This window comes from Phalacrocorax aristotelis, chromosome 1 (genome assembly GCF_949628215.1).
Source record: "Phalacrocorax aristotelis chromosome 1, bGulAri2.1, whole genome shotgun sequence".
NCBI classification, from domain to species: Eukaryota; Metazoa; Chordata; class Aves; order Suliformes; family Phalacrocoracidae; genus Phalacrocorax; species Phalacrocorax aristotelis.
In genome coordinates this window covers 176,261,948-176,366,843 of record NC_134276.1, presented here as the reverse complement: position 1 = coordinate 176,366,843, position 104,896 = coordinate 176,261,948, and the positions used below count along the sequence as shown (strand labels likewise).

The window sequence follows — 104,896 nt, the reverse complement described above, 5'->3', positions numbered from 1 at the left end:
CTTGCAGCCGAGAGCAAACACCTTATAAAAACTCTCTTGATTTCTCCCCATGTTCCCTTTGCTGCCGAGTGGGCACGAAGGTAACTTCCAAAGAAAGCTGGACAGGCATTACCTATAACGTCTGGAACCAAATCAACGTTGCATGTACAGGAAAGCTCTCCTTTTGCTCTCGTTCCAAATTTTAAAGAACTTACTTTAGCTGAAGTCTCTCCTCAAACCTAAATGATACTGAATATTCGTTTCAGGAGCACTGACACTGATCCAGACAACAAAGTCGCCGGCAGAAAGACCTGCGCTCTCTCCGGCTGGCGGCTGCCTGCCCCGGTGCGGGAAGGCGGGCGGGCGGGCGGGCGAGCGGGCAGGGCATGGACGAGGTCTAACCCGGAGACACGGCCACACAGCCCCGAGCCTGCCCTCCGCTGTGGAACCCGCCCGCCGGCTCAGCCCCAAGCAGCGACCCCAGGCCCGTTAGCGCCCGTTGCGCCGCCGCTCCCGGCGGAGGCGGCTCCCCGGCACCGCCCTTGCCCAGGCCGCCGGGGAGCGGCCGGGGGGGGCCCGGCTCGCCCCGCCTCCCCTCAGCGGGGCCGGGGCCGCCTGACGGCCGCGCGCCCTCTCTCCACCGGGGGCGCCGGGGGTGGGCGCGCGCGACCGACGGGCCGACCGAGAGAGCGCGGGTCGGGCGGCGGCGCGGCGGGCGCGCGCGCATTACCCGGCATGCAGCGGGCGGCGGGCTCGCACCAAGATGGCGGCGCCTCTGGAGGAGTACGAGAAAGAAGCGGGCTGCGTCCCCATCCTGCACCCGGAGGTGAGGGCGCCCCGCTGGGCGGCGGCGGCGGGCGGGCTCGGGGCGCGCCCGGGACGGCGCCCCGCCGCCGCCGGAGGGGAGCGGAGCGGAGCGGAGCGGGTGCGCGGAGGGCGGGAGGTGCGCCGCCGTTCCCTGCTGCCGGCCTGGGTGTGCGCGGCGGGGCCGGGTGGGCCGGGCCGCGGGAGGGAGGAGGTGGCCGGGAGGGGCGGAGGGTGCGGTGCCGGTGAGGAGGGCAGGATCCGCCGCGGGCCCTCCCGTGGCGCCGTCTCCGGAGGCGGCGGTCCCGCCCGGTACCGGGCCGGGAGGTGAGGCAGGCGGTGGGGCCGCCTGTTGTGTCCGGCCCGCCGCGACCCCGCCGCTACTCGGCGGGCAGGGCCGCCCCGGAGCGCTGCCGCCGCACCGGCGGCCCCGAGCAGCAGCAGCGCCCGGTGTACGGGCGGACTCGGCCCTGGCCCCCGCCGCCCCGGGGGGCGGCGGCCCGGGAGAGGAGGAGAGGGAGGAATAAACGCTTCCTCGTGCGCTTTGGTGGCCCGGGCCTGCGGGTCGGGCCCGGTCCGACCCGTCCCGGCGCCGTGGGGTTTATTCGGGAAGCAACGGTCCGCCTTTGCCGATGTGTTGGCCGGGCGGTGGGGGGAGTGCGTACGGGTAACGAGTAGAGGTCGTTCCGAGTCACATCTTTACCCTTGTTTTGTGCCACCCACCTTTGACAACGGCACGCCTGCATTCCTGAGGACTGCTATGGTTGCTTTGAAATGTATTTTAAACAATTTAGAAAACCTTTTGCGTGTGGACTTGACACCTGATACGTTAAGGATTTTAAGAATTGATATTTTCAGCCCACAAAAAAGATCTGTGCTTATGCCAGGCTCCAGGTTTGCTAAACAGATGGTACGCTTCTTCCGTAAATGACATCTTAAAGATACTTCTAGTTTTCTTGATGACTGAAGAGGGTCTATGTGCCTCTATATGTGATTGTGTATCCTACCCGCTCCTGTCTACCGCTCCAAACTGTGCTCAGTTATGACTTTAAAGTAGACTTGTCTGTTCTGAAGATAAAGTAGCAAAGCAAAGCACCCCAAGTAAGTGTCTTGATTTTTTTATTTTTTTAATTTTCTTTTATTTTTTTGAGTGATGCTTGAAGACTGATGTTAGATGTTACTTCAGACTAACTGGAGAAGTTCCCTCATTTGCAGTGTCTGATGTTTTTCAGAAGTGACAGAAGTTTTCAGTAACGATCCAGGCTGTTGGATGTTGACGTTCTTTGAAAGAAAATGTTCTTAACTTGTGGAAACTTTAGATGGGCAGTCTAAAACTGTAAAATGGAATAAAAAGTCTCTACAGGCTGTTAGAAAACCATTGTGTTTTAAAAATTGAAGAATAGTATTTGTTAAATTAACTTAGAGTAATTACTATATAGTGAACAAAAATGTCTCAATTTAAATTGGTGACTTTTGCTAGTTGAGCAATCTGGTAGAATACTCTTCCCTTGGTGCATGAAGTTGAGTGTATGTAAAGACAATGGGGAAAGAAGTTAATATGTCTTGTGTCATGTAACACCAACCTGAACCTTTTTATATGCAATAAATATCACTTCTCTAACGAGTTTTGAAGGTTTTTTATTTGATTTTTCTGGAAATACTGGGTATCTGGCTGTATCTTACTCACAGGGTAGTATTTATATGGATTTCAGTGGGTGTTCTCTTAGTCCTTAAAATCCCTTTGCAGATAAGCTTTAAAAGAGAAGGATGTTTTTAATGTTGGTGGTGAAGAAGGCTGTTAAAAGAGCATTTCTGGAGTGTCTGTTTAAAAGCTTGAGGGTTCTGTACCATAGCAAAGCTGTGTTGTCACACACCTGCCCACTGAACAACGTAGCACGTCTGCGTTCAGGCATTTTTGAAGGTCAGGGGCCTTAACACTGAGTGATTTCCACCTTTTAAGAAAAGAGCACCGTGTCCTTATGTAAGTAGTGACGTTGGAGCATATAATCAGTTCTTTCATTTGTATACATATAAAACTGATGCTTTTTGTAGGATTTTCAAAAACTTGCCTAGTTCCTTATGTTTCATGATACTGTTCTCTGTCATGCATTTTTTCAGATTTTTTTTCTGTGCCTTTTTTTTTTAAATGAGACTTTTGCTTCCCATTGTCTTCTTGTTTTGAATAATTTGGATTACTTTAAAAGTTTTTTGAGGGGCTTTTTTGGAAGTGTTTGTTTTTCTATGGGCTCTATGGCTTTGCATTTTGCCATGAGATATTATGAACACAGCGTTAATCTTGTAGGAAAGATAGTCTCGGGAATAATGAAAAATTACTTAAATACTGGAGTGCTGGAAGATCTATTTATTTACTTATTTGTGAAAGGCTTAGGTTAAAAGTGAGTCAAGTAATTTTGGTAAGAAGAGGTAGAAACACTGCTGAAAATGTGGATGCCCTCGGAAACTGATGGTGGGACAGCTTTTGGTGGGTTTTCTCTGGTATCTTGCCAACTGAATTCATGGTCCTCCATCCCTCCCATGTGAAAGGAAGCTGAACTTGTATAATAGTCACTTGTTTCAAAGGATATTTATTTCTTCTTATCACAAGTTCAGTTAGTATGACAATGTAGATCCCACTGTTTTCTACTAGCACTGTTGTAAGATTACTAGTGGAACAGTGAAGCATGTAAATATTGCTTTAGTGGTGAAGTACAACAAATAATGTCAATTGCTCATGTAATACTCATAAAATGATCTTATACAATACAATAAATGGATGGAGAACTGCTGGCTAACTGATACATCTTGGAAATAGTTGCTAGGGAGAATTATTCCTGAATGTCGTTGTTCCTGAAATTCTTGGAGGAGTTAATCTACTAGACTCAAGACTTTTTTCATGAATTATTTGGAAGGAGTAACAAAATTGTCATTAATAAAACTTGCAGATGAATAAGATGGATAAGTACTAAGCAGAGAGGATAAAAGAACTGTACAAAACCATCCAGAACTCATATGAAGTTACGTCAGTAAAACAAAGTGCACCTTAGTGCAGCTGTATTTGAAGTAATGTGTTGAAGATAAGGAGCGTAGGCATGGGACTGTGTCCTCAAAATTATTGACTGAAAGGGTATAAAATATGCACAAGCAGTTTGGCAGAAGCTCCCAGTCTAATGCTTTGATTAAAAATTATGTAATATATTCCTTGGCTTATCTTTTTTTAAAGGTGGTTTACTGATGAGGAGCAAGGAGATGATTTTTGGCTGTGCATGGGCTAATATTAATGACGCAGTTTTGTCTTTAAAAGTCATTGCTAAGCAATGAAGAGTGTGGAAGAGTTAAGAATTATTTTAATAATGTCTTACGGTGAAAGGCTTGGGGAAAAAAAACCCCCGAAACCGTTCCCATTATCAGAAGTATTGAGAAGCACCTTTTTTGCCCCATATAAATAATCTCTTACTGAGATGCAGTGCTTTATTCAGTTTGTACTTAACAAGATCCAGTGGATGGAATGTGAAGCTGGATGGGATCAAATTGAAAGGCACAAGTGGTGAATGGTGAGGGTCAGTAATCACCGTAACGAAGAAAGGAGGGCAGTGGTGGATTATGCAGCTCTTGATGTTTTCAGCTTGAGTTTAGATGTCTTTCTAGAGACCAAGTGCAAGCTTTTCAATTCTGCACGTGGATGACTGGGTGGTGTTTCAAATCTGTGAATATAGGGGAGTGTAGACTGTGTTGGGGTGACTCCAATTCTGTGAGTGATGTACCACCTCTTCCAAACACGAGTTCTTCAGCAGGGTAGTGAAGTGCGTCGATGACCAAAGAGAGGGAGTCCTGTGGGTGTGGATCTTGGGGTGGACATGGCACTGGCTGCCCTGCAGTGTGGTGTGGCAGCTCTGTTACAAGAGACAGAGAACACCCTAGGGTGGCACGGTAACACTGGACTGACTAGTCCCTGCTAGTTTGTTTCCGTCTCTCAATCTTCAGGTTTGTGGTGAGAGTTACAATGGCAAGCTCTGCTTCCATTTATACAGTGTAGGCCTTGTATGGGAATGCTACTCATACTATTTATACTTGTTATCCTTTGGCTAAATGATTTTAATAGGCTTTCTGGCTTTAAATTCTTTGGATCTTCTAAAGAACAACAACTTCCTGGCTGTTCTGTGGTAGGTGATGATAAGCTTGGATATTTTATTTTGAAATCTGAGAACGTGGTGGGGGGAAGTTTTTAGGAAGTGGATCTTGTTTGTATTACTCCTTTTTGTTTGGAACATGCTCTTGGTGTGTGGCCTAATATGGCCTGAACTGCCAGGCGTATTTCAGCTGCATCTCTTCCTAAGTCGTAAGAACTGTTTCTGGGAAGGAAGACTTGTTTTGTTACTGCTGTGTACTGCATTCACCAATGTTGTTAGGTTGTGTGGGATATGTTTGAGGGAGATGGAAGTTATTGGTTATTACAGATACCTTTTGGCATTAGAAAAGTCTTGGCTGTGAAAGATGATGGTGGTGGGGGGTTTGGCTTAGTCTAAGTCAGAGAAAAATCTTCCTGCAAAGTTGGAAGAAAATTTTAAGAGTTATGCCCTCTGGCAGGAGTTAGCCCAGCTGGAAGCCTTCATTCTTATCCTTGTTTCTCTCTCTGTCGTTCAATTTGTAACTACCTGGGAAGTTAGAAGCACAATACTGCCTTGTATTTCTTGGTGGTGTGAAGAAAATAGGTAAACTTATTGTAGATAGCTTTGGCTCGAATTTCTTCTGTTCAAAATATCAGTGAAAGGTCTGATTTTGCAGTCTGACTTTCTTCCCTGTAGGATTCTGTTGATATTGTTGGGGCTGTATTAGGGTGCAGATTGTTCTCAGTTGTCCTGTAAAGGTAGGAGACTTACTCTGTAGTTTAGTCAGGATCACTCCAGGGCTGAGCTTACATTTGTGAGCTCATTCAAAGATTGGTTATTATTTATTGTATTACTTAAAAAGGAGTATGGAACCATGAAGTCTCAGACAAATTAACATGCCTAATATGAAAGTTGAGTCTTGATTTGTGTATTGTGGTTAGCTTCATAGTGTGAGGTCAGAGGGGACTGCAGATCTAATCCAACCTTCTAATGCAGGCACCGAGGGTTTTCTAATGAACTAATTCATTTTATAGCCAGCATACTACTTATGAAGTAAAAAAGAAAATAAGCAAAATCCTACAGTAACAGATAATATTGTATAGCTGGGCAAGTTGCCCCCAAATTTAATTAGTGTCTTTAAGGTTTAAACCTGTTTCTGGTCTGAATTTAATTTGTTTCTATTCATTACATCTTGAGAGATGCCTATCCAAATATAGGTCTGTCTGCATTTATTCAATACACTGATGATTATCAGATCCCTATGCTGGTGTTATGGTCTGCAGTCCTACTGACCCTTCTGAGTCTCTCGTTCAGACATGTTCTTTCATTCTCAGGGTTTTCATGGCATTGCTCTGAGTGCAATAGCATTGTAGTAGTGAGCGTGAGGAGAGTGCACTGTTCTAATAGTCATGCGAGGGCCAGTTGCGGTAGTAGAGTAACTTCCACATTCTTACTAAGCATTCCCCATTTGTATAGACCATTGCACTGGTCTTGTTGGGAACGGCATCACACTGGAAGCTTGTGCCCAGATGGTTATCCACCTCCAAGCCTTTTCAGTGCTTTCTGGATAGTTTCCTGGATGGGTCTTCATTTTTGTTGGTATATAAAAAACTTTATTCTGGCCTGTCCCAACCTTCTCCAGGTAATATAAACTACATTGTATCAGAAATAGAGTATTATTTATTCCCCTTTTCCTCCTCACTACAAAACTTACTGCTAACTGTTGTTTAGTCCTAGTTTGCAGACAGCCATTAAATAGGGTGGGGTCAAAATACAAGCTTTGTAGGATGCTTAGGGTCCTCTCCATAGTATTTTCACGTTAACACTCCCCTGAGGCTTTAAAAATGTGAGCTAGTGAAAAGAGCAAGAGCCTTTTTTTTGGCCAGCATAGTCCTTAACTAGGACAGTATGTGTAATAGTCACAGAATGAATCATAACAAAAAAGCTCACACATCTCTGATTTTTAATACATGCAAAATAGACCATGTTCACTTTCTTTATATTCTGATTTCTTAATCAAAACATCAGACAATACTAAATCAAACACTTTGGATGTTAACTGTGTTTGGCCATTATTACTAGTTTATCAACTGAAAGCGCTGGGTTTATTCTTCTGTGAAACCATGGTGCTTAGCATTACTAGTCTTTGCTTTTTATGTTAATTCTATATCAAACCTAGAAAAGCCAGCAATAACTTAAAATGGTAACCATTTATAACCCATGCTGTCTTTTATCCAGATCACCAGAGTTTCTTCAGGCTTAATGAAAAACAGTATTTATAACTTCTGGACTATATGGTTAATGTAAACAACCTGTACTTAAGTTTAATAATATTTGTTGATAAATTAGCAAGCATTTTATCATGGCAAGAAGATGTGATTTAAATTTTCTGGATTCTCCTCAGCTGTTTTTGTTCTGTGCTTACAGAACATTTTCAGGTTTTGTGGTTTTATGGACAGTTCTGTCATTCTTATATTGTAATCTTGACAACTTTTGTCCGTTCCTTGTGTTGTTAGGATTCTGCTTGCCCTTCTAAGGATAGGGGTGTCTTGTACCCTTTTGTTTGCCTTTCAGTTTTCTGTGTTTTTCTAATTTGTAACACTTATTGTAAATGCTTCTCTTGCCATTTTTACAAGATTTCTTTTTTAAACAGTTGTTCTCACTTCCCTTATAAACTGTGCATTTTTTCACCACTCTGGGTTTTTTCTCAGTGGTAACATTTTTGGCTTCTCAGGCATCTTGTAAAACATGTAAAAATGGATTTCAACTATTTGCGGTTTTTCTACTTTTTTTTTTCTAATTTGGACAGTAATTAATTTTTAGCTTTCTGGAGCAGACCCTCTTAAAGCATCAGTGAGAAATGTCTGGTTTGACTTAAATTTGTGTTGACTGTTGCCTTTAATTGTTAAGCACAGACTTTATTTCTCTCAGATTTCACAGAATTTTAGTCTTTGAACAGCATTTGTTTCACTGTGTTTACCTGTTGGTTCAGAAAAGTAAGAAGACATGATAAATGTGGAAGAGGGTTACATTTTAACTTTGCAGAATCCATTTTAGGGGATTAAAGAGGAAAATGTTTGTTTGCTGTTTGATTGAAAACTAGATAATATTGTCATTGGTACTGACATGTTTAGATGGGAGCAGCCTCAGTAACTGATATTTCAGGGGACACACTGTCCTCTGCTGCTTTTCAAAAACAGTATGAGGCAAAGATTTGACTTTCATTCCATCCTTGTAGTTGAGAGAAATGCTGGGGTGTGTTACAGATGAGAGTGTAGAACAAAGTCGAAGGATTTTTCTGACGTCAGAGGGAGTCTGGCTGAATTGAACCTTCAGGCCTGTCATGCCTAGTATGTGGTGTAACATTAGATTACAATTTGTTTTGTGCAATTTTGAAATGTAGTAATTTCTTCTTACACTTGTAGGATGCCCTGAGGTCTTTAGAAGTGTTTTCTTGGTTGCATTTGTAAAGGGTGAGATACCAAAAATGGAGGGTAGTGAGAATGCTGTGGGCAGAACTTGGAAGGCTGCTCAAGACCAGGGGAAGATTCAGATGACTCAAGGAGGGAGTGCAGTACCAAAAGAGAGAGGACATCAGAGCCTTCTTTGAAAACACTTGTCTTGCTGGTTTTGAAGGGTGTGGTTTTGCAATTGAGTTTAAGCTGGTCTGAAGCCACAGTGGAATGCAAACACAGTCCTTTACCCTTCCTGGGATTAGCTCTTGCAGTTGTGCAGCCAGTAGGTTAATTAGGGTACTTCTTGCTTTGTGAGTCTGACCTGATCGAACTGAAATCATTGCTCTGCTGTTGTAAGAACTGGGAAGAGGTGATGGAGAAAGTGCAGCCAAGATGGTGAGTGTGACTGCCCCTTCTAATAGCAGGTCAGTTTTAGCTTGACTTAAGCTGATTGTGAAACCTAGCTTTAAACACATCCAGCTGCAGACATCTGCCAATGATGCTTGTCTGGTCCCTGGATGAGCCAGTTCAGGGAAGTAAATCAGTAGAAAACGCATATAATAAAAACAAATTGTGAATAACTTTCTGCCGGATCACTAAACCTACTCATTGTCGGATCAGGTGCACAGAGTAGTGACAGAAGGTAGAGGGTGAGCTGGTGTGACCTGTTTGGAAGGTTATGAGTTGGATAGAATGACACTGTTCTTAACTGTCAGACCGCAGATTTGCTAAGCTGTGTCCCATACTGCAGAAAATTGACTATCAGCATGACTAGAAGCACCTTTCATGCACTTACTAGTTGTGGTAGATGAACCAGTGTGTGTTTATCACAAGTGAGAATGAGAGTTTGCTTAGTTGGCTATTGATTTGACGCTCCATTTGCTGGTTCAAGGTTGTGGTGGGAATGGTGAATTTAAGTTTTCCAGGAGGACTTGAGTGCAACTTGTACTAATTTTCTTTTTTTTTTTTCCTGTGTCTGCCAAGGAGAAAAGAGGGTCCAGAGCGAGACTGACTGCTCATTCTGTCATGTGCACTTGCCAGTGCTCTAATTCTTGATTTAATTTTTTCACTGTTCCTCAGAGACAAGCTAGCTATAAACTCACTAAGCAGCATAATTTAAATTTGACTGTGGCTTTGGCAAATACTTGCTGAATAAAGCAGAACCTTCAGTATACTTTTTTGAATATGTGATGTTACCAGGTTTGAAAATTGAACGAGGAATCTTGATCTTTGAAAAAGAATTTTCAGAATATCCTTTTCTGGGTATTTTGAAAAGAGGAGAGCTTTTTTCCCTCCAAGTAGCTGAGGATCAGGATTGAGCTAGATACGTACTCAGGTGCATTTTTGAAGTTTAGCACTTTAAAAGAGTGAAATGCATAATTGGTTTTAAGTTACTGTCTTGATGACTGACTGCTAATGCTAGGTGTCTCATTAATTTATTTTTTTATGTTGAGAGGTCTGCAAGCTCATATAGTCTGAGATCTAGGCCTATTGAAATCACGTGGCAAAAATAGCTTTTTATTTCTGTTGAAATCCTGGGATTTTCATTGAGAACATAGTGCAACACCCCATGAAAAGAAAGCCAAAATAGAGGTATGTACATGTTAATGTAAGTTGCTGACCGAAACAAAACTTTAGAGCAAGGTTTAAACTACAGTATTTTAAGCTTTTAATTTTTTTAACCTTTACAAATGCTAGAAAATGTAAATAACAGTTGCTGGTGACACTGCGTGTGTAAATAAAGGCGCCTGAAAAGCCTACTTGTAAAGCTACTTCCTGAAGTACAGCACTTCCATTTGGGAGCATCTGTAAGTAAATGACTAGGAAGCAGTCCACTGGCTGTGGATGCTTGCTTTGAAGAAACAAAACTGTTAAATCATATGATCTCTGACCTCTGCATAGAGTGGTTGGATTAAGGGCTCTAGTTGAGCATCTCTATAACTCGTTGTTATGTAAAATATTAGATCTACATTGAAGAGTATGCGGGATTATTCTCTCTGTGTGATGGCTGACTGTTGCTTGTGGCTGGGACTCTGTATCAGCAAAGAACTACTTCATTGTGTTTGAGGCTTTTCCCAGTCTATTTCACTGCTTTTTAAAGAAAGCATTGTCAATTTATAACTGCAGTTTGCTTAAAAAAAAAAAAATCAGAGTATTAGGTACAGTTTTTTTTCCATTGTGTATTTATTCTGTAATTAGCTTATCCAGGGATTTTCATAAATGCATCTTTTCTACTGGTGTGTCAAGAAACCATGCAAACAGGCTAAAAATTTAGGAGGTAAATGAAACAGACTTCACAGGACACTGTTAAATGTGAAAAGTAATGGAAAATGGTGACAGAATTGGCATTGAATGTGGAAGGGTTTTGTTGTCATATAATATTCATTTTGTGTAATTTTAATGCTATGATGGGGGCAGGGAGAATCCCAGCATAAACTATAGGGGTCCGGGTAAGGCGAGTCTGATAGTATATATTTGCAAGCCAAGCACTGAACTATTTTTTTTATATATATATAATACGACCTGCTAAAATGGAAAAAAAGAAGTGGCATTGCACATGTTTTTCATGGAGAATGTAATCTGGTTTAGATGGAAGCTTTCTAGCAGGTGTTAACTAAACTGAAGGTGTACATGCATCGTCCTAGTTTTGACAGTCTAACAGCTTGTAGTTGCTGAAGCCTCTGGTTCCTCCATCTGATGAGTCTATACAGCCCTGCATAATTCTACCTTTTTTTCTGGCTAGGACTTAATGTGAATATGAGAAGGATCAGGCTGCTCCCACTTGATGACAGTCAACAGTTAGTCAGATTAGCTATTACTGGTTTCATGCTACATTTTACTGCTGTTTCTAGAGAAGAAAAAGCTACTCTTCTTACGCCTGTAAAGAACTAAATGTGATTCTCTCTAAAGTTAAGACATTATCATTTTAGCCTCTGTTTCTGTGACTTCCTGTGTTGCAGAATTAGGTGAAGGGGTAGGGGCAGGAAACTTACCATAGACTTTAGAAGAGGAACTTCCATTAAAAATGTAAAATGGATACCAGCTATATCTTTTTAAAAAAATCGAACTAATTGATTTATTTGTACTTATTTTGCAAGCACTTTTCTGTTAATGCTAGTGCATGAGTGGCTAGTATTTATGTGTATATAAACTAATGTGGGTGTTTATAATATGCAAATTACTATACATAAATTTGTACAGATTCTTGCACTCTAAAAAAAAGAGGAAATCTGGGAAAGCTTACTAAAAAGCACCATATTCCAACAAATGAAGAACAGAGGAATTGAACACACAAAAATGGGGTAAGGATTTCTTTAATATTGACCTCCAATATTCCCTGTTAAGTATAACACATATACATGAAGATTATTTTATTGTTTAGCTTCCCTGAAATAGTTGCAGTCACTTCCAAATTTATCATGATTCTTTCAATTGCAGCCAGATAAGGAAATAGTATCAATTACTATAGTATAGTATAGTAAGTATAGTCATCAATTAAAAAAAAACAAAAAATATTGCTTCTGTTTTCACTTAGAAACAAAGGCAATGGTATGCAATATTTTATGGAAGGTAATGCTTTTATTTCTACATTTTTATTTTAGAACTCAGTCTTTTCTTTTTAAAAGTGTCAATTATTTTGATCACCATTCAGAATTTGAGTGTCTGACTTTGATCATGGTGTCGCTTCCTTGCAGCAGTATTGCATAACGTTAAAGGAAAAGCAGTCCTAGCCATCTGTTAATGCCTTCCAGAGCCATGTGTAGCAGCTGTAAGCAGCAGTATTTTCCTCCCTTCCTTATGTCCAAGCAGGCATATTGACCTATTCATATCCTCCTGCTATATATAATTGCGAATTATGAAATTGCTATCTCAAAAAAAAAAAATTAAGTTACGCATGAAAGAATAAGATGACCAAGACTGAATTATTCTATGAATACTGTTCTCAGAATTCTCTTTAAGCTTATTTCATTTTGGCTTTTTTATTGGAAAAGATTAAAACATTTGAGTACTAAGGTGAAATGAGCACAACTTTGCGCATTTGGTTATGGCGGGAACTGATTGGGAATGCTGGTATTGTTAGTGCTCATTCTTGGGAGCTGTGTCTACTGTTTTTCCCCTCTCCCCTGCACTTCTTCCTTTTTCCTTTGGAGTTATTTTTCATATTTTGCTTTTATCTTCTGTTTCCCCATCTTATTGGTCCTATTTTCCAGAGGAGGTTCACTTTTTTCCTCTGCTGTGTTGTTTCTTTTTTCCAAAACAGCTCTTTTTTTAGCCTTATTCTCACTCTTTGCAGTTTTTTCCTACCCTGCATTACTTACGCATCTGTGCAAGCAGTCTGCACATTTTGTGACTAATGAGTAATGACGAACTAGTCACAGATGCATATGAGTGATTAGGGCACTGTCAAAGGATAGCCACTGAAGTGGGAATCTCGTCTAGAAAGAGTGACCCTTGCTAGTGATTGAGGAACCAGATTTGATTTTTATAAATAAAATCTGTCTCTTACAACCTTCTAAGCCAACCAACCCTACCAGTTTCTAGAAGTAGCATAATTTTCTTCATCTTGTCAGCCTGACTTCCTGCAATATTTAAAAGCTGGAGTGTGTTGTTCCATGATTACTTAGTCAAATTAACAACTGGCATCTGTCAAAATGTTCCTGCTACCTTCCCTTTACTTGCTTTCCCTTTATCTTTGCCTCTAGAACCTGTGTTTTCCCAGCAGAAACAGATTCAACTTGCTGCGCTAAAAAAAGAATTAGTTTTTTTCTGTTTCTTGTTTAATTTTTTTCTGCTCCAGTGACTTGAGTGGGCTCACTGTGGCCACAGCTCCAAGTACCAATGCTAGCTTGAGTTAGGCAGCAGGAGCACGGAGCCAAGAGCAGTGGGAGGGAGTGGGCAGAGAAATGACCTTTCTCTTTTAGCAACGGTAAACTGCTAATTTGGCTCAAGTCACGCTTGGAAATTGCTCCCTGAAACAGGATGAAGTAAGTAGAGATTTAGTGTTTGCGACCTGCTTATTGTAAATCAGTGAAATCAGGCCTCTGCTCTACCACCTTCTGCTTAGTTTTCCTGACTTTTAGCTGGGGAGAAGCCATTGTCAGTAGAGATCAAAGTATCAAAAAGTAAATCCATTTGGATTTCAGTTAGTTTTTCACTAACAGCTAATTCAGAGATGGTTTTTAACAGTGGATCATCATTGTAAAGTTAAATTTTCCTGGAATAAATATTTTTATCGTAAAAGGAAAAATTTTAACACTTAGGAATATTGTTGAAGCCATTTGTGAATGTGGTATATGTTCTAGGCTCAAAATGTTATGTTGTTACTTTATTATCAATCTGTCATATGTTCAAAAAAATCATAGTAGTTTCAAGGATTCTTGCTGTTTTCCTAAAATTTGTGCGAGGGCGTATGAATTTAGAGGACATTCATTCTCTCCTATTTTAGGTGAGAACTTAAAAGCCAAGTGGTGACAGTGAAGCTGACAATACACAAAGTTCTGTGAAAGGCATGATGTAAACATGATATAAATAATTTTTCACTTTTTTAAATGCTTATTCCTGTCTCTTTAATAATGGTGGTCAAGTAATCTAGATCAGTATAGGATTTTTAAGCTTTCTCTTCTGTCCAACAGGTTGGAGGAAGTAATTTGTATTTTGTGTGTTTTAATCTTCTGTTAAGTTCCAAAAAGAGATGCTGTTTGAATGCCGTACTTAGGATTTCTTTCTCGCTTAGCTGCTAATGCAGATCTACTAACATTGGGCAAACTCATCCGTGATGTAACGCCACTGTAGTTGGCCCTGCTGGGGCTGAAGGGGATGTGTGATGCCTGGGCTCAGGCAGCTTTGTTCAGGTAGCCTTCTGCTGACTGAGAGCTGTGCCTGCATGTATTACGGCAGCATTTGATGGTTATGGCTGCATTAAAGCCATTGTATTCAGTAGCAATGTGCATGGAGAGATTGTGTTTAATATCCACAGTTTTTTAAAGAGCAGTCTTTTAAATTACAGTGCTAAACATTTAAAAATACAAATCTTGCTGAAGAAGGTGATGGAAAGGTTAAGTGTTTGCTAGTTCTTAAGCTTTGGCATGGCTTTGTTCTAAGCCATGTCTAAGCTTATAATGGGTGAATATGCGCAAGCATGTATAGGCTTACAAGGAGTTTTGGTGTCTATACAAGTTTTACTAAGTGACAGAATTGAAATCCTTGCATATTTAGGCTTAGCTTTCTCACTTGGATGTTAGGTTGTCTTACTTCTGAGTCCTTGTTACAAACTCTGTAATAGTTTAAATATATTGTTGCAGTCCTTGAGATGGAAGAATTACTCACCATAATGTCATTTGAAGATCTTCTCTACTTTCAGTTTATGTTTGCGGCAGTGTAGTGTAGTCAAATGAAACAATCACCATACCTGTTTTTTCCTGATTCTTACTTTCCAGATAACTACAGAGGCATGTGGCAGAACTTGCCCATTGGCTAGATAGATACAGAGAAGAATTTGTTTACTCTTTTATTGTTCGAGCAACAGATGGTTCAGAAAACATTTTTTTGTTTATATTGTAGTATTAGAAATTATGGTTTTCAATTACAGAACTTTTTCTTTAAAAAGGACATCATTTGAACTTCCGTATGAGTTTTAAGAATGTGCTTTTGGGTTTCAGTGCTGTGCATTGAATAACTACCTAAGGAGAGCTTTGCACTTCAGTTTGAAGTGACTGTATTGATAGGACCAAATACATGTCAGGCATAAAGTTGTACTAGTTTGGCTGAAGTCACTTGAAATCTGATTACTTCTGTTTTTTTTCCATTGCTATATATATAGCCTTTGTAAAAGCAGGGGTGGCCAGCAGTTGAGTTCTGTTGGCTAGATATTGGTATACACAAGCCATGACATCTGGGAAGGCTATGTTGAATACACAGTTTTAGTTTCCTGGTAAGTCAATGTTTAATCAGACTAGTAGGCTTCATAAACAGAGACATAAATAACCAAATTGTTCTCTGAAATGCCTAAGGCTGATAGGGACTGCAAACTCAAAAGCTGAAGGTCCAAGGAAAGTGTTTGTCAGCTGTGTTCGGTAGACTCTGAGATAACATCTTGAGCAGATGCCTGTTTTGGATTCACTTGTTGTAGGCCTTATAATGGTCTCCTACTTCAGGCTATCAGATGTTTACCTGTTTACTGGTAACTTGCCCAGCTAAAACAGTGGAGACCATATTAGATTCTCTTAACGTTAGTCTTTCATTATTTCTTTCAAAATCATTCTAGAATAACTAGGAAAAATTACTTTTCTGCATTTGTAGTATGGTGCCCTAGCCCTGCACAGGATTTTCAGAACCCTGAAAAAGACTTCTTTAGGAATGAAGAGACTCTCTTCTGTTTGTAGCAGCTGACTTGCCCCTCTCTCATGTTTTGCCTTGTCAGCCAAGCATAGTATGTCAGAGCATTGTTTGCAGTAACTTGGTCCAAATCGCCTGTCACTGGGTGAATCAAGTATTGCTGTGATTCACAAAATCCAGGTTCTCCTTTAATCTTGATTCCTAGCCATTTGTTGACTTAGGAACCGAAAAGCTGCTCTGCAGATCACAGTCATAAACAAGGCATGTATGATGCCAGATGAAGAGTTGTATCCTGTAGAATGCTGGCTACTATCAGTGCCATGCTACATGAGCCAACATGCAACTGTCAAGCTACGTGGATAATACTAAGTGATGAATTTTGACTCTAAGTTTAGGAAGTCTGCATCCAGGCTGCAGAGGATTGACTGTATTGGGTAAGGATTCAGATTCGATACACTTTCTTAGAATTTGTCTTAAATTATTTACTCCCAAAGTGAGCAGTATTTGTGTTTTCTTTTCAGGCAAATCTAAAGTCATCCTTTTTTCCACAGTTAACACTATGGATAGAAGACTCTGTTGTATGATGTTGGAGGCTGTGATGTTCATATACCTTTGAGAATTTTAGGGATTGTTTCTACTGTTTGAAATGTAAAATACAAACTCAACTTTCTTGGTAAATCGGGCAACATAGGGTTCACTTTAAGTTTATATTTGTCATAAGTCTTTAGCAGTTACAATCCATTTGTTTAATATAATGTATGTACTGGGGGCAAAAAGCGTAAGGATTGTTTCTCGCTTAGTCATTTTGTGTTAGGCAGTCATATTTGCCATCACCTCAAATCTAACTTTTTAATCACTTTGGCTATTTTGCATTAATGTAACAAAATTCGAAAGTTTCATCAGAAAAAGGTAGTTCAGAGATGCTATCAGTACCAAAGGAGATTACATTTTTTTTTCTTAAGAGTTAAGGATAGTGTCATTACCTTCAAGTCCTTAGTAAAAGTAGTAGATAAGCTGTAGGAGGGGCTAAGGAATGTAATCTCTCATATTTTTGAATTTACATTATGAATAATTAATACTTAAGATTTTGCTGTATTCCCATAAAGCTTTTTGTGAAAACATTAGTATCAGAAGGCTGTGGTTTCATGGTCGTTTTAGGCTGACATAAATTTACACTGCTTGTAAATGGCCAGCTCTTTTGACCAGCTAGTGTGGGCTCAAGGGAATGGAAGCCTCGTTTGTGTGCCTGAAGTGGTCAGGAAGATGCAGCTTAAGAGAAGTAGCGTTCCCTGGTGAATTAACATCTGCCTGAAAAATAACATGAGTTTCTCAGTTTGCTTTTAATAATTGTCAGGTAACAAGAAGAGATAATTTTTCTACTTCCAGCGGCTGTGGAAGGTTAAGAAATACATTGAACTACTATCTCCTCATCCTGGAGGACAGTGAATTTCTTTTGTTCTGGCCTCTGCCTACTTGATGTATCCTTTAGCTTTTCAGTGTCTGAGCGTACCAATTTTATATGTGAAATCCTACTGCAATTGTGTGGTGTAATAATTGGTGAACAGAGATGGTATAAATCCTGCTTTTTTTCTAATATGATGGAAAAGAGAAAATCATATGGCACAAAATAATGAATTTATGTTCTTATATTTTTATACTTTTACTTTTGCAGTTGTAATGACAGCTGGTATCTGTTTCAGCATATTTATTCCAGATAACACTCTGGCTTATCTAGCAGCTAGGGGAAAAAGGGTTTGGTTATGCTGTTGCCTTCTTCAAATACAAAGTGAAGCTATGTTTCTGGAGAGTGAGTGAATTGGCTGTAACATGTGATTTGGGTGACAGCAGATATCCTGTTACACTTTTAGGTTGGTCTCTTCTGTAGAGATGGCTGCAGACCAGCCTTCCTGCTGGGCTGGCAATGCTTAACTAGTTAATCTAGTTAGGTTTTCAGGCTTAGAAAAAAACCCAAATGCCACAAAATAATATTGTGCTCAAGAAAAGATGTTCTCTGCTGATCTTTTAGGTACTGTGTAAAACTGAAAAATGTTTTTTTCCTGAAGAAAAGTCTACGTGTAAGAGTAAATCTATTTTGAAATAAGACTTTCACTGCACTAGTTCTCAGTGTTACTATGTTCTGGTTTTTAAAGCTTTAAACACTTGAAATTCTTGAAAGGTTTTTTAATGTATAAAATGTCACAAATGTTCTAACTATGTAAATGACAAGTATATTTTGTAGTACTAAATTGTACTATGTGCATTAGAATTTCTTAATTTTATTTTTTTCTCCTGTCTAAAATATGTAAATTGCTTGTAACAAATACAAATATGCTTTATTGCAGTTACTTGGTTTTGAAATTAATACTGAGGGTTTGGGGATTTGCAACTAGGCTACCTTCTTGATAGTGTACTCCAAGGTTATAATTGGTATAAGTTTTTAGACTTCTGCTTAAGTGGCACTTCAGTATATTGAAATCTAGAAATAGGTATTTAAAACATGGATTTCAGATTTAAGTCCTTTTATCTCTCTAAAAGATACACGTAACACATGAATTAATTTTAGGCTAAAAATACCATTAAAATAACTTTAATGAGGAAAATCTGTTATGACTGATTTGATTACCAGCATCCATAGTTAATATTTGTAACAAATGGAAAATTGTCTGGAAGCTGTATAAAATTGATCATTCAATTTCAGCTTGCTGAGCTGAACTTTCACATGCATGCAGTTTGTAAAGAAAAATGGTATGTTGCTGCCCTAGGGATATGTCAATACAGTGTTTTAATAAAAACTCCACCAAGGGAAGCATTAAGCATTGAAGTGTTGCCCTTCATCAAAAGAATTAAGTTTGTAGGGAGCTGTATCTGGTGAAGAATGTGTCATGGTCATGCCATTTATTTCTGAGCCTCATAGGTTAAACATACATAGATCACTTCTGAAGCTGGGACTGGAGTTGAAGAATCAATAAAGTATAAGTAGGTTCTAGTCATTGTTGTTAATCATTCCCAATTATTTATTTTCTAGAAGGTATTTGACACTGCTAGTTGAAGTTTAACATTTATTTGTAGTAGCAGAGTGAGACTATGTCAGTTTGTGGCCAGTAGCTTTCTTTAGCTGTGCTATGTTTCACTTATAAAAATAAAATTTAAAAAACCCAAAACCAACCAAACAAGAAATAGCTGTTATTTTTTGTTTAGCATTCTAAAAAAAAACACCCCAGCATAGGATTTGGCAGAACTCTGCTATTACAAGTGGTGTTGTCTGGAAGGTCTTTGAAATCTATAGCAGGGAATACAGTGGCCTGCTTTGCAAAAAAAACATGGCCAGTCACCTTACCACCCTCAGATTTCGGTAGCTTTACAGTATATTGAACTGGGTGTTGGTTTTAGTTTTGTGCATGGGTTGTTTTTTTTTTCTGAGGAACTTTAGTAATGCTGATTTTGGTGTTCTAAGAGCAAGTTTGTCTTTTTTTAGGAAATAAAGCCTCAAAGCCATTACAACCATGGATATAGTGAATCTCTTGGACGGAAAAGCCACATTGATGATTACAGCACTTGGGACATTGTCAAAGCCACACAGTAAGTTTATTTTTATAGATTATCAGTTTTGTCTGTGTTGGTTAAAAACCAGTAAAATGAACTTTTTTATTTGCATAAAGTCAAAGATGAACTGTATTTGTAGTTACAGTAGTGGAAGGTTTCAGGAATGAACTCTACAAATTACTGTTAAGACAAATTTATGAACATTGTATGGAAATATGTGGAAAGAATTATGGTAAGTTATAAATATAGGTGGCTGCTGGACAGATTTTTGGAAGAGGAGGCATGGTTGTCTTCCTGTTTACTGTTTATTTTCTGTAGGTGATAATTAAGAGGTAAGTGGGCAATATTGATACGCAAACATGAGGGATTCCTTGATTTGTTGGCATCATCTATAGGTGAGAAGGTATGTGTCTCTAAATTCCTTCATCTCTCATTCTGCAGTTTTAGCGCTGCTGTGAAACTGAGTTTATTGCTGAGGAACAAATTGTGTGCAAATTTAATAATTGCATTCTTAATGCAGATGAATTATACAAATTTGTTTTCTACACAGTCCTGTAGTTCATACTAACTCACAAGATTTCCTGAAGAGTTGTCGTGACACTACTTTTTAGCTTGCTGCTGTTTACTGTTCAGAAACCACCACCACTGTCACCTTTCTTCAGTGAGCTGAGAGTTTTGTAAGATTTTTATTTTTCTTGTATTGTTAATTTGGGTGCCTAAAGTCTATCTTGCTGAGCTATTTGCTTTTTTATTCTTAAGAGAACATTTTTCTTTCTTTTTTTTTTTTTGTGTGGTGGGTTTTTTTTTTCCCCCTAAAAGGCATCTTCTCCAACTGAAAGCAGCTTTGCAGCTCTGCATGTGACATGTGCCGCATTTAGGTTGAGGAAATATGTACTTCCCATCACTTCTTGTTTTGAGTTGAGGTGTTTAACTTCCTGACATAAATGTTGACTGACTTTGCAATGATTGCTCTAAATACTTTAATAGTAATACTACAACCTATAATCCTCATTTTAGGGGATTTTAGAAATGAAAATATTGGCATAGCATTAAACTAGCTGTTTCTTGAAAGCATGGAAATATGACAGCACAAGTGGTTTTGCAAGTTACCTGCTTCCATTCTTGTATGCTCATTGCATATTTGAAACCCTAAAACATATTTGTCCCTGTTAGCCCTCAAATTTGGGCTGATCGATGCTTTCAACTGAGTTACAATTTTTTTCTAGTCTCCTCAAACAAGAATCAACAGGGCCGTGAGTTATCTATTACGTGCCTTAGCAGTCATGGTGAGATGTGATTTACAGAGAGGATGACATCTCACCGAAGAGGACTATAGTTTCATATCATACCCCTAATTGTTAATATCACAGGGAAGGAGGACTGTCAACATGTGTATATGATCAAGTAGTTGTATCCAGACAGCCCTTCCCTGACTAGAGGGAGAACTCACCTTTATTTTAAGCATTTACTAGGATTTGAAGGCCATGGTATGCAAAACAGTTATCTTTAAAGGAAAAATCTGAAGGCAGAAAATAACCCACCAAATATCATAAGGCTTGCAATAAAATCAGTAATGCTACTAATATATTAAACTCAGTGTTACTAAAAAGATACACAGTTCCTATTAAAATGATGTAATTATTCACTTTAGTAGAAATATGACCTCTTTTTTATATGTATGAAGAATAGGTATCTTATCCTCTACCACTTGTCCTCAAAAATTAATATTCACTTAGATTAAAATATCTGCTCACTTGTTTCAACATACATGAAAATGGGGATCATAGGTCCTTAAACTTTAAAGGTGGTGATGAAAAATGCGATGAAAAGATTTAAAACTCATCTATACTTCATATATGCTGCTTGACTGCAGAATTCTGTTTTGACATACCGAGTTTAGTGGCATTTGATTACAGAGAAATAAAACAATGTTAGTAAAATAATGCATTTGCTTTTATGTTTTTCAGCAAGGAAGAATACGAGCTTGCAAGCTCCACACATTTTTCCAGAAGTATTTGTTTGTTTCATATCTTGTTGAACTGCTTGTGTGCTGTACCTTCTTAGTTTGTGTCTGATTGGACACATTAAATTAACATGCTGATACACTATGAGGTACAAATTAATAACCTCTTACAATCAAATGAAAACTTTGTATAGAAAAAGTGTTTCGGCTGATGTTCTCATTGCAAAGAGCTTATCAGTATTTGTATTTTTTTCCCATTATGTTCCTGATAAATTCTCCCACAGACGTGAGGGCCATGGCATACTTTATACCAAAAATGGGCTGGCTCTCTGTTTATTTTGCAGGAACCTGTGCTAGAATAAAAATCATAGGGTTTGGTTTTAATATCTATTGAGATAAAGAACACTTTTCACTGGCTTTGTTATAAACATGTTGAAGGGGATCCAGGTAGTGTTAAAAGTAGTAGTGTCTTAGCCCGTCATCCTGCAGGTGTTACAATGTGTGTGATCTCTTGGCATCTTGTATGTGGTTGTAGTGAAATTCAGTTTGCTTCATATAAATTCTCCACTGTGTTTCTGAAAGCAGAAGCAGGCTACTCATGTGTTGGAAAATCTATTTCAAAGCAGTACTAAAAAAAAAAATCCATTCTTGCATTTGCTGTTGCAGTGGAGGAACTTTGCATGGTAATACTTAATAAGTACTTCACTTGTAACTGCATAGAAAGTCTTTCAATTTCTTCTGCCTCTACAAAATCAGAGGGTGGGCTGCGGATTGTTTTCATTCCTCTGTGATATCATTCCATGCTCTCACTGGAGCTGCAGGGGAGTGGAGTCATAAGTGATTTAAAAGTGAAATTTAATGGAGACATGTTGGGTATGTTTATTTCTATCTCTTCTGGCACCAGTAGCCCTGCATCGTCCAAGGCTGGGGTCTTGGGAAGGGTACTGTGTTAACGTAATAACTTAAAGTTGCTATCTTTGGTCTGTTTTAAATCTTTTAAGCCATGGAACTAAGGGAAAGTAGCTAGTGCTGATGTGTAGAGAAGTATGTGAAGGGTTATGATAAGGAGAACAAAATCTGAGACACATTCATTAATCCTTGTGTTGTGATTTTTCAGTTGCTTGTAGTGAACTTGAGCAAATTCCAGCTACGCAGAAAGTATGTTAAATAACCCATATGAACATTAATGATATTAACAAGTGTTTTTGTGACTTCTGGAAGATTGATTTCTGGTGCTCAAGTGTTATGATTTCATTACTGCAAAATTAACTTTTTTGTTAGTTGCATTCACTGAGACCATTCAAAATGAAGTTGTGTGCATTGTGAAATAGTGCAGCATGAAATATGCTGAATCTTGCTTAGGAAAAAAATTGTTGGATACCTTTGAACATGCTTTCTTCTCGCTATTTCTCATCATTCATAGGGTAACTGATAAGAAAAAAAACCAACAGGATACATGTGGAATAATTCAAATTGGTAAGGGTTGGCCAAAGTGGCAATTTCTCCTGGCTGTTTTTCAGCTGCTCCCAGGAGAGGATGGGCAGACTGTGACACAGGTACACATTCTTTATGCCTAGTCATTTGTGCCCATGGAGTTTGATGATATTGTTGGAACTGAAATGTATCTGAAGTTCCTGAGGAAGGGTGGGATTTTTTTTAATCACAGTAGTAATATAGCCACAACTGTCTGGACAATTTGAGGCTTTGGAACATATGCAAGAGCCAAATTTCTCTTGCTCTCAACAGTGATGTTAACAGTTCAGTAAGCAGCTCTTGAGTTATCACTTTGCTGTTGAAAACAAAACTGTGTTAGTGTTTAACACAAAACCCATGAACATATGAAAGGCTTTGATAGTATTTAACCACCATCATTCGTAGGAATGGGACTTCAAAAGATAAAAAAGATCATTTTTCTAATAATGGCATTTCCAGTTATAACAGCTTTGATTGGAGTTACAATGGCAGCAAGATGAGGGAGTCAGCTCCTGGCTTACCTACTGTTTGTTGGCATGGTGATGTGCTCACTGAAGAGAGATTCCTTCCTAGTATTGTGGCCAAATTTTATGTTAATCATGCAGCAAAGCCGGCAGTGTCTTTCCAAGAGTTGATGTGCTTGCAGACAAAAGATTAAAAAATGGATTATGTATTTAAAATGCAAAAGGCTTCCAGGGTACTCTTCTTGGATGTATTAAGTTCAGAATATCTTCAACCTGTGGTGACAAATAAAATGTTACAGGTTAGCTACTGAAATAGCTTAGAGACACTGATAGTGAAATGAGCTTGCACAGTGGTATTTTTGCCCTGAAAGAACTAGTCCCGTTTCTTTCCGAACAAGGCAAGCTCAATAATACACTTTAGCTGTACTCCATATTGACGTTTACAGCATCACCCTCTAGAATTCGCCGAGATGCTGAACATTTATTAGGTTGATACATCAGTGTCACGTGAGGATTTGAATACTTTCCTCCGTTCCTCTTCCTTGAAGAGCATAGAGCCCTTCATAACAACATTATGAGCACAATTACGCTGAGTGTCTGAAATGGGTGACTTTCTCATTCTGTAATTTAACAGTGTGTCGTGAACCTTTGGAGGAGGCGAGGTGAAGTCAGCTGCAGGAAGTTGATGGAAGACGACTGTAGGTAGCATGTGAGAGAAGAATAGTGCAGTTCTAGGACAGAGCTCAAGAAACCATGACTGCATCAGATTCAGTGTTTTATTTAATTGTAGAGAGCCTGCTGTTTCCAGGAAGAAGAGCAAATTGTTGTAAATTCCTAACCTTTTTTGCCAGGCACATTTTGTCTGTCTAGATCCTTAAGTCCTCTTGTGACAATTTAATAAATTGAAAAATTATTAGATTCTAACTTGTGTGTTACATCTTTTGTAATCAGTTATGATTGAGTTCAACATACCAAAATAAATTGCTGGGAACAGCCAAACTCATGGTGACTTAAAAAATTGCTATATACCTCATTCTCAGTATAACTTTTGGAAAGCATTTCATTTTCCTGCGAAGACTCTTCTTTCTGTTTCTATTGCAGAACTTCATGATCTATTTTGTGGCCAAGTGGTAGGAAGTACCTGTGACTTGCAGTTTGCCTTCCAGTGGGGAGGAGGAGAAGTCTATGATGCTAAGCCTGGAGAAGGAATCCATTCCTACAAGTCCTTGTTGTGTCTGATCCCATGCGGTAGTCTTTGCCCAGAGCTTCACAGAAGCATATGGGCGAATCCTAGAGGGTCGTATTTGTAAACATCAGTGGAGCATAATTAGAGCATCCTATTGGGGCTTCTGCAGGGGCATTGGCAAGTGTTCTGACTCAACAGGCTGCAGAGTCAATTCACGTGCTTGCAATATCTCTCCTTCATTTTCATATCTCTTGGGCAAAGTTCTTCAGAAAGCAGCATCACATGTTCTGTAAGACTAGAGATTTGCTTTAAATAAAATAAAAAGCCCCACAAAAAAACCCCACCAAAACCCCAAAGAACACACCCCTGCCCTACCCCACCCCCAAAGACTGTGCCAGTGTTGCTTGGTTAGAGCTATCTTGGTAGCATGGTCTAACAGAAACTTGACTAGATATCAGAAGTGACTTACACAGAATGGTTTGGGCTGGCAGGGACATTTAGAAGTCATCTAGTCCAACCCCCTGCAGTGATCAGGGAGGTTAATTTTCAAGTAGAACCTTTCAAGTAGGTTCATTTTATGTTGTGTTGCTAACTTGATAGGGCACCCATCTAAATCAATTGAACAGTTTATCATAGCTGACCAATAGCAATGTTGTGGTTTAACCCCAGTAGGCAGCTGAGCCCCATGCAGCTGCTTGCTTACTCCCCCTCCAGTGGGATGGGGGAGAGAATCGAAAGGCTAAAAACAAGAAAACTCGTGGGTTGAAATAAAGACAGTTTAACAGGTAAAGCAAAAGCTGTGCATGCAAACAAAGCAAAACATGGAATTAATTCACTACTTCCCATCAGCAGGCAGGTGTTCAGCCATCTCCAGGAAGGCAGGGCTTCATCACACATAACGGTTACTTGGGAAGACAAAACACCATCACTCCAAATGTGCCCTTTCCTCCTCCTTCCCTTAGATTTATATGCAGAGCACAGTGTCATGTGAAATGGAATATTGCTTTGGTCAGTTGGGGTCAGCTGTCTCAATCATGTACCCTCCCAACTTCTTGTGCACCCCCAGCCTACTTGCTGGCAAAGCAGCATGAAAAGCAGAAGAGGCCTTGACTGTGCATAAGCACTGCTCAGCAGTAGCTCTCCTTCATTTTCATATCTCTTGAGCAAAGTTCTTCAGAAAGCAGTATCACATGGGTGTGTTAGCAACACCATTTTGGTCACAAATCCAAAACACAGTCTCATAGGAGCTACTGTGGAGAAAATTAACTTGATCCTAGCCAAAACCAGTACATGTAAGGAAAATACTAATCCACTGCATGAAAGGTTTACATGATTGCCTCTTATGCTTTATAGAAGTTATCATTATTGTGTTCTTGTTCTTCGTGTCTTTCCAATAACTTAGAATGTTTTATTAATACAATTCCTGCTCATTGTGTACTACTACTTATTTAAGCAGGGTGAGAGTCAGCTAAACTCAGCCTCAGGCAGTACACGTTTTTAGCTGGTGACTGTTCAACCTAATAGCAGGGCTGTAGGTCAATAATTTCTTACATTACAGCTTCAGCTAGCTGTTTAAATAAAGGCAGCAGGCTTGTATACAGCAGGAAGGGTTGTCATAACAGCTGACTTGAGTAGAACAGCTTGTCAACAAAAGGATGTTTTGCTGTTGTGTATGAATCACTTTCCAGGTTACCTCCAGATATTGTAATATGCTAGTGTGATGTTGTACTGCAGTAAGATCAGAATTTGTTGTCTTGCTTTGAGAAGTCCTGCTTTCCCCCATCTCTTCTACTGTGTCTTCTCACTCCTTGTTCTTGGCTAACCTGCCTCTAGTAGTCCTAGCCTGTTTCTTCAATGGCCCTTTCAACTGGGGTGGGAAAAGTCAGGAACGGTATGTGTTAAGCCATTGGAAAAGGCACCTGTCAGGCCACACTGTTGATCCAGATGGGGCCTCGGGAGACAGCACACCTCGGGATTGGCCCGACTTAGAACCTTATCACTTTTTCTGGCAGTTATGCGTGTCTGAGTATGTGTATCGTGTCTAGCGGGCTGCATATTTTTAAGTCTTCGTAAACCAAAACTCTTCTCCTCTTCCACACCTCCTGCCAACTGATAAAAACAAAGCTTTGTCATCAAAATTATTCGTGACTACTGCTTTTTCATTCTGTCTGAGGGACCAAATTTTACAGGCTTGCTGCCAATTGGTATGTATTGCATGCAATAGGCTTTGTTCTGCTCTTTCACAGTGTTTGGAAAGATTACAGATATGACAGTAATTTCTAGCATTTTTTGTAATTTGTAGTGCAACTTTCCTAAGAAATGGAAAACAACGTGATATAAGTAGGCTGTTATGTCTAGTGCTTCTGTTTTTTGATACTGTCCAACTAATTTACGTGCTTCAAGCCTGTGGTAGGCTTGGAAACCATTCCTGAGGTTTGTTGATTGGAGTCAGTTGAGGCTTCACTATGGGAGTGCTGTCCAGATTAAGGATCCATTCAGACATATGAAAGGAAAAGTAAGAATGGTAACTACCCTGGAAAAGAGGTCTTGGCATCAGTTACACAAGCGGATCAAGTGGAGCCAAAGGAACCTTAAGTTGTCTAAAGCTGTCTCTTCTGCAGAAAGTAGAGCATAGAAGGAGCGTATGGAAAATTTACTTAAATTACAACTTTGAGAGGCTGTTAACATTCTGCTCTAGCAGAAGTCAGATGTCACGAGGCATTGATCTTGATTTCAAGGTTTGCCCACACAGCAGTCTCCTCCTTGAGAGTTGAGAAATCCCTGTGGGTTGTACAGACATTGAAATGTAATCTTTACTTGCCTTTCTGCATTTCTTTTATTGCCACTAAAAATAGGTGGTAAAACAATGTAAGCATCAAGAAAAATATGATTTAATGTTGGAGTTAGTCCTACATTAGATGCCTAAGTGATGTTTATGCTTCCTGAATTGTTTCAACTTCCAAAATGTATGCAGAGTTTCTTTTTTCAAATGAAGGTAACTCACATTTAAAAGTCATCCTTAATTAAAGAATTTCATGTTAAAGTATAGAATTTTGGAGTAGTATAAAAAAGCAGATGATACTAACTTACATCAGACAAATTGCTATTTGTTTGTTATCTGAGATGAAAATTTGAGCTCTGTTAGTGTTTGTAAATGATCTGATGATCTCGCCATCAGAATTTTCGGAAGATATTGTCAAATCAGTTGGCTAAGCTCTTTTGGTCTTCAGGAAACAGGAAGAAGTGGTGGGAGAAACAAACATAGTAGAGTCCCTGGGAAGAGAAGTTTTATTTATATTTGGTTTAATACTTGTCTGTGTTTTGCCTTGCTCTAATGTATAGTTTGCTGTGGAGACAAATTATCTGTAAAACCTTGAATTGGTTGAAATAACTTCTGCCAGTGGAAACTTTTGTTGCAAGAGATCTGTAATCATATAGAAACAGAAAATAAATTTTCTGCTTCATTTCTCTTCTGTTGAAGCTTTTGTATTGTCACTGTAAGCATGGAGTTTGCCAAATGCATTTTTATGCAAGGTAACGACTTTGAAAAAATCTTATTTTCTTCTTCAAGGTATGGAATATACGAACGATGTAGAGAGTTGGTGGAAGCAGGTTACGATGTACGACAACCGGACAAAGAAAATGTAACGCTTCTCCACTGGGCTGCAATCAACAACAGGATAGATCTCGTGAAGTATGTACTGCACTTTAACTTAAGTGAAAACCAATCATGTCCTTAAAAAGGCTGATTTCTGTTTTTTTAAGGTGTTAAATAATCTTAATTCTTTTAAAAACTGAATTTTTGGTCCTGAAATTTGGGGGCGGGGGGAGTAGTCAAAAGATGTAATTTGCATTTTGGCAGCAATGGTTTGATGACACAGTTAACAGAAACAAAACCTATTAGATGTCCAGAAGTCAAGCTTCAACACTTCTCAGATGAGATAAAACTGTGGAACAGCTGTTCAGCTGCAAGTGCAATTTCTTTATACTATGGTATACTTGCCGAAATACCAAATTTCTTTTTTGGCAAGGGGAAATTTGATGATAGATGGTAGAGAATGCTTTTCAATAAGCAAGATTAACATGGTGCAAGGGGAAATTTCTACTTCATTCAGCATTTCAAGAAGTTCTAACTTAAATAACTTCTTCAGTTTTAAAACACATCTGCTGCAACAGATAAATCACTTAACCTCTCCTTTCAAGTAATAAGACTGTAATAGTGGGAGCTATGGGATTTGGGGTATTTTTTTGTTTTTCAGTTTATAAAATCTGGAGTATAATATTTGAGACTATGTTTTAAAACATTTTCTTTCAGAATGTGGAGAGCTTAAATTCTGAAGAGATAATTCTTAGTACTTGTTGTTTTACAAATCATGAGTGTGCACAGAATATTTGGGTTTTGTCTCTACCAGTAACAAAATGATGAATTAAGTACGTGCAATTAAATCTAAATCCACAAAATACTATTGAATCAGCACGTTTCTAGAATATTTGACATAAACTGCACATCCTTAATCAGCCCACTTTTCAAAACAGTTCTTATTAATGAATGTGTGTACTTAACACATGCAAACAAACGCAAAACATTTTCATTTAGGCATGTTCTCTCCATGCATGTTGATCACCAGCAACTTCATCGGACCCGGTCTTGAGTTTCTAGAAGATCTCAGATTCATGTTTCTCCTCTTGTTTTTAAAGGACTTTCTGTGCCCTGATGCAGTTCTCTTGAAGGTTAAATAGATACAGATTTAGATCTGATGAGAAGGACCTTGGGGTCCTAGTGGACAGGAAGCTGACTGTGAACCAGCAGTGCAGCCTTGCAGCAGAATAAGTCAATGGTGTACTGGGCCTCGTTAAGAAAAACATTGCCAGCATGTTGAGGGAGGTGACCCTTCCTCTCTACTCAACTGTTGAAGCTGAACATGGGTGTGAAGTTGTGGGTTCCCCGTTGCAAGAAAGATGCCGACATACTGGTGTGAGTCCAGTGCCGGGACGCAAGGGTGATTAAGGGACTGAAACGTGACATAAGGAGAAGCCGCAGGAGCTTGGACTTCTTAGCCTAGAGGAGAGAAGGCTTATCTTGTAAATGTGTATAAGACCCTCAAGGAGGATCTAATCAATGTATATAAGTACCTGGGATACTTGGTAATGTAATACCCGGAATCTTACCCATGTATATAAATACCTGATGGGAGGAAGTAAAGGAGACAGAGCCAGACTTTTCTCAGTACTGCCCAGGGGCAAGATAAGAGGCAGCGGGCACAAATTAAAGCACACATTAAATTCCATATGAACATCAGGAAACACTTATTTTACTGTGTGGGTGACAGCATTGGCACAGGTTGCCCATAGAGCTTGTGAACTCTCCTCCCTTGGAGACATTCAGAACCCAACTGGGTACATTCTAGTTGCTTTGATCAGGGATGGTTACACTAGATGATCTCCAAAGGTCCCTCCCAAACTAAATGATTCTCTGAAATAATTCAGTGTTTCTGAATACATTCTTTATTATTAGAAACAGATAGCCCAACAGGTTTTACGTCTTTATTGTGGGTAGAAGCTTATCATGGAAAATATAATTCTGCATTTGGCGTCTTCTTTTCATTACAACCAATGTGCTCTCTGGCACACTGAAAGAGAGACTTAGAGACTTGCAAAAGTGATGCAGGACCCTGGTTTGCCTAAATAACCTTTTTTGTGAGAGTACATTTTAGACTCTGTTGTTTTCTTCCTTTTCATTCCATTTTCCTTCTTTGTTGTCCTGGGTCTTTCTTACAACTTGCTCTGAAATAACTGCAATGTGTAACTTTTTTCAGATAGATGTTTTTCTTTAAGAAAAGTACAGCTTCTAAAAGCAGTTGTCATATTTTGAGCTCACTTTTGTAATCCATGTTGAATGCACAATGAATTACATGCAATAAATTGTTAATCTTATTTGAGTTGTTGGAAGACATTTGTGTTACAGATATTCCATCTCATTTGATATGTCTTTATAAGGTCTGAAAAGAGAATAGTATTGAGACAACTATCATAATTTAAAAACATCAGTATGACCTGAGGCATTTGAAAAAATAGGCCTATATTGTGGATAATGTTTCTGTATTAGTTCATGTATAGTTTCTGCATTAGCTTCATAGCGCAGTGAGTCTACCTGTGTGATACTTGATTATGACCTAATACTTCAGTTCACAGCATTTTATGTATTCTGCAGCTTTTTCTTTAAAAAAAAAAAACAAACAAACAGAAAACAAGAAACAAACCCCTAAAACCCCCAACAAACAAAAAAAACCTGCCCCAAAAATTTGTTTGGGGACCTTCTTTTATTCACAGAGTAAAATTGGCCCAAATTTTAAATTCCCCATCAGTCCTCTTTTGAAGCCAAATTTGTGAAAGAAGTACTTGAGCATGCAAGTGGTTTGTGTTTTACCTTTTATTTCTCCTCCAAGTGCGTTGCTAAAAAGTTCCTGCTATAGCAATTATATTGGACTTAGAGGTGGTGCAGAATCAAAATGTCAGATTCAGATAGGTGGAAGTATCTGCTTAAATATGTATCTGAATTTCTAGTTAAGTCTTTATTATATGTTAGGGAGATCTCTCCGCCTACGTTTGAGTGCTGGAAACTTGTTCTGAGAATTTTAATTCAACATAACTTTAATTGTACCAGCCATTTCTCTTTCAAGTTATTTCAGTATCAGCCCTGACAATTGAATGTTCTTAAATCTAATGTGTCTGTCTAATGCTTCCTTTTTCCTCAACAATATGTCAAAGCTCTTGTCCCTTTCTGATGCACCTCTACCACTGTGACATACCCCACTGCATTTTCTTCCTGCTGTTTACTACAGTGCATGTGACTACTAATGTGTTTAATGGCATGTAAAATTCATTCCTCCTGATGCATGCAGTTCTTACGCTCCAGGTTCCTCTGTCTTTAGGGGGTCTTGATTTATTTTAGTTTCTATTGCCCAGCATATTGTGCGTGCTTTCACTCTCTCCTTTGTGAGACACTGGATTGCTCTATTTCCTTCAAATGAAATTATTCTGAGTTTTTCTTTTTGTTTGATGCTATCACATCTTTCCCTAAGTGTCTGCTATTTGTGCCCGTTTTGTGCAATGGATAATTGCGTTAAATGTGCTGGCTAGTGAGCTTGGTATCACAGAGATGAAGTCAAAGTGTGAGTGATCTGCTCCCATGATACCAGATCTCAATACCTTGCTTACTTTGACTATATAAGGTCTTCCAAATGAAATAGCTTAGCAGCTAATCTGTGGAGAGTGCAGGCTTAGAATTAGAATTCTCTTGTTTTTAGTATTTCCTCATGCTGTCTGTTGTGAGACTTGAGATTCAGTGTAGATACTGGTGAAGCCTATTGCTATTTTATAAGGAAAACTACAGAACCTTTTCTTATTTCTGTAGGATTAGGGATAAGTGTCAGACATGCACAGCATAATTCTCTTTTCATTGTGGCACTGATCTATTGGTCTGTCTTCAATTCAGTTTTGTAAAAATGAAAAATTGGCCTGTTACCTACTGGCTATGTTTCTCCATTCCCTGTGTTGAACTTTCTCCAGACAAGGATTTCTCTTCTACTTTTCCTCCTTCTAGCAACAGTGAATGCATGGACTTTGATTCCACAAGCACTGAATGCAAGCTGGGGCAATTTTCAAATTACTGGCAAAGACTTAGTGATCCTAATGTGGAGATCAGTGGAAGTATTTTCTTCTTAAGGTGACCTCTTATCAGATCTGCTTGCTTTGAATGTAAGTAGATTGCTTAAATAGGACTTGCACACCTGGCATCTTCCAGTGTGGAAGCTTAGATGACTCACTGAGGGTAGAATCACCCAGTTCCTCCTTTCTCCAGGGACGTTCTCACCAAGCACAAAATTGCTTCTGCAAGATCTACCTCAACAAGGAGATCAAGTTCTCAGTCTACTTTTGCAGGAAAATCTCACGATTTATGTGTACTGAAACTGAAATGCAGTGATAAATCTCAACTTAGTCTAAGAACACGATTAAAGAAGCATAAAATGTTATTTCAAGGAGCCATCTGGCAGGAGATCGCCGCCTTGTCTTTTCCCAGTTGTCAATCTGCAAGTTCTTCTAAATAAAACATACTAACCAGTAAGCAGTACTGCTGCTCAGAAGAATCTGAACATATTCTGTGTTTCTGCGGGGACCAGTGTTTGAATGAAGACAATCTGTTTAATGTTCACCTCTCCATGAGTGGCTGTCACATCAGCGAGATGGATGCAAGCTTTGACTGTGAATTTCTCTGTGCTGTCTTTTATTTAGGCAAGATTTCCTTGGGAAGTCCTTCCCAAGGTGGACTGAATAGCTTCTCAGTGTTTTTTTCAAATTTGTTCTTTGATAGTGGTAGTTGGACTTCGCTTCACAATAACAAAATCACATTGTCCCTTTACCTTATATAAACCTTGTCTTTTCACCTACACGGGACCAAGACTTTCACAAAATCTTTGTTTGTTGTCGTCGAGAAATCCAAAAGATTGACTTCAGCAGAGAGATGTTGCAATTTTGTTCTTTTGTTGTTGGAGGCCAGTGGAGTGGACTGTCCTGAATCAGAGGGGATCTTGTTTGCCACAGAAACCACAGTTTGTGCGACCTTGGCAAGCTGCTGAAGCACTTCATTGTGTTTGATGGGTCTAAAGCAACTGTCTAAAGCGACTTCCTTTAGATGTTTTTAGTGCGGACATAGTTATCTAATGCATTTTCTGTTCCTAAAAGTAACTTTTGTGCTATTTTTGAAGTTTCAGTCTGTGAACCAATAACCACTAAAGAGAAAGAAGGTAGTTACATAGCGTAATGTTTTTCAAATTGTTCTGTTTGTTGCCCTTCTTCTTGGCATGTCTTGAAACACTTAGAGGAAGTTGAGGTGCCAGAAACTCAGTGTTGAGGATTTGAAGGACAGTTTGTGTGGGTGGGACAGCAGGATTCATATATACCTGACAGGTATTTTGAAAGTGAAAAATCTGCAGGCCCAGGTACTTGAAATGTGCAAGCACTTAGGAATCTGTAGCTAGATAGTACTTTTCAAAGGTCCGTTAGTAGTAACTTTTTTCCACTGGCTTATACAATAGTGAATGAAGAGCTAGAAGCCTTCTGGGAAGGCATGTTTCTTAAAAACACGAATTTCTTTGTAAGGTGTGCATTTTCTTTCACAAAGGAAAAGTAGTATTACCAGCTTAGTGTCCGATATAAAACAGCAAGGAAACAGTTCACAGAAACGGTACAAATGACTATGAATACAAAATGCTACAGTTAAATATGGGTAACTTGCTTTGTTCCTACAGGTAGCTCATCTTTCTATAAATGTTCATGAGGGAGAAAATAATTTCTAGCCCATTATTTAGATGTATTTTTTAAATACTCAGGTGTTTTTGTCCTTTGATTAATAACAGTTGAGAAGTATACAAAAATTTTAGTACTTGGCTCAACACTTAAGCGTGGCCATTCCAATCATGATACGTGCTGCAAGCTGAATTATATATAACTTTGCCATTTTAGCCACAATTCTCTAAATAGGCTAGTTGTCTAGCAGCCTATTCTTTTACCATTAATTCAGAATTCTTTTTAATGCAGCAACCCCTAAATATTTTGGGAGAATCAATTTTAATAAACACTTCTGTGGTAGGATAGTTTGTACTTATATATATAGCAATTATTCTGTTTTACATTAGAATCAAACTAGGAAATAGCAGCACGCTTAAAACACAGTAGGAAGCATCCCTACTCTCCCAACCAACATCAAAAAGGCAAAAAATTGAATGTGCATGCATGACCTCTTAAAAGGATGGTTGTCTGAAGGCAAGAAAAGGTTCTGATCTTCAGGTCTGTAACTGCCTGTTTCACAAAACATTAAACATGCTTACTTTGTGTCCTGTATATTTAACCAAGATGAGCAATAATGGTTACTATTTTTGTTATTCCAGATACTATATATCAAAAGGTGCTATCGTTGATCAGCTTGGAGGAGATTTAAATTCTACCCCACTTCACTGGGCAACAAGGTGGGGAAAAGTCTTCTAGAATTTTCTTTTCCTGTGTTTTTTCTTAACTTGGAATCTGCTACTGACTGATTTATGAAATTGCTGTGTTTTCTGGGATTAGTTTGCACAAGAATTAAACTCGGTCATTGACAACTGGGCGCACTGTGAATGTGGTATGTTTGAGCTACAGGAACTTTCAGCATATAATTCAGTTTTTGTCTTATCTCTTTCTGATGTAGAGGAAGATGATCGCTATGATGGGAAAAAGGGTAAAGTAAAAGTAGAGTCTATAGTCACCTTAGTTTACTCTTATGTTGGAGATCTTACTTCTGTTAGTCTTCTGAAGTTCAGCAACACTTGCATAGATGGGGTTTGGAATAATTTTGTGTGATGTTGTCCTTGCAGTGTTCTATTACGTGTGTGGATTTGTTTTAAGATGCACGTAAAATTTGGTTTACAACGTAGAAGATGGTCCAAGAATGATGAATGGCTGGGAAAATCGAAGACAGCCTTTGAGTAGTAGCTGCTCTTTCAGACAACTGCTTAGAAATAGATGGGAAAGGAACACTGTCCATATTAATGTATTTAACTGTGGACTGTAAAAGGAAACATAAAATTAGCTATTAGAGCATTTAATGTATCTAAATAATTCCTTTTCTAAAGATGAGGACTTGCTTGTTAGCCTACCTTAAAGATTTTAGCTTGTATATTTCTTGTTACATATCACACACTGCGTTCTGTGTTAATAGCACAAAAGCTTTATTAAATTTCCTGGTGTTCATAGCTGTAATCTGTTGTTCTGTGAAGCATGGTCCGAAGCTGCTTCTGGCATTGAAAAGGTCTTTTTGCTCATGTCAGAAACTGTATGCTGACAGTTAGGCACCATATCAACAAGACATATACGCCTATGCTCATTATGCCGAAAAGATGCTTAAGCTTTTAATGTAGTGTGGAGGAAGTGTAGGCCCTCAGTTTTCCTTTTTTTCCCTTCTTATTTTTATTTCACTACTGTTATTATAGTAGAAAGATAAACCATATGCCCCACAAAAGTGAGAGCATATAGCCAGTTTGACATCTCTTAATATAGCAGGTTTCATATGTGGATTGGAGGAAGTCACAGTAGACTAGATTTCTAAACTAATTACTTCGATTTTTTTTGTTGACTGGCCTTTTGGTATACAACACACTTCAGCCACTTGTATGTGATGTATGCATTGGCTGCATAGAATTTGCTCATGTGAATGAGTTTGCTTACTCAGCTGCAGAATCAGATCATGACAATTGTTGTTTTCAGAATATGAGTCAAAGTGCAGAAGCTCTGGTAGTGTAAATAACTGCTAAACATAATTCTTCTATCCAAATATAAAATTTTAATGGTTTCTCTGTATGCACTTATTCAGTTGCTTGTTTTCTTTGTTTTGTTGCATTCAGACAGGGTCACTTATCCATGGTTGTACAGCTGATGAAATATGGGGCAGATCCGTCGCTAATTGATGGAGAAGGATGTAGCTGTATTCATTTGGCCGCCCAGTTTGGACATACTTCGATTGTTGCTTACCTGATAGCAAAGGGACAGGTAAATTTCAAGTAATATCATATTTAAATAGATTCTGCTCAAAATCAGAATAGGAAAACAACTGAAATCTATATCTGTCATTCAGGAAGTACAATATATTTGCCTGACTAAACATAAAAATAATTCGATGTCTTTTACTACAGTATTGATGTGCCACCTACTAACTTAATTTCCTCTAACAGTGGTCTGGGTACTTTGGCTTTAATTCATACCTATCTAGTGTAGTATGTGGAAATTCTAGCAGTTATTCTTTTACCATTTTTTATTACTAATGAATTTATTCTTTAAATATTAACAATGACAATGATAGCAAATATTTTCGAATTCTTCACAGAATCATTAATTTATACATGGGTTAAGAATCTAATGACAAAGCATTGCCATAGGTCATATCTTTTTTTTTTACACCTCAGTCCACAACTTTTATGTACATGTGTGTAAATAAAAAAAACCACCAAACCCAAAACAACCCAAAACCTGCTTGCTAGCTTCTTATATTACTACTAGATCTGTAAAGTGTGGATATAGGTTGTGTATTCATTACTGACTCCCTTCTTTCATTCTGTATGCTCAAAAACATACTCACCTTTTTGCTACTCACCCTGCAGTATAATTTACAGATTTACTCACCTACAGGCATGCGCCTGAAACACAAATTTGATTTAATTTGTAGACCATATATAAAGGTCACAGAATCACAGAATGGCAGGGGTTGGAAGGGACCGCTGGAGAACATCTCATCTGACCCCCTGCTTGAGCAGGCACACCTAGAGCAGGGGGCACAGGAACACATCCAGGCAGGTTTTGAAAGTCTCCAGGGAAGGAGACTCCACAACCTCTCTGGGCAGCCTGTTCCAGTGCTCTGTCACCCTCACAGGAAAGAAATTTTTTCTCATGTTTAGCTGGAACTTCCTGTGTTCCAGCTTGTGCCCATTGCCCCTTGTCCTGTCACTGGGCACCACTGAAAAGAGTCTGGCCACATCCTCCTGACACCCACCCTTTAGATACTTATACATATTGATGAGATCCCCCCTCCGTCTTCTCTTCTCCAGGCTGAACAAACCCAAGTCTCTCAGCCTTTCCTTGGAAGAGAAATGCTCCAGTCACTGGACTCTCTCCAGTAGTTCTCTGTCTTTCTTGAACTGGGGGCCCAGGACCAGACACAGCACTCCAAATATGGCCTCACTAGGGCAGAGTAGAGGGGGAGAATAACCTCCCTTGACCTGCTGGTCACACTGTTTTTTATGCACCCCAGGATACCGTTGGCCTTCTTGGCCACAGGGGACATTGCTGGCTCAGGGTCAGCTTGCTGTCCACCAGCACTCCCAGGTCCTTTTCAGCAGAGCTGCTTTCCAGCAGGTCAGTCCCCAACATATACTGGTGCATGGGGTTGTTCCTCCCCAGGTGCAGGACCTTCCGCTTACTTTTGTTGAATTCCATTAGGTTCAGCTCTCCAGCCTGTCCAGGTCTTGCTGAGTGGCAGCAAAGCCTTCTGGTGGTCAAACCGCTCCTCTCTTTTTACAGTCTTGCTAAAGCTGTTCTAATGCTAATGCTGTATTCTGCTTATTCTTTCAAATAGCAAGTGAAATATAATCCAGTGAGTCAGGTAGAATATGACTATGAAATCAGTGGGTTTGTTCTGTGTAAAATAAATACTAAATTTGCTGCAGAAAATTATTTGTGCCTGTATATGTAAAAGAAATAAACTACTGTTCCATGCAGTATTCAGTTTGTACCTGAGAACTGTTTGGTAAAACCGTATTTAGTGTATGATAGAGAGTAAGCTAGGCACAAGAAGAGGCTGATCATATATGATCGCTCTTTTGTAAGAGTTAGTGATTGGAGAGAAGTGCTTTTTCGTCCGGAACAAGTTTTGTATTTTTTTCACAATTATGTGTAATTTTATGTGGGCTTTATGTTACTGGAAAAATCTTGCAGATGTTATACATGTGCAAACTTGTGTAAAGCAGAGCATTAATGAAGTACAAATGGCCTTTAAAACGTCCTACTGTGATTATGAAATCTCCCTGTAAATGTTTGTTTGTCCTCATGTTTATATACGGGCTTGTCCTGTTTATCTGAGCATATAATCAGTCCAAAAGAAGCTGCCTGTGTTTCCATGTGTATATACATAAATGTACAAAACTTGCTTTAAAGTTTAAATCCTATTATCTTGGAAACAGCTCTCCTTGTCAACTGAGGATCATTCTCTCTCCTGGGCTTAGGTCAGTTTACGCTGAACCAAGTGTTTATTCCCTGGACCCAACCTACAGCATGTTACTTACAGAATTTTAAGTCCAGTCATGTTTCTTTCTAATGATTGTCAAAACTGACTCTGCATGTGATGGACTAGAGTATTCAGAACAGAGCTTTTGTTGTTTGAAAGAGCAAGGTATGTTCAGTTTTGTGTTACCGTGCTTGATGAGCTGCCTGTTGGTCTTCACTTGGTTCATTCAACAAGAAATGTACAAAATCTCTGCTTTTAGTGAATAACTAGCACATGTCTTTCCTAAATTAGGAAATATATTCAGCCTTACATCTCCCTTCCTGATAAATCTTCTTTACTTTACGCTTTTAAATATGTGATTTCTTTAGAAGACTCTTTCCCTTCCCCTGGGCAACAGTCCGTGTGAGAAAGGTCTTTTCCTTACAGAGAATAGAATTCTGAACAAGGGCGTGATGGGTCTTTCTATGAAGGTCTGTGTTTTGTGAAATAGCCAGTAATGATTCTAAAGAGGATGAAATTCCTGGTCCCTTTCTGTGCAATTTAATGCACTTCTAAGTGGAATCTCTTGATTCTTTTTGTGCTTTTGAAAAGGCCATATTTTATCACAGTACTGTTTTGACCATTGCTTGTTAAGTGTCCTGGTAAGCCTAAATGCTGCTCTGATTTCTAGCTGCCATTCAGAATCCTCATCAGCTGTATTGCTTTCAGAAAGTAGTGTTAAGCAGCAGAACAGTTGCTACAGCTCCTTTCCGTGCAGGAAGCTCTTTCTCCCCTATATTTTTGCCTCTCCAAAAGCTTTTTGTGGAATCTTGATTAGTGTCCTAGGATTAAGTCTGGTTATTGTTGCATATGCAAAGTTGTCCTCTTTCAGAAACACAGTTGTTCTATTTCAGAAACAAATGAAAAATTTGGAAGTTGTGGTCCATGGAGTTCATGCTTGAAATACATACAGAGGGCAGCAGTATGTGCAATTTTTGATCATTGCATCACTTACTTTTGAAATCTTTCATTCTTGCAGTTATCATACTGTTGTCCTAACAGCATAGGTACACCTCTCCATGAGTGTTACCAGATTGACCTGTCGTCAAGAGTTAAACAAGCGATTAATGCTAAAATGCCTGTTGGTACACACCAGAACAGAAGAGTCTCCTAATATGTACCTGCTGCTGAAGGTTTACTTTTTCACCTCAGCCCTTTGGTAAAAAGCAGCAACAGAGCTTCCTTTCTGAAATGTCCCAGTTGTTGTGTGGTTGTGGTAATGATCTGGCAAAATAACAAAGAATATTTGGCGAGCGGTTTGTTAGAGCATGCATCTGCTATCCACAACTATGTAATCTTTATTCCATCTATGCAACAGTATTGCAAGTCAATCTTGATTCTTTGCCTCTTCTTAAAGTTCCTTTGAAAAGCAATCTGTCTCAGCCTGCGTTGTAGCTTAATATGCGTAATAGCTGTAGCCTGCCTAGGTAATCTGTGTGCAGGGAACAGTCTGGAGCTCGTGCTTTTTTTACTCTTTCTTTTAGCCGAGTGTCGCCTACTGTGCAAAGTGTAGTTTTGGTTTGTCGGATGGAATCACCAAAGGAATCATTTTACTTACATCCAGGCAGTCAGGTCCCTGCTGTTTGTCGTGAAGAATTGCTTTTCCAAATGAAATCTGTGGATGAAAGAGTGATTGTTCATGTTACAGTAATTTGTACAATCTTCAAAATATGTTGTTCACACAGTTTGACGTATGAATTAAAGTCATGCTTCTCAAGGGTTATTGATGACCTTGAGGTTAGGCTGCAGTTCTGAGTTCCTTCACGATCTCAACAACAGGAGGTTAAAAGGAGTGGCAACGGTTGTCTGGTCCTAGTAGGCTCAAAAGGATCTAATCCATACGAATACTGTGGGCAAACAGACTTGGATCTCGGTCTTGATGCATGTAACTCTTTTCTGAACAAACAATACAAGTAATGGTTCTCTTTCCTCTCCATCAACTGTTTTTTAAATTTCTGATTTTTTTTTTAATTAAGCAACACAGTAAAAACTCAGAAATGTAAAGTTGTCTGCAGGCTAGGGACATTTTAAAAGCAATATTTGGAAGAACTAAATTGGATTTTCTGGAAAACTTTCACATGGGTCAGGCTAGCAACGTCATGAGCGGGGATCCCAGCGTGCTGGGCATTTGACAGACTACTGGAGCAAAGGAGAAGGTTCTGGGGGTGACGGAAAGCAACATCACCCACTTTCTGGGTTTCTGTCAGTAGTTTCTGTAGCAAAAGACTTTACTGAAACACTTTCAACCTAATCTTCCAAGTAAGGGCTGAGGGGAGTAGCATAGGAAATATCGACATAGCTCTATTGCCTCTGAAGACAACTGTGCAGGTCTTGCATTAAGTTAGCTTAGAGTATTTTTATTAATGGTGAAACTTGCCCAAATGTGTCTGAAAGTCTGATCTGCCTCAGTGTATTGAGGAATTACCAACTTCCATGTTAGCGAGGCAGGGACCTATAACAGGGAAAAATACTGTAGGTATTAGATCCTTTCAGATGGATCTAAGAGAATTGTCTGGATGGTGCTGTTTTGCCATTCTGTGGCTATGTTCTGTTAAATATAATAATGGAGCGGTTTTTTTTATTTCTAGCCATCAGTTTAGCCACCACTTGATTACAGATTGGTTTTATTTCTGGGTAGGTTGTTTTTTATTAATGGCTTTTTTTTAAACTTAAAAATCTTCTGGCAGCCATTAACTTGATATCCAGATGTGTAAATACCTTCGGAACAGAATGAACTAAGGAAAATTGCTTTGCAAGTGGAAAAATAGATGCAGCTAGCATTCAGTACAATGTAGGATTCAGGCCATGGTATTTATGTTAATTTATCAAGTATTTTATTAAATATTGGTGCATTAGTTTAGTGTTCTCTTGCTTTTGAGTGTAATAATAGACCATCTATATGTATCTTCTGTGTTGAAGATTAATAGTAAGATAGAAATGACTAGTTGTATACAGCTTTGCTGTTCCTTACTTTCCAGAATAGAGCAGAATGGTTATATTTTTGCAATGGTGGTGTTAGTGTCTGTTTTAATTTTTTAAATACTATTTTTTACGTACTAAAAGCCTGTCAGTTTTTCTCCAATTCAGTTGGTTGATCTTAAGATATTGCTTCTCATTGCAAACCTTGATTCTACTGGATCTTGATCATGCTTATGTATCTCAACAATTTTTTTTCTTTTCCTTTTTTAGGATGTAGATATGATGGATCAAAATGGGATGACACCTTTAATGTGGGCAGCTTACAGAACACATAGGTAATATCTCAGTGTGGTTTTGACTTTCTCTTGATGTTAACTAAGTGGCATATAGTAGTGACTTGTTTTGGTTTTTTCAGAAAGTTCTTTTGTTTGTTTAACTAGTCAATATTCTTTCCACAATTGTCACTTTGTCTTTCTTCGTTTATGATTGTTGTGAGTTAAGCCCAGAAGGCAGCTCAGCCCCATGGAGCCGTTCGCTCGCTGCCACCCAGTGGGATGGGGAGGAGAATCAGAAGGGTAAAAGTGAGAAAACTCATGGGTTGAGAAAAAGACAGTTTAATAGATATCGCAAAAGCTGCACGCCCAAGCAAAGCAAAATAAGGAATTCATTCACCACTTCCCATGGGCAGGCGAATTTTTAGCCATTTCCAGGAAAGCAGGGCGTCATCACATGTCACGGTTACTTGGGAAGACAAACACCATCCCTCCAAACATTCTGGCTTCCTCCTTCTTTCCCCCAGCTTTTATTGCTGACCACAACATTATATGGTGTTGGAATATCCCTTTGGTGAGTCGGGGTCAGCTGTCCCAGCCGTGTCCCCTCCCAACTTCTTGTGCACCCCCAGCCCACTCGCTGGGGTGGGGGTGGGGGTGGTGAGAAGCAGAAGAGGCCTTGACTCTGCGTAAGCATTGCTCAGCAATAGCTCAAACATGGGTGTGTTATCAACACCATTTTGGTCACAAATCCAAAACACAGCCCCATAGGAGCTACTGTGAAGATGATTAACTTGATCCCAGCCAAAACCAGTACAATGACCTATTCAAGGAAGAGGATATTATGCAGAAGGACTCACTAATATGAACTTTTAGTTTATAAATTAAATCTTCCTGTGGAGCTTATTGGAAAAAATTTGTGTAAAATAACACTTGTCCAAAGACCAAATTTGTCTGAATTAGATTCCTGCTCAGAAGGGCTTATCTCCATTGATTGTTGAGAGGAACATAGGTTAGGTTTTACGAATACCTACCATTACCAACATTATAATCGTATTTTACTTTTAATTTTTTGGAATGTGAAGTGGAAATATAACATGTTTTGAACTTTGGTTGTTATCTGCCAAGTATATAATCATGTGCATGCTTTTACAAATCTGTCAATACTATTAGGTTTTGGTAAATGTAAAAGCAGAATTGTATAAAAAATGTGTTTCATGACATCCCATAACAAGCTGTCTTACTGAGCTCCTTTAAAAGGTTGCTCTTTGGTGGGAAGGGAATTCGAGCCATTCATAATCATCAGCAAAAGATGTCACTGCAATTACGTAGTGTACCTGATCAATGTTTTTTACAGAAACTGAACTCATTATCAATAAGTTGGTATGTATTTGAGTTCATCTTCTGTAGGTCTAACAGCAATTTTCTTTTCTAGTGTGGATCCAACCCGATTGCTACTTACATTTAATGTTTCTGTTAATCTTGGAGACAAATATCACAAAAACACAGCATTGCACTGGGCTGTGCTAGCAGGAAATACTACAGTTATTAGTCTTCTGTTAGAAGCCGGAGCTAATGTTGATGCTCAAAATATAAAGGTAAAGACTTCGACTGTTTTTATTGTAAGTGGTTTGAAGCAGAAACAACAGAGTCTATCATAAATCTCAAGAATAGATCATTATTGTGGGTGTGGTGGGATCATGAAGATGGAGCAAAAGCCATGCTGCTAATGTTTAACTTGGGAATCAGTTTTTCCTAACAATGGTGTGTAACCACTAAATCTGCACCTTCAGAAGTACTCAGGTAAATAATTTACCAACGGTTATGTGCAAATATATGGGAGTGGGGTGTGCAATTAGACTGCATGTGTGAAGACCCATGCATTTGGATGCAAAATTGAAAATCTGACTGAATGTCTTCTAGTGAAGCTCTGGGGTGACTGTCTGTTTGTTGGAGTGATATGGGAGACATCTCTGTCCTCTTCCAAAGAGATGACAAATTCTCTACTCTGTCTCCCAAGTGGCAGGGAGGAAGTTGGAGTAAAATAAGAAAATGGGCTCTTTTTTGCATCAGAACTTTAAGTTGCCTGATTGATCCAGAACCTCTTAATGGTGAAGCTAGATTCAGCACTAACAGAGCCCATCCCTAGCATATGTTACATCCGCCAAGCAGCTGTTAGAATTTATGCCATAGACTTGGGGTCTATAAGAGCTTCTCCAGCAGTGGAAGATGCACCTATTGAACATGCTTTTGTCCATTGCCTCCAGACTGTTCTGTATATCAAATTAGATACACTTTGCCACCCAAGCTGTTTCTTCTGTGGTGTCAGAGAATAATTCACTTTTAGAAAGGATTCTCTACTTAATTTCTCTTCAAATATTTGTATCTTCTGCTTAATGAGTGTTACAGATGGAGTGGTTACACTGGAAAATACAGCTGTAAATCTACGTTTATAAAATATTAAATACTTAATTACATTTTTTTTGACCATTCACCATTTTCCCTACTGATGAAGATGGCCAGGGCCTATTCTGCTTGGCCATGAGTGATAGAAATATGCTAAAAATATATATATACACATCCATTTTCTTGAACAGCATGGAACAGTCTTTTTAAGGGCGCAGCCAAATTCTGCTAGTAGCTTTCCAGGTCGTACATCCACTTTAGAATACCAGAAATACTAATGAGCATGAATGAGAACTCATTAGAAAAATCACATTGCTTCTCATGTGTTTAAAACAAATCAGCTAACCTCTTGCATGTACTGATGTGAACATATAATAATTATTCCTGGTCTGTGAGGTCAGTTGTGTGGATAAATTATGCTTCTAGTCTCACTTTTTGTAAACCATTGAAAAGCTTCTTTTCGATGCCACCAAATGGTAAAAATTAAGGTATTTTTGTGGAAAAAAAAATCAGTGTGTCATACCTTGTTTCCCTTTGCAGACTGATTAGTGTGATTAGAGTTTTAAAGTTATTACCTCACCTGCATTTCTGGACTCTTATGAAATCTGTAATAAAACTTTGTATGTTTTTGGCCAAATGAAAATGTATCTACTAGCTTGAAACAGTTCATGGTTTCTCCTTCTTTATTGACAGACAGCAGCAGTCACTAGAAAAACAGGTTTTTGAACCTGCTGGATCATGATATCTTTCCAGTCATGCCAGAAGACATGTGCCTGGTTTCATTAGCCACTGCCTGCCTTCTGCAGTGGAGTTTAGGTTCCTTGCATGCCTCCCCAGGTTTCTAGGATCTTCAGAGAGGATCAGAATCATTCTAGCAGTGGCAGTTTTGCCATCCAGCCAGTGGCTTTATAACAGGTGCTGATTTGGGTGATAGAAAACTTATAGGAAACAAAAGAATTTGGTTGATTTTTATAGGTATATAGAAACTCAGTTTTGTGCTTCTCCTTTGACTCTTCAGCAAAAATGCTTTCTTTGAGCTGAAACCTGGTGGCTAAGTGTGTGGCCCATATTTCCCCAGAAATAAAAGGAATCATGAAAGGCTCCTTTCTGATGCAGTCACTTCCAGATCCCTGCAGCACTGTCTAGTGAAGTCCTTTTTTCAGATAGCCCAGGGAATTGACCAAGAATGGTGGTAAGACAGCTAAGGTTAAAGAAATACATTTGCTGAAAGCAGTTCACATTTTTCAAATTATGAAGTGGCTGAAATGTTAGGTGCAAGTTTTGACCCTGTTGTTACCAGCTCTAGGCAGTCTGTTAGAAAGGCGCATGTTGCTGGCCGCCTAGGTTTGGAACAGATTGGAACTAGTCATCTCAGTAAGGTGGTTTTTTTTTTACTTTGCATGACAGTGGAAGAGGTATATGAACAATAACGCTCTTATTCTAGAGTAAAGCTTGATACCAGTAGTGGGTTTGTCCTGTTTGTGTTATTCACCCTCTTTATATTATGCTGTACAAGAAAATAGTACTTTTCTTTTGGTAGTAAGATACTTCCTTTTGAGAACTGGATTACAGTTGGAGTTGGAAGGTGCTTTTCAGTAGTCAAAATATAGTGGTTTTTTTGTTTGGTTGAATTTTTTGTTAAGGAAATTATCTGCCACACTGGTAGATAGATTAGATAGATTGGGCAGATGAGGACAGGATTTCACAGGGAGTCAGCTTATCACTGGGGTCAGGGGAAACCCGTAAATCTTACTTAAATATAAGCAGAAGCTCCTTTTTTACTAGAGAGTGATAGAGGCCTAAAAGGGCTTTTATGGTTTAAGGAAGATTTAGATTTTTTTTTTTTTTTTTAAAATCTGTTAATGAATCACTGAATGTACTTTAGAAGTAGTTTCTTGATTATGCAGTGTAATTGTAGGCTTATCTGTGGAAGTCTACATTTAAAGTAAACAATTTAAATATATATTATTGAAGCCTTATTGCTTGCTGACAAACTAAGTGCGTTACTAGATTATGTTCCCCAATATTTTTTTTGTTTTGGTTTTTTTTTGTTTGCTTTTTAAGCCAGTCAGTCATCCACCACCCCTGTGAATACAAGGAAAACATTAAAATGGCCAGATGATGAGAAGCATAGTCAAAGACTTCTTTAAAGCTCCCTCAATCTTTTTATCTAGGCAGTTCCTAGGTGTCTCATGGCCCTCTAGTGGAAGGGATGCTCAGCTGGACCCCAAGACAACTTCAGGATTTACTTGGGAGATCAACTCCCAGAGGGGATTGCTTGTCCACAGGTAATCTTTACAGTCTGGATATATAAGGTGATATTAGAACAACAGGATCTCTGGAGTTTTCCAGATATTAGCAATTCAAGGTGCTATTAAATTTGTGATGAAGCAGGCACCATAGTTTGATTTCAGGCATTTCTGCTGAGGATGGAGTTAACTTAATATGTTTCTTAAGCATCTGGCTAAATAATTTCAAAGCCAAGTCAAAAGGTTATTCTTTTTTAACTGATTTTGCTAGTTAAACTTCTCACACAGAAGGAGTGCAAGATCCTGTTAAGCAGCAAAAAGCTTCACCTCATAATCTGTAGTCTGTGCTATTTTACTCTCCTTTTAGAGATTTGGAGCAAGATTTCAAAGGCAAAAATGACAGTTAAGTACTCAATTCCCATTGTCTCTCTATGGGATATAGGTAGCTAACTGTACTTTTTAATCTTTGAAATCTCTTCTGTCTATAGTAATTATTGCCCTTACTGGGTAATTTCAGTTTCTGGTACCTGTCTCACTTTTTTTTTAGGAGGGGGCCGAGCGATGGAGGATTCAGCCATTTTTCAAGCCTCCATGAATGGTTTGTTTAGGAGGGGAGTTAACTCCAGTAGAAGAGAGGAAGAGTCAAATGCAAAACTGAAGCTGGAGGTACCTGCAATTGGTTGTCTCTTGCCTCCTCTATAATTTTAGACCCAGTCAATAACTTTCGTTTAGCTCTCTTCCTAAATGTTTTAAAAGCAATAAAATCAAATCAGTTTAGTAGGCACCTTTGGCCCCTGTATCTCTCTCTGTGTCTCTCTTTTGCTTTGTCTGTCAGTCCTCTCTGAAAGAAGGGTGGGAGAAAGCATGGACCGTTGCTGGCTTAGCACCCAAAGTACATGAAGCACAAGCTAAGAATAAAAGCTCAGAGTTTTGGAATAAGTTGGACATGAGCAATAAGTTTATACTTTCCCATTTTCTTCCTAGGATTTCAGTAACTGAGATGAATATAAGAACATTAAGCTTATGGAAAAAATTCCTTATAGAAACATTCCGTGATATTAGTAACTTCACTCTGCCAAAAAGGCAAAGAATTAACTGAGACTTTAGACTGGGAGATTTTCTATGATCCAGTGGGTCACAAGTTCTTATTCTTTGCTTGATTTCTGCTGCCTGTCAATAGCTGAGAGAGAAGCACAGTCTCTCATTTACAGACTAGTAGACTGTGTGTAGGACAGTGAAATGTAGATGTGTTATGCCAAAGGCAACAATTATGGCTATGTCAGGACATAAGTATTGTCAGGATCATGTTTAATGTTCTACTTGTCCACGCATGTATAGTTATGAGAGTGAAAAAGACCAGAAGGAATGAATGATGTTTGGTGTCAAGTAAGCTGCAGAGCAAAAAGTATGCCAGAATGTAGCTTAAACTATTTAAAATGTATTATTTTTACCTGCCAATCTTCTGTTTCAAAAGTCCTCTGAATGCATTTTATTTTAAAATTGGATATTTTCCACTTGTATGCTCCTGACAGGGAGAATCACCACTTGATCTAGCAAAACAGAGGAAAAACGTTTGGATGATCAATCACCTACAGGAAGCGAGACAGGCAAAGGGATATGACAGTCCATCCTTTCTGAGAAAACTAAAAGCTGATAAGGTAAGAAACAATATAACGCTTATGTAAATCAATATTACTGCTGCTGGTGGTTTGGGGGTATGTGGGTTTGTTTAAGGTAAGCAGTTCAGTACTGTGGTTTCTGCACGTTTCAGTTTTAGGAAACATCTTTTTGTTATTACAAAAGTAATTGCAAAAGGAAAAAAAAAAGCTTTATTCAAGGAAAGAAAAACCTAAGCCTCCACACAGTTACCTTTAGTTTTTGTGCTAACTAAATGTTAGGAAAGCACCAAGTGGTCGTTGGGGATAGGCAAGACTTTCACAAAGCTGACTCTCAAGTATCTAAAGAAAGAAGCATTTTAAATATCCTGAACTCTGATCTCCTCTCTAATTATGTAGTGTTTTGTGTTGAATGAAAGAAGCAGTCAGTCTTGGCTGTATAACGTAATAGATGAACATTTAATGTGGAAGCCTTTTTCTTCTCAGGTTGTTATTTAATACTGCAGATAGGAGGAGGCAAGAAATGAGGGTATAAAGGGTAACACATTGCTCTGGCATGAAGAACTGTTTACCTGTCTATAGTGTGATAACTTACACAGAGTTAATATTTTCTTACCAGGTAGAGTATTGTGCTGGATATTAAGTATTGCTATCACTGATTTGTTACAACTTCTTGATTTAAAGATACATTGCATCTTGTTGATTAAAGTACTGGCTACAGCCTGTGCTTTAACCCTGTGATTATTGACTTCAAGTGATTTGTGCCTTGCATTGTGTGTACATGTGCATTGTGAGTGTGCTTTGAATACCTGGAAGGAGTTCAGTGCCTTCATCAGGAATTGTACCCACACAGTGTAAGACAAAAAGGGGTCCTGCTTTTCTTACTAGCAGCTTCAGTATGACTTTATCGATTACTTATGTAACTGCAGTCTTTAAACTTCACTGATATTAGCATGTGCGGTGTAGTAGTTTATACACTTTGACAGATTCTTAAAGAAGAGCTACTGTTGCCTTTATTCTGGATTAACAGCAAAGTCTCTAGAAGACCGTTCTAAAATAAAGAAATAAATAAAATTACTTGCTATAAAATTTTAGGCAGATTTTTTTCTTGCACATTCATTGGAGATATGTAAATATAGGAAATGAGGAAAAAAATTATAAAGATTCCTCCCGCTATGTCAAGCTTCCTGAAAATGTATTTAAATTTTTGTGACTGTCCTATTTATTATAGACTATTATTATACAATCTGTTCCTGAAAATAGAGTTACTTACTGATATTTGTTTCTATATAGGAATTCCGTCAGAAGGTGATGCTGGGAACTCCTTTCCTAGTTATTTGGCTGGTTGGGTTTATAGCAGACCTAGACATTGATTCTTGGCTCATTAAAGGGCTGATGTATGGTGGCGTTTGGGCTATGGTGCAGTTTCTTTCAAAGTAAGTGTTTTACCAGGACACTGTCTGTTTGGTGTGCACACAAGAAGTGTTTTGCTGGCATCTTTATTGGATAAATAATCTTAAATTCCTGGTTTTTGTGGGTTTTTTGTCATGCAACATTAATTTTTTGTTGGAATTTTTTAAATTACTATTTCTGGGAAAGATCTTGTGCGACTTTAGCTCTTGTAATGCTCTGCTGTCTTGCAAATAGCCATGGAATTACTTTGGATGAATACCACTCAGCTAATAGAAGCTAACAGCAGAACAGAAATTCAGTCATTATCCAGAGGAGGGTGCTGAATGTCTGTCTACAGAGTTATCAGCATGAATTTTGCAGAAAGTAGTCAAGGGGAGAGTTACTAGAAAGGAATAGAAAAAAAATGTGGGCAAGTGTGCTATTAAAACCTACTTTTGCAGAATTTTAGATGACCCAAAGTCATCTAAAGGGATTTATAGGGAGAAATGAAGTCGGTCAGATTTCGTAACTTATGTTGTTATGGAAAGGGATGACTAAAGAAAAAGGCTGTTTTCTAATGATGTTTTTAATTTGTTACCTGATCATAAGGAATTTTAGTTGTGTTCGTGGTTAGTTTAAATATCTGTAAATGCACCTACATATACACGTGCACACACCTACACATGCAGGCACGCTCCAACAGATTTTCAAGATCTGTAGACTACTTCATCTATCCTTTGGTTTTCACGGCTGTGTGTGGCACGTATAGAAGAACTTACTACATCTTCATACTTAGGAGCTTCCTGCTTTTCTGGCATTGAATGTCGTATTTATTAGAACCACTTGATTCTCCTTCCTTTCTGTTTAAATAGGAGAAGAAAATATATCTGTTCCTTAAATCAAGTTCATTGAATTTTAGTGAATTTAGTAGACCAGGAGGGAGGTGGGGGGTCATCAAGTTTTTGCCTCTGCAGGATCTTGGAGATGATCTGTTCAGTCTTTTTGTCATCTCTGAGGCTGTGCAATTTGCTCACCTCCTCCCAAAAATAATTTATTTGGCAATGCAAATCTGCAGCCAGACCTCCTGCAGGAAGCAAGGAGAAAATTTCTTCAAGTTCCTGAAGATCTGTGTTTTGTCAAGTTTTATATTTTTGACCTGCCTGACTTATTCAGCACTAACACTATTACTTTCTCTTATCCTTTGCTTAATGTTTAGTATAAGTACTTTTTGAAGTGTTTTTCACAAAGCCCAGGTTTGAATGCATTTTTTGCTTTTTTTAGTAGTATTTCCTTTCCCTGTTGAATTCTAGGTAACCTGCTTAGCTGCGTTTTACTTCCTACTCCTTTCACACACAAAATAAATGCACAGAAATCATGGAAAGATTACTGCTGGGTAACTACTGTGTGTCCAAATGTATATTCACTTATTACTCTCCATCTTAGCTCATCTTCCTTATAGGATTTTCTCAAAAGACCTAAGCAACTTCCATTAGAGAAGAGGCAGTTACTGCAAGGGAGTAAAGGAGCGAAATGGAAACTCCTCGGTGCACACATTTGTCTGTGACAGCCCTGAGGGTACCACCAGGACAAAAAGCAAAATGCATTCGTGTAAGGATGTTTAGGCAGATGATGGAAGAAGTTTCATTTCAAGGAGTTTAGCAGTTTAGATTGTGACTTATGATATGTTTAGCAATTTTTTCTTGAATATGGAGTAACCTAGTCATGCACCTAGTTTGTCTCAGTTATATTCAACTTTATTCAGAATAGTCTTTAAAATACAAGTGTATAAGAAGGGAAAAATAATTGTGATGGTTTAATTTTTTTTGTTTTAATTAAAGTAGCAGCCTTCTATCTTAGAACTTGGCAAATCTATTGATATGGGAAATTAATTAATCTGGGTTTTTTTCTGACTTTCTGTTGGTGACTGTAACAGAAGCAAAAGATTCAAGAATCTGAAATATTTCAAGTATGTAGGTTGGTAACACCAAGGTCTCTTCAGCTTTTTTCTTACTGAAGTAATTGTAACATGTAGTTTTCATAGTATGTGTTTCAAAAATATTTTTAGCACTGAAATCTCATAAGTAAATGTAGTCTGCAACCACTATCCCTGTAGGCTAGAAATCTCACAGGTTTCTAACAGCTTTCACAGTGTAGTTTTAGCATGAGTTTTTACTCATTCTACCTTTCTTGTCCAGTTCTTGACATTCGCTCCAAAAGGAAATGTATAAATTTTAATTAAATAACTTTCAGTCGTGACCCTTCATTTGGACAGGTTGAAAATGGGAATTTCTCATTAGGTAAAAGTGAGGAACATGTTTTTATGGTGTATTTTGCAGTATCCCATATAGTGCGTATCTTAATGGGAAGTGGCTTTCAGAAGCACTAGTTCAAGATTTACATTTTTAAAGTCAAAACTTACCATGTGAAATTGCTCCTACTTTACAGGTCATTCTTTGATCACTCCATGCACAGTGCACTGCCTCTTGGAATATACTTGGCAACAAAATTCTGGATGTACATGACGTGGTTCTTCTGGTTTTGGAATGATATCCTTTTTTGTGTGCAGTAATAAGTAATATTTTTTTCATGTTAGTAGTATGAGGCAATACCCAGATACATCCTACATGTAAGAGTAAGTAAACTAATTAAAATTTTAAAATGGCTATCTCCATTAAACATTGCTTTCTATATTGATGGTAATTATTTTATTGCTTTAAAAATGTGCACACTTTTGCTTTTCTTCAGGAAGTGAAAGATTTTCCTCAAGATTGGCTTACCAGTAGTCTGCAAAATTTCCTGTGCTTTACCAATTTCTTAAGTGGGGAAAATGTAAGCAACTCTCTAAAATATGCTCTGGCTGTGAGGTGACGAGGTGTAATTGACTGCATTTTTAGACACTGCTTTTCTGAAAAGCAGTAGGTAATTTCATGGTACATATCAATTCTAGTGGAATCAACTTAATTAAATTAATGGAATTAAAGATTTTGCAAATTTTGTTTCATACAAACCTGTATGTTACCTGTATTTTCAGTCTTTGAAGATGTATATGTTAACAGCACTAGATATAGTGATTCGGCACATGCCCATCATTTATGTTTTTGACTGACTGCCTGAGTAAATATGAACTTTTCGTACTCAGGGGTAGAAATTGATTCAGAATTCACTGAAGAATGTCAGTTATCCACCTTTGGAAAACAGATTCCAATTTTTAAACAACTTTCTTGGGTTTTGTAATTACAATAACCAAGAAAACAAAACAGAGATTTAATGTTTTATTAAACATTTAATACAGTTCTTATGGTTGTAAATAGTTGAAGTGAACTTAGTATTTATGATGGATATTGGCTTGACTTTTCTAGAAACTGGTTTTCTTTTCATCCTCAAAGGAATTACCATTAAATAGGAGAGTAGCAATGCACCCCTTTTATCATCTTGTTAATATGTTCTTCAACCTTAGCTAAATGAGCCTCACATTTTTGGGCTGAGAACAGAGAGGAGACTCTGCTTCCATGCTGCCTTTGGCTTCTGCACTGACAGTGTTTGCAGAGGTGCTGCTGTGAATAATAGCAGTCCATGTGACTGGAGATGGCTGCTGTTTCACTGCTATAAAACCTAAAAATGAAAATCCAGTAGCTGTTAAGTAAACAAACAAACAAAAGAATAGAATTCTATCAATATTAGCTTGAGTATGTCTTAAAATAGTAATTTAGAAATGCTGGTCCTACTACCAGCCTTTCTGTCTGGCCTGATTTTCTGTGGTTTTACTCAATTAAATTTACTAGTAACTGCAGAATGAGGAAAGCGAGTACAAGATGAATATGAAAAACATTTTTAAAAGCAGTAGTTAAAAATGGAGGTATACTTTTTCAGTTTTTATGGAATGGAGTAGAACTGTCTAAATAAGTCATGCCTCTAGACTGAAGTTCCTTTCCTGTTCTTTTTGGTAAGAAAACCTGACTTTTGGCAAATAGTAAAATACAAGTTTCTGAGGTAGTTATAACAACTACACCATCTCAGTTCTGAATCTCAGCTCTCCGTACCTTGTAGGTTTTCTTAAGAAACTTAGGTTTTCTAATACTACAACATGTTTTGGGTTGCAAATATTGAGCTACTGTGAAATGCTTTCTTGTGCTAACCTAACATCAGCTTGAACCCTGTCTAAGAATGTGTGAGACTTTAAATCAAAGTCCTTGACCTTATTAAAATGGATGCACAGCCAAAACAACTTGATGATGGCCTCTATCTTGATGTAGAAAGCTGCCCCGTAAGGCTGGCAAGGTGTGAGATTTTTATCCTGAAGTTCATGTTTTCTTCATATTTGTACCAATTCGCTTAGATTTTTATTTCTGTTAGCCGCTCTGATTATTGTAACTTGAAGTTTGCGGGGTTTTTTGTCACAGAATAATGTTCATTGTCCACTAGAAGTAGTAACCGTAGACAATTAATTACCCTAATGAAGTCTGACTTCAGAACGTCAATAAAATACCGTACTGCTTCTGTAATTTAAGGTAGGTGCCTCAAAACTTCTGCAACAGTCTTTTTTGTACATGGAAGTCTAAAAATGTCAGTTACTAATTGCTTTCATTAGAGCTGACACAGTTCTCTGACAAGCAGTTTTAGAGACGTGGTGCTTGAGGCCATCTTCCTTTAATTGGTGATTTTTAATTGGAAGCCTTTGTAATAAGATTCCAACTTCACTCTTCTTCTGGAAAATTGCCCTGTAGCTTTATTGGAAAAAAGAAATTGCATGCCTGCTCTATTTTTATAGCGTGAGGCACAGCGCTGTGGTTGGAGGAAGGATTCTTGTATTTTTACAGCTTTATATGATTACTTACAGCAGACCAGTGTACTACTTTATAATTTTCAAGTGATAAAACCTGTCCTGGTAGTTTTCACAAATTCTGACCATCTTTTGCTCAGGAGAAAAATTTCTAACCTTAAACAGCTATCACAAATTGTCTTACTGGAACTTTATATTATAAATAATGTAAAGGTCTTAATTGCTGCAAATGTTACTTTAATATTCATGTGTTTGGTAAGATTTTTCTTTTCTTGTAGATATGTTGAAAGTGTCTGGAAGATCATCTCATCTTATCCTAATGAGACAGAAAAGGGCAGTCGAAATAATGCATCATAGAGAACAAACAAAACCAAAGTTTAGCAGTGCATTTTCTTGAATTTCAGGGTGGTCACATGAAAATAAGTTTATAAATTCTAAGGCTTAATGATGTGTCTTCTAAAAGACCAATCCTAAAAGTAAATTCAAACAGTTTAGATGGAATCTAGTGTACTAAGTTTTTGTAATGTTTCCATTTTATTGGATTTTTCTCAGCAGCTTCTGAGTCTGGTATATTTGTTAAAATAGAAATCCTACTCTTGCTGGGAATGAGGAAGTTATGATCTGTGTATTTATGGATATATGAGTCTATGGTCCTGTGCCTCCCTGCTTTTTGCTGCTGTTTTGCTGCTTCCCTTTAACTGTATTTTGCCCATAACAAAGGATAGTTATGTCTTGCTCTGTTAATGTATGCTAATCATCTACTGTTTGCAGAGTAGGGGAGAAATACCCTCAAAAATCCTACATACTAAATCACTATATTTTAGTTTTGTTTTTAAAGGGGGGGAAAGAGGGGTTTAAAAGAACACTTTTAATACCATGAGACTAGAATTTCGCATTTCATTCTTTTCCATTAACATTTATAGGTAGAATGTTCTCTTGTGTCCTGTAAAAGTTCAGGGCCCATGTACTGAGTTCATATCTCAGTTGTTCACACAGTCTTTTCAGTTCCAGCTGAACAAATAGTGCCTGTTCTGTCAAAAGGCTGTTATACTGCTATGTTTTTCTAAGATGTCAGGGTTTGCTGCAACCCAAAATACTCACAGTATTTTTTTTTTGTTCTACCACTTCTATTTGGTGCACATGGGAATGCACAGTCTTCATTAATGAAGATTTTTTGGTATAGCATACTACTTGCTATGCTGAGATAATGAGATGATATAAGCCAATTTATAATTTTTAAAATAATTTATCATTGACTAATACTGTATTGATCATCTTATTTCAAATATACTTCATGTATCGATGGAGTGTAGTTGAAAGAAAACAAACGCTGCACGCTTTTTCAATTAGGGATCATTTTAAACACCAGGTGTAAGAGAATTCATTATTTTCATGCTTTCACAAAGCTGCTACGTTAGCATAGTGTTTTAAAAACTGTAACAAGCCAATTGGTACAGTTAAGCAGTTAAAACAGAAAAAAGCATTCATGTTACTAAAATTAGCTTCAGGAAAACAGCAAAAAGCCTTGCATGCAGAAAGAAGCCAGCAGCCATGTTTCTAGAGGAACTACAGACCAAAAAAATCCAAACCCCAGGCCCAAGTGTCCAGAGCTTCTGTTCCTGTATCTAAATACTTAGATAATTTTCCCCCTGTTGTACTTGTTCTAATAATTAAAAGACATTGATTAAGACTAAAAGTAGGGAGTGTTTCATGGGTGTTTCTGCTTTCTGTCTCACAATGAAAACTGGGAAAAACTTCATAAAAGACAGCAAATTGGTGACAGGGCAGAAGGTGAATGCCACTATATTATGCATTTTGCAGCCCATAATTATATGGTAATGTTTTTTTCCTTGCGTAGTTGTAAATGAGGATGTTAGGACTCTAGCACTCTCTCCAGAGAACCAGTTCCCTATTCTGTCACTAATGCAAACCTACAAGGGTTTCTTGTGTATGGAAAGTTTTAGGAGTTGCTCAAAGTTGCTAAAATCTCTTTGGAAGTAAATTCAGAGGAGAGAGTTCAACGTAACACTTGATATCTCTAGTGTGGGCACCCATATCTAAGTTAGTTGTTTAAGCTCTCTTTATAGCCAGTGGATAAAAATAGCCACTTCTGGGGCACTGCTTCTCTAACTTAATTTAAATATCTTGATAATGAAGGTAGATTGGGTGTAGCTTTTTCCTTTCTATTGTGTGTGAAGGCATACTGGGTGATTTAAGGTAGCTGAGATGAATCCCACACAGTTGGAGTTGCTTATCTACATCAGATGCCATAAGCATCTTGGAGAAGACAATTCTAACTTTCCTTTCTCCTTCAAAGTCTGGTTGGTTTTCATCCCTTCTTCCCAGTTTTGCTTAAAACTTATGAGAAATGGGATTTTGAAGGTACTAATGAAAAATGCTGATGACTCTGTCTTTTTCCATTTACATAGTTACTACTAATCTATACTTCACTCTGCTTTCTCGTGTAATCTCCCCACACCTCCCATCCTCATCACAGAAGTACTTTACCTATCACCATTTACACTGTCAGCATTGCACTCATCTGACACCATGATAAAAGGAAAGGCAAAACTTAGACTCTGCGAGGAGTCTTTTATGCACTCTCTGTATCTTATGGAGTAAAATGAGGGAAGGGTAAGTTCAGAAAAATTCTGCATACTGAATTTCTACTCATGTGGCTTGGATCCATGGGCAGCTTCTTTATTACACAGGCTGTCCAAATTTTAGTCAGTAAAAAAAAACAATTCCAAAACTTCAAGGTTATAAAAACCCTTCTACTGAATAGAAAATAAATTGCCTTCCCTCTATCTTCTTTAACAGTCTAATCATGACATATAATAATTAGAATAGGTCATAATTTTTTTCAGTTGTACCTTTATTGTTTGTAACAGATGTCTCATTAAGGCATTTTTAATGAAAAAACAGTTTTCACTGTTGTGGCAAAAAAACCCCAGCGATACTTTTAGTATTCTAAAGAAAATGTAATCTCTCTCTAGCTATACAAAGAAGTTGAACCAGCTTATTCTTTGCAGGAGGTAATTTTAGAAGAAAAACAGGAAGAAATTAGAATGTATAGATATTAAAGTCAGAGCTTTTCATCTGTAATATATCAAAAGAACTGTGAGTGTTTAGTTTATAGTATAGCTGGTGGGTTTTTTTCCCCCTCTTATAAACTTGCTGGAAGAAGCTTGTTAAAGGAAAGATTAATTAGCGTTTAGTGAGTTTATACTAACATTCTACTATATAAGGTACATGATTAAGATTTTGACTTAACTTGGCAGCAATTTTTTGTTAGAAATTCACAGCAAATTCCTCCACCCAACAGGAGGAAAACAAAAATTATTGGCATACACTTCACATGAACAATGAGGCTTTGATAGCATTTCAGAAGTCAAAAAGAGGCTTTACTTGTATTTATTCATATTTCAGGGTTCTTCACATCACTAGAACAGTGTAGAAGGATTTGAGGTACCTACTGTTAGTCTAGAGAAAATCTGTTTTTTTCATTTAACGCTTGTATCTATACTGTGTAGATTTGTTATCAATGCTTTATGTAGTTTTTTTTCTTAATACTCCTTAATGCCTTTGATAAACATTTTTTCCAATATGGTCGAATAGAATATACTTGTGGATATATAGTAGAATATATCTGAGCATCTGTTCTGACTTCAACATCTGATTTTTTCCAAAGCATGCAAAAATGGTTTTTTGCTATTGTGTTTTAAGCGTAATAGCCCAATTCAGTACAGTTTGCCATGTAATGCTTGTTTTTAAGTCTTATATGCAGTGTTTTGTAATGGAAACACACAATATATTAAACTTTAATTATAGTAGAAGTTCTAATGACTACCAGAGAGAAATATTCATCTAAGTTACTCGGAATATAGTGTAGTTGGGGTGTGCAGTGATTAGTCTCTGAATAGTGTCATTTTTGTTTGGATAATGCTGCAGAGGCTCTGCCACCACAGCTTTGCCAAACATCACATCTCCTTGCAGGTACCACTGACAGCTAACAGGTATCTTTAGGCAGGTTAGTCAGGTCTTTGTAGGTTTATCAGAGTAAATAATTTTCTACCTTCTGTGGAAGAGGAATGTCAGAAGTATTTGGTTTTTCAACATCATTGCTTAGAAATGTTTTAATTCTGTGAAGAAATGTGAAGTGTTTTAAGACTGGGTGTGTTATGTGGCAAGTCATTCAACACAGGAAATATATTTTAAACCTAATGATTATTTTCTGCCTTTATATGGTAATTGGTTTTCTAAACACTTCCAGAGAATATTAAATCCTGTGGGTTTGTAAGTATTAGATATGTTAGTATGTTAAAAATAACTTTCATTGATGTAAAATATGGGTATCGCCTTATAAGACGACCAGGTTTCAGACAGTACCTTTCTTGGAGATAAGGGTTTTGAGACGTGATTGCCATGCAACAGTGGTCATTGCAACAGAATTCCTTCTATGGCTAGAAACAGTCCTTTCTGTGATCTAACAGGAATGTCAGGCCACTGAAGACACAGGCAGTCAAATAAATCGAGTTCTGAAATGTTTATTGTGAAAACAGGAAATACTTTTAAGAAGATAAATTTCGTGGAATTTAATTTATTTAAGAGGGAAAATAATTACAAAAACTGAACTGTCGTTATTCATTCTTTAGAAGGGTAAGTGCTTTAGAAATGCCTCGTGGAGAACATAAATTTAAAAAGTCAGTTTTCAAGTTTTTGAGCAATAGAGGATACTGAGTACCAAGCTGGTTCTTATGGCAGCAGTGAATTTTGTTAATTCAGAAGACAGTGACTCAAGGGCATTCATAAAAATTAAATTCCTTTAAATTTTATTTCAGAACTCTCAGTGGGTATTTTCAAGAGGAAATTTGGTTTTAAACTTTAGATTCCTTGACTTCAAACACATCTCAGTTTTTTCTTTATACATCTTCCATTCCTTGCTAATAGCGTCGCACTTTTCTACAATTTTGGAAAATCCTGGAAATCTGATCCGGGAATCATCAAAGCCACGGAAGAACAAAAGAAAAAGGTAAAGCCATGAGATATGTGAAACTTGCTCCTCAGCAGCCTGCCACCAGTTGGTCAGAGGAGTTTGCTGTTCAGTACATGACATTTCAATAAATTGTTGTACAACAAAGTCTAAAACGTTGAAAAGCTTTACTTTCACTTGTCATCCAGGTTTCATTTTTTACATTTGGAATATATGTTCAAGTGTTTACTGGTCCAAAGGTACATTTAGGTCATTTTGAGTAACAAAATTGCAACTCAGATTTTTAAGGTTTAAAAGTTTAAAGAGCAGTTGGGTGAAAATGTGAAATTTCAGAATTTTGCCATACTGAAACAAATGACCCTATATGGGATGAGTGTTAGTTAATTTGATTCTAAAAGAATTTCCAAACTTTAGACCTGTAGTTTTCCTTAATTTTTTGTCTAAAAGTATTAGACTGACTGAGGATAAAAATAACTGAAACTGCAGGCAGTCTGGGATGGATTTTTTTTTTCTTCTGGTTTAAATATTAGAGAAAGTATGGATCATCTAATGATATCTTTGTAAGACCCTTTAACACTATTGTTAGCATTTCTGATTTTTTTTGTTGAAGTACATTGTCCTCAGCAGCCAAACTGAGCATTGAATATTGCAAAATCATACAAGCAGCAGAAACATTTTGTTTGTTTCATTTTGGGCAAGTTTCCTAGAACCTCACATCCCACCAGAGTGTATTTTGTACTTCTACTTCACGCTTATTTGTGAAAACACCTGTGTGGATTGAAATCTGATGCTTGGCATTATGACCTTAAGTAGTGATAAACATATAATAGCCTTTAAAGGATGGTTGTGATAGCCTAATTGATTTTTGCTTTCTCCGATAGGTTATTACCGAGTTGATAGTCAATGTGCAGATTTACTTTTACAAATTCCCTTTCTGTTATTGCAAATTTGCCAAAGTAAGTTCCAGACTAAATTTTCTTCCTTCAGCTGGACTAGATTAAATAGAAGAGTCAGCAACTACATTTTGGTTCAGATTCAGCAAATTGCACAAATATGAAATTCATTTGATCTACTTGCTTAAGTAGTTAAGTGTGGTTACAAAAGCCTCGCTGAACTGGATAGGAATTGTAAAATGCAACTTCTTCAGTCAGATGCTTATGGCTGTGAGTGTTTTGGATGTCTTACATTGCAGCTAACCAAATTGTGGCATGATCAGTTATCAGGAACATAAACCAGTGTAGGGTGCATGTCTTACCTTTGTGCCATGTACTGCTTTCTCATGCTTTTGTAATTTGTCTCCAAATGTTTTATGTTGAGTTAACCTTTAGCTTTGGAATAAGTAACCAAAAAAGTTTTTAATTCCAGATGACCAAGTTAAGTATGTTTGGAAATATGTAGTAAGCAACAAATTCAGATGTTTATTTTTCCACTATGTCACACCCTTTCTTCTGTGTTACAAAATAACCCAAGTCACTCTTAAAATAAGAAAATAAATAATAAACAAACAATTCCAAATTTTCAAAATCAAATATTAGTCGTTCAAAAGCACAGAAAATAGACCAGACATTTCTAAACCACAAAAATGTGGCTAACTTAAGTACTCCTGAGTCTCTATGCTGTAATCTCTAAGGAGACTTAAATATAAGTGGTTTATCTGCTTTTGTTCAGTTTTGTTCTTCTGAGCTTTGGGGTCCTGCTTGTGGACCGTACTGAACTCCAGTGCTGAGCATCACAACATGTACGTTCCTTTTGTGCATCCTCTCATTAGCCTGCAGTGTAGAGTGTACTCCCACTGAAACTGTCCGAAATATGTTAAGGTATCAAAAACTACATCAACAGCATTAAAATCATGGTAGATATGTCTTGTTGGTTTTTTTTTGCTTTCTGTTTGTCTGGTTTATTTACAAAACTTACTCTTGTGAGGGAGGCTCTTAATTTCAAGTCCTGTAGCGGGAAATGTCAGAGCAGCAAGGGTGGCAGAGGGGGATGAGAAAGTGATTGCAGAGTACTGAAGTTGGCAAGACGCAAGAGGGACCTGGAGGGGCTTATGAATGGCAGTGGGCGGTTGGAGAGGGGATCTCAAGGGCTGCAGTGGTGGCGGTGAGAATGCTGGGCCAATAGCAAATGGAAATGCAAGAAGCGAGGAGAAAAAATAGTCCAACTTTCAGAGCTTAGAAGTGTTAGAAAACTGTAAAGATTGTTCCTCATTTACCTGAGATCAGGAGGGAAAGCATTAAGACACTGATTTGCCCCCAGACTGTTGACTGTAACTTTTACTGGTTACTTTGGGAAAAAGTTTCCATAAATTTTTCCTAACCAGTTATGAAGTGCAGTATTTTGGAGGAAAACTTCTGCAGCTTCAGTCAAGATACCCACCTTAGTGACCATAATCTAATTAAGGAAGTTATGTTTATATTGCTATGGTGAGAAAATAGTTGTAAGGACTGTTTTATTGCTTCTGCAGTTAGAATCCACCTTGATGCATAAGAAATACGTGGTTCGAAAGGGAGCAGTAGATTAATCTATTTGCCATTAGGCTATTTATGCTGAGTGAATTCCTTCTGGTTCAAGGAAGGCTAGTCTGGCAAAAGACGTTTTCAGGATATTTTCCATATGTTGCAAATGTCATTTAAGTCTCATGCAGCACAGATTTCAGCTGCTGAATTTTAAAAATTGTTGGAAACCATTTAATGGAGTGCTAGGTTCCTTCTGTTCCAACAATGAAGTGGGTACTGAAGAAGTGTGCAAAATTAATTTATTGCGAAGGTATGGGCATGCTCTAATTGATACCTACTTCTGTGTAACACGTGACCCATAAGTACAGCATTATCTGTAAGAGGAGGTTTGGTTTGTATTATTTCTTTTCTTTCTTGAAGTGTCAATGTCTGAGGAAAGAGGTAAATACAGGTTTAAAGGTGATGGGAGACCTCTGGAAAGAAAGTCAGGTTTTCAGACTGGCTGATCCTGCTAGCTAGTTTCACTTGTGTTCCTCTTTATAAATTCAGCTGCATTAATTGTCATAAGTTTAACAACAGGTTAGTCAAAGTGGTGCTAATCACTGTGTGAATGTATTGATATTAACCAAGCTTTCTTTTTCTCTGATTAAACCTAGGTAGAGTAGGAAGAAGTATAAGCTAGAATTAATTGAGAAGTAAATATGCATATTGGTCTAACAAAGTAGGTTTAAAATCAGTTTCAGCTAAATTAAAGTTGTTCCTGTGTGTAGAAAGTACCTGAAATGAATAGAGTTTACAACCCTGGGTCTGAGAAGCAGCTAATAGAATGGTTGTCAGCGTTTTTTTTGTATGGTAAATTCTAATTTCTTTTTTTTTTCTTCTTTTCTTGTTTTTCTGCAGACAATAGTAGAACTTGCAGAGACAGGAAGTCTGGACCTCAGTATATTCTGCAGTACCTGCTTGGTAGTGTATTTCTTAATCAATTGCAGCACTGATTTTTTTTTTTTTTTCTTTTAATGCTAGTCCAAAACTAGATGTTCCAGTACTCAACACATTTTTGGCCTTAATGCAATTTCAAGGGCAGGATTTACTTGTAGTCTTTTAATTTAAGCAGTATTTTCAATAAATAATATATCTTTACACAAAAAAACTCTGCAACAATAAGAGGAAAAAAAAAATGAACATTGTGGAAATAACTTGCCCGTGTTGAAATTCAAGTGCCCAATATATCTACCAAGATGGCTGGTTATACACCTAACAATTACGAAAATCACAGGTGTCATTCCACCACCTCTGTAGCTCACAGTAAAATTACATGGTCCTTCTAGTAAATTTTTTTTTCCAAAAATCAAGTGTATTTCTCTATTTGGCAGTAATTGGGGGGGGAATCTTAATTTTTGTAAAGCTTGCCAAATTGCAAGCAAATACTTTTCTTGGACTAGTTAATACTTAGTTTCATCACAGGAAATTTAAAAGGGAGAAAAAAGTAACCGTAATAAATGTAATGCATTTCCTTTTTAGAAAGTTAACCTTGATAATTTTATTTACTAGTTGTCAGTGTTACACTATCATGCTGTGACCTATGTAGAACATGAATGATGTTAATATTCCCAAAATTGAATCTGGAAAATTAGGTACAGATGTGGCACCTTAAAAATTATGTGTGTGTATATACTTATATATCTCAGAACACTTAATATCGGGGCGGGGGGGTTATTGCCATTTTATATTCCTTTCAAAACATAACCTTTTAAAAAGAATTGTTAAGAGTAATTTAGCATTTTAAGTTTGACTGAGTTCCACTTGTTAAGTCTTACTTCTGTCTTTAGAAAATAAGCTGGAAGAGCTTACGTTAGAGCTCAGTTATGAATGATACTGACAGAATCGTGGAATTCAAACTAATTCTGTTTTTTCATTGTTAAAAAGCTGAAATGAAACAGGTTGCTATACAAAGCTCAATAGCTGGAGGGAATAGGAGAAATTTGTATGGGGGAAAAAATCCTTTATGTATAACAAAAATAGCGTGAAATTAATTTAAGTGAGGTGGTATAGATGTTTGTGTTAACTAGTGTATAGATTAAGCTTAATAGTTAAGATTGCTTTAAAAATTAGCATGGAGATTGAAGTTTTCTAAGGGGTTAACAACAGAAAAATCAGTTTACATTTAAATGGGGGGTGGCGGGGGTTTCATATATAAAAATGTCAGGATTTTCTGCTATTCTAAACAAATATTAATAACCATTACAGATACGGAAGCCAGTGAGGTCCAAACACTGTGGTGTATGCAATCGATGTATAGCGAAGTTTGATCACCACTGCCCGTGGGTGGGTAACTGTGTAGGTGAGTGATTTGCTAAAATATGATGATGTCTTAACAGATAAAGAAGGGAGAAGCTTCTGAAATCAGCCCTGGGTGTTGCGCAGGGTTTTGTCTGTTCTCTTTTCATGGTGAAAATGACTTGGCCTCTGCCAAAGTCTGAGAAAAATTGTTGAGGACTTCGGTAGAAGGAAAAACATTTTCAATATTGAGGTTAGGTTTTTCTTCTACATGCGATTCTCTGCATTATTTTCATTTGTATTGTCTTCTACATACCCATCCTCAAAATTGTTCTGTGTCTAATTTGGTTTCCTAGCTATATATTTTTATTAGCATGAACTTCAGCAATTAAAAGATGCAAAGCTTAACTGCTTTTTAATGTCTGCAGAAAAGGCATGTACTGATTCCACAACTGACTATTATCCATAAAATAAGAATTTTAATCTTTACCAATAATTTTCAGTAATTTAATGGGAAAGTATGCGTATTCAAAAATGTCATGATTATAGCAGTTAGATACAGAATGACTTCCTATTGAGTTATTCTCTTTTTTACCCCCCCAGGTAGTCATTTATTCTCCCCAGTGATGATGAAAGGAGCGGATGTAGAACAGGAATAAAGTCTCTAAATGCTACTATTCCCTGTCATTCTTTTTTGAGAAACTTATTTGAAAGCCATTATTATGCAGGGAGTACTGAAGACTTCACAGCTAGGAAATGAGTGCAGCTTGCTTCACTGGTTTATTTTTTTAGGACACAAGCAGAGGTAACTTTAATGTTGGGGAAGAATTAGGACCTGAATTCATTCACAGCTGACAGCCAATAAATGCTTCATTGTAGTCCTTCCATAAATATATATATAAAATAATGGGTAGTCACAGGAGTTTGGTCTTACGATCAAGAGTAAAATAGTTAATGTTGGCATTTGAATTGTAATAGAACATCACTGAAGTCTCATGGGGATGGGCTTATATCGCTCCCTTCTATTCTATATTTCCTACTGATGTTACTACCTGAGCAAATTTTGATTTATATTTTAGATGTTTTACAATGAAGAACTAAGAAATTTCTAATTTAAACAGGCAGGGGGGCATGGGCTCACATTTTGGAGAATCTTTAGTGGCTGTTTTGCAGGAGTGCTGAGGAGTACTTGTCAATGGGACAGAAAGATCCAGTATTTTAATCAGTAACTGGAAAAGTCTGAAAAACAGATGGGGGAGGAAAGACCTTAGTTTGTGTGTAATAAGAGTATGTAAGTAATGGGATTAAGTTAGGTGGAAGAAATGGTTTTTAAGAAACAATGGTGATGGAAAAGCCGAATCCTTCTACTAGTGGTCTTGTACAATTTGGGATAACTGGAAGTAAAAGTAAACATTAGGATGCTTGAGGGTAAGCTGGGGAAAAAAGCTTTAGAAATCACTGTGGGAGCAGCTCTGAAATGGAGGGGAGTCGTGGTCTAAATGACCTTATGTGGCTTTTCTGCCTCTATCAGATTGGTACATGGTGACCCTGAGCATAGGATTACAAAACAGAATCCATTCTTAAAACAGCATTCATGGTATGTTTGCTAAAAAGGGAAACATGACTCATGCCTTTCTGGAAAGGTGGAATTTGGAAATGTTTTATGTAGTCTTCCTTTGAGTGTGTTAGAAGGATAAGAATTTTACTAAAGATAGGACTGAGAAATATTGTAAGAGTGTACAGACACTCTAAAATAAATCCTTTGGGGGTAAAACTTGCCACAGAAAGAGATTGAGAGAGAGTATTTTTACTGCTCTGGAGAGGTTGACAAAAAGTGCAGACTATTTGAAAAAGAAACAAATTGGCAGTTGGGGCAAATTATTTTCATCACACCTACAAAATTACAGTGAGCAAGTCTTTAAAGGTGATTATGCCCATCTTTTTAATGGAATATCAAAATGGCATTATGTTTTTACAGCTGGCTTTTTGAAGATGAAAAATAACAGATTTTATTAAGCTTGCAGTTACATTTCAAACACAAACCACAGACTTGCAAGAAAAAATTTGTTTGCAAATAATAGCATGAAAGGAGCTAGAGCCAAATTTTAAACCGTTATGTCACATGGGTTATGCTGACGTCCTGAATTATTGTTCTGATAGCAGTGACTCAGAGGGTAGGTCTTGTGTATATGAGAAATTATTTTATGGTTTAGAATAATGATAACTTCCCCCGCCCCACCGCCGTAAAGATTCTTCTCCCAGGAGCTAAAAGTAGGAAAAATTAAGACATCAACAAACGTCTAAATCATGCAATATAACTCTATCAGTAAAAAATCAGTTATCTTTATTATATGTTACTACTTACGTATAATATAAGCACAACTATATAAAAGAAATTATCAACAATTCTTACAGCATCGTTTTAAGCATGGAGGATAACTGTGTTCCTGCCAGTCCAGCATGAAACTGTAGAGAATAGTGCCGTGTTTTGCCTAATTTTATTTCAGATACAGAGGGCCGTTTCTCCACTTTCTTTTTCCAAAGTTTTTTTTTAAAGTGTGACCAAGGTTGCACCTGTCTCATTTATCGTTTTAAACGCCACACGTATGTTGTTACCAAATACAGGCGAATTTCCTGTTAAGTAGAATTTGGTTTAGTGTCACTGAAGATGCTGCTGAAAGGAGCATCTCGTCGGATGCCTCTCAGGTGAACCTCTGGGTCACCGCTGAACTTCCGTTTTTAAAAAAATGTCTTTCTTGCAATTTAACAGCTCTGAAATTTAGAATACAAATGAAAACGATACCTTAAGGACATTACCAACACTGTTTCTCATATGTTTGTAGGAGATTGAAAGCAACATTACAATGTATTTTATGTCTAAAGTCACTTGTTTGATTTTCAAGGAAATGTCTTGTGATTAGTCTAGCTTGTGTTGTATGGGTATTTTTTCCTCATCTCATATTTACATAGTCTTTCCGTTCACTTGCTAAAAGCACTTGATTATTTTCTGCCTCCAGAGGATGCTCTCGTTTTAGCAGGCAAAACATTTGACATAATGAAGAAGTAAATGCTGTGTTCGCAGATGATGACAGCCAAATCTTTTGTAGCCCATTATCATCTCTGTGGGTTCAGTTTACAGCCCAGAGCTATTGGAAGGTTGCAACAGTGGACATATTTTACAAACAGAAGGAAGGCTGAGTACTTCAGAATTACGATGTACTCTCATAAGAGGCATCTTTTTAGCTCTATTAATGTTAACAATAGATCAGTCTTTTAGTAACTGCATTTTCTTGCCTTTAAATTCCGTCTTAAGCAGAATGGTTTTTATCCCTCTCATTATTACAGCGAGGTTGATAGGCCTCATCTGTTCAGTTACATATATTTGTTTTACAAGTTCTATTAGATATTTTATTTTTAGCTTGCTTCATCAAGCAGGTTGAAACCTAAGTTGGGACTTAGCTTATTATCAAGGGAAGTTGCGTATTTATTCATATTTCTATTTCTTTTAAGAAAGTGAACTCTGCAGCCTGACGATTTTTTAATGGAATTTAAAAAAATATTTATTGGCGTGTAATTCCTGGCTGTTCAGGGCTCTGCAGCAGCTGTCACCAACATTGTTCTAAATATCGTCTATCAATAACTTTATTAGCTCATGAAAGAGGTTACAAATGAAATGCATTTGTGTGAATTGCAGCTGTAATGTGACAGAAATTGAAGAAAATAAAACATTGCTTTGTTCTCTCAGAAGTTAAAAAAAAAAATCCATAAGTAAACCAGCTAATTTCACTGCCTTGAAGTTATCTTAGCTTAATACTGGAGAGTAATGTTTCTATATACAATAATAAGCAGGACTTCTAAGCAAGCAATTAAACTTTCTGATGCAGTGTTGTCTGTCTTCTGACAGTGATTTGATGGCTGTTGTTCTTGTGCAATTTTAGGAGCAGGGAACCATCGCTATTTTATGGGATACCTGTTCTTCCTGCTTTTTATGATCTGCTGGATGATTTATGGATGTATCTCTTGTAAGTAAATGTGGGGTTTTGGCTTTTTTTTTAATTGCTTATAAATACTTTGTTTATCTCTCGGTATGGATTTTTACAGATTTCTGTCATATCAGAGGTTTGTGTATTCTTATTCTGGAATTGAGCTGCATGGTAATAATTGACCAGATTGTATATTTTAAGTTAGAAGATGTTGTTTTTCTTGTCCTAGATTTTTTTTCTTCATCACAGCCAAGTATGTCCATATGTCTTGTATTCAAGGAGTTGGGAAGGGAAGAAGGAGCAAGGAAAACTATTTTAGCACATTGTCATTTTCTTATTTAATTCAATACATTCTAATGTGGGCGTTATGTTGATGTAGAATAAATGTATTTTAAATCTTCTGCATGGTTTTTTGCCACTTCTTTTTTTCCTCTAGACTGGGGTTTCCACTGTGAGACAAGTTATGCAAAGGATGGATTTTGGACCTATATTACACAGATTGCTACCTGTTCTCCGTGGATGTTTTGGATGTTTCTAAACAGTGTTTTTCACTTCATGTGGGTGGCTGTGTTACTCATGTGTCAGATGTATCAGGTATGGAAGAGCACTTAATTTGTAATGCTAAGTCTTGGGAGGGACATAAAAATAGTACATATTTGTGTCATTTAAATTTTAATGTTCATTATGCAAGACCAACTGTTGAGTCTCTCAGAAACGCTGGAGGAGGTGGGCACCTGTCGTCTCTGGATATTAGGCATCGTTCACTTCTCATTCACTTGTGCTGGGTTTTTTTTGTTTAATTGTTTTTTTTTTGTTTTTGGGGTTGGTTTTTTTTCCAAGATATTAAAATACCTACCTCCTGCTTTCCATTCTCAGCATGACAAAAAGGGAAAACAGACCAGAGAAAGGCAATAAAGACTAATAGAGGATAAGATTTGTGGGTTGAACTTGGAATAATGCCGTATGTCATTAACGGGAAGAGGGTGGTAACTTCAAAAGGGGTGCAATAATTTCTTACACTGCTTCAGTCTGATTTGTGAACACATTACTGGATTGTAATCTGACCAAACGCAGGTTTTTCTTTATCCTTTTCAAGGAAAGACAAGTCATACTGAAAGGCTTTCAGTATGACCTGTCATTAACGAACCGTGAGATGGACTGATTTAATCTTTCCAGACACACTGGAAATAAAATCATCCTCTAAGGCAGAGGTAAAACTTTTCAGGAAATTTAAGTTTTGCCCTCCTTCCTCCACCATATTCATCATTTACAACATATATCAATTTCAAAATCTTGTATGTGTGAGCAAGAGCCATTCAGTCTTTTAGAGGTCTTTCCTGCCCCAGACAAAAGAGCAGAGGAACTACATGTATTTCAGGTGGCTTTCAGAGCAGTCTAACCCACCAGACTTCTATAGCAGAATAAGCATGTAACTTTCCAGAGAGCCTTCCATCATACCCATATGATGATGCATTAAGTTCCCCGTTGAGGATTCCTGTTAATATGATCTGTGTACAGATTAATCTTTGAATTATGCCAATTGGAAAAATACGTCTCATAGTATTTTGTATTGATGGTGTAATTAGGCTAAATCTAGCATTTGACTTCTTCACTAATCCTGGAAAAATGAAAACCGAACACAGTCGTATTACTAAATTTCCTAAGAGTTTTACTCATAGCAAACGTAGGATTGTTCTTGGCAAATTTCTTTGGAGTTTGCCCTTATGATGGAATTGATAAAGATACTCTCTAATTTGCTGCTTTTGGTTTGCAACTGCACAGCCCCTACTCTTGAGGACTGCGCTCCGTCTCGCGCTCCACCATAAAGTTTGGACTTGTCCTTGAACTGGCCAGGGTTATTGCCAGAACACTACCTACTGTCCTAGAAAAATAATATAAAACCTTTATTTCCTACTTCAAAAGTTGGCCATTGTGAGCCCATTTATGTACCTAGACATAAAACTTCACTGGGTTTCACGGAGGCGAAGAAAATGCTTGAGATACTAAGTATATCCAAATGAGGCAAGGCAGCTCAAAATTGACTTTCTCAATGTTCTTCCTTTTGTAACATGCAGCAGAGTTGACTTTTTCTATTTCACTAGGAACTACAAGATTTTATCCTCCTGTAGTATAAGGCTGCTAAGGGAGTTCTCACATTTTTGTTTCAGATTACATCACGTTACAGCAAACTCTGGTTTTACATAAGATACCCTTTTAGGCTAACGTAGTTGGAAAGCTGTTACAGAAAACCATAGCCTTTGGGCCAAATGATTCTGTAAAAAGGAAAAACACAAGTAACAGCAACAACAACAAAAAAACCCAACCACTTTTTTCTGGTCATCTTTTTGTCTTGTGGACAGAAAAGTTACGTTACTGCAACAAATTTATAAATGGAAAAAATACATTACTGGAGCTATAATCAAAATGTCAAGAAGAAAAGATAGTGGTTCAAATGCTGTGTGAAGTAATTCCTGAATCTATTATTTAATTCAGCTGACAATATAGTAAAGGCATCTCTGTATTATGGACTAAGAAGTCACAGTTTGTTCCGTGATCATGATTTATTTCTGATCACTTTAAAAATTAAACCTTTTGCACAGTCTGGTACAGCTCTTGTGTGGTGGTTTATGTTGGCACCTCATAATTTCCCCAGACAAAAATTGTGTCTTCAAAAGAAGAAACATAAAACAGTAAATTTGGTCCTTCTTTTTCAGTCTGGCTCATGCAGGGCTTGTTTGCATGTTTTCACATGAGCTAAATTGCTTTGTCTTTTTCCTGTCTTCAGATCTCTTGCTTAGGTATCACTACAAATGAAAGAATGAATGCAAGAAGATACAAGCACTTTAAAGTTACTACCACATCTATTGAAAGCCCATTCAAGTAAGTTTTATAGTGTAAACCTATTTCTTGTTTGTGTAGCCTTGCATATTTGTTTTATTGTGCATTGAATTGTGCAACTTGTTGAAACAGAACATAGCTAAATACTTTTAAAGTGTTTTCACTACTTGGAATGCTGAATATAATAGCTATTTTTACAGTAGCACGTTCTATCCAGTTAAAGGAAGTGATAAACGTTTTGTAGTGACAGAAAATAATGCTTTCCAGCAGTGGTCATATTTTGCTGTAGAGTTTATGGGGAAATAAATACCCTCTTTATAAATCAGATGCCCAAACCAGAAGTAGTTATGGTGCTTATTGCGTGGTGTCGATGTTGACCTGGATCTTTGCTTCCACACCAGGCACTTTCTCCTGATTGATATTTAATGTGCTGTTGAATTTGCTCTGTGCAGTAGCGACCCTTGCTCTCTCTACTGTGAGAGAAGAGGCAGCGCTTCCTCCCTGCTCAGGAGGAAGAGCATGGGCAAAGCTATTGGTGGGAAGGGGAGCAGCATGTCACAGGAACTGAAATGGATGCCGCGTGGGTGAGACATAGGCTTTTGGGTATCAGTATGTAATGGGTAGGTCGGGGTTCTGGTTTCTGTAGCGATGAGGGTGCAAGCTGAGCGAGGGGCTCGGGGATGATACAGCACTGGGATGGGAATACAGCAGCATGGAGCAGCTTTGGGAGCCAAAGCAGGAAATAAATGAAGGCATAAGGTTGGGGTATTGGTTGAGGGCACAATTCAAATGGAGCAGTGAAAGGACAGAAGCATGTCTTATCCTGCTGCATACGCTGTGTCTCCTGTGGGAGCTGCTTCTCTTTCAGGTGGCACCCCGGGGAGCATGAGATAGAGGTTCTTGTTGCAGTTTAATTTTGTGCTACAAGAGAAGTTTGTGTGATCTTTTTTTAATATCCTTCTGTACAAACTTCTACTGAGAAGTAGACAAGCGTCTCCGGTTGCAGTCTTCCTACAGATAAGAGTTGTAACAAAACCATAATTATTTTGCCCAAAGAACATAGGGCGGTGCAGAGGATAGGAAAAAAATGCTGATTTCGTCCCCAAATAAATGTCACGTTCACAAACCAATTTCACTGAAACAGCTGCTGTTATAAAAGTGACTCCTGAAAATAACACCAGATGTCTAAAATAACTGACTTGGCATCACCTGTCAGATGAAGCATTGGCATCAAGTAGTTGTCATCTCCTTGTTGCTTAGACCTGTTCTTGCATACATCCTAACACAAGCTCCTCTTCCAGAAAACCATGATTTATTCAGCCCATGTGTAATTAACTTAAAAAAACCCAACACGTTGGAATTTTGATGTAGGTATCTTAAATATGTGACTCAGCAGCAGAAAGGACTTGAATACTTCATTTAATTCAGCTAATGCTTTCTTAATTTTGTATTGTCTAGGGACTTAATTGATCTTAGACCTGCAGCTGGTGACAGAAATAGATGTTAATAAAAATGGAAATTATTCTAGGAAGACATTCACTTCGTACTGTTTTGTCTTGCAGCCGTACAATGCAACTTTCCTCTTAGAAAGGGATCTGAATTACCAGGCTATGCTACATGACGGTGCACTGCCAAAAACATGTAACGTTTCTCCATATAGTTTTGGTAGAGAGTGGAAGAAAGTGTCTTGGTTGTGGTTGTTTCCAAGGATCAAACATTCACTGGTCTGGTGACTACTTCTTATTTCAGAACTTGCCCATCAGCGAGCAGATAATTAAGATAATTCTTAACCTAATTGATTTTCTACAGTTAGGAACATAAAGGGTGAAGAACAGCATTTGTAGGCAGACAAAAAATGTTGTACTTTGCTTGATGAGCCCCGATATTGTTCACTAACATGTGTTTTTGTTTTGTTTTTAGCCATGGATGTATAAGAAACATTATAGACTTCTTTGAATTCAGATGCTGCGGTCTTTTTCGGCCTGTTATCGTGGACTGGACAAGGCAGTACACAATAGAATATGACCAAACTTCAGGATCAGGCTACCAGCTAGTGTAGCACCACCTTCATCCTGTGAGCATATCATATCTGAGTGGTGCCTGAAAAATTTTCTCTCTCTCTCGAATCCGCATCCCTTGAAGAGTAGCATGCTATGTGTAGGGCTGATGATGAATCTTAAGGTACCTTCTCTTCATCAGAATTTTATTAACAAAAGTAAAAATGGACAGAATAAACTGCCAAACCTGATAAGGAAGAGGAGGAAGATGAAAAAGGGATTTTAACAGTTCTTAACATGAGAATTATTCGTGACGGCATATTCACAGTATTTGTTGTTGGGTTTTTTTATTTACGGTCTTTCACAATGGAGCATGAGATTATTGAAGTATTGACATAAGTAGTTACGTTGTGCTGAGCAGAAAAATTTATTTCCCAATATGAATAATTCCACCGAAACAAAAATCTAGAATATAAAACTAAATTTCATGACGCAGAGTTCACTGATCGCTATGTTGTAGTTCCTGTAATGTGATTTTTTAATACAGATTTTATGTAGTAGTATGTACATTGAAAAAATGAGCTTTTCAACACTGTTATAAACATCATGTGGTGGGAATCCCCTGTAACGTGTTAAGTTATAGCAGTAGGGCACGTCGGATAATGTTGAGAAAAAAATACGTTGCCCACGTTTTTTGGTGATTGTTTTTGCCACCAGTTAGTGGTACAACTCAATACTTGCAATAACCCTCTTCTAAGATTGTATAGTCTGAAATAAACACTTGCACAGATGAGGAAAGCTCTTCTGTCAAAGTTAAAGCCCTGCTTAAATGCATGATACACGTGTAAAACTAGGTTACAGTATATAATGTTCAGGAAAAAAGTGGAAAAAATTAATTATCTTTGAAGTAATTGTATAAGCAACTTACAAAGTAGCAATGTTTCAAGATAAGGATTGGTCCTCGTACAGTACAGGGTAGTCTAATGGGAGACGTGTGGGAAGAGAAATTGCATGGGGGAAACCACAGACGTGAACGCAAAAATCTCAATTATAAAAAGGCAAGATAGTTCTAAATTGAATGAGACTTCAGAAGAAGAACCCAGAGTTGTCTGAAATGCTTCTTTTGTTTGGATGTGAAATAACGGAAACCAAAGTTTACAAAAAGAAATCGAAAAAATCCCCATACTAGCACGTGCGTACAGAAAATGTAACGCAGCCTTCTGAAGGAGATGGTGTATTGGCACATGGAGATCACCCTTAATTTCTTTTGTTAAGTTCTCATGTTACAGATATGTTTGGAAGGTAAGAACGATCTGAAAATGCATTCCAAAGGGGCTTTTCTTGAATGTGATGCACTGATTTTTGTTATGGTGTTTTCATATACTCACAGTGAATTGTTCACTGCTTCCTTAACTATTGTTTACAGAGAGAGTGAGAATCAGGTTAGTTCTCTTCTAAGTGCTGTAGCAACCCAGTGGTTCGAGAAACCTGTGAGTGGCGATGGGGAGGGACCTGAAAGCAGATGTCTGAGACCAGTGTAAAGAATGTGTATCTGTATATAAATAATTTATCAAACAGTTTTCTCTCTGTGAGTGTGTGTTTAGTGTATTTAAAGCTGCTCATTTTCATTTTATTCAACCAAAAAAAAAGTGTAGGAAGATATCTAATGAGCTTTTAGTGATGTTCAATATTGCTGTTAATAGGCATTATGCCCTGCAAATTCACTGCATGTTTGATGCTTGGCAAAATTAGCGTTTTCTGTAATATGCAGATTACAGGTAATAAAGCAATCTAGTGGTATTCCCGGCCCTTGCCTTAGTGAGAGGAGCAGTGAAACTGTAAATAGTTGATGTTCAGTATTTGCAAGTAAACATTTTTTCTGTAGTTGTTCATTGATCTCAAGACACACACTTTGTTTGCAAGTACCAGATATCAGGATTTACAGAAGCGCAGCATTTGAGTACTTGAGTGTTTAATACTGGAAAAATCAACATCATCTTGGACACAGTTTTAGTGGGAGGAGTTTGGGTGTAGGGGTGGCAAGAAGCTTTTGCTGGTTTCGTCAGACAAAATTTGTAATCCTAACAGAGAAACGTTCTATTTCAGTGAAAACAGTTGACATCAGTTGTTCATATTTTTTTCTAATCAGAAAAAAGCATGAAGACTTTACGATGTTGTTTATTTTAATCACCGGTAACGTTCTGTATATTCATTCACATATTTTATTTTTTTTTCTCCACATTTCTGTTGGGGGTCGGTTGACTTGAAGAACTTCAATCCACTTTACTAAATATCGCCTAGCACCAGAAGAGCAGTTCAGTACGCGATACAAGTTTTGGTTTTGGTTGCCCAGTAGCATTAACTGCCATGAATTGTGTCACGCGGCCCATGTCAAAAACGTTTGCGAAAGGAGGAGGTGATCTCTGGCAGTACGTAGTGAGTTCTGCACTATTTACTTGTCAGTAGCTCTCTGGTGACGGCTTTGTTGAGACCTGTAGAATTTCAGCAATAGTAGGTAGCTGTGAAAATTAATTTGCATATATGGATTTGGGATGTGTGGAGTTTCCAGTGCAAAATGTAACTTGTCTTGAGTAACGCTGAAGTGTTTGGTGTGAAATCATAACATCGAGCAGGGGGGAGCCAACTATGCAGCATTTTTCTGTCAAGTTATCAAACTTACAATTCACTTGTTGAACCAAAACTGCATTGCTTCTGAAACTTAACAAAGCTGATCCAGACCAACAGCAGATCAGACCTACTTAATCTGACATAGGTAGAATAAATGGGAATTTTGTCTTGGCCCTAAACATGTGCTGTTTCTTTGCAGGTTTCTGTATTCTTTGATGTCCACGAGATTTGTTTGGGGTTTTTTTTCTCGATTAATGTGTAAAACAGCATCACTACATTTTAAGCTATGGATTTTTTTTGTATATTCTTTATTTATAACTGTGCCAAGTATTATTTTAATACTGTCGAGATCTTGATGTATTACATTGTGAACAAAAAAAAAAATCTGTAAAATGTTTAATAAATTAGCTCTCCTTACATAAATTAAATCTGTTAAATTTTGTAAGTTATTAATCAAATAAATATTGACTCTTAGATGCAGTGTTTGTCTTGACTTGGGATGTGATTTCACACAGTGTTGTTTCTGTCCCATTTCAGAAGCCGTATCATGAGAAAATAGCTGCCGTCCTGCACCTTATTTCAGTAAAGTCTTTCCAGAAAAGATTTACAGGTGTCTTAAAGCTGACACACACCCAGTCCTGTGCCGATGTGAAATCCTGTGGGCAGCTACACTGGGTTTTGGTAAAGTACACCTTTGTACTACCAGTTAGAGTTCCCGTTCACTAATTAGATACTCCTTTCTCTTGAGCAAAGCATGCTGGCAAGGTAACGTTTCTTAAGGGAAAATTCCTTCCAGGGAACATCATATTTAATGACTTGTGAGCTATTCTAAGGGTAAACAAGACATCCCCATAGGGCTGGTAGGCATGACCAAGGTGTGTGCTTCTAGGTGGTACTTGCGGGAGACAGAATATCTTGACTCTTCTGCTCTGTGCTAAAGATTAGATTTTGAATAGAAACAAGGTAACCATCCAAGTTGGAATTTAATCAGGAAATGTATAACCAGTGATACATATTAAAGTATAAGGCTAGGACTTAAGAGCACGCCTAATGGGGAGAAAACTCTCTTGTGTTTTCTGCTGGGCGTGGGTTCAGTATTGACACTGAGAGTCGTTGGTGCTGTTCTCCCCTTCCCCAGGCAGTGGTTCTGGTGAGGATGGGCCCAAGCTCACCCCTCCTGACCACCCTTTGACTTGTCTGGTAAAGATCGGGGAATGTACTTTCTTTTTTTAAAAACAGCATTCTGTGCTGAAGAACTCCGTCAGAGATTTGCCGTGCTCCAGCAGAGCAGTTGCTGCTCTTGGGAGGTATGGGTGGGCTCCTGATGGCTTAAAAGCTGGTTACTTGGTTTGTTTTATTTGGGAAGAAGCCTGCCCTCTGCACCTTCATTATGGCTTGATTAGAGTTCACTCCCTCGCACCTCCCATGAGCTGCCTTTAAGTAAAATCAGGGGGGGTTTTGCTATGAAAGCAATGTTTATTTGTGAACGCTTGCATTTGAATTTTATCCACCTTAGGCTACTGAATGGAGATCAGTAAAAACATCACCTACTAATTCCAAGTTGAACCTATTTTGCAGGATCTTACAAACATAGTGCCATAACTCATACACTTAGCGCTGTATTCACATTACCGCCAATCCTACATTCTACTTAAGACCTCCAGATCATGAGGTCAGAGTACTTCTGAGAACCAGTCTGTGCTGGAATTAGGGCTCCAAACCGAGACTAACTCAAAGCATTACTCCAGCCTGGGCTGAGCTTTTATTCATCAGTGCTTTGCTGAAGCTGAAAAGTTGGCAGTAACCAAGTGAAAGCACTTCAGTGTAAGGCACTCATTGCTCTTGACAAGTATATTGTCTTTACAGTTAAAAGTTTTCTTTTTTCCTTAATTTCTTTGGGTTTTTTGTCATTAAATAAGTTGTTGGGATGTAGAGCAGTGTGGAGCTGTGAATTATTGCTACGAGTCCCTCCAGGAAATGAAAGGAAAGCCCTTGATTTTTAGCAGTTTAAATAACTTCTGATCAGTGCGGTTCATTTTTCGAAGAATTGAAAGCTCTTTTTTTATAAGTAAATTAACAGTATGTTAGATGCCCGTTTTTGTCAGCATAAATCGCACCTGCCAACTGTGCTGATGTGGCGGGTTTAGAACAAACAGCTACAGTAACTACATCGATTAATGGGGAACGGTTTCATCTGCTCAGTAGCGTGTCAGGAGCATGATTTTGCTTTCCATCAAACAGTGCCGCTCAGCATTTTATAACACTGTTCCTGAGAAGAGGAAGCACTTCCATCAGGTAACGAGGCTGTGGAAAGGGGATGTTGTCATTGTCTTCGTGTCCTCGGCTGCTGGGGCCTGGATACCACCTCTGAGTTAGCGCTGTCTTTGTTCAGGTTGGAAGAGTCAGAGGGGACCAACGCTTCCTGCCCAAGTGTCAAGTTGGCAAAGGAGAAAAGTATTTTTTGGTTGTTTTTAGGAGAAAAGTATTAGGATTAGGTTTCCTGGGCTGTGCTCTCTCTTTCTGTCTCGCTCCCGCCTGAAATGTGTGCTGCTTCGGCCTCACTTGTCTTTTTCGGTTGTAATCTTTCCCTCTCTGTGAACTGTACAAGCTCTTGGCTCACACTTTGAGCCGGCTCTGTTCTTCCTCGTATCCACGTTATTCCATTGTAACCTGTACAAAATGCTCTTTGTGTATTATTTTGACTAGTACGTATTTTTCTAATTAGGCTTTTGGCTTGCACCGCTCCACTGCTTCAGACCGCAGTCGTAGATGTTGCCCGAAACTCTGCATTGGACCGTGCTGACACATTTGCTTACTATTTTATTGTAGCATTCCCAGTCTTGAATTCATCTCCATAAATTCACTCTGAGAAGGCTTTTTTTCCCCCTAGAGGTATCAGCCTGCTTCCCAAACCAGAGAGATTTTTAAATCTCATCTTTTCTTTAAATAATTTCTGTTGGGCATGATGAGGATCAAAACCGAACCTCCTCCCTCCACCCCAGACCACCATGTGGGTTGTAACCACTGGGACAGAGCTCATGCCCCCTCCCCAGCTGTGGTCGGCCTCTAGTGAAGCCCCTGCTGTGTGACAGCACCCTATTCACTGAAAGGGGTGGAAAGACACTCCCACAACTGCCTGTTATCTGCTGAGGCTCAGGCATGCTCCCCTGAGGTACAGTTTGTGTTTTTAAGAGGTGTTGTTGCCCACATCTCACAGACTCACAGAATGGAAGGGGTTGGAGGGGACCTCTGGAGATCATCTTGTCCAGCCCCCCTGCTTGAGCAGGGACACCCAGGGCAGGGGGCACAGGAACGTGTCCAGGCGGGTTTTGAATGTCTCCAGGGAGGGAGACTCCACAACCTCTCTGGGCAGCCTGTTCCCCTGCCCTGGCACCCTCACAGGAAAGTTTTTCCTCATATTGAGGTGAAGCTTCCTGTGTTCCAACTTGTGCCCGTTGCCCCTTGTCCGGTTGTTTGGCACCACTGAAAAGAGCCTAGTCTCATCCTCCTGACACCCACCCTTTAGATATTTATACGTATTGATGAGATTCCCCCTCAGTGGGGGGACATCTCATGTGCCGCCTCCTTACTGTTGGCAAGAGCAAGCCATAAGCTTTGCAAAAGGAGCTTGGCAGAGGAGCCTGAGCACACTGGTGAAGGTCTGCTTTATGTGCTCAAGGAACTTCGGCCCAGATGTAAAAAAAAAAAAAGCCGTATTGTTAAGCTAGTCATAATAAATGCTGGTCACTTGCCTAAAAATAGGGCAGCTTGCCTGAAACTGTTTGGGGGTTTTTTTTGGCATCAGTTTTAGGTTTAAGCACCTCATTCTCACATAATGCCTTTGCGATGGGCTGGTCCTGGGGCTCCTGTTGAGGAGGTGACTCTGTTTGCTACACAAGAAGTGCAGTTGCAGGTGCTGTCAGCTCAGGCCTCACAGGCTTGTGGTGGGACCTGCTCCAGCCCCCAGACGAACCAAGCTTTCTCATAAGCTTTCCACCCAAGAGCTGGCTAAGGCAAAAGTAACTGTCTCCTAGGCATAGACCTTTAGGAACTGCTGCTAATAAAGTCACATTAGCAGAGGCAAGGACCCTGACTGTTACAGCTTTCACCCAACTGGTGTGTTTGCAGGGAGATCGATGCTGCATTTGATGTGTTTAATTGCTATTACTCCTTTCCCACCGAGTTGAGTTGAAGTCACATTATCTACCAGTGTTTAAAGGCAGCATTTTCTTCAGCTCTGTTGTTGCACTACAGCTACCTTGTCAAAAGGCCAAAACCCTCCACCATCTTCAGGGAACTGAGGGTTGTAACACTACTGAGAAAAGGTTAAAAATGTCTCTTAAACCTGAGTTTGACATGATAGTCCAGAGCTTGGTCAGCTGCTCAGTAGGGCTGGTATTAATCTGCAGCTGTCGTGGTAGAGTACTCCTCTTGCACTACGAGTCCTGTGGATAATAATACCTCAATACCAAAGCAGATGCAATCCCACAAAATATTACAGTGAAAAAGGTGTTTTTTATTCACCAGTGGCTCTGGAACAGAGACAGCCAGCCATTTAGGCACACAGCTACTTATGTCACTTTGAGAGCTGTCACTGCACAGAGCAGGAGATTAAGATTTACTACCACCATGCAGTCAGCAGCCAGTAGCCTTGCACAGGCATATAGTCGTGTGATGCTGGAGGACAGTCATTCACCACCGAAGGCCATCACCAGTGCTATGTAATTCCAGCTTTCAGTCACGCTGGCCTTTCAGTGAAGGTCTGCACCAAGCCTATAGCAACGTGTCCACCCCCACAGTACCCCAACTCACCTTACTTAGCTTTTTCTTGCTGACAAAGTGTACAACATTTGGGTTTAGGATACATCAACAAGCAAAGCTTTATTGAATTGGTACTCAGTATTAAAAGTGTTACAGTGTGATACACAAAGCAAGGAAAAAAAGCAGTGCTTTTTGAAAAAGAAAAAAAAAACAAAAACAAAACCATCATCTGCTGACTGTATGGCACTACAGTAACTAGTATCAGTTTCACAGTAGTTAGTAACATTTAGGAAACTCTCTTGTAGCAGGATTTCAGCAGAGCTGCAAGGGGTTTTGAGCAGTGCCCCCTCACTGGGCATGAACGAGGGCGCCCGCTCCCTGGCCGTACCCAAATCCCTTGGGGCCAAAGTTCTTTGCATAACAACCTGCGAGAAAGATGAACGTGTAGTAGCTGAGGCTTCTGGCTCGTTAACAGAGAACGGCACTGTCTAGGCCGAGCCCCTTGGCCGTTTCCTGTTAGTCACCAGAACAACCCCATTGGAAGCAATGCTTAAAGATGTTTTGTTAAACTGCGTAACTGCCACGACTGAACCCAACAGCCGTGCGTGTTCGGCCCGTGTGGCTCCCAACCTACCCTGAGAAAGCAACTTGTACGCGGGTTCTGTGGCTAGGTATGTGTGAAGACATATGTTATAAACTTCATCCACACAGTGGTTTGATGACATCTAAGATACCACGCAATAAGTCATGGCAGGATGTCTTGTTTCCTTACTCTGAACTGCCCTCTGACCCAGGCAGAGGGCATGGGCTGCTGCTCTTCTCACACATAACTGCATTTCTCAGTATGCAGTGTTTTACTTGATGCAGAGGGAAGCTACATCGGCAGCTTCAGTAATACTTACTACATTTCTCAGCTTATTCCTATGACTTACAGAGCACTTCTGTCTTGACAGGAGCTCGGAAGTTTCTTATACCAGGAATAAATTCAGCATCTGTCCTTGTAACACATTACCTTGAACCATAAACAAATGATCTTTGTTTCTTTCTCACCTTTACAGTAGATTTCTCCCTCTTTTTCAGTTAGGGTTGTAGATTCTAGGCTTTTCCCACACTTGGCACATCGGAAGCAGTTTTTGTGCCACGGCTAGGGGACACACACAAAAAAAATAATAGTTTAAATACACAGAATGCCTGAGTTGGTTAAAAAAAAATAAAAATGTATTAACTAGAGATGCCTGTGTCAGTTTTGTTTACAGATGACTGGTGCAATAGAAACCAGTTCAAGTGCACCAGTAGCAGAGCTTTGTCTTCATTTCTGCAAGTGGTGCAGAGTGCCAAATTCCACCCAGCTCCTGCTCAGGGCTGCATGTGAAAGATTTGGGCTTGCTCTAATCAATTCAGAGCAGACCTTGGCTCTCTGTAGCGGGTCAGACAGACCTGCTGTCAGACTGACACACAGTTTTACACGGTATTTTCACAGAACATCCCTTTTCTGCTGAAACATTCAGCCTCCATCATAAGCTGCACACAAGACTGTTCCCTCTTCTGGGGGAAGAGTGCTCGTGTTGTCTGCTTCAAGTCTCTGGCACGAGATGATATTGAAGCTTCACCTTTGAAATCCAAGGTGAGCACTCATCACCCTAAGTTTCAAGTGCTTTTTGTTCAATTGAATTGACTGATTTGTCTATTTCCAATGCTAAGAAATGCAATTTTAAGGTAACTCTGCCCCACATAACATACCTTGCTCACTTTAAAGTCCGCAGGGCAGGTACAAAATGACACACGCAATTCCTTACCTTCCCAGCTCCTATTACTTTCTCTGCCGCATAAACAGAATCGCCACACCTCGAGCATTTCTCTGCCCCTCCGAACTTCTGAGCGAACTTTGAAGTGTTTGGGTTTGTTGTGGGTCGGTGGGGAGAGGGCGTGCTGAAAGAAACGGGACAGTTGTTGTCTTTACTCTTTTACTAAAGGACCTCTTGCTCTTCTTAACAACACTAACAGCAGCATCCGGCACACAGTTCAGAATACTGTGCTATTACAAAACGGGAGAGGTAAGTTACCAGCAAGGCCATCCAATTACACTTGCGGTGGGGAACCAAGAAGACGAAGGCCATACTTTAAAGGATAAAAATAAGCTACTGTAAAAGCTAGTTTTCTGAGGAACCTTTACCTTTTCACTTCTCTAGGAGTGCTGAATTCTGTACAAGGGCATGGATTTATCAGGTAGTAAGCTACAAATAGTTCTGTTAAATTCCTGACCGCTGATCATAATCTGGAACCTGAACTGATCACCGAACCTGGCCGCAGAGCATACATCATATAAACATCACACAATAATCAGGGAACTTGCATGAAGCAAGTCATGAGGCACACCTCAGCTTCATGCCACATGATTTGCTTTACAGCAAGAACTTAATCAGACTAGGAATATTTACTATTCAACAGGCCTTTTGGCTTTGGCTATAATTAACCACAAATGGTTCTTCATTTGCCAGTTAAAAATCCATTATTCTTGTAGCCCCAGACTCTCAGCTTTCTGAATCCACCCCAGCCAGAACCTGCTGAACATTTGCATTTGCCGCTCATTTAGGAGAGCGACTTGAGATCCGCAGTCACCTCTGCAGCCTTGTGCGGAGCCGTCAGCAGCAGCTCTGTAGTCCAGCCCCCTAAGGCTCATGCATAGGGTTAGCGCATCTTAACCTGCACAAACTCCTGCTCATACGTACATAGTCACCAGTGGAAGCTTTGTGCCCTGCATCTGGTTATAATGGGATATTTTGCAGCATTTCTATTCCGGACAACATGAACTAAACAAAATCCAGCCTGAAAGACTCCTCTGAAAACAGTACTGAAGGACAAGGGTCACACACCCCCAGCTCCGTTCACTCACCTCTCAGGCTTGATGCCTAGTCTCTCTCCCCTGTCCATGTTCAGCGTGCCTGCCCCTTGGCCATACCCATAACCTTTCGGGCCATACTTTTTTCCATAGCAAGATTTGCAGTAAACTTCAGCATCGTGAATCGCTACAGTTGTGCTGTCCAAGTTTTTCCGGCAGACCACTGGAGGAAAAAAAAAGTTAAACTGCCTTAAGGGACCATTGCCATTGGCACATGTAGTAAGCCAAAAACCAAGTGAGAAGTGATGTTACGGGTTTCCTTGTCCACAGTTGTTCTTACTAGGCTGTGGGACCACCAGAGATTAGAGGGAGCAGGTTGCCATTCGAATCAGTGAATTATGCTTAGCCCTGTGAAGGGCTCTGTTCCTTCCCACCTCTTCATGACCGTGACATTTAAAGCCTGGAAACTTGCTGTGATTTGATGAATGAGGCTGCTCAGAAACCCAGATAGTGCAGTCAGCAGTTTCCCTTGACAGATGCCATACAGCATGAAGCAAAAGTCTGCCGGTGCAGAAGAGCCCCTGTCCTGCCCTGTTGGCCAGGGTGGGGCCGGGAAGAAAAGCCTTCAAGGTTTTCCCCTTGCCTCGGTACTGGTTTGGGGCAGAGTTGGGACTGTTTCACAGCTGTCACCGGAGGGGCCGTGCTTTTCTGGCGTTCCTACATTGTCCTTCAGCACAATGCAAGCACTCTGCTCAAGGTTACAGTGTAAGGCAGAGCTATTTCCTTAAACCTTCTTTTGTATCCCAACTGGTGTGCTCTTTCCGTCTGCAACACCATTATGCCCGAGATAAAGAATTTGGGGAGGGGAAAAAAAAGAAAAAGCCTTACGAATTTTTTGTTTAGAAAGAATTTTAAGGTCTTCAAAATACAGGGTGACCTTTGCTTATGGCATTCTTTTTATAATACACAAATATCCAGTAAGTAAATCAGCTAATGCATGTTTGTTAAGTCTGCAGACTTTAACACCAACAGAACTATGCACTAAGGCAAAGCAAATACTCAGACACACTAGAGCCATTGTTTGACTTTAAGTTCCAGGTTTCTTTTAATAGAAACTCCCATAAAAGGCTGAAAACGAGGCAGCTGAGACATCTAATCTTTTTCTGTGACTGCTGTAGGGCTAAGGGAAAGGAGCGTAGGTGCGCTGAGGCTCACGTGCCAGCACAGCACACTGACTTCAGGCTGCAAACTAACAGCAAACTAGTTTGAGAGGGTCAGTTGTAACTGTGGCTTATATGAGGAGGGCTAAATCCTAGCTCTGCCCATAGGTATTAAAAACCAGCAAGCGGGACAAAACAGTACCTCGTGTTTGTAATAAGGTAAAATTCTCTGATTCAGACAGACAGGCTGTCCGTTTGCAAAGTAGAAGCCTCTGATTCACAGTGACCCTTTGTTCCCTTCGCCTAAGCAGAGGTCTTTTCAGCAGAGAAAGCGATTTTCAATGCCTCGCTGGGCTTGTTGGTTGGACTGGAAAATAACGCTTTGGACTCCTTTCATCTGAAATAAACCACAGGCCCCTGTGCCAAGAAAGTCTAGGCTTTTGGCTGTGCTGAAGCATTGACAACTCGGCTACACTCAGGCACACCGGTGTCCTGGTCTGCACAGGACTTCAGGGCAGGGATTTGACAACTGTTCCTTCAGCTGCTGCTGGCCCCAAGACCACCAGGAGAAGTCCAGCTGAGCTCAGATCAGTGCAAATGGGGCTCTGCCACTGGCCTTTCTCCTCTGCATGAGCAATGCTGAAGCCAGGTTTCCATCCTAAAGATCCCTTAGACTCCTGAGGAGAACGCTGGGAGGGGGGGAAACGGAAGAGAAATGATGTGCTCTGCTTTGGGAGGTGCATCCCACCACTCCCACACTGGACAGGTACGATATCTCTCCAAGAGACAAGCTCTCCCTTCAGCACCGCCAGGCCCAGGAAGCACGCAGGGAAGCAGGAGTTGAGCCCAATATGTGACAGACAAAGCCATCTCTGGCTGCTGGGGCCAGCCGAGCCTGAGACATCTCCCGTGCACCAGCACCTTGCTGTTGTGACCCACCAGCTATGCCAGGAGAGGTTTTGCAGGGGAGTGGGAGAGGAATACTTACTGCAGAGGAAGCAGCACCGGTGGAAGCTCCTCCCGTCGCACTGCACCTCCTCGGCATGGTAGACGGTGCGGCCACAGGCGCCACATTTGTTGCCGCCTCCCCAGTTCGGCATGGTAGCTCTGCGCACCCGGCCAGGCGGAAGGGGGGAAGGGAAGAGGTTTGTTAACCATGGTGTCCTCCACCACCCCAGCTTGAGGGCAGCTGGGGTTGCAGGCTCCTTTCAACCAGGTGTGTGAAGTTTGTACATCGGAGCACAAGCCTGCAATTTCACCAACTGTTTAAAAACATGATCTTCCACCGCGTGAGAAGTTTCTGTGATCAGATCAACTTCTCAGTCCTTCGGATCCCAGACTTAAAGGCTTAGGCGGGCTCTCTACGGTTATTTGTAAAAGCAGATGGACTGGCAAGGGGAACAGAGGCCACCACCGCCGCTGCTGCTGCTGCACAGCAAGAAAAACAGAGACACAGTCTTCACGAGACGCGTCCCATCCCTGCCTGGGGTTTTGAAAGTTACATAAATTGGATATGCACAAATTACAGTTTCATGCACAAGGGCTTTACTGTACCTTCAGCGGACGCCCCCCAGATGGATATAATTTCAGTTTTTATGCTTCATTAATGCTGGGCCTCTCGTCTGATGGAAGCAAACCAATTGTGCCAACAATGGCATTTTGTCTTACTGCAGGGCCTATCATTTAGGATGCAGTACAAGCCAAAGTTCATCTCACCGGAAAACCACTTATTAGGGCTCTAGGGACATTCTGAACTCCTTTGAAATCACACCTGCATTTCAAAGAAGTTCCTGGGGACTCCACCACTATTACATGAACTGTGCTTTTACCAGACAGGTACATGAACCAAACCCAACTGCTCAAGGAGCTACAGCTGCTTGAAGATAAAGTCAAACTCCCTCTCATGCATTACTTGCAATGGACACTCAGGCTAGCGGGGAGGGACAGGCACCACCACCCATCATGTTAAACTACAGCCTTGAGAACAGTCTCCTACGTTAAGCCAGAAGCAGCAACTGCCCCATCCCAAGCTGAGCTGTCCCCTCCCCAGCTCCCCTGCGCTCCTGCCATCCCCATCCAGCTTGACTGGGAGCTCCTCCTGCTCCTCCCATTAACTGTCCTGGGGTAAAGCACCAAAGCACTGTCCACCACTTTCGTCTTTTCTGGGGCTTTCCTCCTCCCACCATCACCACCAGCTAACACAGCGGCGCTTGTTGAAGGCTCATCTTCCAGTCATTGCTGAACTGCCCTTGACTTGCGACCGTTGTTTAATGCCGGTTTGCTCCCCTGCAGCTCACCACCAGAGGACCACCTCTTGTAAGCACGGAGGCCAACAGCAGCCAGAGAGAGGGTTATCGATTCAATTAGTCTGACCCAACGGAGCTGCTGAGGCCTCATCACCTGCCCTGCTCCTTACCGACCCTTGTTTCAGACAGGGTTTCTGGGTGAGGACCATGGGTTTGCCCACTGGAAGCCCAGAAGGCACCACCTGCCACCATACCCCACCAGCAGCACCACTCCCTCCCAGCAAGCTCCCTGCAGCAGGTCTGCGGTATGGGTCCGCTAGCAGGGAGGGAAGGAAAGGAGGAATTTGGCAGGAGCTTCTGACTTCTCTTGGCACAACTCACCTTCAGTTGCCCTGACCTATGTCGGCCAGACAGAGAGAAGAGGCATGTGACAGCATCCCCACACAACGCCCACAACCTGCTACCTTTGGTCAGCTTTGCCACTCATCCCTCTGAGCCAGAAGCAGAGGACTAGCCATCTCCAGTTGTCCCCCTGGCCAACAGAGAGGAACTAGAAGCGCCACCATGACACGGGCAGCCAGAGCGGAGCACTTTTCTTCAAGATCCCCTTTCTCTAAGGGGCTCCCACCGACATGTGGGAGAGACCTCGGTGCAGAGTGAGGGGTCTTGTGGGCGCCTGGCTCCCGCATCACGGCTAGGTAGAGCACACTCACAAATCACATCTCAGAGCAGCAGTTTCGGCTAAGCCTGAGTTAAGTGACCCATCTTGCAAGTGCTGCTAAAACAAGCCTCCTGTCCAAGCAGCCTGACCAGTAGTTCAGCAGTTTTAGGGATGCAGGAGAGGTCGCATGGTTCCCAAGGAAGACATGCTGCCAAGTAGCTGCTACAAGACCTCTGTCCAACACAAGCAGACAGCCATTCATGGCATGTGGGAAAATACGATTAGTTTATTAACCTAAATTGGGGCATCTTAGGTACATTCCTAAGCAAAGGCTTAGGAAACTTCCTCGGAGTGGCTGAGCAGTGCCATTTGCACACTGACACTAATTACTGAGATATCCCTTTGTTTCATACTTCCACGGGATTAGCACCATTACTGCTCCATGGTTTAGCACTAATACCCTGACTGAGCTCATAAAATTAGTTTTATGACATTTCCCACTTTGCCTTTGTCATTCTTGGCACAACTGTAGAGTCTAAAAATTAAGATTCCATTTCTTTTATTCAAGTGCTTGGCTGCGCTACCGCACAGCAGCTGACATCAATCATGGCAAAGAGCGTCCTTAGTTAAAGGGAATATAGGCTGCACAAATCTTTGGAAAAGGAATGCATGGACTGGGAAAAAAAAAAAAAAGAAAGAAGAGAGATTCCTTTCCACTTTGTATGCTTTCCAAAATGCAAACTGTATTTGGTAAAAGAACTACTTCTGTCTTTCCCTCTTACTATCCCCATGCTCATGTTTTTTTTTGTGCATTTTCATGAGTCTAAATTATTGCAATCATTTTGTCAGCAAACAATTATTTAGTTTCCGTGCACACTAGAGCTGAGGACCTGGATCAGGTTTCCAGCTTTGCCCCAGATTTCCTATGCAACATTGGGCAATACAGGGTGCAGCTCCACCCCTTCTTCCTAAGGGAGACGAGGTAGTATACGATCTGGCAACCATTAGACGACTCAAATCTTCTGATAAGGGCTTTGGGAATTCATTAAATGAAAAGCAAAACAGGAGTTGAAGTCCATACTTCAAGGTGACCTTGGTCTCTTCCTCAGAAGATATTTCCATTTATCCTCCCCATAATGTTCCCATGACAGCTTGTGTGGTAAGAGCGGCAGTATTCCTTCAATTACCCGACAGCACGGGCTACCCTGAGGCAGCGGTGCCCAGAAGCCACCTAAGGGGGAAAAGGCTGATGCCCTGAAGCCGCCCTGCACCTAGGACAGTGTACAAGCCCGTGCCCCTGCCCACGAGCCGCTCTCTTAGTGCCACCCTGGAGCTTCACGCTGCCCAGGTCTCCTTCAAGAGCTCCACAGGTAGCAGATTCTGACCTCCAGTCCTGCATTAAGCCTCCTCTGCTCCCTCAAGACTTTTTGGCTAGTTCAGACAGGCCTTCAGGGAACTCAAGAGCAGTAATTAACATCCAGATGATCTCACTACCAACAATTTTGAGTTCTTATTGCAGGTTTGTTTGGCAGCTACTGTTCTCTAATAAGAAAATCCCGACTTGTGCTAAGCTCATGCCCAGTCAAGAGGAGGGCACGTTATTTGGCTAGCATTCCCCAAAGCGCCAGCGACGAGCCACGGCAACTGCGAAGCCCTTTCCAACCTGTCTGTTAACAGGAGGTTTAAATACAAGAAGCCTAAGCCAGCCCCAGGTCGGACCCGAGGAATTCCAGGCTATCCAGCTATCCTGGATTGCTTTTCCAGCGACCCTCCGGGGAAGCCAAGCACGCCGCGGTGCGGTTTGGCACACCAAGCCCCGCAGCATGGGGGACCCGCAGCTCCCCGCTCCTCTCCCTCCGAGGCCTGGCCTCCTCACACCCCACCTCACCTCACCCCACCCCACCCCACACCGGGGGCGCCGCCACGGCACCCACGGCCCCGCCGCCCTCACGGGTGGGGTGGGACGGGGCGGGGCGGGCCCCACGGGCGTAGCTCCGGGCGGCGGCGGAGGCGGCGGCGGCAACGACCGCCCCGCATCGGCGCAGCCCTCGCTCTCTCACCTCACTCACCTCCCAGCTCTTCCGATCGCGTCGCGCCGCGTCTCAGCCCGGCGCGGCCCCGCAGCGCCTTAAAGCGGCGGGGCGGAGCCATGTCGGGCCTAGCCCAGCCCCGCTGGCCCCGCTCCCGCCGCCCGGCCTCGCTCTCGCTCCCACCCGCGGGGCTTGACCCCAGCCCCGCCGGAGTCGGACCACGGGCCCGCTGTCTGCCCGGAGCCCCCCCAACCGTGGCTGAGGCACCCGAGTGCGAGGGGAAGAGGGGAGGGAGCGACGGGAGTGACCCTGCCACAGCCGCCCCGAGAGGCGGGAAGGCGGCGGGGGGCGCCCCGACTGCAGTCTCGGATAGGGCCCCGACCTGCGTTTTCACTCATTTTTAGGATTTTTTTTCTTCAAACCTTGTTCGCCGTCCACCTGCGGTCCACGCGGGTACCGTGATGGTGTTTCACGAGGAGCACGGGGGAAGGTGTGCAGGGCTCGGAAACACATTTCTGAGGGCGTGGGCTGGTGGGAGCCGGTGCCCGGGCACCCGTGGGCGCCTGCAGGCACCCCGGGGCGGGGATCGGCACCGCAGCCCCCTGCCGAACCGCTGCTCCGGCAGGCATTAGGAAGGGCTTTAACAGTTTTTTCACAGCAATTAGCCCTGCCCACAGGAGCCACTTCGTGCTGTAAAAGACCTTTTTAGAAGCGGCGCCTTCTCCCAGGCCTGCAGGGCTGCCACGCACTGGTTTGGCACTGGTTTATGCACAGAGCTCCCTGTTTTTAGAGGGTGATGCAGCTGTATCTCCTCCTCTTTATTAACCAAATACCAAATCAGCCACTCATTACCTGTATGAGTGCCAGGTTGCTCCGTTTGAGCACGGGAACAGCTTCCTCATGCGCACCAAAATGAAGCGAACAAGAGAGAAATGAAGCCCAGCGAGCTGGGTCAAGGCAGCTCCTCCCGAAACCTCCAGCACGAGCCCTTGTGCGGTGAAATGGCTGTCTGCAGGTCAGGCGTGAAATAGGTCCCGCGGGACTGTTAGTGCAAGAGGCCCGGTGGCGTGCAACCCGCGCTGTCCAGCAGCCAGTATGTGAGGCCAAATTGCCTGGACTGCGAGATTAAAAATGACCTCCATGTCAGGCATGCAAATGAGAAAAATTAGCTGTCCTCTCCCCTTGAAATGTGTTTCCAGTGTGCTGCAGCCTGCATGCTGGCAGCCACAATTCGCTGAGATTTTTTCCTTCCTATTTATGATTTTCTGTCTTCGTCTGCAGTGAATTGTGAATTATGAGATTGTGCGTGATTTATGTGCACCTCAGAGCCTTGCAAAGCCAGTATCAGTTCCTGGGGAACAAGGTGGCATTCGCTGCGGGCAAGACCAAGAATCTGACCTCAGTTTTAGTCTAGGTTTTGAGGGAAAGGAGCACAATGAGAAGCAGAAGTATTAGCAACTGTTTTTTCATGACTTGGAGGTTACATGAAGGGAGAGGATCTCTCCAAGTAAGACAAATAAGACGCATATGAGTCAGAGCAGGCTGACTCCATTTATTGTGTGAAATGCCTGTGCTCTCTTGTCCAACCTGTCCCACTCCCAGCCCTGCTGGAACTACGTGTGATGATGCTAGGTTATTTACCCTGTCTCCTCAGGTAGCCTCCAAAGCTATTAGATTTTCCCTTTTGATAACATTTCCTACAGACTATAAAAAACAAACAGCAGAGATCCCAAAGAGAAGAGGGTAGCATTGCAGTTCTTGCAAGGTCTGACCATACTCAAAGAAAGGAAATTCCCACTGTGAATAAGGGGCCACGCTGTGTGAAACAAAACACTCTTCAGCAGTGAGGCACTGAAAAATGAGCTAGAAGAGAGTCTGGCATTCAAGAATTAATTTTCTCATGTCTAATGTTTAGTCAGGCTGTCAGAAGCAGTGTAACTATGAGGGGCAGACATAAATATGTCAATAAGATCATTACTGTAGGAACAACATTAAGGAATGCATTACTACAACACTCAGGAATAAAACCTTGTAATGAAGGAAAACAAAAACAAGAATGAAAACTTTTACCACTTACTTTATTTCTTTTGATAATGACTGTTTCTATCAATACATTTTATACACATACTTATAGGTATGCAGATATATATTTGTAATCTATAAATACCTAGCTATTTTATATATAGATATAAATACATATATTCTATCTCCTCAGCAGATCCGTTCTTCTGTCTCTGTCTATCCTGAGGTCATAGTTCAGAACTTTTTAAAGATAAAGCCTGCATCTGACCCTGCCGCATTCCTCGTCAACGTCCTGCACGCCTTCACCCTGTTACCCTGCGCATCCCTGTCACTGCCTGAGCAGCCCCGTCACCCCCATCACCCTCCTCGCCACCCTCCTGATATGACCCCATCCTTCCCCACGTTCCTGTCTATCACCTGCCATAATTTCTGACTCGCCCAAAAACTCAGATGTTGCCTTTTCTGACTGGCCTGGGGAGGAGCTCCCACCTAACCACCATGCCAGGTCCCGGCGGGCAGTGGGGCTCCTGCAGCCTGCCAGCTTTTTGTCCAGCTTCTATCGTTTTGAGCTCAGCACCTTATAACTAGGACAGTTTATTTCTGAGAAACAGCGTTCAAGTGTATTAACAAGCTCCCGTTCATTTCCCCTGCTGATTCGACAGCTCTGTGAGTGGGGAGGCGTGCCTCTGTTTTATTCTGCTTCCTTGGCCATGGGAAGACCCACAGGCTGTACACAAAACCAGTTCTCCCTTTACTGGTAAAATTGACCCGAAGCATGTTTATCACCTCAGAACAAAATTCTGTAGGTTTTAGCTGTGCCATAATTTTATGTAAAAGTTGTTTTCCCTGTTTCGGGGAGCTGAGTAAATCATCAGCTTGTCTGGTCTGACCTAGTTACTTCTCAAAAGACTTGTCACACATCAGTGTCCTCAGGCCTTTTACATCCACTAAATACCTTCCACTCACCTGGGATTATCTTATCCTTGTTTGATCTTGTAAGCATGGTCCCACATGTCTGCTTACGGCAGAGTCAATCTGCTTGCTCTGCTGGTAATCCTTGCTATTATTTTATGAAAGTTTATTCTAGATAGTCCAGATTTTACTTTGTAGGGGGTTTAGTCATATTCTGACATTGTTTTTATCAGACCTAGCTTTATCCAAATACTGCTACAGCTGATAGAGCTCCTGTAATTATGTTCTCGACAGAGCATAATTTAGTTAATTTTCCTGTTATGAAAGGTTGTTATAAAACTGGCCTTAGAGCTTCTCATTTACCAGCCTTTGAGGTCAGCCACCTCACTGTGGTTCCTGTGGTGCCGTGGTTAATGTCTCACTGGCCAATGCCCAAATTTGCCCCTAGTAAAGGGAATTTTCAGGTGTGCTCTATGCAATATCAGCTAGTGAAAAATTAATGCATGCCCAGAGTTACCTGGATTTGCCCTATCCTAGAAGGGCATATGTGTTTAGCTAATTTCCTTATCTAAATATTCAGGCATCTCAGTAGTGCTTAGTGCTAAGCATTTATGGCACCATTAATATAACAATGATAAACCAATGAAGTTTGCGCAAGTTAATGAAAATACAGCAAACAATTCCAGAGTTTACCAGAGCTGTGGATTTTTTTTAACCAGCTCTTTAAACCCGAAGTACAGATCTCAGAGTTGTTCAGTATGAGAAGGCTGTGCTTTCCAGGCTCACTGATTTCTTTATCATTGGTCATCATTAGAAATTATTTTACTCCCAGGAAATTTTAAATCTAAGGTAAAATTAATTACAAAATTCTCATTCGTCTAGTGATCGTAAGAAATAGTTATTTGGGTATCCAATAAACAACATGATCTAAGCTAACATAATTTTATGAAACCTATAAATATTTTCATCATTGTTAATCTATGTCTTTATATCAGTGATGCTTCTCAATACAGAAAACAATAGTCAGATTTATGACCCATTTCGAAATCTACCCAGATCTTTCTTGTCATAGAGTATTCATTTTTTAATACTGTACCTCATAGATATTTGATTCCTAAGATATAGGGACTGATACTGAAAAGTTTTGTGCTATCAAGATTTTAAAACTAAGAAATGAAGAATATTTAAACTTCTAATTTAAAGAATTTGCTCTAAGTCTTGGCCAAGGGAGATATGTGTGCTTCAACACAGGTCCTTAAAGGTATTAGGGGTTTGCAGCATCCCAGATGTTTCCCACTGTCCTGGTTTCAGCTGGGATAGAGTTAATTTTCTTCCTAGTAGCTGTTACAGTGCTGTGGTTTGGATTTAGGATGAGAATAATGTTGGTAACACAGGGATGTTTTAGTTGTCGCTAAGCAGCGCTTACACTAGTCAAGGACTCTTTGAGCTCCCCGTGCTCTGCCAGGGGCACAAGAAGCCGGGAGGGGGCACAGCCAGGACAGCTGACCCAAACTGGCCAAAGGGATATTCCACACCATGTGATGTCATGCTCAGTATATAAACTGCGGGGAGTTGGGCAGGGGGCAGCGACCGCTGCTCAGGGATGGGCTGGGTGTTGTTTGGCGGGTGGTGAATGGTTGCATCACTTGTTTTTCCCTGGGTTTTGTTACTGTCTTGGTTTCATTACTATTGCTACTACTACTACTACTACTATTATTGTTGTTGTTTTTATATTTTATTTTATTTTATTTTATTTTATTTTATTTTATTTTATTTTATTTTATTTTATTTTATTTTATTTTATTTATTAAACCGTTCTTATCTCAACCCATGAGTTTTCTTACTTTTGCCCTTCCTATCCTCTCCCCATCCCACTGCGGAGGTGGCGGGGGGAGGTGAGCGAGCGCTGTGTGGTGTTTAGCTGCTCACCAGGTTACACCACAACACCACACTGAGGAATTCCTGGTCTCACCTTCAGCACTAAAGCATCTAATATTATTCACAAAAAGGGTTGCAGAAGGAGATTGAGCACCACCCGGATAAGTCATTGCTTAGGTTAGCTCTACTGTATATCCCAATATGACTTGCAGTGGTACGAGGTCAGTAAATCACCCAGGTTACCTCTGAGCAGGGCAGCGCCGTTGTGCAGACGTGCAAGGAGAGCACTGCACCTTGCCACAGACCAGCCTTCATCCCTAGGGATGGCCGCGACCCAGTGCTGGGGGTCTGGGCGGGTGGGGGAGGTGGGCATGGCTCGCTATTTGGGATTCTGAGTGATCGCTCCTCACTGCTGACATAGTTCCCTTCCTCTGGAGGTTGGGGCTGCAAAGGTCCTGCCTGGGAATGTCACAGAGCCATTTTCCCACCGTCACCGGTTCAGTCATCCAGCAGAGGGGTGCAGAGGAGGCGGGGTGCTGGGCATTGAGCACATGCCTGCTGCAATGCCTGCAAGCATTCAGTCCCCTCCCCTTAATGTGAGTTCAGGTTATTTCTTCCAGTGTGACAGCCATGGGAGAGGCTGAGAGGGAGCCATCCGCCCTATCCAACAGCCTCCTGACAGCCGGTGCTGCCTCCCACCGCATGGGAGGCTGTGACTCCAACCCCTGCTGCAGCCCAAGGACTTGAACCTGATTTTCATATGGCCAAGGCCCAAGCTGCAAATGACAAGCTGGGAGATGGAGATATACAAGCCCTGTCATGCCTGGTGTCCCCTGAAGGTGCCTCAGTGGGGCCAAGGGGCAGACCAATATCTGTCTGTTAGGGTCCTGCTTCTTTGCAGGCTTTGCTTTAAGGGCTGCAAGCAGAAATGAAGGCACCTGTGGAGCTTCTCACTGTTGAAAGTATGGGCTCTGGTGGGACTTTTAAGGAGACCGAGCAGTGGGTTTTGACTCAGAGGCTCTCAGACCCCTCTCTAGCTCAGCACAGCTTCCTGGACCCTGGTCTCCCAGAGAGATGGATCTGGGCTCCTGCAGAGAGCTCCCATCCATTCCCAAGATCTTGCACGCAACGCTTCAGCCTGATATGAGGTTTATCTAAACTCCATAAAGATGAAAGAAACACGCGGTTTGCATCTAATCCTCAATACATTTAGTGAGGTAAAGCACAGTGTAGGCTGCCAGTGCTGATGTTATCAGGCAATGGCACTGTAAAAACCCAGCAACACATTGACATTGTTATATTCAAGTTCCGAGGTTTTGTACGGAGGTTTCTGAAAAGCCTAGCAAAACATGAGCTCTATTTCAGGTGCCAGCTCAGCAGAATACTAATACCTGAACTAGTAATGATGTCACCTCCCTGGCAGGAGACATAATTTAGGTTGAAAGTATTGATTTCTTTAATAAAGCTCCATTTATTCACTGTGCATGCATAAGACCAGATTATCCTTCACGTTGTGCCTTGGAAAAACCTGCAGGCAAGAGCTCTGGTAATTTCAGCCATGTATAAGCTCTGTCACTGACTGACAGGATTTCATTAGTGCAGGACAAAATTTGAGGACCCACACTGCTTGTTCCAATAATGCTGTTACTGGTTTATGAAGAGGGCAGGAAAATGTGTTTAATATTAGATAGAAGGCACCGAGGGTATAGCAAGGTGAAATGGTCGTTGTCGGACTCTGCTGTTTTCGGAAAGCTTCCGAAAGTTCCATCAGGCTGCAAAGGGAGTTGCTGGGAAGATGTTACCCAGATAGCAGATGGCAGCCTCACTAAATCCATAATGTGATAAAGCAATAATTGGGCCGAAAAAAGAGCCCATGTGATTTTTTTCCCCCATCGTCCCCTTTTCCAGAAATGGCTAAGGCCCTAAACCCTTCTCCCCTGCCCCGGCACCCCTGCGTGTTGCTTCTTGTCCTGATAAGAAGAGGAAGCTCAAAGGTGAGCCGTGCCAGGGAGGGATGGTGATCATGCTGTTCCCTGCCTGCCTGCCAAGGAGCACTGCTTCAGGCTCCATTAGATCACCTGCGAGCAACCTTCAGCAGAGCCACTGGCAGTCTTGGGCCAGCGCTCCGTGCTAGCTGTTGTGAGAAAGAGGAGGGTGGATGGTTTCCAAGTTGCATCACGTTGCCATTTCATGAAGTTTCCTGCATCCTTACATCAAAGGAAAAGCATTTTGGACTCCACAGAAACAGCTAGAGGGTGGTCAGCAGTAAACCCAGCAACGTGCTGATGCCTGCTGGAAACCATTACAACAAAACATGTCTTTATTGTCCCTCCCCCTGGCAGCACAACATGCTAAGGTGCAATGATGCCTCACCTTTCCCAGGCTAGGAACATCAGATCTAGGGAGGGGGAGTAGAAGTTTTGGCAATAAACCTACCCAGCCTCGGGGAATAAGCTACTGAGTGTGGTTGGGCTGTAGCTTCTAGCACGTCTCCTCACAAGCAGTAGTGTTTTAATTGACAGTTTGCAGAGGCACTCGGTGAGATTGCATATTGTTCCTGTTCTTATCTGAACAAAAAAATGAGCGTCGGACTCCTGGTTTGCAGCTGGCCGTAATGCCAATAACAAACACTTGTCACTGTGGAGCGTATGAGCATGCTATGAAGTCTCTTTTTCCAGCAGCAGAAAGGATGGGTATACCTCATCTGATGTTCAGTCTCCTGGTGGGAGAAAGACAGCACTCTCCATAAACATGGTAGTGCTTCATTAACAGCCCATTGATGGGGAGTAGGTGGCAGTGGGCACCACCTTAGTGGTGCTTCTGAGACTGGATGCAGCAGCATCAACAAGAGCCAGCCATAAGCTACACCCCACCTCTGATTCTTTTGCCTGGAAACTAAGCATCTGCAGCAGGCTCTGCCCACCAAAGCAAGGGGGGGCCATTTCCACTAGGTCTGAATGGACGTGTTCCTGGTATGCAGGATTCATGGCAGCAGCTGTGTGGTACAACAGTAACACCTCATCTCTGCATTTTCCTATGTGTTTTAGGAAGAACTGAAGCTGAACTGCTCACCTCAGTGCCACCTGAGGAGGAAAGAATACTTTGTTAATTAAATCAGCTGATGCTGATTATTAATTAATACAGTTATCATGACTGGTTGGAGTATTTTAATTACCTCTATCACTAAATAACTGCACCATGGAAATGCTGATTATAAGCAGGGGTTTCAGCAAGGAGAGGATGTCAAGACTCAGTGCTTGGAGACATCTCTGTGATTGTATTAACACAAAGGCCATCTTAATGCACAGTGAACACCTGATGTGAGATGCCAAGCAGAAACTGCTCATCTGGGATGCTGCCTTCCACCCTCAGCAGAGATGGACATCAGCCAGCACCGGCACTAGGGCTCCCGTGATCCCCTGGCCCCACTGTGCATTCCTACTCCCATCCCCCTCCATGCTCCATCCCTCTTGTTGGCCAGAGCATTAATCAGGATGCACAACGGTTCCAAATTAAAACTAACTGTGCAAAAGTCATTTATAGTGGCAATGCTGGCTTTGGCTGATCGTATAACTACATCAACAGCAATAAATCATTGTAAGGCACTCTGCTTTTCTGTGGTTTCTTTGGATGACAATTTATGACCTCCTTGCACACACGGCGAGTGAAAACAAGCTGCGCTTAAGAAGATCACGTTGGCTAGCTATTGCACATCACACAGTCTTGGCAAGGATCCCTTTTTCTTGGCACAAATACAGAAGCACTAGGAAGCTACGGGGTGTCAGAGCCTCTTCTGTATGGTGCTGATGGTCAGCTTTCAGCGCTTGGCTTATTAATTATCTATAATGCTGCATTCGAATTGTGACGGCCATGGTCATGTAACGCACACTCTGTTACAGCGCACACGCTGTCCTGCTAAGATAGAGGAGTGCCTGTAAAACACAGGTCTCTTTTGGGGGGAAATATGGGTGTAAAAAAAAGCAATGCAAGAGCTGAAAGGATTCCTACAGATATTTTATTACTCAGAAAGAAAGATCCAGCTTTAACAGAAGTGAAATTCCGCGGTCAGGAAAAAGCCCAAACAAGTTACAATATTGTCCTTAATTGGATTACAAATGTCACCTTTGGAATACATTTAAAAATCAATTATTCTTTTCTCTTTGTTGTGCTGTCAGTTTGTTTTTTACACTTCATTGAGCAAGGCAATGGAATGAGGCTGTTGTGCTTCTTATTGATTCCGCTTTGTGTTCAAAGTCAGTTTATCTTTCTAGATGTTGAGCAACCGTAAACTCCGTTTCCTTTACTACAACAGAGGAGATAGATAGCTATCTGCACCAACTTTAAAATGGAGTAAATTGCCGTTGTCTACTAGAGGGTCGTTTCTGGTCTTCCTTGGGATGTAGGTTCTTCAATAATTAAATGACACATTGCACCATAGAATCATAGAATGATTTGGGTTGGAAGGGACCTTTAGAGGTCATCTAGTCCAACCCCCCTGCAGTGAGCAGGGACATCTTTCAACTAGATCGAGTTGCTCAGTATGGAGGTCAGAAAGACAGCCTGCTTATCCCAAAAGTCAGAATCAGAGAAGACATATGAACAGAGGTTGAAGGGGAGGTGGTTGAGATTTATTGTCTAAAAGGTAGGGATGAAACAACAATTTTTAAAAAAGGGTTCTGGACGTTGTTTTGTAGTCATAAGTGGGGAGATGTGACAGGCAGAAGAGAAAGTGTGAAGTCCAGGGTGAGAAAAGGAAGAAAAGAGAGCCAAAAGGGTAAATGTATAAATGTGTAAATGGGGGAAGAAAGATGGCTGATAATGAAGGAAACTGGAACAGAACAGAACAGAAGATAATATGCAAGTAGGAAGATAATATGCAAGGTCCCAGGGGAAAAGGTCTCCAGATGAGGACAAAGAACCAATATTTAGTGCTGTTTGAAACATGAAGACAGAACAATGGACACAGAAAATCACCAGCATGAGAGAGGTTTTAATGTTAGGTTGAAAACAAATATTTTAAAATTCAGAGGTTTATTAACTCCAAACACTACTAGATGCAGAAATGTGTGCATTTTCTGTATTCCTTGCAAGTCATGGTACTGCTTGTACACTTAAGATTTATCTTTGATTTCCTTTTTTTGTCCTAAGATTTTTTCCTGTAGCAGTCCAGATGTTCAAAAACTTTAATACACAATACATTAATTAAAATTTTAGGACTTTTCCTAAGGCGATTTTTCCTTACCACCAAAAGGCTTTTTCCCCTAACTCAAAATAATTTGTACTTTCTTTTCAGAGACTGATTTTCAAGTCAGAAATTTATATAGCCATATATATCTGTACATATATATATATGTAAGTATACGCATCGCTGTAGTGATGTCTGGGTCACTTTTGATCCTTGGTTTCACGCTTTATTATTTACTCTCTGTTATTTGTTCAGCACATCTGAGCTCAGTGCAAGTACACACCATCAGTTCAATGTAAACCACCTCAAACTTTCCACTCGCAACTGAAAAGCTGTCAATTAGCATGATGTACCCTGGAGTTTATGCTTTGTGTGGACATAACAGCCTTGGTGACGTGGTTTGGAGTGGGAGGAACAGAAGAAGGGTCGTTTGTAGTTTCTCTCTCTTGGGGGCTGATGTACGATGTGCTAGGGCAGCTGTGGCCACCGGCCGTTGTGCTGGTGGGGCGCTGATGGTGTTGCAAAACCCTCCTAAGAGGAAGCGAGCCCCTCATCTGGGTGAGGCTGAGGCCAGATCAAGAACCCTCTAATGACAGCTAAAAGAGGCCCATGGGTTTCAGTAAGGTCTGGACGGGCTTTCGCTCCTTTTTCTTGGCCACCTTCCTGCCCTGTGAAGCAAGGATAACGGCAGCCGAGGGTGGGCTGACTGAGTGGGGACAATGAGTTTTAACTGCTTGGTGCCCTATCACGATCACAGCTGGTTGCAGCTATAATCCTCTCACTAATTAAAGGTCAACGTACTAGTCTGAAGATGAAATGCTAGGCGTTACTGTTATGGCGCTGGTCATTTAGCAAGCAGCCTTCTGTCTGTCTCTCCTTTGCCATACGTGGTTTCAGCCCGGTTCCTGCAGTGAACCACAACATCGGTATTTCCAGCCACACATTCTCACCACAGCTGGGGCCAAACCCCGCAGAAACAGCAAAGGAGCAAAAGTACACCAGGCACTGAAAAATTTCAGCAGGTATTGAAGCATCAAAAAGACTTCATATTAATTTTGCATTCCAAAATCAAACCTCTGTGTTTGTTTTACATCAGAAATAAGAGTTTTGTTTCCAGCTTGTGGCTATTTCGTGGGAATTAGGCCTTTTAAAGTCTCATTGGCATTGTACACGTTCTTCTAAAACCAGCTTTTAATGTCCTAAGAATAATTACATGGGCCTGAAATTCACAACTAAAATTTGTTTTGATTAGTTTACATGTAATTGTTGTCATGCAACCAGAGACTGTTTTCAATTCAGTGTTACGTTCCCAGCAAAAAGGTTAACAGAAATCAAAAGTAATTAGGTCTTCTAAAAAGCAGTCATTTTATGGAGAACAGGGGAAGAAATACTTTTTTTATTGCAGAATACATAAGGTAAAATAAAATTGCTTTGCAGGTTAGTATAATTTTTACTGTTTGATGGTACTTTCTATGGTCTTCTCTAAAAATGGAGAAGGGAATGGGGCGATTTCATTGCCTGCAGTGCATTCAGAGTCTGGTGCCAAAACCAATAGGGAAATCAGCTGAGAGATGAAGATTTAACTGTTGGGTGACATAGTTGCTGATAATTATATGTTCAGGATAACAAACGCCGGTAGTTTCCATCAGCCTGTAGCTCTTTTTGCATTCAGGGAGGACTTGCAAATTCAGGGCACACAGCAGAAGACCTGTTACGAACAAATTGCCTGTTCTCTCACCACACTTGGGATGCTTTTACTCATTTAGTGTTTCAGGAAAACGTTCTCAAAGTGCTGGTGTGCTTCAGGAATACAGCTCGCATTTGGAGAGATGACAAGCGGGCTGATTAGACACCAAATCAATTTTCGGTTGTGCAGATTAGACACTAAATCCCATTAACTGTAGGGCCCTTGGACACCTCGGAGGCTTGGAGGTGTCAGAGATTTCTACCAGTTTCTTTGCTTGCTTCTAGCCCACTGGTTCACAGCCGGGCAAGGGCACTTGGCCAGATATTTTCTAGCCTGTTCGCCCACGTTTCATTCCGTGTGATAGTAGGGGATTGTATGTGCTCAAGCAAACACTACACACTGAGCAAACTCAGTGAGGCTTTCACCACAGCCCTCCACAGAGAGTGGAGACCCTGCACTTGTGCGTGGATGTCTGGAGGGGCTCAGAGCACAATTAGGGCCTTGTTGTTTGAAATGAGGTTTTCTAATTGGGGAAATGATGGGTTGCCCGGTCCGGTGAGTGGAGACGGTTGACAGTTTGGCAGCCATCAGGTCACCGCTCTTGTTGCTCCAGACTTGTGCAACCAAAGTCCTTTAATAGGAAAGTCAGTGGTCCTTGGAGTTGTTTGTTTTAGCTACTGTAACTTCATATGATATTCAAATCTGTGTAATTGTAATCTTGTCCTGGTGCTTTCTATGCTAATCACCTCAGTAATGTGTATGGAAGTAGTTTCTAGGGGTTACTCACTTGCTTATACAAACACTTCCTGATACTCATTTTGCTTTCATTGCCTCTCCGCTCCTCCTGATGCTGCCATATGGAAAATGCAGGACATGCCATGTTGCCTAATCCTTTATCTTCCCCTCTCCCTGGCAGGCTTTTTGCTACCTCCACCCCAAAGCCTTCATCTGGCTTATTTTACTCCTCCTTGCCTGACAGCAGCCCACAAGTCGGTACAAAATGCACACTTGTGCGCAGATACACACACGCGCACACACACACATATGTATATACGAACATATGATTTTTCACACGGACTGGGAGGACAACATGGTTTACATCATCTCACCTTTTCCTTTTCAAATTGTCCTGATCTTTTCAAATAACTCATATCAAGTTTCAGTGTTATTTTAGTTTGTCTTAGCTGCATGCTTGCCGTTGAATGTATAGAGTATTTTATAGTTTCTTTTCTCCTTAGTTCAACTATACTTCAGACAAGAAATGGTGGGAAAATAAATAAATATAAAATAAAATTATTGTGCAATATACTGCTCTAACATTAGAATTTCACTGTGTTATAAATAATTCCATGTATAGATGAGGAACAGACTTCTGATTTACTATTGTCTGTCTGAATTAGTCATATATGGTAAACTTCTGTAAAGGGGTCATATTTGACCAAAGGTGTCTGTTATTGTTGGCATTAAGTGATATGCTTTCCAGAACTGCTAGACTACTCATGGCACTGGACCAATATGTTATTCTGGGAGTAGATAAAGTCTTTGTTTAGCCTTCTGGCACTCAGTGTAGCTCTTAAAAATGGTTTTCTTTGTTTTGCTTTAGGTTTTCTGTGGCTCTTAAATCTGCTCCATTCTGTGGGCTTTTGTCACAGGAGACAAGGGGCCTGAGTGTTAGGTGTACTCTTTCTTGGATGTCTTCCCAGAAGGCTTAATTTTGGGTGGGTGGGAGGGAGACACTTGCAGAAAACGTACCATATTGTACTTGTACATTGCAGTGTCAGCACTCCTGCTTTCGTCTAAGACCAGCAGCTGTCACTGTTGCTAATGTTCACTAGATGTCAGATATGATTTTTATATTATACCATAGCACCTGGAGAAGTTGAATCATATTTTTTTCCATGTGTATTACCTCATTGTGTACAGTCTATAGGTAAACAACTTGGAGTCAAATCCAGTAGAGGACTTGGACAGTTAAAGGACAACCATGTTTACACCTGACTGCAAAGCTTCCTCAGTTCCTGATTTCAAGGTTGCTGGACCTGCATGTTTACGCAGACCCAGAGCTGCCCCAGCTCTGGCACGGATGTCACCTCGGGGTGTGGAGGATGCTCGAGGTCAGCCGGGAATCTAAGCAAAATGTTCCTGCCCCACAGCCATTGCCGTGCTTAGTACACAGGCAGGATTGTTCTCGCAGAAATACCATTGCCAGCTTCCCTGAAGGCAACTTGTGGTGCTATTGTCCACAATAACCTTGCAATTAGAGCAGTTGAGAAGAGTCTGGGAAACCCAGATTTAGATCTCTTTCCAGGAGGAGAGGATGCCAGCAGTGCCCAAGGACTGTACCCCTTGGCAGGCTCCAAGCTGCCCTGTGAGAGCAGGGCTGGCAGCTGTGGGTGCAGAAGAGGGGGAGAGCTCATGCTGTTGGGGTGAGGGGTTGTCCATCCTGCTCTTCCTTATGTCCAGGGCTGCTTTAGTTCATCACTCAGGGACTGCTCCCTGTAAGAGCACCCTAGCTGTTACTCGGGCAAACAGGGAGCCCAGGGCTTCCCATCAGATGTGTCCGGCCTTGGGCCAGTACAAACACACAGCTCCTCCCTGTTCCTCCATTTGCTCTCCTCCATGACCTTCCTCTGCAGGACCAGGAGTGCCCTGGCCCGGGCAGGGCAAACCGTGCCCCGGGGTGCCTCAAGCCCTGCATTGCAGACAGCTGAGGGAGGTGACTGTCCCGCTCTGCTCTGTGCTGGTGCGGCCTCACCTCCAGTACTGTGTGCAGTTTTGGGTGCCACAGTGCATTAAGGATATAAAGCTGCTAGAGAGTGTCAAGAGGAGGGCCACGATGTTGGTGAAGGGTTTAGAGGGGAAGCCGTATGAGGAGCAGCTAAAGTCACTTGATTTCTTCAGCCTGGAGAAGAGGAGACTGAGAGCAGACCTCATCACGGCCTGCAGCTGCCTCACAAGGGGAGGAGGAGGGGCAGGTGCTGATCTCTTCTCTCTGACCAATGACAGGACCCGAGGGAATGGCAGGAAGATGTGCCAGGGGAGGTTTAGGCTGGGTATTAGGAAAAGGTTCTTCCCCCAGAGGGTGGTGGAGCACTGGAACAGGCTCCCCAGGGAGGCAGTCATGGTGCCAAACCTGACGATATTCAAGAAGCACTTGGACAATGCCCTCAGACACATGGTGTGAATTTTAGGGCTGTCCTATGAAGGGACAGGAGTTGGACTCGATGATCCTTGTGGGTCCCTTCCAACTCAGGACGTTCTGTGATTCTATGATTCTATAATTTCCTTGGGTACTGACCAGAAGAGTGGGACTTTGCACCATAGGAGTCCTGACCGAGGGCTCTGATGAGTTACTGTCTCAGCTGTTACCCACCCGTCTCTTCCAGCTGTGGTTTGAAAGAAAAGCAGGCACCCTGCTCTATTTTCACAATCCATGTGTTGGGTGAAAAGGAAGGGAGGTCCCTGAGGCCAGCCCCTAGCCAGGGTCCCCAAGGGGCTAGGCAGAAGGCTGCCTTTTGTCTCCTGTTTTCTACCTCTCTGTAGTAACCCATGGAGCGTGTAAGCTGAGCAGGGCTTTGCCTGCTCTGTGTTTACTGAGGCACCTGTGTGCATCATACATGCAGCCTAACTGCTGAGCCGTAGGGGTCTGAGCTTTGCACCGGTCCCAGGTCTGTGGGCTTGACCCCAGCTGAGGCTTTCATCCTGTTACACATCTGAGACAGACTCTTGTGCAGCTCAGGAAGTCAGTGGGCTCCACTGATTTACAGTCTGGAGCAGTTTGCTGGATTCGGGCTCTGTACCTATAGTATTTTTATTGGAGAGGTTCCTAAGAATGTTTTTTGTTTGTTCAGGACTGAAGTAAGCTCTGTGGTAAAATGCACACTTAAGGACATACCTTAAGTCCTATCAACTTGAATGAATCTTAAGTAGGTTCCCCTTAGCAGCTTTGCAGAACAGGGCTCTGAACTCAGGACCTGATTTTGCTGTCCCTGCTCAGGCATCGGAGTCTGTGTGATGAACAGGCTGGTGTTGTGACACCGTGGCTCAGGTCTTGGAGCTGAGTGAGGATTTCAGGCTTTGATTCTCCATGGAAGACATGACCACCCATTTGTATGTATAGCACAGAGATGACACTGTGCTGCCTTTCTGTACTCTGCTGCCACGGTTCAGCAGAGATGGTAGACTTAGAACATTTATGCATTTGAGGCTTATACAATATCTTGCACTCCTCAGCCACTTGAACTGAAGCACTTCCATATTTTCTCAAAGCACTTTTTAAAACAACAATCAATGAAAATGCCTCCAGGAATCCAGTTTTCTAGAAGACAGCTTCTCATTCATCTTGAGTACTAAGTTGCGCTGCAAAAAGCCCAACTCAGCAAACACAAACCCACAAATTTACCTTAAGTCCCGAGGGAGCCTCACTGAGTACAATTCTGGCTTGCGTTAGCATGTGTTCGAAGAGTCCAAACACGGAGACCTGATGTTGGAAATATTTATGACAGTTTCACAGCATTTGTTTGGAAATGTCACTCCAGCAGCATGTGTATTCCAC

General features: G+C 40.4%; 2 protein-coding genes and 1 long non-coding RNA gene across 4 annotated transcripts; 2 read left to right on the top strand and 1 right to left on the bottom strand.

Annotated features, from left to right (window-relative positions):
* The first annotated feature begins 590 nt into the window (after positions 1–590).
* ZDHHC17 (zDHHC palmitoyltransferase 17) lies at positions 591–75,441 on the top strand. The gene is made up of 17 exons (XM_075080756.1): positions 591–805; positions 19,155–19,258; positions 27,880–28,002; positions 34,256–34,333; positions 35,744–35,888; positions 41,344–41,408; positions 42,781–42,943; positions 47,533–47,658; positions 48,910–49,052; positions 51,454–51,554; positions 58,696–58,820; positions 62,138–62,200; positions 63,485–63,578; positions 67,453–67,536; positions 67,934–68,091; positions 70,283–70,377; positions 72,256–75,441. The coding sequence occupies exons 1-17, from the start codon at positions 743–745 to the stop codon at positions 72,392–72,394; spliced, it is 1,869 nt and encodes a 622-aa protein (XP_074936857.1). The 5' UTR covers positions 591–742; the 3' UTR covers positions 72,395–75,441.
* Positions 63,590–67,016, top strand: LOC142051569 (uncharacterized). Its single transcript, XR_012658550.1, has 2 exons — positions 63,590–64,319; positions 65,046–67,016. It is a non-coding gene; the product is annotated as an uncharacterized LOC142051569 (long non-coding RNA).
* Positions 75,442–79,815: 4,374 nt separating the features above from the next.
* On the bottom strand, positions 79,816–88,775 carry CSRP2 (cysteine and glycine rich protein 2). Of its 2 annotated transcripts, none has more exons than XM_075080757.1 (6): positions 88,697–88,775; positions 84,709–84,827; positions 82,615–82,783; positions 81,518–81,650; positions 80,772–80,865; positions 79,816–80,146 (listed from the first exon to the last, which is right to left on the bottom strand). In XM_075080757.1, the coding sequence occupies exons 2-6, from the start codon at positions 84,818–84,820 to the stop codon at positions 80,070–80,072; spliced, it is 585 nt and encodes a 194-aa protein (XP_074936858.1). In that variant the 5' UTR covers positions 84,821–84,827; positions 88,697–88,775; the 3' UTR covers positions 79,816–80,069. The 2 variants fall into 2 exon arrangements, with proteins under 2 accessions (XP_074936858.1, XP_074936859.1); XM_075080758.1 differs by having other exon boundaries at positions 88,688–88,731.
* Between the last annotated feature and the right edge of the window lie 16,121 nt (positions 88,776–104,896).

Bases quoted from the DNA above. Each gene is read 5' to 3' on its own strand.
- CSRP2 (XM_075080757.1), bottom strand. From the start codon at position 84,820: ATGCCGAACTGGGGAGGCGGCAACAAATGTGGCGCCTGTGGCCGCACC. The intron at 81,651-82,614 runs GTGAGTGAACGG...CGTTTCTTTCAG, and splicing joins CTAGGCATCAAGCCTGAGAG to CACGCCCTCTCCCCACCGAC. The intron at 80,147-80,771 runs GTGAGAAAGAAA...TCTTTCTCGCAG, and splicing joins GGGAGAAATCTACTGTAAAG to GTTGTTATGCAAAGAACTTT.
- ZDHHC17 (XM_075080756.1), top strand. From the start codon at position 743: ATGGCGGCGCCTCTGGAGGAGTACGAGAAAGAAGCGGGCTGCGTCCCC. The intron at 41,409-42,780 runs GTAATATCTCAG...TTTCTTTTCTAG, and splicing joins GCAGCTTACAGAACACATAG to TGTGGATCCAACCCGATTGC. The intron at 70,378-72,255 runs GTAAGTTTTATA...TTTTGTTTTTAG, and splicing joins TCTATTGAAAGCCCATTCAA to CCATGGATGTATAAGAAACA.